Here is a 144,179-nt window from a genome sequence, read left to right on the forward strand (position 1 = left end):
CACATAGCAGGTGCTATATAAGTGCTTATTCTCTTCCCTCCACATAACTTGTGTTTGATCTTCTACAAATGCTAGTAATAGGATCTCTGGCTCCTGTTTAAAAAAAAAAAAAAAAGAAGTACTTGGTAACAAGTATATGATGGATACAGAACACTTATTTCACCTCACAAAATATTCAGATGACCCAAAGGATTTTTAGGAGCTTCAATTTAAAAAGCATATTAATTGGTTCATAATACCTTATAAGCAGTAAATATAATTCTTCTTCTTTTCTGAGCCTTTTTCTCTACCATGATCTCAAAGTCCTCATAGCCCTTCTGATTCAACATCACTAATTAATATTCACCTTGAAAAGGAACTCAATTTGGAATTCACAGTGGAGCAAACACATGCATCCTTGACTCTTATGGGGCCCTCAATACTTAAAGAGTGACTTGTTTTAGCTTCCTGGAAGATTTTGAGATGCTAAATAGACATCTTCCTTCTAGGAGATCTACACTATCCAAGTACCTCATTTTAATAACAAGGTATGGCAAGATATACATTCCTTTTTACTTCATGTTATGGTTGTAGACTCTTACTGTTCTTCCAATTGAAAGAACTGTGTAGGTAATGTTCTTTCTCTTAAGAAATGCGCTTTTTAGAAACTCCTCTAAGATCTTTGAATGCTTGGTTATTTTTTCTTTTTTTTTTTAAATCATAGCTTTTTATTTAGAAGTTATATGCATTTTTTTATAACATTTTATAATGACAATTGCCAAACCTTTTGTTCCAGTTTTTCCCCTCCTTCTGCCCACCCCCTCCCCCAATGGCAGATTGACCAATACATGTTAAATATTAAAGTATAAATTAAATACAAAATAAGTTTACATGTCCAAACAGTTATTTTGCTGTACAAAAAGAATCAGACTCTGAAATAGTGTACAATTAGTCTGTGAAGGAAATAAAAAATACAGGTGGACAAAAATAGAGGGATTGGGAATTCTATGTAATGGTTCTTCATCTCCCAGAGTTCTTTTTCTGGGTGTAGCTGGTTCAATTCATTGCTGCTCCATTGGAACTGGTGGTTTAGTTCATCTCATTGCTGAAGATGGCCAGGTCCATCAGAATTGATCATCATATAGTATTATTGTTGAAGTATATAATAATCTCCTGATCCTGCTCATTTCACTCAGCATCAGTTCATGTAAGTCTCTCTAGGCCTTTCTGAAATCATTCTGTTGGTCATTTCTTACTGAACAATAATATGCCATAATATTCATATTCCACAATTTATTCAGCCATTTTCCAATTGATGGGCATCCACTCAGTTTCCAGTTTCTGGCCACTACAAAGAGGACTGCCACAAACATTCTTGCACATACAGGATCCTTAATGCTTGGTTATTCTCAAGGCAATGAAGACAATGATCAAAGAGGATACTGTCTAGAATCTATGATTTTATGAAGTCGTAGATTTAGAACAAGAACGTGTCTCAGAGGTCATCAAGTATTAGTGCCCTGTCTTTACCAAATCTGTCTCTCATTTTACAGAAGTGCAAATAGACTGCTCAAGAATAAAGAATGGGAGTTTTTGTTTTTGTTTTTTGTTTTAACTCTAAGCCCAATGAAATATCCAGTGTATCAATTCATGTTCTCAGTAACATTAGTGTGAAGTCATTCCATTGCTATAATAATGCAGTACTTGTGTAATTTTGTCTAATTTGTCCAGGGTATTGAAAAGTTAAGTGATTAACCTCTGATCACATTATTGAATCAATCAGATAGGACATGAACTTAAATTTTCCTGATGTCAGTGCTGATCTTTTAACTTATCTGCTATGTTTCCTCTTATAATCAATGAAGAAAAAAGTAAATGAAGTTGTTTTTCAAGATTTCTGGAAGTTACATCACAGACAGAAGGCAAAGAATACTGGTATGCCCAACTTTAGTGATACGAAAATTTTCCATTTACTTGTCTAGAAAATATGAAAACATTCCAGTATGTATTATAAGATTAATTTAAAGGAATTCTTTTCACAACAATTCTTCAGCTATTTAGCAGATGGACATCTCTTGATGTTCTTGCTTAGAACTGTACAAATAAAAAGATAATGGCAAATATCAATCTAACCCTTTACCGTCCATTATCACTGACTGTTCTTTTGTGTTTTCATTGGCAGAACATCAAAAAGATGTGGGGTCATAACTTAAATTATAATATGAATGAATTGAAAAATTTTACTTTTACATCCAACTTTTGCAAGAGCTTATCCATTATAAAGTAACTGGAATATATTTCTAGTGCAACTAAGAAATCCAAAGTACTTAAATGGATTATAGATTGTATGCCAAAACTATAGTATAATTCCTCTTAATTTTTCTTTTAATTGAAGCAACATATTAGGATTAGGGGAGTAGTATCAATTGAAGGAAACAAATTAACAGGTTATTTCATACCTTAATAAGGACCCATGTTTGGAGTTGTTAAAAACAAGCTTTGCTTGTTTAATGACTGTATTCAACAGATTTTCTGAGATAATTTACTTTTAAGACCCAGAATGGGATACTTAAAACCAAATTTTTCATAAATATAACAGATGGAAATAGTTATTTAGCAACATTGGACATATTCAAGAAAGAAGTGTGGATTGTTGGAAATTACAAATTGCAGTTGTATAAATATGAGGATTTATTATACTAAAGTTAAAATCCCCATGTTACAGAGTAATGGAAAGCAAATTGGAGTATCAAAGTTGGAAGATACTTATAAAGTCACTGAGTTTAAAGCATATCTAAACAAAGATGCCCTCTAAATTAGAACATAGAAAAGATGATCATCACATCTTTAAAGTTACTTATACAGATTAACCCACTCTACTTAGCTGTAGCGCAGGGGAGGGGAATCTTTTCTGCTAAGGGTTATGTGGATATTTATAACATCATTTGCAAGCCATATAAAATTATCAATTTATAGAACTCAAACCATAGGAGGTTGTTCTGCCTAGATTTCAGTTCATTGCCTAAGATTGATTATACAAATGAAAGTCCACTGGCCAGATGTGCTCTATCCCTGCTGTAGAAGTAGAAAGTTGTTCAAGCCTATCTCTGTCTCTTAATTTGACAATCATTAAAAGCCATGAATTCAATTATAATTTGTATAGCACATTAATCTCAGCCGTGGTTCCAAGTAGTCTCCTATGGATCCAGTCATAAGAAGTCTTAATTAAGGGAAACATCTAAAACACAAGGCTATGCAAGGGTCAATGCCAAATTATCCGTGCATGTTTTGAAAAAAAAAAAAAGCTATTATTACTTGTCATGAATTTTAGAGATGGAGAAGAGAATGAGTCACTCCTTTAAAATGTTTCCTACTGCTGTCATGAAGCAGCATAAAGGAATTGCTATGTCATTCCAAAGAGCTTGAATCTTTCAGTGCTTAGTAACCATGTATAGTAAGCCAGAAGGTTCTGCATATGTTCTGTGAGGTACAACCCTTTTTATATTAATCCTTAAAAACTTGTTATTAATTTAATGTAGATATCATTAGTGAGATTTTATTTTAGATTTTTTAAAATGAGATTTTAAGGCAGCATTTTTTCATCTCTTTAATTTTTAATACTTAAATGGATCTGTAATTATAATCTATCCTTGCCTATTTGTGCTGTGGGATTTTTGTAGGCTAACAGGATTTGTTGTTAGAAGGGACCTTAAAGATAGTCTTTTCCAAGTCTCATGTTCATATAGCTCAGTCCTCTGGGCTATCTCACCTATTTGTACTCAAAGAGGTCAGCTAAAAGATGACTACTTCAGATTCAAAGTACTTGATCAGTTGTACCCCTGAAACTATACTTCATAAGCCTATATTGATGGATTTCCTTCATTTCAGTAGCCAGTTGACATAATTAGCTCAAAGTAAAGACATTTATTGAAATGACATAGCATGAACAGTAGTAACAAAACAGTGTTTCCTCTCATTCTATAAGCCTGTAATATACCTCCCATAAATTCAGTCAGAAAGAATATAATCATACATGAAATTCACAAATGGAGATGCACACACATGAGAAATATTGACAAGGTAAGTCATATCTTTCATATACTCATATCCTGATGACTTTTTAATGTCCTTTTATTGCTCCTTTTTGAGTCTGACGTTTTTGCTAGATGGATCACTGCTTGATGTCCTTGAATTTTCCCCTTACCAGACATGGCATATTTGATAGACAAGCTACTGCTCCAATATCTCCAACTTTAGTATCATTTGAGATCCAGACCTCTGTTACTGCTATGTTTTTTTGAAAGGATCTTATACCTTAAAACCAGCTGGCATCTATCTAGAGGCCTACCATTTCCAGAGCATGACATCAGTTTTAGATGCCAAGTATTTTTTTTTTTTTTTTCTTTTGTCAGTTCAACTCCAGAGCAGGAATTTCTGGATCTGCTCTCTGCCAGACATTATTATGTCTTTTCTGGCCATTGTGTTGTAAGATCTTATTGCTAATTGATGGGGGAAGAAGATAAAAAAATTCCTCTCTTTTATTCTTAGTGACTCTGAAAGGGACAAAGGAAAAAAAAATAAAGAACAAACTTTTTCCTCAGAGCTGACTGATGTTACTACTGTTCATGCTATGTGTGTGACCAGCTTGCTTTTTATTTAGGTCACAAAGGCTATATGGGATCTTAGTCAATTGTAAGAAGTTTCCTGTGTGCCTAGTTTTCCTTTAGTGCCCTGTAATTTCATCAAGTTGACCGAAGAACTTTTTTCACTTTTGTTGTTGGTTTGTTTGGTTGTTTATAAGGAGCTTCAGAAATTCCTCTAATACTCCAGTAATAGATTGGCCCCAACTGAAGAGGTCCCTATAGTTTAATTTTTATATTAGAATGAGATGTCATGTGCAGCTCATTTAACAGATAATAGTTGCTTAGACATAAAAAGGAAAAAATTATACAAGGTGTTATGTGAATTTAGGAAAAGTTCGGATTTGCTCCTATAATGACACTTTCTGACTCAGTTTAAGTGAAAGCAAAATTTAATTATACAATATACAGAATAGATTGCCTACAATAACAACCAACACAGCAATTAATACATAAAAGACAAAGAAAAAGGAGAAATATGATTAAAATGTAAAGCATCACCCATCCGAAGGAGCACCATCTCTAAGTTGCAATTCTTAAGCTGCGATTTTTAAGTTGCAGTTCTGAAGTAGCAGCAGGCTGGGAAACCTTGGATGAACAGCCTTTGAGTTCTGAACAGGGAGAGATTCCAGGTGGGTGAGGTTCCAACTATGATTAAAACTGGCCTGAATTTATAGTGCTTGAAAACAAAGTTGGCACAGAGCCAACTTGCTTACATATAGAAAGTTAGGTATAGGAGAAGGAAATGCCATATGGGCTTCCAAGATATGACTTGATTAATGTAGATGTCAGGGAGGGGGCCAACTCTCACTGACATTCATTGTGTCCCATGGAGTGGCTAGTTCCTGGGATTGTGGAAGTGAAGCCAAATACATGTGGCATGTTCCCGGTCTCATGAGTTAAAGAAAGGCTAGGTTCCCATGGAGAGAGTCACGTTCTTGAAATGATTTGAAATGAACTTCTAATAAGGCATTTCTTATTCATTTGGCCTTAAGTTCACGAGAAGCATAAGAGGACGTGACAAGGTGGGTGAAATTAGAATAAATACTTTTCATTTTAGAATACATATAACAATTACATAGACATAAGGATAATAAAAACATTGACAATAGTAATATAGGAATAGCTAAACTATTACAATATGAGGTAGAACTTTTAGATTTAAATGAAAAATCATACCAATGATAATTAGTATCAGAAGTAACTAAATGTGAGGCCTCAAGCAGCTGTCCTGAGTCTGAATTCGATGTTCATTCAAGATGCGCTGATTAGACTAATAGTTGCTTCAGAACATGAGATTGATTCAGAATATTAAAGGTTGTAAAGACAGAGGGTATGAGGGAGAGGTAACAATTTGGGTACCCAAGTCAAACTCTATCACATCAGTGTCAGGGATAAAATAGAAATCATCACCCTGTCAGTGTAAGAAGAAAACATTAACATCTATATCAGGGGAAAAATAAAAATTATCACCCTGCCAGTGTAAACATCCAGAATAAGGGGAAATTTGGGAAACAGAAGCTAGATCAGTATCATTATTAGACACAACACATATATGTTGGGCAGAAATTTCATAGAGCATAGAAAAATTGTTTAAAGGATCTAGAGTTAGATCACAAAGATTAGAAGAATGTGGGAGAAGGCAGGGCTCCATCTGCCGGGTCATCATCCCAAATATTCTACCCTTATTAGTCAGTACACAGTCAGCTAAGGTGTGAGTTACATTATTGTGATCTATACAATTACTTTGTATGTGAGGTAGTGCAAAATGAGTTACATTATTATGATCTATACAATTACTTTGTATGTGAGGCAATGCAAAATAATCATGTAGTAAAAAAGGAATAACATGAAACTGACACATAACAGTCCAAACATGTACTTGGTAATATACAATAGTTCAGTGCATCAATAAGGGGTTCACTGTGCATTTTCAGGTTTAAGCTTTTTCCATATGTCAGTATGTTGGGGAAATATTTGATCCTATATATAGGCATCTCCTTCTTGTAGGAGACTTTGAGCATTCTCCTTTTGGATCAAGGTATACATATTTTGGAGAGAACATTTAGTACAACTGAATAATTTGGTAACATTGTTAGCCAGGTGTAAATTGGCTAAAGTACTATCATTGAATACATGTAGAAATTGGCCTTGGTAGTTTAAAGTATTTTGGTGCAGTAGGATCGTTGTGGGTAACCATTGTGCATTAACAGTCAAGGCTTGAGATACATCCTGTCCAGCACTGTGAAATCTGCTGGCCAGGGTCTCAAGACCAAGGAATTAACTATACCCAAACCAGTTCCTGCCCCACCAAGCAAAGTATCATGCCAAGCTCTTGTCCTTCTGTTGCATAAGTATAAGGGAGGAAAAGTAACATTATAGTGCAATACTATTTTGTGTTGTGAAATGGAAGTATTGGTACAAGTTTTAGGGACTCTTACGATAGATGGAGGGGTGCCTTGTGGGTTTTTTTTATCCCACTTCAACAGTTGGTACCATAAGAAATAGAAATCATTAGCTATAGGAGTAGAATTAAAGCAGATCAAAAATAAACCATCATGTCTTGTCATGTTGAGGAAGAAAAATTTCGTTAATGACTTCAGTCCAATCAGTACTTTCCAATACAGAATTTCGGACTATTCTATAAGTAGAAAGAGTAGAGTAATTAATGGGCTTTATCCCACAATTTACAGTAACATTAATGTATGGGATCATGGTTATACTAGTGTAAGATTTTTTCAACTTTAATACACGAAGAACAGACCTGGGGGCAGTCCATACAGACATATCACTGCAATAGTACCAGGTCATATAAGGACAACACTCATTAGCGGGACAGTAAAACAGTCTTCAAGAAGTATTCTGTTTTCTTGATGTGGTGGCATTGTTTAACCAAATGATGAGTTACCCATAAGCAGTGCCATCAGTGGACAACACTTTGTGAATGGAGGATCCTGAAGTCCAGGTTTGTCCCACGGAGTAACAACAGGATATCACTAAGAGATACTTAATTTCAAAGGAACATCTGGGTTAGTGGAATATGATACCATTTATCATCTCCTGGATAAACAACAATAGCAGTATTTGTATTCCCTTGGGCAATTAATTCAGCTTGTCTAGGTTTATCAGTTGGGTTTTTTTCACCCACACTTTAGTTACTGGTATTATTTTTTCAGGGGTCCAAGAAATGTCATTGGAACTGCCAAATCCTTGCTCTCCTCTGTCTGTAACATCAGGGGATTGATTCATTTGAGTCCATTGACCCTTCAAATAAGGCAGTATTACTAATTGACATATTCTTTCTCCTGCTTTACAAGAGTAAGTTTCACTGATATGTGAATTATGTAAACATACTTTAATTTCTTCCCTGTAATCATTATCTTTTTTTTTTTTTAAATTTTTTATTTAATAATTACATTATATTGACACTCGTTTCTGTTCCGATTTTTTTCCCCCTCCCTCCCTCCACCCCCTCCCCTAGATGGCAAGCAGTCCTTTATATGTTGGATATGTTGCAGTATATCCTAGATACAATATATGTTTGCAGAACCGAACAGTTCTCTTGTTGCGTAGGGAGAATTGGATTCAGAAGGTATAAATAATCCGGGAAGAAAAACAAAAATGCAGATAGTTTACATTCGTTTCCCAGTGTTCTTTCTTTGGGTGTAGCTCCTTTTGTCCGTCATTTATCAATTGAAACTCAGGTCTCTTTGTCAAAGAAATCCACTTCCATCAAAATATGTCCTCATACAATATCGTTGTCGAAGTGTATAATGATCTCCTGGTTCTGCTCATTTCATTTAGCATCAGTTCATGTAAGTCTCGCCAGTCCTCTCTGTATTCATCCTGCTGGTCATTTCTTACAGAACAATAATATTCCATAACATTCATATACCACAATTTACCCAGCCATTCTCCAATTGATGGGCATCCATTCATTTTCCAGTTTTTAGCCACTACAAACAGGGCTGCTACAAACATTTTGGCACATACAGGTCCCTTTCCCTTCTTTAGTATTTCTTTGGGATATAAGCCCAATAGAAACACTGCTGGATCAAAGGGTATGCACAATTTGATAATTTTTTTGGGCATAATTCCAGATTGCTCTCCAGAATGGTTGGATTCGTTCACAACTCCACCAACAATGCATTAGTGTCCCAGTTTTCCCGCATCCCCTGTAATCATTATCAACAACACCACCTAAAACATGTACTTGATGCTTTAAAGCTAGACCAGATCTGGAAAATAATTGTCCATAATATCCAGGGGGTAATTTAATACCAATACCAGTATGACATAATTGTTGGCCTTGAGGAGAAATATTCACATCATGAATTACATATAAATCATATCCTGCTGATCCTAATGAAGCTCACCAAGGTTGCCTAGCATTCTTATTTAGAGTCCACCATTGAATAATGGGAAGAGGATCTATCTTATTTGTAAATTAGGAGTCATCATCCTAGAGAGAGGAGTACCTTCTCCATCAGCTAGAGGTCTATTATTTAGTTGTTTTGGAACTTCAAATAAATTTTCCTTCCATTTTCTCAAATCATTATCACTTAATTTCTTTAATTTTTCCTTCAATAATCCATTCATTCTTTCTATAAGTCCTGCTTGAGGATAATAAGGAATATGATAAATCCATTCAATATTATTATAATTACAATATAGTTCAATTTCTTTTCCTTTAAAATGAGTGCCATTATCACTCTGGATTTGCATGGGGGTGCCATAATATAATGAAACAATGTCTAAGGTTTTACAAGTGTTCTTTTGCGTAGCTTTCTTATATGAATAAACAATAAGTATCCTAGATTAGGTATCCACACAAGAACAGGCATATTGGCACCCTTGATTCATAGGCAGTGGGCCTATATAATCAATTTGCCAGATTTGAGCAGGTAGTGTACCTCGAGCCAGTTCCCCAGTCACCCCCCTGGGTAAAGGGCGCTGACTAAAGAGCTGACACTGGGAACACTCTTGAGATATTTGTTTAAATCAAGAGGAAGTCAAGAGGAAGATTGATTCCCCTATCTAATGCCCACTGTAAGAAGCAAGTGCACCAAGATGTCCTGCAGTAGTGTGGATCCATTTTCCTAACATTAGGTCATCATCCTTAGTAGAAATCACTTGCAGTGCCTTTCCTTGTATTTTGGATAGTTCATCTGCTCGTGCGTTATACTCAACGTTCCATGGAATCCGTCTTTACATGCGCATCTACATGAAACACAGACACATTCGTATTCTGACACCAATCCCATATTTGTAACCACAATTTCTTGCTCCAGACCTCCTTATCTCTTATTTTCCAGTCATGTTCTTTCCACATGGGCATCCAGAATACTAGTCCATTGGCCACTGCCCATGAGTCAGTAAACAAATGACACTGATTTCCTTTTTCACTCTGTATTGCTTGATAAGCAGCCATCAGTTCAGCCCACTGGCTACTTTGGCCTTCTCCTGTAGCCTCCAGAAGAGTATTTTTTACTGGATTATATGTTATTGCTTTCTAATATCTTTTGGAGCCTATGTACTTGGCTGAACTGTCATTAAGCCAGGCATGGTCTTTTTGCTCTTTGGTTAAGGAATCATAGCCTTGATTCCAAAATACTGGGGACTACTCATATATTCTGGGTGTTTCCACACATATCTGCTGGTTTGGAAATTCTAAAATCTTCTCATGCAGAACAGACACTCCCTGCCTCCAAGTTTTTACTCTATTTTGTAAAATATACCACTTCCATTTAATTATGGAAGATTCTTGAGCATGTCCAATTTTGTGGGAAGCAGGTGTCCCCAGAATCCAGCTCATTATGGGTATAGCTGGCCTTAAAATTATTTCATGATTTAAAATTAGATGCTCAGTTCCACCAATGCCTAATGTGCTGCTAATAATTGTTGTTCAAAAAGAGTATAATTTTGTCCTGCAGGGGGCAATTTTCGGGACCAAAACTCTAGGGGAACATTCTTCCCCTGCTGTTTTTGCCACAAACTCCAGTCTGCATATCCATTTAAAATAGATACTTGTAATTCTACAGGCCTTTCCTTTACAGGCCATAAATCTAAGGCAGTCTGGATAGCAGCTTTAGCTTCCTCAAAGGCCTGTATCTCCTTATCTCCCCACTCAAATTCATATTTCTTTCTGGTGACTTTATACAAAGGTTGCAAGATCTGGCCTAAATGGGGAGTATGATTTCTCCAAAATCCAAATAAGCCTATAAATTTTTGTGCTTCTTTCTTATCCCGAGGAGGAGAAAAGTCCAAAATTTTCTGCCTGGCCTTTGGTAATATTTCTCTGTGGCCTTTATTCCAAATTATCCCTAAAAACTTTACACTCTGGGCAGGTCCTTGTATTTTATCAGGGTTAATTTCCCATCCTTTCCCTTTCATATGTTCTATAAGCTGCGCCAGTCGTTCAGCACTCTGAACAGTAGTGGTTTATATCATAATATCATCAATGTAATGGGTTAATTTCACATCAGACCAATTAAGTTCATCCAAGTGTTCAGCCACTATCTGATGACAAATAGTGGGACTATGTAAATAACCCTGGGGAAGTCTAGTAAAGGTATACTTCCTACCCTGCCAGGTAAATGCAAATTGGTCCCACTGCTTAGGTTCTATAGGAATAGTAAAAAATGCATTAGCTAAATCTATTACTGCATACCAAGAACCAGGATATGACTGCACAGCTTCTATTAGAGTAATAGTATCTGTGACAGCTGCATATAGGGGAGGGGTGACTCTATTCAATTGTCTATAATCTACTGTCATCCTCCAAGATCCGTCAGATTTTCTTACAGGCCAAACTGGATTATTCCAGATAGTAGTTGTAGGGATTAATACTTCAGCCTGCACATATGCCCTTATAGTTTGAGTAATCTCTTCTGTCCCTCCCTATATTGCTTTTGACTAACAATTCTTGAGGGAACAGGGACAGAGACTGGAGGCATTAATAATTTTCCAACCACTACAGCTATTTGCAAAGTCCTTATAGCAAATTGATATTGTCCATCAGGTAAATGTAAAGTCATCCCTTTTAATATATCAATTCCTATTATATACTTAGGAATGTGTACATTTACTACTCTGTATTCCTTTTTAGGGAATGTTCCTATCTTCATATTCAAAGATACTTGTCTAGCCCTAACTTTGTGTCCACCCAGCCCCAAAATAGTTATTGGAATTCCATTTCTAAATTTAGTAGGATTCCCATAAATCAATGTGGCCTCCGCCCCTGTGTCCACTAAAGCATGGGTTTTAATAGTAGATCCATTTTTCCAAAATGTTACTAAAGGCACATGGGATCTATGATCACTATGTAAAGCATGGACACGTAAGGCTTGACCTTTATCCTATTCCCCTTTTAAATGATCTAGAGAAGGATAAAGAGAGGTGGGTGGGGCAGCGGGAGTCACATTTAAAGCAGATATTTGTCCTTTATTCCCCACCTTCTTTTTATATAGCTGATACATATCAGAGGTAGTAATCCCATCTATCTCTTCTCTTTTTACTCCTGCCTTTAAAAGAGCGGAAAAACATTTCCTTTCTAGACATTCTATTGTTAGAATTAGACCCAGTCTTCCGTTTATTCCATTCTCTGGGTGCAGATTCACCTACATCTTTAAATTCTCCCATATCTCCCAATTGAAATAATTTATCTATAACTTGTCCCAAAGATTCCCCTGTGGCTGCCACTAGGAGAGTCAAGATTAGTTGTTTATAGGCAGGAGGAGTTGATTTCACGATAGGAGCTCTATGTAAGGCTGTTACTGGGGTGTCAGTGTAGGAGTCAGTATCTCCCACTAAGACTGCAGTTTTCATGACTTCCTCTTTCAGTCTTTGAATCCCATCTCTCAAAGTATACCAGGGGCAAGCAGCATTAGGCCACATGGAGGAGTCAGGATACTAATTCCTCAAACCCAGAGCAATTAATTCTAAAAGAGTGGTATTACTACCATTCTGATTAAGTCCAATTTGACTATGATCTCTAATGGACTGTTGTACAAAAAGATTTGAAGTTAAACTGACAAATTTTAAACAATCCTGAGGATCTAGCCAGACTCCACCAGCTCCTCCATCACTTAATCTAACTAGCCATGAGATAGCTGGTTCACCTGTTCTCTAAGAAAATCTACTAAGTAAATCAGTAACTTCCCTCTGTGAAAAATCCTCAGTAATCTCAGTGACTTTTGGCTGGTTATTGCCTTCTCTTTCAGCCCTTCATCTAATGATGGGTCTAGCCTCTTTCTCCACCTGAGGAATTTCATCCTCTATTATTTCTTCCCCTCTTTCATCATCCTCATCCTATATATCTCCATCCCATTTGTCAGGATCCCAATCTGTTTTTGCAGAGACTATTACAGCATGTACTTTCTTTTTATTAACTTTCCCTCTCCTGTTCCTATACTTATATTGAGCTACTTAGACAGCCACCTTTTCTGCAATGCCCTGGTAATTACGAGCTTGATCTCCCAAAATAAAAATTTTGCATTGTAACATTGACATTCATCCCTGCCATTCAGACATTTCTTTTTCCATCTGAATTCTTTCCTCCTCTTTCTTTTCTAACTCTTGAACATCTTTCTATTCGCTGTTAACAAAGCCCATCCTCTCTGACAGATACCATTCATTTCCTTCCCTTTCTCTATTAAAATGTTAATTAGACATTTAGCTAAGTGAACGGGCTTGCCATTTCTCACTTGAGCATTCCAATCCTCACACATTTCAGAGCTCTGTGCCCAGATCTTTGCTAAGGAAGAAAAGGACACGTCCTCCTAACCCGGAACTTCAACCAGTGTGGGGGAATTGTGATTCTTCTTAAAGAAAAGCATTTATAAAGTGAATCCTGCCAACTACGCCAATTTTTGTTATGTGAATTTAGGAAAGGTTCGGATTCGCTCCTATAAAAGATACTTTCTGACTCAGTTTAAGTGAAAGTAAAATTTAATTATACAATACATGGAATAGATTGCCTACAACAACAACCAATACAGCAAATAATACATAAAAGACTAAAAAAAGGAGAAATATGATTAAAATGTAAAGCATCACCTATCCGAAGGAGCACCATCTCTAAGTTGCAGTTCTTAAGTTGTGATTCTATAGTTGCAGTTCTTAAGTTGCAGCAGGCTGGGAAACCTAGAATGAACAACCTTTGAGTTCCGAACGGGGAGAGATTCCAGGTAGGTGAGGTTCCAACTATGATTAAAACTGGCCTGAATTTATAGTGCTTGAAAACAAAGTCAGCATAGAACCAACTTGCTTACATATAGAAAGTTAGGTATAGGAGAAGGAAATGCCAGATAGGCTTCCGAGATATGACTTGATTAATGTAGATGTCAGGAAGGGGGCCAACCTCACTGACATTTATTGTGTCCCACAGAGTGGCTAGTTCCTGGGATTGTGGAAGTGAAGCCAAACACATGTGGCATGTTCCCAGTCTCATAGGGTTAAAGAAAGGCTAGGTTTCCATGGAGAGAGTCATGTTCTTGAAATGGTTTGAAATGAACTTATAATAAGAAGGCATTTCTTATTCACAAGGGTATGCATTGAGGACACTGCAAGTTATTTCTAGTGAATCTTCCCTACTTACCTATTGTGGTATACTAGCAGGTGGCACAGTGGATAGAATACCAAACCTGGAATTAGGAAAATCTGAGTTAAAATTTCACCTCAGACACAATATGCTTTAAAGAAATACTAGGTTTCGGGGCAGAGCCAAGGCAGAAGGCACACGTGACTTTCTAAGCTCCTCTCATGCCCTCACGACCAACTATTAAATTCAGCCTCAAAAATAGCACTTGACTGCTAAAATTCAAGAAGATTAGAAGTACAACAATTTACCAGCTGAAGATAATCTGGAAGATTGCCAGGAAAGGTTTGTCCTGAGGGGCCAGGAAGAGACCAGAGCAGGCAGGGTAGGGATCCTTCCAGGCTGTGCAGAACTATTCACTGGTCAGCCACTAATACCCACAACCCCACAGTGGGCTTTGGCCTGGGGTAGTACTTAGCTTCTCTCTGCTCCTCAGCTTCTAGCCCCAGGGCAGTTGTCAACCCGCACAGCAGGGTTCTTTTCAGGGCACTTGAGCCTGAGTTACTTCCAGTGGGGAAATCTTTCCCAGAGCACTCCTGTACCTTGCTGCTCTTTGTAGCCAGTTGGCAGGACAGCTACCCATCCATACACCTATCCTTGCTCTGCAGAGGAAGCTGGTAACCTCCTGGCCCTGAAAGCAGATCCTACAGGCTTTTAAAAAATGAGTAACAAAATCAAAAGGACAATGGATAGCTTCTATACAGAAAGAGAGCAGGTTTTCAACCCTGAGGAGACTAATAGCAGACAGTCCCCAGACAATTGTGGTCCCCAACACAAAAGGCTCTCCTAGAAGAGATTATTAAAAACCTTAAAAGAGAACTATAAGAAAAATGGGGAAAGGAAAGAGAAGCTATGCAAGAGAGCAACAACTTCCTGAAATGTGAATTGGAAAAGGTAAAAAACTCCCAAGAAGTGCAGGGAAACAGAATTTATGAATTGGAAAAGGTAAAGAATTCCCAAGAAAGTAGGTTTTGTGAATTGAAAAAGAAAATAAATCACTTAAAAAATAGTGAAATGAAAAAAATTCTATAGAGCAAAACAACTCATTCAGAACTGAATAAATTGAAATGACTGATTCATTGAGACATCAAGAATGTCAAATATTTACTTGGAAAAACAACAGAACTGGAAAATAGATCTAGGAGAGAGAACCTGAGGATCATTCGACTTGCCGAAAATTATGATGAAAAAAAGAGCCTAGATACTATTTTACAGGAAATCATCAAAGAGAACTGCCCAGAAATAATAGAACCAGGAGGTAAAATAGGCGTTGAAAGAATTCATTGAACACCTTCTGAAAAAGACCCTAAAACAAAAACTCCAAGGAATATTGGGGCCAAATTTCAGAACTATCAGACTGAAGAAAAAATATTACAAGCAGCCAGGAAAAAAACAATTCAAATACCAAGATGCCACAATAAGGGTCACTCAAGATCTGGCTGCCTCAACATTAAAGGATTGAAGGGCCTGGAATCTGATATTCTGAAAGGCAAAATAACTTGAATTGCCGCCAAGAATAAACTACCCAGGTAAGCTGAGCATTTTTTTTTCTTCCATGGAAGAAGATGGACAATTAATGAAATAGAGGAATTCCATTTGTTTCTAAGGAAAAAAAAAACCAGATATAAACAAAAAATTTGATCTCCAACCATAGGACTCAAGAGAAGCAGAAAAGGGTAACAGGAATGCTTGAGAACTGTATTGTGGATATACATAAAAACCACATGTATAATTTGATTTTACTGATATAACATAAAAAAGGGAAGTAGAAATGGAAAGGGGATGGTATCAGAAAAAGGGAAAAGGAGAGATAAAAAGAGGGAAACTACATCCTTTAATGGGGCAAAGGAAACCTATCATATCTGAGGGAAATTAGAGATGGGGAGAAATATTGTGTGAATCTTAACTTTCATTAGAGTTGGCTCAAAGAGAAAATAATTGACATATTTGTGTTAAAGAGAATCTTCTCTCACCTCATTAAGAAGTGGGAGAGGAAAAGGGAAAAGGAAAAAAATAAGGGAAGGGTACAAAAAAGGAGAAGGGATTCAAAGGTAGGAGGGAGGGTTCCTAAAGAGGGAGAGCTGCATGACGCAAGTGGGGCCCATAAGTTTAATACTAGGTAAGGGGGTAAGGGAGGGCAAGAAAAAGAAAAGCACAATTCGGAGATATTATGGTGGCAAGAAATACAGAATTAGTAATTTTAACCATAAATGTGAATGGGGTGAATTCTCCCATAAAGCAGAGGCAGATAGCAGACTGGATCAAAAGCTAGAACCCTACAATATGTTGTTTATAGGAAACACATTTAAAGCAAAGAGATACATACAGACTAAAGGTAAAAGGCTAGAGCAGAATCTATTATGCTTCAGGTGAAGTCAAAAAAGCAGGAGTAGCCATCCTTGTCTCAGATCAAGTAAAAGCAAAAATTGATCTAATTAAAAGAGATAAGGAAGGAAACTATATCTTGCTAAAAGGTACTATAGACAATGAAGCAATATCAATATGAAACATATATGCACCAAGTGGCATAGCATCTAACTTCCTAAAGGAGAAGTTGAGAGAGTTGCAAGAAGAAATAGACAACAAAACTATAATAGTGAGAGATCTCAATTTTACACTCTCAGAATTAGATAAACCAAACCACAAAACAAATAAGAAAGAAATTAAAGAGGTAAATCGAATATTAGAAAAAATAGGATAGATCTTTGGAGAACACTGAATGGTGACAGAAAGTAGTATACTTTCTTAGTAGTTCATGGAACCTATTCAAAAATTGACCATATATTAGGACATAAAGACCTCAAAATTAAATGCAGGAAAGCAGAATTTGTAAATGCTTCCTTTTAAGATCACGATGCAATAAAAACTATATTCAACAAAAAGGGGTAAATAGTCCCAAAAGTAATTGGAAACTAAATAATCTCATCTTAAAGAATGATTGGGTGAAACAGCAAATTATAGACACAATTAATAATTTCACTCAAATAATGACAATGATGAGATATCATACCAAAATTTGTGGGATGCAGCCAAAGCAGTAATAAGGTGAAATTTTATGTCTTTAGAGGCTTACTTGAATAAAATAGAGAAAGAGAAGATCAATGAATTGGGCTTGCAACTTAAAAAGCTAGAAAAAGACCAAATTAAAAAACCCCCAATCAAATACTAAACTTGAAATTCTAAAATTAAAAGGAGAAATTGATAATATCAAAAAAAACTTGAATTAATAAAACTGAGTTGGTTTTATGAAAAAATCAATAAAATAGATAAGCCTTTGGTAAATCTGATTAGGAAAAGGAAGAGGAAAATCAAATTGTTAGTCTTAAAAATGAAAAGGGGGAAACTTTCCACCAATGAAGAGGAAATTAGAGCAATAATGAGTTCCTTTGCCCAACTTTATGCCAATAAATTCAATAACTTAAGTAAAATGGATGACTACCTCCAAAAATATAGACTTCCCAGATTAACAGAGGAGAAAGTAAATTGCTTAAATAGTTCCATCTCAGAAAAAGAAATAGAACAAACTATTAATCAACTTCCTAAGAAAAAAAATCCCCAGGACCAGATGGATTTTCATGGGAATTCTACTAAACATTTAAAGAACATTTAACACCAATGCTATATAAACTATTTGAAAAAAAATAGGGAATGAAGGAGTCCTACCAAATTCCTTTTAAGACACAGACATGGTACTGATACCTAAACGACGTAGGTTGAAAACAGAGAGAGAAAATTATAGACCAATCTCCCTAATGAATATTGATGCTAAAATCTTAAATAAAATATTAGCAAAAAGATTACAGAAAATCATCCCCAGGATAATACACTATGACCAAGTATACCGGGAATACAGGGCTGGTTCAATATTAGGAAAACTATTAGCATAATTGACTATATCAATAACCAAACTAACAAAAACCATATGATCATCTCAATAGATGCAGAAAAAGCATTTGATAAAATCCAACATCCATTCCTAATAAAAACACTTGAGAGGATAGGAATAAATGGACTTTTCCTTAAAATACTCAGGAGCATATATTTAAATCCTTCAGTAAGCATCATATGCAATGGGGAAAAACTGGAACCTTTCCCAGTAAGATCAGGCTTGAAGGAAGGTTGCTCACTATCACCATTATTATTCAATATTGTATTAGAAATGCTAGCCTCGGCAATAAGAGTCAAGAAAGAGATGAAAGAAATTAGAGTAGATGAGGAAATCAAACTATCACTCTTTGCAGATGATATGATGGTATACTTAGAGAACTCCAGAGATTCTACTAAAAAACTATTAGAAATAATCCACACCTTTAGCAAAGTTGCAGGATACAAAATAAACCCACATTAGTCATCAGCATTCTTATATATCACTAACAAAATCCAACAATTAGAGTTACAAAGAGAAATTCCATTTAAAGTAGCTACTGAAAATATAAAATATTTAGGAATCTATCTTCTATGGGAAAATCAGAAACTATATGAGCAAAACTACAAAACTTCTTTCCACACAAATAAAGTCCGATCTAACCAATTGGAGAAATATTAAATGCTCTTGGATTGGGCAAGAAAATATAATAAAGATGACAATACTCCCTAAACTAATCTATTTATTTAGCATTATACCAATCAGACTCCCCAAAACCTATTTTAATGATCTAGAAAAAATAACAACAAAGTTCATATAGAAAAACAAAGGTCAAGAATTTCAAGAGAATTAAGGGAAAAAAAATCAATTGAAGGTGGCATAGCTGTACCAGATCTAAAATTATATTATAAAGCAGTGGTTACCAAAACCATTTGGTATTGATTAAAAAATAGACTGGCTTGATCAATGGAATATGTTAGGTTCAAAGGACAAAACAGCCAATAACTTTTATAATCTAGTGTTTGACAAAATGAAAGTTTTGGGGATAAAAACTTACTGTCCAAAAAAATTGCTGGGAAAATTGGAAATTAGTATGGCAGAAACTAGGCATTGATCCACACTTAACACTGTACACCAAGATAAGGTCAAAATGGTTTCATAACCTAGGCATAAAGAATGAGATTATAAATAAATTGGAAGAGCATAGGATAGTTTACCTCTCAGACCTGTGGAAGAGGAAGGAATTTATGACCAAAGAAGAACTAGAGATCATTACCAATCACAAGATAGAAATTTTTGATTATATCAAATTGAAAAGTTTTTGTACAAATAAAACTAAAACAGACAAGATTAGAAGGGAAGCAATAAAGTGGGCAAATATTTTTACAGTTAAAGGTTCTGATAAGGGCCTCATTTCCAAAATATATAGAGAATTAACTCTAATTTATAAGAAATCAAGCCATTCTCCAATTGATAAATGGTCAAAGAATATGAACAGACAATTTTCAGGTGATGAAGTTGAAATTACTTTCACTCATATGAAAGAATGTTCCAAATCACTATTGACAGAGAAATGCAAATTAAGACAACTCTGAGATACCACTACACACCTATCAGATTGGCTAAGATGAAGGGGATGTGGGAAAACTGGGACACTGATGCATTGTTGGTGGAGTTGGTGGAGAAATCCCACCATTCTGGAGAGCAATCTGGAATTATGCCCCAAAAGTTATCAAACTGTGCATACCTTTTGATCCAGCAGTGCTACTACTGGACTTATATCCCTAAGAAATACTAAAGAAGGAAACGGCATCTGTATGTGCCAAAATGTTTGGGGCAGCCCTTTTTGTATTGGCTAGAAACTGGAAAATGAATGAATGCCCATCAATTGGAGAATGGTTGGGTAGATTGTGGTATATGAATGTTATGGAATATTATTGTTCTGTAAGAAATGGTCAGCAGGATGAATACAGAGAGGCTTGGCAAGACTTACATAAACTGATGTTAAGTGAAATGAGCAGAACCAGGAGATCATTATATACTTAATCAACAATACTTTGGATGTATTCTGATGGACGTGGATTTCTTTGACAAATAGAAGATCTCACAGAGTTTCAATTGATCAACGATGGACAGAAGCAGCTACACACAAAGAAAGAACACTGGGAAATGAATGTAAACTGTTTGCATTTTTGTTTTTCTTCCCAGGCTATTTTTACCTTCTGGATCCAATTCTTTCTGTGCAACAAGAGAACCATTCGGTTCTGCACACATATATTGTATCTAGGATATAGTATAACATATTTAACATGTATAAGACTGCTTGCCATCTAGGAGAGGGAAGGGAAAACTCGGAACAGAAGTGAGTGCAAAGGATAATGTTGTAAAAAATTACCCATGCCTATGTACTGTCAATAAAAAGTTATAATTATTTTAAAAATATAGGTTATGTTGTAGGCATTTTAGACATGTTTCAATCTGGTTTTATGATTATAGGAAGTTTGAACATCCTCTTTATATGAACATCCTCTAAACTATTCTTTGGAATTAAATAACTGAAGTGTGGTTATTTTGTCTAAGATCACAATATTTAGAGCTAGGAAGAGTCTTAGAGTTTATGTATCTCAACTTCTTCATTTTATAAGTGAAGATATTGAAATCCATAGAGGGGCTTATATGTCTTATGGCTAATCTATCATTCTCAAATCCTTTTGCTTTTTCACAAAGTGAAAAGTATGTTCTTACATAGAATTTTTCAGAGGCTTGGTAATTGGTATAAATTATGCATGATCTACTTAAAAATCTTTAAACACTTAAGATCTCATTAAAACCTAAATGTTCATGATTTTTGTTTGCTTTTTGCCATGCATAAAATTAAAATGTTTGTGTCAGTTTTATGTTATTTCTTTTTGAAGAGTTTATGTGAAATATTTTCTAATTTCTTTTAAAAATAACTATTTACTACATAATTTTGTAGCTAAATACTTTTGTTTGGGAGTTAATTTTTAACATGCATCTTTTATGCAGAAAGTTTTCTTTTAATAAAACTCATATGAGAAAAACAATAATTTTCACATTAAAAATAAATTGGTTATATATTGAAACTGTTTGATCTGTGTATGGAATTTGTTATAATCAGTATTGGCCATGAAAATTAGAGCTATGTTGTTAGTGTTATGGCAGGCATACTTCAAATAATTACATTGTGAAAAAAATTTAATAGAATATAGTTTTTGCAGCTAAAGACAAACTTATGTCTTGGAATTGTTCAGCAGAAGATGATGGTGGATTTGAACTATTTGGGAAGAAATAGGTTTTGTGCCTTGTGCATTTGGTTCTTAATAGTTTTTTTTTTAATTTTTATGCGTTTCTTTATTTTTCATGATTTTTTTTTTGTTGTTGTTGAGAATCATAGCTTTAAAATTGGAGGGGCCCCTAAAGATCATTTGATTTAATATTCTCACTTTATAGCTGAGGAATTAAGGTTAAGCAATATTAAGTGATTTATCTTAGGTCGTATTAGTTTTAAAAAACAGAATTAGGATTTGAACCAAGGTCCTTTGATTCTAAATTTATTCCATATAAAAGAAACAAGTATATAGCTTTTACTTGATGTTATGTTAAAACTTATTTCAGTGTGATTTAATTCATCAGCTAACATATGCCAGAGCTTTGTGCTCTGGGCATGAAAGTCATACTTCATAACTGCCTTTTTTCTTAATATAGTTTTTGTATTTGTTCACAAAATTCACTTTGTTATAAACCCAGATGTTATTTATTCTTTAAAATATTAATAGGAGCAGTGTATAAAAAAGTTTCATCAGCCATTCTAGAATATCATGTTTTTGACATGACAAAACAATGCATACATATATACCTCTCATAATGATAACTTTTAAAAATCATATTAACAAATAATAGTTGTAATTCTTTGCTAGAGCATTATAATAAAATAGAACACCTACGTTTTGGTCTCATTTATACCTCTTATGGCTTCATAAAATTGGGCAAATCACTTAATCTATTTCTTAGTTTCCATATTTGTAAAATGAAGTATTTGGACCAAATGATCTCTAATTCTTTTAAAAATATATAGTTCTTGATTTTTGAGAAAGCCAATGTAGATAATGTTTTAATGAATTTTTTTATTTTAGAAATTTGTGAAGTTGGGGTTGCCTTCTTTACTATAGTTGTTTGGATGAAATGAGATACTACATGTAAAAGTGCTATATAAGCCACAAACTCAACTTTTAATGACAATATTCAGGTTACTAAAAAAGAAATAATCAACAAATAAATTCCAGGTAAATTTACTATATGGACTAGTGCAATTATGTGTCAGTGTATATGTCTTTAACTTTATATATTTTTAGTTACACATTTTTGTTTTTCCTATGACTCCTCAAATTCTATAAGTAAGATTCATATAGGAATTGCCAAGCAAGTTGTTTTTCCTTTTCTTCCATGTATTTCATTTTTTTCTCTTCCTTTATTATATGTGTTGCAATTTGTGGAAGATATGGCATATCTTTTCACTGATAGTATCCTACAAAGTCTGGTCATTTTGGCTTGTGTAGTTTTAGGAGACAAATGTGCTTCTGATCAAAGTTAAGATGAACATTAGAGAAAATATATACATAATTCTGATTTGAATGTTGTCTGAGGATATGAGTAAAATTTATTAGATCAGTTTATTTTAGTAACTAACCTATTAGCAGAAACTAATCTATGCATACTATATAATAAACTGTGGAACTGTATAGTGCAATGGAAAGAACGTTGGATTTAGAATCAGATGATTTGGATTTGAATATCCAGATCTTTCACTTATTACTTTTGTGACCTCATGAAGTTAAACTTTTTTTTAAAATTATTAAAGCTTTTTTTAAAATTTTCAAAACACATACATAAATACTTTTCAACATTCACCCTTGCAAAACCTTTTGTCTAAAAAATTTTTCCCTCCTTTCCCCCATCCCCTTCCCTAGATGGCGAGTAATCCTATATATGTTAAACATGTACAATTCTCCCATACATATTTCCTCAATTATCATGCTGCACAAGAAAAATCAGATCACAAAGGAAAAAAAAATGAGAAAGAAAACAAAATGCAAACAAACAACAAAAAGAGCAAAAACACTATGTTGTGATCCACACTCTGTTCCTACACTCCTTGCTCTGTTGCAGATGCCTCTCTTCATCACAAGATCTTTGGAACTGGTATGAATCATCGCATTGTTGAAAAGAGTTCTGTCCATCAGAATTGATCGTCCTATAATCTTGTTGCCATGTATAATGATCTCCTGATTCTGTTCATTTCACTTATTACCAGTTCATCTAAGTCTCTCCAAGCCTCTCTGAAATCATCCTGCTGGTCGTGTTTTACAAAACAATAATATTCCATAACACTCATATACCATAACTTATTCAGCCATTTTCCAATTGATGGGGATCCATTCAGTCTCCCATTTCTTGCCACTACAAAGAGGGCTGCCACAAACATTTTTGCATTTATGGGTCTCTTTCCCTCCTTTAAAATCTCTTTGGAATATAATCCAGGTAGTAACACTGCTGGGTCAAAGGTAATGTACAGTTTGATAGTCCTTTGAACATAGTTCCAAATTGCTCTCCAGAATCGTTGGATCACTTCACAATTCCCCTAACAATGCATTAGTGTCCCCTTTTTCCCATATCCCCTTCAAAATTTATCATTATCTCTTCCTGTCATATTAGCCAATATGAGAGGTATGTAGTGGTACCTCAGAGTTCTCTTAATTTGCATTCCTCTGATCAACAGTGATTTAGAGCACTTTTTCATATGACTAGAAATGGTTTCAATTTCTTCATCTGAAAATTGTTTGTTATATCCTTTGACCATTTATCAGTTGGACAATGGCTTGAATTCTATTTCTTAGCCAGCACCAAATGTTTTTGATAATTGCTGCTTATTAATATAGTTTTAGGCCAGTTCAGCTAGGCCACTTTCATTTGCAATTTTTTTTTCATTAGTTCCCTTGAAATTCTTGACCTTTTGTTCTTCCAGATGAACTTTGTTATTTTTTTCTGTGAAATGATTTCTTGGGAGTTTGATTGATATGGCACTGAATAAGTAGATTAATTTTGGTAGTTTTGTCATTTTTATTATATTAGCTTGGCCTACCCATGAGCACTTGATATTTTTCTAATTGATTAGATCTAACTATTTTCATGAAAAATGTTTTGTATCGTGTTCATATAGTTCCTGATTTTGCCTTGGCAAGTAGACTCCTAAATAGTTTATATTATCCACAATTATTTTAAATGGAATTTCTATTTGTATCTCTTGGTCCTGGACTTTGTTGATAATATATAAAAATGCTGATGGTTTATGTATATTTATTTTGTTTCCTGCAACTTGGCTAAAGTTGTGAATTGTTCCTAATAGTTTTTTACTTGGTTTCCTCATTATCTACTCCAATTCCTTTAATCTCTTTTTCTTCTCTTATTGCCAAAATCAACATTTCTAGTACAATAGTGAATAGTAATGGTGATAGTGGGCAACTTTGTTTCACCCCTGATTTTCTTGGGAATGCTTCTAGTTTATCCCTATTACATATGATGCTTACTGATAGTTTTAAGGAATACTGCATTTATTCCTATCTTCTCTAGTATTTTTCATAGGAATGGGTGTTGTATTTTGTCAAATCTTTTTTCTTCATCTGTTGAGATAATCATATGATTTTTGTTGGTTTGATTATTGCTATAGTCAGTTATGCTAATAGTTTTCCTAATATTGAACCAGCTCTGCATTCCTACTATAAATCCTACTTGGCTATAGTGTATTATCCTGGAGATAACTTGCTGTAGTCTCTTTGCTAATATTTTTATTTAAGATTTTTACATCAATATTCATTAGGGAAATTGGTTTATAATTTTCTTTCTCTGTTTTGACCCTACCTGGTTTGGGTATCAACATAATATCTTTGTCATAAAAGGAATTTGGTAGAACTCCTTCTTTCCCTATTTTTCCAAATAGTTTTCATAATATTGGAATTAATTGTTCCTTAACTGTTTGGTAGAATTCATATGTAAATCTATCTGGCCCTGGAGATTTTTTCTTAGGGAGTTGAGTAATAACTTGTTCAATTTCTTTTTCTACAATGGAATTATTTAAATAATTTATTTCTTCTGTTAATTTGGACAAACTAAATTTTTGTAGGTATTCCTCCATTTCACTTAGATTATCAGGTTTGTTGACATTTAGTTGGACAAAAGAGCTCCTAATTATTGTTCTAATTTCCTCTTCATCAGTGGAAAGTTGACCCTTTTAATTTTTGATACTAACAATTTGATTTTCTTCTTTCCTTTTTCTAATCAAATTAATTAAAGATTTATTTATTTTGTTGGTTTTTTTCCATAAAATCAACTCTTAGTTTTGTTTATTAATTTGATAGTTTGCTTACTTTCAATTTTATTAATCTTCCTTTTATTTTTAAAATTTCAAATTTGGTATTTAATTGGGGTTTTTAATCTGTTCTTTTTCTAGCTTTTTTAGTTGCATGCCCAGTTCATTGATCTTCACTTTCTCTATTTTATGCAAATAAGCATCTAGAAATATAATATTTCCCCTAATAACTGTTTTGGCTGCATCTCATAAATTTTGGTATGTTGTCTCATTATTGTCATTCTCTTGGATGAAATTATCGATTGTATCTATGATTTGTTGTTTCATCCACTTATTCTGTAGGATTAGGTTATTTAGTTTCCACTGAATTTTTGGTCTATTTTTCCCTGGCATTTTATTGCATGTAATTTTTTTTTTTTGCATCACGATTTGAAAAAGATGCTTTTACTATTTCTGCTTTTTTGTATTTGATTTTGAGGTTTTTATGCCCTAATATATACTAAATTTTTGTCTAGGTTCCATGTACTGTCGAGGGGGAAAAAACCAAAACTATATTCCTTTCTGTCTCCACTCAATTTTCTCCAAAAACCTATTATATTTAACTTTTCTAAAATTCTATTTATCTCCTTAATCTCTTTTTAATTTATTTTGTGATTCAACTTATCTAGTTCTGATAGAGCAAGAATGAGATCTTGCACTAGTATAATTTTGCTACCTAATTCTTCTTGCAGTTCTCTTAACTTATCCTCTAGGAATTTCGATCTTATACCACTTAGTGCATATATGTGTGGTATTGATATTACTTCATTATCTATGATACCCATTAGCAAGACATGGTTTCCTTCCTTATCTCTTTTAATTAGATCTATTTTTCTTTTACTTGATCTACTGAGATTCTGTTCCAGCCTTTTACCTTTACTCTGTATGTATCATTGCTTTAAAAATGTTTCATGTAAACAACATATTTCAGGATTCTGGCTTTTAATCCAGTATGCTATCTGCTTCCGTTTTATGAGAGAATTCATCCCATTCACATTCACAGTTAAAATGACTAATTCTATATTTCCCACCATCTTATTTTCCCTAAGTTATAGTTTTTTTTTTCTTTCCTTTTCTCCTTTCCCTCTCCCTTGGTATTTTGCTTCCGATCACCACCACACCTCTCTCAAATAGCTCTCCCCCTTTCCAAATCTTCCCCCTTTCTTATTCTTTTCCTCTTCTACTTCTGTTGTCCCTTCTATTAGCCTCCCCCTTTCCTTTCCCCTTTCCTTTCCTACTTTCCTAGGATGAAACAAGTTTCTCTGTGAAGCTAAACATATCTAATATTTTCTCTTTAAGCCAAATCTGATGAGAATAAGATTCACACAATGCTCATCCCCTTCTCTTTTTTCCCTCAATTGTAATAAGTCTTTTTGGCCTCTTCATGACATATAATTTACCCCCATTTTACCTTCATTTTCCTCATCTTCCAATACAATTCCCTTTCTACCTCTACTTTCTTTTTTATATCATCACAATAAAATCAAATTATACCTGCACCTTCTAAGAATATCCATAACAGAGATACAATTCTCAAGAGTTAAACATATCTTCTTCTCATATAGGGATGTAAACTTTTTAACTTTGAAACAATAGTTTTGTTTGTTTGTTTGTTTGTTTTTTACCTTTTTATACTTCTTGAATTCTGTAAAGGTCAAATTTTATGGTCAGCTCTGATCTTTTCATCAGAAATAAATGAAATTCACCTGTTTTGTTGAATGTCCATCATTTTCCCTGAAAGATAATTCTCAATTTTTCTGGATAGTTGTTTCTTGGCTACAATCCAAGTTTCCTTGTCCTCTGGAATATCATATTTCTTGCCCTTTGATCCTTTAAACTGGAAGCTGCTAAGTCCTGGGTAATCCTGATCATGGCGCCTCAATATTTGAATTGTTTCTTTCTGGCTGCTTGCAATATTTTCTTCTTGATCTGATAGATCTGAAATTTATATACGATTTTCTTGGAGTTTTCATTTTGGGTTCTCTTTCAGGAGGTGATCTGTGAATTCCTTCAATGGCTATTTTACCCTCTGGTTCTAGGATATAAGATCAGTTTTCCTTAATGATTTCCTATGTCTAGGTTCTTCTTTTCATCATGGTTTTCAGGTAGTCCAATAATTTTTATTTTATTTCTCCTGGATCTGCTTGCTATCCAGGTCAGTTGTTTTTCCATTGAGATATTTTACATTTTCTTCTAGTTTTTTGTTTGGTTATTTGTTTGTTTTTTTGGGGGGGTTGTGTTTGATTCTTGATGTATCTTTGAGTCATTCACTTCCATTCAATTATAATTTTTAGTGAATTATTTTCTTAAGTTATTTTATTTTATTTTTTTGGCATTTGGCCAATTGAACTTTTAAATAAGTTGTTTAAATAAGTTCATTGGATTTTTTTTTCCATTTCACAAATTCTGTTTTTCAACAAGTTGGTTTCTTTTAAAAATCTATTTTGTAATGAATTTTATGGTTTTTCCAGTTCATCAAAACAGTTTTTAAAGGAGTTATATGATGTTTCCATTTCACTAAATCTATTTTTAAGGCATTTTCTTCAAATAATAATCCTTTTTTCCAAACTGTTTTGCAAAGTTATCATTTCCTTTCTCCATTTTTCTTCTCTCTTTAAGATCCTTTTTGAATTCTTCCAAGAGAGCCTTATGAGATGGGGATCAAATCATATTACCCTTTGGGCTTCATCTGGAGATGATTTGCTTTGAGTGTCCTCAGTGTTTGAAGTCTGTTCTTCTCTGTCTTCATAAATGCTGTCCATGGTCAGAGTTCTTTTTACATTTTTGCTCATTTTTAAATAATGAAGTCTACTTTTAGGGCAACGGGAGATTGTCCAAAGCTTTCTCTATAGCTGACAGTGACTTTATGTTTCCCTGGACCAGTACTGCTGACTTCCTTGTGGTGCTGGGCCAAGTCCTGTGTTATTCTGGGGTTCAGAGGCTCACTACTCACTTTTTATATTTTTGGATGTCAAACAGCTAATCTGCTGAACCATTGGCTTCTGAACCATGACAAAAAACCTACTGGAAGGCAGGTTCCCTCGATGGCAGACATCACACTGTCCTGGGTCCCTGTGCCTGCACTCTGTCACCTCCCCTGTGCTCAATTTAAACATACCTTTTTTTTTTTTTTTTTTGAAGTTCTTCTAAAATACCTTCTGCTGGAAATTTGTTACACTCCAAAGATTTGTGGGTTCTGTCACTCCAAAACTAGTTTAGAGGCTAGATCTAGTGCTGATCTGAGGGATACCAGGAAGAACTTTATAGATTACTGTCTACTCTTCTCCACTTTGGTTCCACCCCCTGAAGTTAAACTCTTTAGAAGGGTCTGTACCAACATCATGAAAATGACATGCTAGCTGAATTAATTTAGAGACTTGGTGTTATACAAATAAGACTGTTAAAGTTTACTTGACATAGAATGAGACAAAATAGCAATAAAAATTCTTTTGGAGGAGCAAAAGGCTTAGAAATTTAAGGGAATAATAAAGAAAAATGAAGAAAACATAACTTTCCCAGATGTCATATTATATTATAAAGCACTGATCATCAGAACTGCTTGGTACTGGATATATCAAAGAAATGTCCTAGATAAGCAAGAGCTAGAAGTATTTGAGTTTGAATGATGAAAACTTTCTTTTCTAATTTTTGGTAGCTATAGCTACCTGTAATAACAACTGCTATACTGAAACTCCCAAGGATTGCTTCCAAGAGTGATAGTTACATAGGTAATGTCATGGATCTATTGCTATTCTTGTGGTTCTTGATTTTAGGGTCCTAGGCTATCTTCATTAGTAAAAAAGAGATGTGATGGTGGTGATTTTGGTAGTGGTTTGACATGCTTCGTATGTGCTTTCTCTTGTCTTTCCATCTAGATATCTTGCCACTTCCTCTAATTTGATTTGCTTGAATAAGTTCTATGGAGGAAGAATGACTCCTTAATCAAGAAGAATTGCTACAATTTCACATAAATTAATTTTACATCAGCTTCTTACACTGCAATAAGCTTTATCTGGATTTTGCTACTAATGACCTAAATCTAAATGGCCATGTTATTTAAAAAATGGAGGAGAATGGAAGGCTATACCTTTTGGACTGAGATGATATAAAAGATGTAGAGGGAACAGATCTGTGAGTTCAATGATATGTAGCCTTCCCAAAGAGTAACTTCCTCTGCCAAAAAAAAAAAAAAAAGATCTGTATGTTCTCTACAATTTGTAGTCTTAGAGAGCTTTCTAAAGGAGGGTTTCTTAAACTTTTTTTTCTATTCATAACTCCTTTTTACCTGGAAAAATTTTATGCAACCCTAGGTATAGAGGTATATAAAATAGGTATACAAATCAGGCATTTACTGATAATAAATAATAATTTTGGACCCCTTTAGCCACAGTTTGAGAAGTTTTGTTTTAAAACCCTTAAAATACTAGAGAGAGAGAAAATGATTTGCCCAGGGTCACTCAGCTGGCATATATCATAGGTGGGACTTGAACTCAGCTTTTCTTTATTTTTCTTGATTTTGAGGCCAGCTTTCTATCATCTATACTACTCTGCTGCTCAGAACAATCATAAAATCTAAAATAATTTGTATTTTAGAAGTTAAAAATATAAATGTAAATAATAAGAATAAAAATAAATAAAACAAACAATAATAATACATATAATTAAAAATATAAAATAAACTGCAAATAAACTAAGAAGAGAAACTATGAGGCATAGCTTTTCATCAACTGAGAAAAGTCTGATATCTAATATACATATATTATCACATATCTATATATATTTAACCCAAATATACCAGTAAGAACCAGTCCTTATTAGATAGTCTGAGGAAAGAAACAATGTTTCAAAAGGAAAATTACAAACTATCAATACCATATGAAAGAATGCTTCAAATCATTAATAATATGGGTATATATTAATATGTATTAACAAGTTAAAACTCTGAAGTTTCATTTGATAGTCCTCAAATTAACAAAGATTACAAAAATGGAAATGCCTAATATTGGAATGACTATAGCAAAACACAACACTATTGGTAGGCCAGTGAATTTGTTAAACATTTTTTAAATAAACAATAATTTGAAGGTATGGGAGAAAAGTCTCTAAACTATTAAAATCCTTTGATCCAATAGTTTTATTATTGGACCTATAAACCAAGGAGTTCAATGAAAAAAAGGAAAAAAAAGCACATATTATATATTAAAACTTTTTGGTATTAAAATTGAAAAAAAACATAAATTTTTCAATTTGATAGCAGCTGTGAATCATAGCATTTAAGTGTTATATGCCATGAGAAATTAAAAAATAGAATTCAGAGAAATATGGAAAAACTTATTTGTATTCACCCACAATATACTCAATGACTATAATAGAGTACATAGTAAAACAATATTGAAAGACAGTTGAATTTGAACACCATGAGGAATTTATTTCTTGCCACAGCTATTGTGGAAACTTTTTTTCCCCATGATGCCTGATATGGACATTCAGCAGTAAGATAGCAATGTAAAAACTTTCCACAAAAAGTCCTATAAATTTCAGATTTAAATTTTATTCTTCACTCGTAACTACTCTCTAATTAATGACAAGTACTCCTCATGGTCAGCCTCAGAAAATAAGTTATGTAATTTATATGAAATTATATAAAAATGTAATTGTAATAACCACTAGAGAGTCCTGATGCTAAAATAAACATACCAGCTTTTCATTATAGAGATAGGGGATTAAGTACTGGAATATCTGGCTTATGTTATCACAATCACTATGATTATTTGCTTTTCATTCTAAGGTAATCTACATTTGAGAATGGGGAAAGGGAAAATTATTGTGGTATTAAAAAATCAATAAAGCTTAAAAAGAGGAATGAGTAGAGAGGTGATGATAAACAATTGTGTTCTTTCTTGTCTCTTCTTCAGGAATATTAAAAAAAAGGAAAAAAAAAACTTTATGGACCAAATAAGGCATATCTAATAAGACTTTATATATGAGGGACTTTATATTAGTTACTGTTTGGAGATAAGTTCTTGTGCAAATTTTTGAAATTAGGATTTTAAAAGGATTTGAATGATTTTATTGAATTTACTCAGTGGCCAGTTTTTTTTTTTTTTTTTTGGCTTATCATAGAATTACCACAAAATAGATACAGAGCTGGAAATACCTTTAGTAGGCATCTAGTAGAACTTTCTTATTTTCTGTTTAGAAAAAGATGAATATAAATTTATCCATCTATCTACTGTTTATTCATTTAGGTTAGGAAGGAAGCTGAAAAGCAAGAGGAGAAAAGACCCTCAAATTTGACAGAGTTTCTAGTCATTTTAGATTGCTCGTTTCCATGTTAATTCTTTTCCAAGGAAAAACTGGAAGAAGGTGAATAAGCAGTTAATCAGAGATAATATGGAAGAAAGGAGATTGTGTAGACTGGCTTGAGAGGGGAAAAAAAGCAATCCATTTAAGGAAGTTTTATTATGAGAGTCTATGACTAAAAATGTTATAAAATTGTTATAATTTATTTTCTGAGGATGACCCTGAGGAGTACTTGTCATTAATTATAGCGTAGTTATGAGTGAAGAATAAAATTTAAATCTGAATTTATAATTCTTTTTTGTGGAAAGTTATTGCATTGCCATCTCACTGATGAATGTTCAATCAGGCATGGAAGAAAAGAATGGTTTCCACAGCAGCTGTGGCAAGAAACAAATACCTTATAGTGGACAAACTTAGTCTTTCATTCCTTCACATAACAAGCATTTACTGAGCTGCTTGTGTGCACATGATACTATATTAAGTGCCATGAGGGATACAAAAGAAATAGAATTATTGGCTGAGCTCCATCCACTTGATCTCAGACTTTAACTCCCATTAGGGTAGCAAAACATTCATCACCAAAACAACTTGAATTCAAGTGTTTAGTGATAAAGCAACAAGGTGCTGAAGGAATAGGAACTGAGACAGAAGGATCAGTTGGATGGGGTTTGTCAGAGATATCTTCTTAAGAACAGTACTTGAAGGAAATGATAGATATGCAAGGCCAGAGAGAAAAAGAATAAGATTAATGAATCAAAGGTTCTAACCATCAAGAGAAATAGATATTGTCTTCTACTTCTGGCATCTGATGGAGCTCATCCAATAAGATCAAAATTCAGATTTCTCAAAACTTGAAGGGACAGAACTGAATGAATGTTCTCTTTTTAAAGGAATTGCCTACTTATAGGATTTTGGATGCTTGCTTGAAGATTATCTTGTCTATGTTTCAAAAATAACAGCAATCATGAATTGTGAAAATGACAAAGAACTATATGATTTTCAAAACAGATTTATTTAATTTGAAATGTCTAAATAATATAGACTAAATTTTAATTAAATAAGTTCATAAAAATGAAATTTTAGAATGCCCATGGAGTAAAACCATGAGATAATTAGTATGGTTGATATTCAAAAGTGTATCATTAAGTAAAATTATGAATTTAAGGATATAAAGAAAAGTTTTCTTATTCTCTATTTAGTATTTATGCTAACAAGAAAAACAAGAGTAAAATGTGGTATCTGTTTTCATTATCCTAGCTTAGGCAGCTGAAACATTTAAAAGTCATTATTTTATATTTTTGGACATCATGAAGTGTTTTAAATTTTTTTTTTTTTTGGTTTGTTTTGAGGGTGATGAAATCATTTAATTGTAAAGTCAAGATTTCTGATTAAGCAATTTGTTGGTGGTTTTTTTAAAATCAAATTTTATCTTAGAACTTTGCAAGCTAAGGCTGTCAAGACTTAATTAAAAGAAAAAACATTCATATTTATTCCCTGTGGCATTAGATTTAAAACTTGGCAGTTGTAAAACATAACTTCCAAAAACACTTAAAATGTGGAAATTAAGTGTTGATTTAATGTTCTGTATTTGGTTCAGTGGAAAGAGGGTTGAACTTAGAATCAGGGAGATCTTGGGCAAGATACTTAACCTTTTGGAGCTTCAATTTCATCATCTGTAAAATGAAGAGTTTGGACTAGATGGCCTCAAAGGTCTCTTTTGATTTAAAGTCTTTGACCTTTACATTTAATCAGCTGAGAAATATTGGTCTTAAATCTATGTTAGGGAACAAGACCTCTCTGTGTCTTATGTCTACTTCCAGGGAGAAGGATAAGAATCATCACCATTAACTGGCACTTTTATTATCTTTCTTTAGGGAAACATACAATATTAGATACAACTCCTGAGTATTCTTTCAAAGGGAAGTATGCCAGAGACATGGTAAATTTATAAAGGAGTTTTCTCTCAAGAAAGCTTCTTTTCAACTCTTTGAATCCACATGGAAAGACTCTCAAGGAATTCTATGGTTATTGCTAGAATGCTTATATCAGGATGTGAGCCAAGCTGATGGAATAGAGAAGAGTTCAGCCAACCTTTCCCAAAATCCCCTCCAAACAACTCAAAAATAACATCTCAAATCAAATTCCAGAACTGTGGAACCAACAAAAAATTAAAAAAATTTCAACCTAAGATATCTTAGGAGATAGGCAAGAGGGTGATGGTCAGGCCTATAGCTCAGTGTAGACCAAATAGTATAAATGGCCTTGGAGATAGCAATATTGGTGACAGCAGCAGTTCAGGAACTCTCTGCTTATTGACAATGGGAGGGATTAGATAACTAGTTGGAAGGAGATTGTAAGGGACTCTTTCCTGGCATCAGGTTGAGGATCCTATTGCATTACCCATGCAAAATTCCTGATCATAATTAAAGGGGCAAAAGGAGCAATAGTGATTGTAGCAGCAGAGGAATTAGTATGGTTATCCAGGAGAGAGATGAGTGATTGTGGTATCTTATGGGGAAGTAGGAACTTTGGTCTCAGTTCCAAAACAAGCAAACTCTAGCAACTGTAGTTGCAGGAGAGTGGTGAACTTGGTCACAGTCTCAGGGGCAGGTGACATGCTTACACTGATGCCTACAAGGGAATTCGTTTTTCTCCAATGTAAAGACCAGTGCACAGGCCAAGAGAATGTGACCATATTTCCCAGAGCTACCTCTAAAAATGGCAGCAAGAAAGACTTGTAGATTAGGAGAGTGCCCAATTCACCATAGAAAAGGAATCCAATTTTAACATAAAGTTAAAAGTCAAGAAATAGGCTGGAAAAATGTGCAAAGAACAACAAAAAGGACCTTACCATTAAAAATAACCAAAAAAAAAAAAAAAAAAAGAGTAGTCACTACATAGAATTCCCAATCCCTCTATTTTTGTCCACCTGCATTTTTGATTTCCTTCACAGGTTAATTGTTCACTATTTCAAAGTCCGACTCTTTTTATACAGCAAATTAACTGTATGGACATGTATACATATATTGTATTTAACATATACTTTAACATATTTAACATGTATTGGTCTACCTGCCATCTGGGGGAGGAGAGAGGGGGAGAAGGAGGGGAAAATTTAAACAAAAAGTTTTGCAACTGTCAATGCTGAAAAATTACCCATGCATATATCTTATAAATAAAAAGCTATCAGAAAGAACACTGGGAAACGAATGTGAACTATTTGCATTTTTGTTTTTCTTCCCGGATTATTTATACCTTCTGAATTCAATTCTCCCTACGCAACAAGAGAACTGTTCGGTTCTGCAAACATATATTGTATCTAGGATATACTGCAACATATCCAACATAGAAAGGACTGCTTGCCATCTAGGGGAGGGGGTGGAGGGAGGGAGGGGAAAAAAAAATCGGAACAGAAATGAGTGTCAATATAATGTAATTATTAAATAAAAAATTTAAAAAAAAATAAAAAGCTATCATAAAAAAGAAAAATAATAACTATAATGACAAGGAAAATTAAGACACAAACTCAGAAAACAATGATACCAAAGCAGGTAGAAGCAGTCTCAAAGAGAAGGTACATTGGACATAAACCTCAAAAGAGCTCAAAAAAGATTTTTAAAAAATCAAATAAGAGATGGTAGAGAAAAACAGGGGAAAACATGAGAATGATGCAAGAAATTTAAATAAAGACATTCAATAAGTTTGTTAGAAGAAGCCCAAAACATAGTTGGGGGGAAAAACAAACAAGCAAAACAAAACAAAACAAAACATCTTGGTAAAAGGAGCACAAAAATTCTCACTAAAGAGAAGCACTTAAAAACCAGAATTGGCCAACTGGAAAAAGAGGTACAAAAATTAAGTGACAAAAAGAAATCCTTAAAAAGCAGAATAGGCCAAATGGAAAAGGAAGTACAAAATCACTGAAATAATTCCTTAAAAATGAGAATGGGACAAGTAGAAGTTAATGACTTTATGAGATAGCAAAAAACAGTAAAACAAAACCAAAAGGATGAGAAATAGAAGGAAATGTGAAAGATCTCATGTGAAAAATAATGGACTGAAAATAGATTGAGGAGAAATAATTTAAGAATTATTGGACCGCCTGCAGCCTATGATTAAAATATCAACAACAATAACAAAAAAAAAAAACCCTAGACATCATATTTCAAGAAATTATCAAGGAAAATTGCCATGATATCCTAGAACTAAAGACTAAATTAGAAATGGAAAAAAAAATCCACTAATTGCTTCCTAAAAGAGATCTCCAAATGTAAACTCCTCAAATATTATAGTCAAATCTTATAGCTGCCAGGTAAAAGAGAAAATACTGCAAGTGGTTAGAAAGGAACAATTTTAATATCATGGAGCCACAATAAGGATAACTCAAGATCTAGGAGTTTCCATATTAAAGAAATGGAGGGTTTGGAATATGATATTATGGAAAGAAGAGGAGCTAGGATTACAACTAACAACTCCCTCTCTCCAAATCAAACAAACCTATTTAGCAAAATTAAGTATGTTCTTTTGAGAAAGGATGGATAGTTAATGCTTTCAAGCTTTCCTGATGAAAGTACCAGAAGTGAAAAACAATTATACTTTTCAAATACAAGATTCAAAAGAAGTATGAAAAGGTAAAAAAAGGAAAGAGAAAACATAAGTGATTCAATAAGGTTAAACTGTTACATCATTATATCGGAAGATAATATTTGTAACTCTAAAAAACTTTATGATTATTAGGACAGTTAGAAAAAAGTATACATAGATAGAGATATGGATGTGAATGATTATAACGCTGTGATTTCAAGAAAATAAAATTAAGGATTGAAAATTTTATGTACTGGGAAAGGATGAAAGAAAAGGAAGAATGGGGAAAATTATCTCACAAAAAAGAGACATAAAAAGAAGAGTTTCTACATTACAGGGGAAGAAGGGGGTGGTTATTGGACAGTACTTGAACGTTACTGTCATTGGAATTGGTTAAAAGAGTGAATAATATATACACTAACTTTGAGTATAGAAATCTTTATAACCTTTCAGGGTAGTAGGAGAGGAAGGAGATAAGAAAAAGGGAGAAGACATTGATAGAAGGATAGGAAGATTAAGGGAAGTGGTGGTTAAAAGCAAAACAGACTTTTGAGAAGGAACAGGTTAAAAAGAGGAGAGGGAAAACAAATTGGGGGGGGGATAGGATGGAAGAAAATGCACAGCACTCATAATCATGAATGTGAATGGGATGAACTCACCCATAAAATAGCAGCATGGACTAAAATAGCATCGACTAAAAAGTACAATCTGGCTGTTATTTATAAGAAATACACTTGAATCCAGTGAGAAATACAGGGAGAGTAAAGGTAAAGGGCTAGAGGAGAATCTAATTCTTTAGCTGATTAAAAAAGCAAAGCAAGGATATCTGTGATCCTGGGCAAGTCACTTAATCTCAATTGTCCCAGCAAAAAACAAAACAAAACAAAAAAAGCAGGCATAAAAATGATCTCAAAGAAAAACAAAAATGGAGATAATTAAAAGAGATACACATGGAAATTACATTTTGCTAGAAGGTACAAGAGTCAATGAAGTAATATCAATATTAAATATATACACACCAGATGACATCCAAATTCTGGGAAAGAAAAGTTAAATAGGTTATAGGAAAAAAAAAACCCAGTAAAATTGAAGTACTGGAACCTCCATTTTCCTTTCTCAGATTTTAAAAACACATTAATTCAAAAGAAGGAAATATTCTTTCAACATGTACTGAAGAAATTATGTATTCCAATTTCAGTAATCTCTGATTAATTCAGGTGTTTAACTGAATTCTACCAAGTACTTGCTGGTGGTTTGACTTTTAAAAATCTCATCAGTAAACATACATTTCTGTGATTTACCTTTAGTCCTTATCCCTGATATTTATTACAGTAGATATTATGGAGGGATAAACATCTTGATGAATGATAATGTTTTGATAATAATGATAACATATAGAGTAGTATATTAAAGTTTGCAAGATATTTCATCATATATAATATGCATGTTTTATATGTATAATATATATATAAAGCACATGTATGGATGCTAATGATGATAAAGATAACATGTAATGTAGTATTTTAAAGTTTACAAAGTTATATATATGCACATACACATATACATCTATTTCTATGTAATACTATTTAATATTTATAATAATCCCATGTCATAGCTAGCCTCTATCTTTAGTGATTATGATGGACCCCGGTAGGAATATTGAAACTATGGACAGGAAAATGAACTAGTGATAATGCATGGAATTTTGGGATCTATTTATAAAACTTTTGCTTAAAATGTTACAGGGACATAAGGTTTTATATAATTGGACATTTTTATATCTATTCTATGATGATAGCTTTAAACTTTATCTTAAAAATCTTATTAAAAGATGCTTTCACAAAAAAATTACTTTTTACTACCTCTAGGCAAAATGTGTATTCTTTCCAAAATAATAGTATTGATAGTCTGTGAATTTGTGAAAAAGTAGTTGGATTTTATATAAGCATATCAGGTATAATATATTTTGGATACTTCCCCCCCCAAAAAAAAAATACTGTATCATCTAAACCTAAAATTATAATGTTGGAAATATTATATATCCAAACACTTTAGCCCTCCCAACTTTCCTAGGCTATTGTACCTGTTCTGATAGCATGTTTTTCTCTTCAAAAATGTTAACTTTCCTATTAAGCTATTCAATTTTATACTGACTGTCTATCCTTGAAGCCTTTGCCCTTTATTTTATTGTAGCTAATCCCTTTCTAAATACTAACACTAGAATATTTTCACCCCTTATATTCTCTACTGATAAATACTTATGTAGGATACCACACAACATACCAATTAGATATTATATGTAATTTCTCAACTAAAAACTCTCATTGTTGTGTGATGTAATATTTTTACTCCTTAAAATTGACTCTCTATTCTATACTTCATTGAATCTGTTCCAGTTACTCTTCTTTCTTCAAACCAGCTAAAGGACTACAATCCGCAAAAACCTTGATTCACATTTCACTGAAAAAAAGACTGAGGCTATCAATTGTGAATGTTCTCTATCTAATTTTATTCTTCAAATCACCTCAATATCAACACTCACCTTGCTTTGCATTGCTCCAATTCAGAGAAGAAAAATGCCCCCTCTTCTTGTCAAACCAGATCCTCAACTTTGTTCTTGTTCTTTGTTCATTATCAGTCATTACTTTTTGAAGAAATACAGAGAACTTGCTATGGATTTTTAAACGATCACTTAATGGAAATGTAATCATTGCATTATTACTCATATACTTTAAAAGCAGCAGAGATCCTAAGCCCTTGAGTAGTAAAATTAAATGTTTTGGGTCATTTGAAATTTTATTCCATGTTATTTTATTTCTAGTTAGCAGTGAAAAATTTTTTTTGCTTTATTATGCCAAATATTTTAAAAAATAATTTTAAAAAATAATTAATTAATTATTGGTGTCAAATTGTATTTCAAAGTTCAGAAGACATGCAATATAGGAAGCTTGAAGCATGAAAAATGATCTTAAAAGTATCAGTTTCACATTTTACTTAATGTATTAACATTCAAAGAATTTTATTTTACAAAGTGTGTTATATACTTACACATTTTTGCTATATATAGTTTGTTTAAGACTTGAAAGCTACCAGCTAACACTATCAATTTACCATTTTTACCTATCTCAAAGTGCCTAGTGACAGGCAAGTAATGAAGCAGAAGATGAAGTCTGTGGCTGTAGCCACACAAATGCAGTATTCTCACTAGAAGTAGCAATGAGATTCAGCAGCCCTCTTGGTGTCTGAGTAGCCTTTTAGGCTCAGGTTCTGCTCACTTTGGTGTGAAGAATGTGTTAGAAAAGGCACCCTAAAAATTTCTGCTTACCCACCTTTGACCTGTTTATTTGACCTATTTAGGTGAGGATCTCATCCTGCACTTGAAACATATTTAAAAATTACAAAAACTTCTTCAAAGATGATTCCACTAACCATTGGAACATGAAATGTGCACATACTTATAGAGAACACAAAATCTAGTAGACCTGAAAGACAACCAATTCTTGTGAGAAAACTTAGCTGGTTATCACATCCAAAGGACAGTTCTAAGTGAAACAAGTCTGGTAAATGGAAATCAGCTTGCTGAAGTTGTAGCTGGATACATGTTTTTCTGGCATGACTGCAGTGAATGGGAACACCATATATAAGCTTTGCAATCAAAACTAACTTAGTAAACAACTTGTATGGCTACCAAACAGAGTGAATAACAGGTTCATGACTCTGCGATTGTCTATGCTCCCAGTATGATGAACTCCAGTGAGGTCAAAGAAAAATTTTATAAAGACCTAAAGACCCTCATTATTAATGTGCCAAAAGAGGACAGATTTACAATTCTGGATAACGGAGTAGACACAGACTACTGGATATGGCAGGGAGTCCTTAGGAGGAATGAGATTGAAAACAACAACAGCAATGGTCACTTAATACTGAAGATCTATGTATCTCCTCTATTTACCTAAGTGCAATATAACTCTTGCAGCAAACATTGACATTTAATAGACTATGTCATTGTAAGGAGAAGAGACAGAAAGGTTGTGAGAGTGACAAAAGTAATGTGTTATGCAGAATACTGGACTGATCATAGACTTATCCTCTCCAAGCTGAATATTTGCATTCAACAGTGGCCCAAATGCATGATGACTACCAGAAGACAATGTCAATAGTTTAGAGTACTACTCTGAGCCAGAACAGTTACTTGGAGAGAAAATTGAAACGACTCATGATTGACAATGATGGTATAGAAAAGAAGTGGACATCTTTCAGAGATTTGATATGCAATACTGCATTTACTCATTTGGATCAGAACATTCACAAAATGATGAGTAAATTCAGAAGCTGCTAAATTGCTAATGAGAACTTCATAGGGTTTACTATCAAGATAGTTCATCTCTATCTAAAAATGCAGCATTTAACTCTATTAAAAGTAGAGTTCAGGAGAAGCTTAGAATGATGTCTTCAGAAAGAAAACAAATGAAATTCAGTTTTATGCTGATAGTAACAATCCAAAGTGTGTTTATGATGCCCTGAAAGCCATTTATGGGCCAGAGACGTATGGCACATCTTAGCTGCTCAGTGCTCATGGAACCACAGTGATTAGTGATGAAGACATGATCCTTGAGAGGCTCAATGTTGAGAAATTGGTGAGGATACCATAGCAAGGAAATATTCTTTTGGTAACAATTTATTAACACATTTCATATTTTCTGTTTGTAGATACATATCATAAAAGCTAACATCCTTGTTGGCTTAGTTAAGTGTATTTTGTTACATTCTATAATTCAGCTCAAATTAAGTGTTGGACTTGATTTTTCCATTTGAAAACTTTAGTTGAAAGGAAGATATCTTTAGGAAAAATCTCTATATGACAATGCTTTAGAATGTGTCATTGGTTGGGTAAGTTAGAATAAAGTCATCTGAATTTTACTAGCCTGAGCATGTTTTAGGAATGGAGGGTATTAGACTAGGATTTGGACCCATCCTTTCATTGGATATAAAGCTCCTAGTAAGGACTATCCCTCTAGCAATGCAGCTCAGCATCTTCTGTGCAATTTACATAGCTGTTCAGATCACTGAAAAGCCAAGTGACTTGAACAGGGTCACAGTTAACATAGATCAGTAGCAAGACTTGACACCCCAGTTTTTTTTTTTTTTTTGTTTTTGTTTTTTTTTACTTTAAGTCTAGTTCTCTATACATGATTCTATGCCACTTTCAATAGAATTTTAAATTCTATTTTTAGCATTTCCTGGCTGTTCTGTTAAAATATGTACAGATTCTTTAAAGAAAAATTGAAAGGTAAAGAAACCTTGCTTCAGGATTTAGGAGTTTGGTATACAGATATGCTTCCTGACTGGTGTACCACACCTTATATATAGCATAGTAAAAGTATAGATCATGGAAAAATGGTGCAAGATCACATGCAGTTCTGGGAGTTTGGGATCTTTTATTGGTAGTTATTTCCTCATCTGTACAATGGGGACACTAACACCTATAGTATTTACCTCGGATTATTGTGAGACTTAAATGAGATATATGTAAAGTGCTTTGGGAAATTTAACATTTCAGGTAAATACCAATTAACATTATTATCATTGTAATTATTAAAGTTCCTAATCAGGGCCATCAAAAATGGTTCACTTTATAGATTCACATTCCGTGTGTGGTTTCTTATTAGAATGTGAACTTGAGGGCAAGGATTTCCCTGCTTCCCATTTGAATTCCCATGGTTTAGCACATTGTTTTCCACAGTAAGCCCTTCATAAATGCCTTTGAATTAATTTGCCTCTGGGTAAATATGATCCTTTATTTAGATTGAGAAATCAGGTCATAGGGAAAGATAATGCAGAATGCTGGAGGGGATGTGGGAAAACTGGGACACTGATACATTGTTGGTGGAATTGTGAATACATCCAGCCATTCTGGAGAGCATTTTGGAACTATGCTCAAAAAGCTATCAAACTGTGCATACCCTTTGATCCAGCAGTGTTACTACTGGGCTTATATCCCAAAGAGATTTTAAAGAAGAGAAAGGGGCCTGTATGTGCAAGAATGTTTGTGGCAGTCCTCTGTGTAGTGGCCAGAATCTGGAAACTGAGTAGATGCCTATCAATTGGAGAATGGCTGAATAAACTGTAGCATATGAATATTATGGAATATTATTGTTCTGTAAGAAATGACCAGCAGGATGATTTCAGAAAGGTCTGGAGAGACTTACATGAACTGATACTGAGTGAAATGAGCAGGACCAGAAGATAATTATATATATTAACAACAATACTATATGTTTATCAATTCTGATGGATGTAGCCCTCTTCAACAATGAAGATGAACCAAATCAGTTCCAATAGAGAAGTAATGAACTGAACCAGCTACACCCAGGGAAAGAACTCTGGGAGATGACTATGAACTACTACATGGAAGTCCCAATCCTTCTATTTTTGTCTGCCTGCATTTTTTATTTCCTTCACAGGCTAATTGTACAGTATTTCAAAGCCCAACTCTTTTTATACAGCAAATTAACTGTTTGGACATGTATACATATATTGTATTTAACTTATACTTTAACATATTTAATGTGTATTGGTCAATCTTCCATCTGGGGGAAGGAGTGGGGGGAGGGAGGGAAAAAGTTGAAAAAACATGTTTTGCAATTGTCAATGCTGAAAAATTACCTACGCATATGTCTTGTAAATAAAAAGCTATAATAATAAAAAAAAGAAAAAAAAAGAATTCAGGTCATATTCTATATTTGACTGATTTCAGGTCATGTAGACTTAGGTACTGATAGAACTGATATTTAGACACATAGTATTAAAAGTAGAGCTAGAAGGGATTTCAGTAGTTATCTCATTTAACCTTTTTTCAACATACAGAGAAAATGATGCTAAGTGAGGTGAGGTAACTTGTCTTTCAACTAACAGAATTAGAGGTGGATTTTGATTCCAGATGCAATGAGCTTTCCATTATATGGCATCTTTTTCAGAATCCACAGAATTGTCATCATTTCTATTAACATTTTATTTTCTTTATTTCCAATGTTTAGAATTTCTGACTCTAATATTGCTAAGGCTCATAGGAAATAATTTTATGCTACTGTTCCATATTGCTTAATATCTTAATTAGGCTCTTCTTTATATTGATATATTGTCTATATCAGCTGTTCAGAAAGTGTTTCTTACTTCCTTTACTTTGTCCTGTTCCTTAATTTTTTAGTCCTTTAATATCACTAATGCTTGATCAGTACAAAATATTGCCATGACTCATTGTTCTCAAGACATTTGAGTCACCTTGATTTAACAGTATAAAGTCCCTGAGTCTTCCTGCCTTGCTTTATATGACTGTTGCCTGCTTTATAAAATGCAAAATCTGTTGCTGGCTTCATTTCTGGGTTTTTATCAGAAAGAAAAAAAAAATCCCTGTGATACCTGGGGGAGGATTATCTTGAAGCAATTCACGAAATTCACATTTCAACTCCTCAGAATCATTACTCAAGACTTTTATAAAAATGAAGCATCAAGGCAAATGGTACACATTATCTGCTTGGTTTTCAAAATATGGTCCGTAAGTCTCCATTTAAATCATTACTGTGATAAGGGAAAGAACAAAGAAAGTAACCGCTTCTTCAGGGTTTCTAAATTCAGGTTGCAGAATGTTGTCTTTCTGCACCTTGCCAGCTATTTTTGACCAGCATGGTGCTCCACAAAGTTAATGCTAAGAGATTTTTTTTCATAAATGCTCATACTTTTTTTTTAAAAAAAAGTTCTTTAAACCCATTTTTGACTTGTTTTGTATAAGTGAACCACATGCTATAATACACCACTCAGTGTTAGAGCATTGTCCAAACATCACAAAATCAGTTCCAAAATCCAGACAATTACCAGTCCTTCTTTCAAAGAACAAATAACAGCACAAGACTTTTGCCAAACACCAGTCAACCAGAACCTTGGAGTACCTTCATAGTAAATTACTTTTCACAACAACTGCAGAAAACTTTATGTACAGCCCACAGTGGGGAGCACATAACCCCATAATACTCAGAACATAGTGCCCAAGTTACACATGATGACAAGGTAAACATTTGCTTAAGAATTCCATCAAAGGAGGAAGTGGTATGAAATAACTAGGGGATGCTCTCCCATCTTTTAAACCCCAAATTAGGTATGACCACAGTTTTGCCCATCACTTTCTGGCTTAGAGCTCTGCCAATTGCCTCATCCTCTGTTTCAGAAAAGAGGTAGAACCTATTTTTTCCCAGCAAAATACTTCCAACCAATCATTGACCAGCTAAAGTGGAGGTAGGATTTGGGGATGATTCCCAATTTTTTCCTCCTTGCCACTCAAGCTTTTGTCTACTTGCTTTTAATTTTTCCCCCAATGAAGGTGATGGTACATTTTCCCCCTTGCTTTTTCCTCTGAGAAACATGAGACACTTTTCACTTGTCCATTTTCCCAGTATGAATGTAATCCCAGATTATTATTATAATTATCATAAAACAGTACACTGAATCTCATTTTGTTAGTCTTATGTTTGGCTGCAGAACCATTAAAGTTAAATGTCCCTTGTGTAATTTTCTCTGGTTGAGTTCACCTCCATTAGAAGAGATTAAAATAAGTTGTGTTTAGTTAAACACCCTTTTCTCCTGAGTAATTGAGAGCAACAATGTGTGATAGAAATCATGTAATTGCTCTGCTATAATCCTTTTGCTCTCATAAAATGCTAAGTACTCAATGAATGTTCAGTGAACAGAGATGTTATGTTCAATTCCAAAGAAGAAAATAAGGGACATTGGTGTAATACAAGATATTGGAAGGCAGAAAGGAATATTTCAGTTTACCTAGATATTTAAAAATCTTCTTAAGAGGAGCTAAGTGGCCTGGTAGGTAATGAATGGTCCCTTCAATCAGGAGGATCTGAGTTCAAATTTGATCTTGGCCTCCAAAAAAATAAAAAGTATTCTTAATACCAGCAAAGATGATGAATGAGTTTGGAGTCAGGAAGACCTAAGTTAAAAAAAATCCCTAGACAATTACTTTTTATGTGACTGGGCAAGTCTCTTAACATTTTTGAGCCTCTATTGTAAAATGAGAGGCCAGACTCAACAGTTTATAAGTTTCTTTCTGACTCTAAATCTATAATCTTAGGATTATAGCACTATGTGAATGATTAGCTTTTAGTTGCTTCTCATAAATATAAATATATTGTGGAAAATTGGAAATATGGTTTAATTGTTTCTTCTAAAATTAACTCATTTATGCATTAAAAAAAAGCATCAGCTGTGTACAAAGAATACTCTACTGGGCAAGATAAAAAATTTACATGACAATGTTTGCAGTAGTAATAATAGAAACAATAACTACAACACCTGACACTTAAGATCATGAGATCATATATTTCAAGTTGAAAGAGATAATAGACATTTTATAGTCCTACTTTATAATTTCATAGATGGGGAGCTAAGATCCAGGGAGATGAAATGTCATATAAGTAGTAACAGGCACAGATGTGATTGCAAGGCATTCTATATAAATCATCTCATTTGAGTCCCACAACAACTGATAGATCAGTTGAGGGAGATACTACAGATTCTGATTTATTTTGTTTTTGATTTTCATTTTAATCTAGACTTGTGATTTCATTAAAGTTCTGATTAGGCAGCTCTTCTATTCTGCAGATCAGGAATTCCTGAGTTAATTTTTATTCTTAGAGAGTCATCTAGAACACTGAGAGGACTAGCTCAGGATCACAGTCACACAACCAATATGTGTTAGTGGTAGAATTTGAATCCAGGCAGGGACCAATCTTCTATCTGCTATGCCTAATGTCCTAAGCTTTAAAAACAGGAGTTGAATTAGATGACTTTCAAAGTGCCTTCCAGTTCTAAATCTTATTCTAATAGTAAATAGAAATAGGACTTGTTTTGTTAGACAAAAACACTGATTCCTCTTCTTCTCTGGCCACTACCATGGTGTGGGATGAATCTTGCTTTTTCTATTCTCCTCATTTAAGAGAAGGGGAAACTAGGACTTTCAGAGATTTTGACATATGCAGTAAGTTTAAAAGTAGAATCTGATGCAAATTTTCTTTAATCAGATTCAATACTCTATTCATTAGGACATACTGACTCATAATTATATAATATACATGTTATAATATGTACTTTACTAATATATATGTTAAAACACTTCCTACTATATATGTATATATGTACATATGTAATATATTATGTGCATTACATATATTTATATATTCTGAGAAATAAGTTAGTTCTTTTTATGTGATTCATAGTGGCATAGAGCCCTGTCAAAAAAAATTAACATCCCAGAAAATTTCAGTTGTTTTTCAGTTGTGTCTGACTCTTTGTGATCTTATTTTTCTTTCTTTCTTTCTTTCTTTCTTTCTTTCTTTCTTTCTTTCTTTCTTTCTTTCTTTCTTTCTTTCTTTCTTTCTTTCTTTTATGAAGATACTGGAATAGATTGCTTTACTTTTCTAGTTAATTTTACAGATAAGGAATCTGGGATAAATAGTGTTAAGTGACTTGCTCAGGGTTAACATAATAAGTGTTTGAGCTAGATTTGAACTCAGAATTTTCTGGTTTTAAGCCCAGTATTCTATCCACCGGGTCTCCTAATCACCCTTATAGGAAAATATCAAAATATAATGAAAAGTCTATGACTGACTAGATCTTGAGGTAAAAATATTTGCTTTCTCTTCCTGGGATGACCCCTCATTGACAGTGTTGTGAAGTAGAGAGAATTCTTACTCCAAAGTAAGAGAATGTATTCAAACCCTACCTCTGATACCTACTACCTGTGTGACATTGGACAGGTCCCTTACATAATGCCTCAGTTTCTTCATCTTTAAAATAAGAAGGTTGAAGTGGATAGCTATTCAGGTTCCTTTCAGCTCTAAATCTTTCATCCAAATGAGGTCATTAGAAGGTTAAAATGAGGAAGGATACCTTGCTATGAATTTGCTTGTGTCCAATGTGTTGGGAGTGAACTGTGGATTTTTCTCTGCTGCGCTGTCAATCTGGCCTTTTTAGGTGAATTTAATGCTCATGGTTTTCATTACACTTCTAGTTCCTTGTTCCCCCATAAAACCCATCTTGGTCTGTCTCAACCAATGTGGTCTGAATGCCATCCAACATTTTACTAATATTTACCACAGCTAAACTCAGTATTGCTTGATAAGTCAAATTTGTTGTAAATCACTTCCAGTTGTATAAATACATTATTTATTCACAATTCTCATATTGGAAGAGAACTCAGTGCTCAAAATGATGCAGGAATAAAATGAATCCATTTGCTAGTGTGATTACCTGGGAGGGAAACTGGACCATTATGATGGTTTTGAGCAAAGAAAAAGCAAAATATTGAAAATGAAACTTATGGAAAGATAGCAACTTTTGACAGTTACAAAAATATATATTAATCTAAATTCTACTTCATTTGATTGTGATAAGTTCCATTTTCTCTTCAATTTCTTGCTTCTAGAGGTCCTCATGGAAGGGTCTATGGGCAAAGGTACAGTTTAGAGCAATTGATTTAGGCCTTGGGGGCAGTAACAGAGGTATAGTGAAGGCAAAAGATAGTGATAAGCAGGTTGTTACTTTACATTCTCATGTCATTACATATTCAATGGGCTGCTGCTTAACTACTGATTTATTGAAAGTTCATGAATGAACTTAGGGATCTGTCCTAGTGTTGAAGCTGAACTCTGGTTTGGAATCAGTTTTTGGCCATGTTTTTTGCTTTGCTTCTAAAGTTTGTGAAGTGGTAGACTGGTTTTCCTCTGCTTCAGGTGAAGTTTTCCAAAGAGCCATACAAAGGGCTATATAAGAAATAAAAGTTTAATTTTCAAGAAGGGAAGGACTCTGTTGTCTCTAAGTTTGGTGTCTCCAGAGAGCAGTGTTTTATTCTTTAAATTCATTGCTTGCTTAATGAACAAGAATATACAACTATGGTGTTATTGTAAGAGCAAAATAAAAAAGAAAATAATTTAAGCAAATTTGTTGTTAAAGAGTTATCAAATTGTGTTCTGAATTAAAATTTTATGAAGCTAGAATACATTCATCTTTTTAGAAATTAAATGACTTAAGATTTTTTTTTGCAACATGAAGTGTGGTTCATAATGGCATAGCAAACTTTGAAAAGTATTGACTGTCATGCTAGTAATTGAGGTTGCAGACCATTCAAGTAACTTATATTGATGATCAACAATTTCCAAATTTTATTTACAAGTGTATGTTCTTCATAAACTGGTGAAAAAATCCTTCATTGATTCATTTTCTTGTACCTATTTGTTTTTTAAATTACCTCAGATAAATATTTTTCCATTTATTTTCTTTTAAAACATTTGATCTCTCTTTTTTTTTAGTTTAATCAGTATTTGCCAATTTATTCATCTTCCATTCTCCAAGAGTCATCCTTTAAAATAAAGAATCAAAAAAAGCAAAGCAAAGAAAAAGACAACTCAATAAAACAAATCAATTTATTGAAGCTGTATATATAAAAGGAATGGGAATTTACTATTTAGAAAACAAAACAATAATAACAAAGTAGTTGCATGACTTGACATGTTATGCCAAGCTAATCATGTCTCATTTTTTTGTCAGAGTTATGACTGGTAGGTCAAGAAACTGCTGAAGATATGGTAACTAGAGTATAGAACAGCATTAGCTAGAGCACCAGACCTGAAGTCAGGAGGACCTGAGTTCAAATCTATTCTCAGACACTTAACACTTCATAGCTGTGTGACCCTGGGCAAGTCACTTAACCCAATTGCCTCAGCAACAACAACAACAACAACAACAACAACAAAACAACCCCCCCCCCCAATCCAAAACCAAAACCAAAAAAAAAAAAAAGAAATATGGACTAGATGATAATATAGCTGTATGGATATGATATGAAATGGTTTAAAGGCTGAACACAAAGAGTAGTCACTATAATTTGGTATCAACTTGGAAGGAAGTCTCTGATAGAGTTTCTTAGAATCTGTGGTTGTCTAATTTATAAGAAATCAAGCCATTCTCCAATTAATAAATGGTGAAAGGATATGAACAGACAATTCTCAGATGAAGAAATTGAAACTATTTCAATCCATATGAAAAGATGCTCCAAATCATTATTAATCAGAGAAATGCAAATTAAGACAACTCTGAAATACCACTACACATCTGTCAGATTGGCTGGACAGGAGTGACAGGAAAAAATAATGTGGAATGTTGGAGGGGATGTGGGAAAACTGGGACATTGATACATTGTTGGTGGAATTGTGAATACATCCAGCCATTCTGGAGAGCAATTTGGAACTATGTTCAAAAAGTTATCAAACTGTCCATACCCTTTGATCCAGCAGTATTACTACTGGGATTATATCCCAGAGAGATTTTAAAGAAGGGAAACAGACCTGTATGTGCAAGAATGTTTGTGGCAGCCCTCTTTGTAGTAGCCAGAAACTGGAAACTGAGTAGATGTCCTTCAATTGAAGAATGGCTGAATAAATTCTGGTATATGAATATTATGGAATATTATTGTTCTGTAAGAAATGACCAGCAAGATAATTTCAAAAGGCCTGGAGAGACTTACATGAACTGATACTGAGTGAAATGAGCTGGACCAGGAGATCATTATACACTTCAACTACAATACTATATGATGATCAATTCTGATGGACCTGGCTATCTTCAATAATGAAATGAACTTAATCAATTCCAATAGAACAGTAATGAACTGAACTAGCTACACCCAGGGAAAGAACTCTGGGAGATGACTATGAACCACTACATAGAATTTCCAATCCCTCTATTTTTGTCTGCCTGTATTTTTGATTTCCTTCACAGGCTAATTGTACACTATTTCAAAGTCCGATTCTTTTTGTAAGCAAAATAACTGTTTGGACATGTATACATATATTATATTTAACTTATACTTAAACATGTTTCACATGTCAACCTGCCGTCTGGGGAAAGGGGTGGGGGGAAGGAGGGGAAAAGTTGGAACAAAAGATTTCACAATTGTCAATGCTGAAAAATTACTTATGTATATATCTTGTAAATAAAATGCTACAATATAATAATTTTAAAAAGGAATCTGTGTTTGATTTGTACCTTTTAAAATAAAAAAAATTAAGAATGAAGTTTATTGATATCTTTTGTCTTTACTTATCTTACTTTTCTCCTTATATCTTTCGATTCTGCCAGAGAGCCAGCTTATATAACAAAGACTTTTGGGGCAAGAAAACACATGCTAAAGAAAAAAAAAAGAAAAAACAGAAAAACAAATGAGCAAACTGAATGATATATACTCCCCAAATTTGAAAACATAAACAATTTTCCACTTTGGGAAGTTCCTACCCAAAGGAATTGGGGAAGGTGTCTTTTTACATTTCTTCTTTGGGGCCATTCTTATTTTTTGTGACTTTTCAACATTAAGTTTTGATTATATATCATTGCTGATTGCTCTTTACATTTTCATTTAAAGATAATTTAGATAAGTGCATAGATGAGATTTTTACATAAATTTTAGACAATACACCAATGGGAAAAATAGCTATCCCCAAACAAAACAAAATAAGAATTCAGAAAGCCCTAAGCAGATTAGACTATTGTTATTTAGTCATATATGACGGGAAAAAAGTCTCTTCTGGGATACAAAGAGCATAAAACTAGAAATTAATGATCATACCTCTCCTTAGATCTTACCACTTTGGAAGTACCTAAAATCAATAGATCTCAAGAACTAGCTTTGATAGCAGCAGTAAAAGTCTGAAGTTTGTGATAGTTCTCATTTGACTTGGGAGTAGAGCTCAACTTTAATATTAAAAGTCAAAAATAGGCTAAAACATGAGAAAATAATCTGAAATGAAAAATAAACTCACCATAACAGGTTGCTATGGTGACTAGAAAAATCAGTACACAAACCCAAATGAACACAATGATGTCAAAGAAGCTAAAAACAAAGTCTCAAAAAAGTGTGAATTAGATACAAGCCTAATAAAAATTCCTCAAGATCTGAAAAAAAAAAGATTAAAAAAATCATATAATAGAGATACAAGAAAACTGGTGAAAAAAAGGAAAATGCTGCAAAAAAAATGAAGAAAAGAGCACCTAAATCTTGGCAAAAGACATACAAAAATCCCATAAAGAGAAGTGATTAAATGGAAAAAAAAGATAACAAAAAAGATCATGGAGGAAAATAATTACTTAAAAAATTAGGGTAAGATAAGTTGCAGCAAATGACTGAGACACCAAGAAACATCAAAATAAAATCAAAAGAGTAAAACAATAAAGGACAAAGTGAAATATTGCATTGGGGAAAAAACCAAACAAAAACAATTGACCTGGAAAATAGATTGAAAAGAGATAATTTAAGAATTATTGGACTACCTGGAAGTCAACATAAAAAATCATGGACATCATGTTTCAAGAAATTATACAAGAAACTGCCCCAATATTCTAGAACAAGGGGCAAAATAGAAAATGAAAAACTTATTGATCATCTCCTGAAAGAAATTCCCAAATGATAACTTCCAGGAATATTATAGCCAAATTCCATAGCTACCAGATCAAGGAAGAAATATTTCAAGTAGACAGAGAAAAACAATTCAGATAACATGGAGCCACAATCAATCACATAAAAGTTAGTTGCCTCTACACTAATTGATTGAAGAGCTAGGGATATCATATTCCAGAAAGCAAAGAAGCTAGAATTATAATTAAGAATCATTAAGCCAGCAAAACTGAATATAATCCTTCAGGGGGGAAAATGGTTATTTGATGAAAGAGAGGACTTTCAGGCATGCCTGTTGAAAAAAACCAGAACTTCCCCTAGAAGAGACTGTTAAAAACCTTAAAAGAGAACTAGAAGAAAAATGGGAAAAGGAAAAAGAAGCTATGCAAGAGAGCAACAACTTCCTGAAATGTGAATTGGAAAAAGTAAAAAACTCCCATGAAGTGCAGGGAAACAGAAGTTATGAATTGGAAAAGGTAAAGAATTCCCAAGAAAGTAGGATTTGTGAATTGGAAAAAGAAAATAATTCACTAAAAAAAATTAATGAAATGGAAAAAAATTCCATAGAGCAAAACAACTAATTTAAAAACTCAATTGGACATATACAAAAAGAAATTTAAAAAGTTAATGAAGAAAATAACTCAGTAAAAATCAAAACTGAACAAATAGAAATGACTGATTCATTGAGACATCAAGAATCAGTCAAGCAAAACCAAAAAAAAAAAAAAAAGAAAGATTAGGGAAAAATGTCAAATATTTCTTGGAAAAACAACAGAATTGGAAAATAGATCTAGGAGAGAGAACCTGAGGATCATTGGACTTGCCAAAAATTATGATGAAAAAAAGAGCCTAGATACTATTTTACAGGAAATCATCAAAGAGAACTGCCCAGAAATAATAGAACCAGGAGGTAAAATAGGCGTTGAAAGAATTCATTGAACACCTTCTGAAAAAGACCCTAAAATAAAAAGTCCAAGGAATATTGGGGCCAAATTTCAGAACTATCAGACTAAAGAAAATATATTATAAGCAGCCAGGAAAAAAAAAAAAGTTCAAATACAGAAGTGCCACAATAAGGGTCATTCAAGATCTGGCTGCCTCAACATTAAAGGATTGAAGGGCCTGGGATCTGATATTCCAAAAAGCAAAAGAACTTGGAATGCAGCCAAGAATAAACTACCCAGCTAAGCTGAGCATTTTCTTTCATGGAAGAAGATGGACATTTAATGAAACAGAGGAATTCCATTTGTTCCCAAGTTAAAAACCAGATCTAAACAAAAAATTTGATCTCCAACCATAGGGCTCAAGAGAAGCAGAAAAAGGTAAAAGGAACTCTTGAGAACTGTATTTCTGTTGTGGATATACATAAAAACCACATATATAATTTGATTTTACTGATGTAAGATTAAAAAAAGAGAATTAGAAATGGAAAGGGGATAGTGTCAGGAAAAGGGAAAAGGGGAGATAAAAAGAGGGAAAATACATCACACGATGAGGCAAAGGAAACCATTCATATCTGAGGGAATTTAGAGAAGGGGAGGAACACTGTGTGAATCTTACTCTCATCAGAGTTGGCTCAAAGAGAAAATAGTTGGCATATTTGTTTTACAGAGAATCTTCTCTTACCTCATTAAAAAGTGAGAGAAGAAAATGGAAAAGGAAAAAGAGTAATAAGGGAAGGGTACAAGAAAGGGGAAGGGATTCAAAAGAAGGAGGGAGGGATCTTACAGAGGGAGAGCTGCATGACACAAGAGGGACCAATAAGTTTAATACTAGGGAAGGAGGGAAGGAAGGCAAGAAAAAGAAAAGCATAATCTGGGGATATTAGGATGGCAAGAAATACAGAATTAGTAATTTTAGCCATAAATTTGAATGGGATGAACTCTCCCATAAAGCAGAGGCGGATAGCAGATTGGATCAAAAGTCAGAACCCTACAATATGTTGTTTACAGGAAACACATTTAAAACAGGGAGATACATACAGAGTAAAAGTAAAGGGCTGGAGCAGAATATATTATGCTTTAGGTGAAGTGAAAAAAGCAGGGGTAGCCATCCTTATCTCAGATCAAGCAAAAGCAAAAATTGATCTAATTAAAAGAGATAAGGAAGGAAACTATATTTTGCTAAAGGGTACTATAGACAATGAATCTATATCAATATTAAACATACATGTACCAAGTGGTAGAGCATCTAACTTCCCAAAGGAGAAGTTAAGAGAGTTGCAAGAAGAAATAGACAGCAAAACTATAATGGTGGGAGATCTCAATCTTGCACTCTTAGAATTAGACAAATCAAACCACAAAACAAATAAGAAAGAAATTAAAGAGGTAAATAGAATATTACAAAAATTAGATATGATAGATCTTAGAGAACTGAATGGTGACAGAAAGGAGTATACATTCTTCTCAGCAGTTCATGGAACCTATACAAAAATTGACCATATATTAGGAAAAAAACCCTCAAAATTAAATGCAGGAAGGCAGAAATAGTAAATGCTTCCTTTTAAGATCATGATGCAATAAAAACTACATTCAACAAAAAGTTAGGAGTAAACAGACCAAAAAGTAATTGGAAAATAAATAATCTCATCTTAAAGAATGATTGTGTGAAGCAGCAAATTATAGACACAATTAATAATTTCACTCAAGATAATGACAATGATGAGACATTATACCAAAATTTGTGGGATGCAGCCAAAGCAGTAAAAAGGGGAAATTTTATATCTTTAAAAACTTATTTGAATAAAATAGAGAAAGAGAAGATCAATAAACTGTGCTTGCAACTTAAATAGCTAGAAAAAGACCAAATTAAAAATACCCAAATACTAAGCTTGAAATACTAAAATTAAAAGGAGAAATTAATAATATTGAAAGTCAAAAAAATATTGAATTAATAAATAAAACTAAGAGTTGATTTTATGAAAAAACCAATAAAATAGATAAATCTTTGGTAAATCTGATTAGAAAAAGGGAAGAGGAAAATCAAATTGTTAGTATTAAAAATGAAAATTGTTGGAATCCTTACTAACTGCTAAGTAATTAGAGTTGATCTAATCTTACAAGAAGTTGTTTTGGCCAGAACCTTTGGATTTGGAGACATCCGAAGGGCTCTAAGCCTCTAAACCGGCTGTCCTCTGAGAACAAACTCCAACATTTGAACTCTAACATTTGGCGCCCAACGTGGGGCAAACAGACCCCCTCAGTGGATTTCAGTGGAAAAGCTCCGATCCTGATTCAAGTGGAAAAGCTCCGATCCTGATTCAAGTGGAAAAGCTCTGATCCTGATTCAAGTGGAAAAGCCTCTGATCCTGATCCAGTGGAAAAGTCTTCTTGACCCAAAAATTAGAGTGAGTACAACAAAGAAATTTTGTTAAAAGAGTTAAAGTAGAATTTCAGCTAAGATGGGACAGATATTTAGAAAACAGCCTGTTTCTGTTCAAGGAAAATGTTTGGAGAGCATTGTCAAAGTTATGGAAAGCCAAGGTTTAATTATAAGTTTACAGCAAATCACTGAACTTTTACAAACTGTAAAGGACATATGTCCTTGTTTCTCTCTTGATAAGGAATTAGATCTAAATGAATGGAAATTGGTTGGAGAGGATCTTTGTCAATTCTATGACAAAAATGGGCCTAACTCAATAATTAATACATATAATGTAATACAATTGGCTATAAGAAGTTATTTAAGTGATAGAATGATGAAAAGGAAAGTACAGGAGGAAGAAATGCCAACTTTACTAGGTGAAAAGGAGGACGAATCAGATGAGAATGGAGTTAATTACAATTCTGAGTATGATACTTCACAGCAGGAGGAATTAGGTGATTCCACATCTCATGACCCTCCCTCCGCAATTAACCCTTCATGGGTGGAACAAGGGGGAGGGAGAGAGATAGAAACACAGTCAGCTTCTCCTGTAAAGCAGAATTTAACAAGATTAGAAAAAGCATTAATTAAAGCAAAAAATGAAGGAGAAGATCTATCTGATTTTATAAATGCATATCCTGTGATTGAAGAGCTCAACTCCTCAGGTCAAAAAGAGAGAAAATACACTCCTTTTAATTTGGGAAAAATTAAAGATTTGAAAAAGGGTTGCACTCTTTATGGGGCTACATCATCTTATGTGAAGATGTTACTGGATAATTTGTCTAATGAAATCCTAACCCCGAATGACTGGAAATCCATAAAGAAAACTTGTCTAGAACCGGGACAAAATTTATTGTGGCTTTCGGAGTTTCATGAATTATGTAGGATTCAAGCCCAACGCAATAGACAAACAGGAGCTATTGTACAAGTTGCTTTTGACCAACTAGCTGGTGAAGGTCAGTATGCAGAGAGTTCAGAACAGATTTATTATCCCATAACAGTCTATGAACAAATTTCTAAGGCTGCCATAAAAGCTTGGAATTCTCTCCTGGACAGAAAGATGGAAATAATGCTTTCACAAAAATAGAGCAAGGTCCCAATGAACCTTTTGCAGATTTTGTGGGATGTTTACAAACAGCTGTAATAAGAACCATTGGAGACAATGCAACAACAGAAATAATGACTAAACATTTGGCTAAGAAAAATGCCAATGAGGTTTGCAAAAGAATTATATGGGGGCTAGACAAAGATGCTCCTTTAGAGGAAATCATTAGATGCTGTGCCACAGTGGGCACAAATGCTTATTATGCCCAGACTATGATGAACATGGAAAGACAAGGTCCTTCTTGGCAGAGGAATTCTAGAGAAACTCGTCGATGTTTTCACTGCGGAAAAGTTGGACATTTGAGAGCTCATTGTAGATATGGAGATAGAGTGAGAAGACAGGGTGAGAGAAAACCCAAAACCCCATGTCCAAAATGTAACCGAGGCTTTCATTGGGCCTCTAAATGTATATTGACCCAGAGGAATGAGAGGCAAGGCCCAGCTCCAAAGTATCAATCAAAGGACAGGTGGGGCATGATAGCAGCTGAGGTTACACCCAGAGAGACTTTAGAAATTCAGGATTCTGATGTCATCAACCAACAGAAAAGCAATCAGGATTACAGTTGGGAAGAATACAGGCCTTTTAAGACAACAAGACAATATCCAATGCAAACAGCTCCAATGTAATTACCAGATGATGAGGAGAAATCCCAAAAGTGGTAAACAGAAGAGAATTAGATAGGTTAACTGCTTGGGGAAGAGGATCTGCTTATATTTCCACAGGTGGAAAAGGAATCAGATGGCTAACAATGAGACTGTCAAAAGAACTTTAAAATCTTCAGCTTTCAGTTCCTGAAAAACCAGCAAGAATCACTGGATTCCCTGAGATGAAAAATTGTTGATGAGACTTTTTGCAGTACTTCAGAGCTTACAGGAATTATTAGATTCCTGGCGCAAGAACTAATGAACAATGGATTCCTTATGGACTATTTCTAGGACTTATGGACATTTGTAAATTTTCAGGTCGATTTATGTTGTTACATTACTACTAGCTTGTGTTATATTACTATGTGCTTATGTATTTTAAGCAATTGCAAGAATCATTGGATTTCTTGAGATGAAAGATTGTTGATGAGACTTTTTGCAGTAGTTAAATTTTCATGTTGATTCATGTTATTTGTTACATTACCACTAGCCTGTGTTATATTGCTATGTGCTTTTGTAAATTATGTATAATGCCTCCCATATTGATGGATTTATGTATACCATGTATATCTGTTACAAAGTTCTGGCCCATATTGATGTTTTGGGCAGAACCTGAAACAAGGTACTAAGTAGAACTACCCATAATCCCTCTCTCTGGAAGGAGCATAAATAGGCCAATGGGCCAGTCGAAGAGGTTCGAGAGAGGAAGACGCTACAAGTCGAGATTTCACCGGAATGACATGAAGACTGGAGCTGGGGAGGCTGAAGAAAGCAGAGGCAGAGGCTGAAGGACCAGACCTTTGGATTTAAAGACATTTGGAGAGGGCTCTTGGAACCAAGCAGAGAGATAGGCCGCTAAGCTAACCAGGCTAGAAGAAAAAGCTCACCACATCTTGGCGCCCGAACAGGGGCTGATTCAGATCCATCTGAACTAGATCACCACATTTTGGTGCCTGAACAGGGACCGATTCAGATCCATCTGAACCCCCTATGTTTTAAAACAAAAGAAAGGGGGAGATGTTGGAATCCTTACTAACTGCTAAGTAATTAGAGTTGATCTAATCTTACAAGAAGTTGTTTTGGCCAGAACCTTTGGATTTGGAGACATCCGAAGGGCTCTAAGCCTCTAAACCGGCTGTCCTCTGAGAACAAACTCCAACATTTGAACTCTAACAGAAAATGGAGTACTTTCCACCAATGGAGAAGAAATTAGAGCAATAATAAGGAGATACTTTGCCCAACTTTATGCCAATAAATTTGATAACCTAAGTGAAATGGATGACTACCTCCACAAATATAGGCTTCCCAGACTAACAGAGGAGGAAGTAAATTGCTTAAATAGTCCCATTTCAGAAAAAAAAATAGAACAAGCTATTAATCAACTCCCCAAGAAAAAATCCCAAGGACCAGATGGATTTACATGTGAATTCTACCAAACATTTAAAGAACAATTAACCTCAATGCTATATAAGTTATTTGAAAAAATAGAGAATGGAGGAATCCTACCAAATTCCTTTTAAGACATAGACATGGTACTGATACCTAAACCAGGTAGGTTGAAAACAGAGAACGAAAATTATAGACCAATCTCCCTAATGAATATTGATGCTAAAATCTTAAATAAAATATTAGCAAAAAGATTACAGAAAATCATCCCCAGGATAATACACTATGACCAAGTATACCGGGAATACAGGGCTGGTTCAATATTAGGAAAACTATTAGCATAATTGACTATATCAATAACCAAACTAACAAAAACCATATGATCATCTCAATAGATGCAGAAAAAGCGTTTGATAAAATCCAACATCCATTTGTAATAAAAACACTTGAGAAGATAGGAATAAATGGAGTTTTCCTTAAAATACTCAGGAGCATATATTTAAATCCTTCAGGAAGCATCATATGCAATGAGGAAAAATTGGAACTTTTCCCAGTAAGATCACGCTTGGAGCAAGGTTGCCCACTATCACCATTATTATTCAATATTGTATTAGAAAGGCTAGCCTCGGCAATAAGAGTTGAGAAAGAGATTAAAGGAATTAGAGTAGGTAGTGAGGAAACCAAATTATCACTCTTTGCTGATGATATGATGGTATACTTAGAGAACCCCAGAGATTCTACTAAAAAGCTATTAGAAATAATCCACACCTTTAGCAAAGTTTCAGGCTACAAAATAAACCCACGTAAGTCATCAGCATTCTTATATATCACTAACAAAATTTAAAATTTAGTTGTTGAAAAGTTAAAGTTGCAAAGAGAAATTCCATTTAAAGTAACTACTGACAGTATAAAATATTTAAGAATCTATCTCCCAAGGGAAAATCAAAAACTATATGAGCAAAACTACAAAACTCTTTCCACACAAATAATGTCAGATCTAACCAAATGGAAAAATATTAAATGCTTTTGGATTGGCTGACCAAATATAATAAAGATGACAATACTCCCTAAATTAATCTATTTATTTAGTGTTATACCAATCAGACTCCCAAAAACTATTTTATTGACCTAGAAAAAATAACAACAAAGTTCATATAGAAAAACAAAAGGTCAAGAATTTCAAAGGAATTAATGAAAAAAAAATCAAATGAAGGTGGCTTAGCTGTACCCAATCTAAAATTATATTATAAAGCAGCGGTTACCAAAACCATTTGGTATTGGCTAAGAAATAGACTAATCGATCAATGGAATAGATTAGGTTCAAAGGACAAAACAGCCAATAAAAATGACCATATATCAAGGAAAAAAATCCTCACAACCTAATGCAGAAAAGCAAAAGTAATAAACATATCTTTTTCATACCATAATGCAATAAAACTAAATTCAGTAAGGAGTTGTGGAAAATAGGTTAAAATTAATTGGAAATTAAATTCTGAAGTATGAATGGGTCAAAGAACAAATCATAAAAACAATCAGTAATTCCATTAAACAGAATGACAACAGTGAGACAACATACTGAAATTTATGGAATTCAGCCAAAGCAGTACATACAGTAAAATTTATATCTTCAAACACATTAATAAAATAGAGAAAGAACAGATCAATGAATTAATCATGCATCTAAAAGATGAAAAAATGAACAAATTAAAAATCTCCAAGTAAACATTCAAGAAATCCTGAAAAATCAAAGGAGAGATTAATAAAGTTGAAAGAAAACCACTGAACCAATAAATAAAACTAGGATCTTGTTTAATGAGAAAAGATATGCAAAACCTTGCTTAATTTGATTAGAAAAGTAAGAAAACTAAAATACCAATATTAAAAAAGGAAAGGATGAATTCACTACCAATGAAGAGGCAATTATAAAAAGCAATTTTCCCAATTATATGCCAGTAAATCTAACAATGTAAGTGAAAAATGGATAAACCTTTATAAAAACATAAATTGCTAGATGACACAGTAAATTAAGCACAAGCCCTGAAGTCAGGAGAACCTCAATTCAAATCCGGCCTCAGACACCTAACATTTCATAGCTGTGTGACCCTCAGCAGGTCACTTAACCCCAATTGCCTCAGCAAAAGCAAACAAACAAAAAACTCATAAATTGCCCAGGTAAGTAGAAGAGTAAGAAAATATGTAAATAAATTTATTTTAGAGAAAAGGAAATTGAATTAGTAATTAATGAATCCCCCTAAGAAAAATATCCATAGAACCATGTGGATTCACAAATGAATTCTACCAAAAATTTAAAGAACAATTAATCACAAGACTTTATAAACTATTTGGAAAAATGGACAAATAAGCAAAATTCATTTTGTGACACAAATATAGTGTTCATTACTAACCAGGAAAAAGAAAAATAGAAAACTATAGACCAATTTCCCTAATGGATATTTGTGCAAAAATTTTAAATAAAATACTAACAAAGAGATTATACTAACATATTACAAAGATTATACATTATGAAAAGGTGGGATTTATCCCAGGAATGTAGGATTGGTTTAGCATAATTGACTTTATAACAAAAGTAACAAAAACATATGATTTTGTTGCTTTTGTTATATAGTCAATTATGCAAAAAAAGCAGAAAAAGCTTTTGACAACTTACAACACTTATTCCTAGTAGAAACATCAGAAAGCACGAGAATAAAATGAGCATTCCTTAAAATGATAATTAGTATCTGTCTAAAACCATCTGCAAACATCATCTGTAATTGTGATACATTAGATACCTTCCCAATAAGATCAGGGATGAAGCAAGGATGCCCATTATCACCATTATTATTCAATATTGTCCTAGAAATGCTAGCTATAGCAATAAGAGAAGAAAAAAGAAACTGAAGGAATTAGAATAGGTAATGCGGATGCAAAATTATTATGCTTTGTAGATGATGTGATGTTATACATAGAGAATCCTAGAGAATTAAGTAAAAAGAAAATTGAACTAATTAACAACTTTGGGAAAATTACAGGATATAAAATAAATCCATCAGCATTTCTATATATACCAACAAAATCTAGCAAAAGAGATAAAAAGATGAATTCCATTTAAAATAACCACAGACAACATAAAATGCTTGGAAGTCTACCCTCCAAGATAAGCGCAGGAACTATGTGAACACAGTTACAATACACTTTTCACCTAAATAAAATCAGATTTAAACAATGACAGAAATATTCACTGCTTATGCGTAGGCCAAGCCAAAGCAATAAAATTACAATTCTCCCTAAATTAATTAACTTTTAAAGTAACATACCAACCAAATTATCAAAAAATTATAGGACTAGAAAAAGTCATTATGAAATTAATCTGGAAAATCTAAAGGTAAAGAGTATCAAGGAAATCAATGAAAAAAGTGTGAAACAAAGTGGTTTAGCAATACTGGATTTCAAACTATATTATCAAGCAATGATCATCAAAACAATTTGGCATTGGCTAAAAAATAGATTGGTGAGCAAGTGGAATAGATTAGATTCACAAGGCACAGAAGTAAAATGACTATAGTAATCAAATATTTGACAAAAACAAAGATTCAAGGTTTGGGACAAGAGCTTACTATTTGACAACTATTTTTGGGAAAACTGGAAAACAGTTAGGCAGAAACTGCATATAGATCAATCGCTTCTACCATATACTGAGAAAAGATCAAATTGGGTACATGATTTTGACATAGAGGTTGATAACATAAATAAATTAGGGAAGTACAGTGTATTTTACCTGTTAGATCTATGTTCAGTGGAACTATTTATGACCAATAGAGGTCATAGAGGATGTCTAATGAGTAATTTTGATTACATTGAATTAAACAAATTTTGCAGAAACAAAATTAATATAGTCACAATGAGAGCCATTCCTACAATGAAGTAGGAAATTTGGGGGAAATTTTACAGCAAATTTCTCTGATAAAGTCCCCATTCTCAAATATATAGAGAACTGAGTCAAATTTATAAAATATGAATAATTCAATTGATAAATGGTAAAAGGATAAAAAAGTGTTTTCAGAATGCCCCAAATCACTATTGATTAGACAAATGCATATTAAAATAACTGAGGTACCACTTTATATTTATCAGATTGGCTCACATGACAGAAGAGGAAAATGAGAAATAGTGGAAGTGATATGGGATAGCCAAGACCTAAAGTATAATAGTCTATTTGTAGAGTTGTGAACTCATCTAACCATTCAGGAAAAAATTTGGTATTATGTACAAAGGGGCATAAAATTATATTATTTGACCTTGTGACCCAGCAATACTAATATTGTTTGTGTTCTGTAAGAGATAAATAAAAGAAAGAGAACATGTATGTTCAAAAATATTTATAGCATTTTTTTTTGTGGTGTCAAATAATAGGAAATGTATGGATTGTTTAACAATTGGGAAACAGCTGAACAAGTTGTGATATGTGATTGGGATAGAATACCATTATGTTATAAAAATGAATAGAATGATTTTTGACAAATTTGGGAAGACTTACATAAACTGATGCAAAGTGAACAGAATGAGGAGAAATAATATTGTATGATAGTCAACTGTGCATGACTCAGTCATTCTCAACAATACAATAATCCAAAACAATTTTGAAGGAATTATGATGAAAAATGTTATCCACCTCTAGAGAAAGAACTGATGGTATATGAATGCAGATTGAAATATGCTCTTAAAATTTTCTTTATTAATCTTATTTTTTGCATCTGTACTTTCTTTTGTAACATGGTTAGTAAAATATTTTGCATTTCTACACAACTAAAGTTATATTAAATTGCTTGCCTTTTAGAGTTGGAGAGGAGAGAGAGAAAGTGAGAATTTGGAACTCAAAATTGTAAAAAAAAAAAACACATGAATTTTGAAGGCATAAATGCTTATGTTGAAAATTTAACATTTTTCTCTTGTGAACAAACCAATTCAAGCTGGCTCTAATACATGCCTAGCCAAGATGCACTACAATAAATCTTAGAAGAGTCAAGGTCCTTTTAAGTTGGAAAGTAAAAGTTGAGATTTTAACCTGTTTAAAGTTTAAATAACTTATCAGTTATTATAGGCCAATTATTTTGCCAATTCTTAGCAGCTACACTTGTTAGCCTAGCTGAATCAGGATTCAAACTAGAGAGTGGGCCATAAGAGGGACATCATTAAAGAAAAAAAATTCACAATTTCCAATAGATTCAGCAATTCCTACTTTCTTAAGGCAGAAGTGCCAGGCACATCTGCTCTATTTTCTCACAGACCCAATGGAAGTTAGAACTCTCAACATTGTAAAACATTTTAATTAGCTGCTTACTGAATAAGTATTGAGCATAAGCAATATTTATGATCTTGTGGACTGCTTTGCTGAATGTTTAAAAAAAATGCTAGTTTTATGCAGCCTATATTGTAATGATTATGTTACAGACAGTAGCCAAAAAAAAAAAAAGGAAGTATAGAAAGAGAAGGGGAGAAGCTAAATGGAGAGACTTAAGTGAAATTTAACTAACCAAGGAAAGAAATGTGTAAAGGAAGGTGACTTGAATGAGACTTCATACAATTGTTTATTTGTCATAAACCATCTATAAGCTAAGATATAAGCTTGAGCATCAAATGAATGACAGTTGTTTTATTATTTTTTCAACATTTTTAGTTGTATTCTTAAAAAAAAAAAAACAGATGCCGTCCACATGATGCCAAACATATGGCTTTTGGTTGTGCTCTTGTGATCTGCAGTAGATTGTTGTAATGTACAGGGCAGGGGATGGGGGTGGGGAAGCCATTTACACACAGAACTGACCTGAATGTACTTCATCTGGATCTAATTTCACCCAAGCTGATGGGCTCTTCCCTCCAGCACCTTCTATTTTATCAAATGCCACATATTGTTTTTTGAAGTGGTTCATGTCGTTGTAGTGAATACCACAGATGGATTGCACACAGGACATTTGGTTGTCTGTATCTTGGCAAAGGTCAGGACTTATTGTTGTTCATGTTTGGGTGGAGGACTTATTGCATTGGTCTTCCCAAGGAAATTAATGAGTTTCAGCTGTCTTAAAGAGAATATTGTACAGGCCATGACTCACTGGATTGACAAACTTATAGATCACTATCGTTATCTGTGATCTTCAGGCAATGATATAATAGTTGCAAGTTTATTTATTTTTAATCAGTATTTAGGTCATCACCATTGCCTGATTAATAAGAAACCGAAAAAGAAAGGGAGTCCAAGGCACTGATAGTGTTTATTTGCTACTTTACAATTTAGGAATGGACAGAGATGTAATGGATTTAAGATACTATCTTGGCCAATATCTTTCTTTATAGATGAAGAAACTAAGCATCAGAGAGGTTAAGTGATTTGTTAAGCTTACAATATTAGTGTTTCCTAATTATTGTTTTACATTCTAGGACTAAACAGATTTGAAGACAGCACCCGTTTTTTCTCCCCATTGCTTCTGGTGGTTTTTCTTCTCCAGACTAACCATTCATCTACCTAAATGGGATACAATCCATGAAAGTAAGTAATAACTTTGGTTTATGACTTGTTTTATACCTTTAATATAAGTAGTCAGAAGATATGGATTTGAATTAAACTGAACTGAATTGAAATATAGATAGTTATACACATTCTCTCTTCCTGTCCTTACATTTTCTGGAGGTTAATAATGCCCAAGTCTATCATCTGGTTCTTTTATGGCGTGATCTCAAGGTCCTTCACCATTTTGCTTATTCACTTCTACATGCTCTCCAAATTCTCAATGTCCTTCTGAAGATCATAGAATCATAAAAAGGAACTTAGAGGACATTGAGTTTTCTTCATTTTCTGATGAGGAAACTGAGACGAGAGGTTAAATATTTGCCCAGGTTCACACAGCTAGTAAGTTTCTCAAGGAAGATTTAAATTAAGGTCCTTCTGAATTCCAATCTAGTCCCTTACTTACTATAGTATAATGTTTCTCATAATCCAAAATAAAGTATTTAGTCCAGGTTAAAAGAAAAAAGACAGGCAGGGGATTAAGAAACTTCCTCCCCCAACTCTTTGCCCAGAAAAATCAAGTCTTAATTCATCTAAAAAAGAGAGATTGTCAGTCCTCTCATCTTTAATGGGTAAAGCATATTTATTTTAAATTCGATCACAAAACTATTTATAGGTATGGTGAATTTTCCAAAGAAATAGATTAATCCACATGTAATGCCAAAAATGAAAGGAGCTCCAAAGTCCAGAGTAATCTTAGTAAGCATTCTCCTACCAATTCTTTAATCTTCACACTGTACAGGAAGGCCACATTCTATTTCTTTTTATTTTCCTTTTGATTCAAAGTTCTAAAAGAGTATTCAATAAAATAATGCCTTCTTGGCAAAACAATAACAACGATGATGACAACAATGACAACACAAAACACTGACAACACCAGTATTCTTTATTGAGTTCCAACTACTCCATCACTACAAAGAGCTTGGATTTTTCAAGAAAGACTTTTTTTTTAGATTTTTAGTAGTTTCTGCCTTTCCCTTAGGCTGTCCAATTGTATGTGTAACATATCAAGAAGAATACTGATAAACTGAAGAGTCTACTGAGGACAGTAACCAAGATGACAAAAAGGTCATGCCGTGTGATACAATAATATCCTTTTAGCTTCTCTTATTCAAGTTGTCATTATGTGACATTTGCATGTCTATCAAGCCTACAAGGTTAAATGAACAATGGTATCTCATTAGTGTTTCAGACATTTACTTATATCCTGTAGACTATTTCTTTAAAGATCACTTTTTCCCAGTCCAAATTGGCCCCAAATTGGCAAAATCCAATAATATAGTTCTGAAAGAAAAGTCCTGCTGTCATATACCTAGCATAATTGCAATGCCCTCTATAAGTGATAATACCAAGAATTTCTGGGAGATTTAGCCTGGAGACTTGAAGACTCATTGAAGACAAGACAGCCATCTTTTGGCATTTTTTAAGAGCCAGGATATGGAAGAGGGATAAGATTTATTCTATTTGTCCTCAAAGGACAGAAATAGGAACAGTGAGTGGAAGTTGCAAAGTGACAAAACTAGGTTCTTTTAAAAAAAATTAGCTTTTTATTGACAAAACATATGTATGAGTAATTTTTCAACATTGATCCTTGCAAAAACTTCTGTTCCAACTTTTCCCCTCCTTCCCTCCACCCCTTCCCCTAAAATGGTAGATCGTCCCATACATGTAAAATATGTTAAAGTATATGTTAAAACAATATATAAATATATATTTATACAGTTATCTTACTGCACAAGAAAAATCAGATTTAGAAAGAAGGTAGAAATAACCTGGGAAGAAAAACAAAAAATGCCAGCAAACAATAACAGAAAGAGTATAAATGCTATGTTGTGATCTACACTCATTTTTCAGTGTTCTTTCGCTGGATGTAGCTGGGTCTGTTCATTACTGATCAATTGGAACTGATTTGGATTCTTTCATTGTTGAAGATAGCCACTTCCATCAGAATTCCATATCAGAATATATCAGATGTATAATGATCTCCTGGTTCTGCTCATGTCACTTAGCATCAGTTCATGTATATCTCTCCAAGCCTCTCTGTATGCATCCTGCTGGTCATTTTTCAGAGCACAATAATATTCTATAACATTCATATACCACAATTTACTCAGCCATTCTCCAATTGATGGGCATCCATTCAATTTTCAGTTTCTAACCACTACGAAAAGGGTTGCCACAAACATTTTTGCACATACATGTCCCTTTCCCTTCTTTAACATCTCTTTGGGATATAAGCCCAGTGGTAACACTGCTGGATCAAAGGGTATGCACAGTTTGGTTACTTTTTGAATATAGTTCCAAATTGCTCTCTAGAATCATTGGATCCATGCACAACTCACCAACAATGCATCAGTGTCCCACTTTTCCCATATCACCTCCAACATTCATCATTATTTTTTCCTGTCATCTTAGCTAACCTGAGAGGTACCTGAGTGGTATCTCAGAGTTTCTTAATTTGCATTTCTCTGATCAATAATGATTTGGAACACCTTTTCATATGAGTAGAAATAGTTTCAATTTCATCATCTGAAAATTGTCTGTTCATATCCTTTGACCATTTATCAATTGGAGAATGGCTTGATTTCTTATAAATTTGAGTCAATCTCTATATATTTTGGAAATGAGGCATTTATCAGAACCTTTAACTGTAACAATGTTTTCCCAGTTTATTGCTTCCCTTCTAATCTTTTCTGCATTAGTTTTGTTTGTACAAAAGCAAAGCTAGCTTCTGATATCAAGAAAAACTTGCTAATAAATGGAATGATGCAGAAATGGAAGAGACTTCCCTAGGAATCAATGGGCTATACTTCTTTGGAGATCTTCAGAGAAAGATCTAAAGACCTCTTTTGGTTATCTTCTAGAGCTCAGGTATTCATCGAGCTCACTGATCATAGAATTTCTTTATGTTTTTATTCCTTTCTAATACTTTCCAATCATAGAATCTGTGATTTAATTTCTTACTGCATGCAGCAGAATATGTCTTTGAAAAATGGAAAGACTAAATAATTTTTCCCTATGTCCATCCAACAGGGGCGGAGCCAAAATGGTGGAGAATAGACAGGTCTTTGCCTGAATTCTTCCTTGCTTCCCTCTGAGTCAACACCAGAATAAGTCTCTGAATGAATTTTGGAGTGACAGAACCTACAAATATTTGCAGTGCAGCAAATTTCCAGCAGAAAATACCTCAGGAAGGACCTCTGGAAAGGTCTGTATAAATTGGGTGGGGGGCAGGGAGTGGGAGAACAGCTCAGTGCAGCTGAAGAACAGGGAGGCCCAGGGTGGAGTGAACCCTCCCCCCCACCACGGTAATCTAGGGGAAAACTCTTAACCAAAACATAATAGTGTTGGCTACACTGTCCTGCTTCAGAAGCCAGTATATCAGCAGACTAGCTGTGAGACATTCAAAGCAACTACAGAAGCCAAATAATGAGTCCCTGAAATGCTAGATTAACAAGCAGGATTTGGCCATACCTACTCAGCACAGGAAGGAAGGTGGCTGCACCAGCCTCAGAGCATCTCAAAATCCCTGTTGGCCTGTAGAGGAAGCTCATGATAATCTCCTCTTTGCCCTAAGATTGGAGGTCAACCTTAAAAGTGAGCAAAAAAGCAAAAAGAGCTCTGACTATAGAAAGCTATTATGGACAGGGAAGAACAGAACCCCAACTCTGAGGAAACAAAGACAAAACACCTCTGGTTGAAACCTCAAAGGGTGATATGAGTTGGTCTCCAGTTCAAAAGGCTCTCTTGGAAGAATTCACAAAGGATCTTAAAATAAAGTTAGAAGACAAACGGGGAAAGGAAATTAGAGCTTTGAAAAAGGAAACAGAAATCACATGAAGAAAATAACTTAAAAATATACTTGATGAAATGAAAAAAATAGATATCCTGAAGAAAATCACTTCATATATCCATCCAACATAAAATGTATAGGAACATTGCAAACTTATAGCAATAAATTACTGATGTAATTTTTTCCCCCATTTTGCATTGTATGTGATTGCAAAAAGAAACCCAAATTTCTGGGCTCCTTTGTCAGGAGGTAGATGCAACTGTGATGGCCATTGTTATTTTGTTCATTATTCTTTTAATTTTCTCCTTAAGTTATCTTTGGATGATTTTTGAAAATTTCAGTCTTTCACTATTTAAAATTTTTTTTATCTATTCATTTTTTTTTTTTTTTGCTGAGGCAATCAGGATTAAGTGACTTGCCCCCAGGGTCACACAGTTAGGAAGTGTTAAGTGTCTGAGGCCAGATTTGAACTCAGGTCCTCCTGATTTCAGGGCTGGTGCTTTATACATTGCACTACCTGGCTACTCTATTTTTTTTTTTTTTTAACAAGCATAACTTTCTACTATTCTCCTGCCTAAGGTTAAAAACAAGATTATATTGCAAACCATCGATATCTATGATGGTGATATCTTTTGGTAAATAGGTTAAATGCTTTCTGTCTAATGTGGTTTTTAGTCTTTTTTTCATCTCCTTGTTATGTCAGTTAATTTAGAACAGTTCAACCCTAGGAAATGGTAATAGTTTGTATCAATGTCTGTTATATTATCTGTTTCCTACTATTCTAATTAATTGCTTATTTAGGTACGTGATGTTGTAGTTCCTTGAATTGTACATTGCATCTTTTTCTCAATACTTCTGGTCGTAGAATACTGGGTTTGAAATCTACACTTTGTAAATTGTAAAGAGTTTTATATATGTGTGTGTGTGTATGTATATATATACATATACATGTATATATATATGTATGTATGTATATATATATATTTATATATGTTAGCATCATTATTTTTTAGGAGCATCTAAGTAGTAGGATTACTTAAAGCATAAATACTTGCAGTTACAAAAATCAGTGTTCTTACTTAACCTCAGCTATGTATACTTAGTTCATTGCTATTTTGTTATGGAGACGTGAGCACATTAAGTATTCTTTCCCATGTGTTTGGTATTTAAATTGGAAGATTATTTTCAACTTTTCTTGGATAAACAAAACAGTAAAATAAAAAGTCTCAACCTGAATAGGGATTTTCCGGTACTCAACTCCCAAATCTTGAGTACTATGTTTAAAAATTAAGCAGTTGGCATTTCTTGTGAGTGCTAAAATTAAAATTTGCTGAATCTGCAAAACTTTACACTCTTTCTGAGGTTTTCATGGCTACTGTAACTAAACATATTAGACACAGGAGGAACTGTGGCATTAAAAAGATTTTTGGAATCCCAGCAAATATGAAAAATTTATATTTGCCTCATGTCTCAGTGAGCTTTATTTTTTATAAGTAAATGGATTATAGAATGGTAGTGAATGATCTAGTATCAATACAGCTGTTTAAAAATCTGAATATGTCTTTCATTCTGTGGAATTGTTTTCTTTTGAATTCAATAATAAGAACTCTGGTCAATACTGCACCTCAAAACCAGAACAGCCATTGCAAAAGCCATTGAAAGAAATGCAGATGAACTGTGGAATCATAGAGATTGAAGAGAATGCCATAGGTCATCTGTTTTGAGCTTTAGGACTCAATGTAAGCCATCCCTGGGTGACTATTGGGTGACTATTGACAAAGTGTCCCCAGGATGAAATATTTTTATTGGGAAACTGGGTCCTCAAAGTATTAAATGATAAAGTTATTTGCTTTGTATCATATTTCAGTACCCCTTGAATTATACAATGTTTCTTTATATCTAACTTCAGATTTATTTCTGAAGATTTTATCTTGTTTCCTCTTTTTTCCCAGTGAAGATGAAACATAGCTGATTGCAATTTTATATTATATTTCAAGACAATAATGAACTTTCCTATGAGTCTTTTCATATTATACACACATACACACAAAAATACACACACACACACACACACACACACACACACACACACATATATATATATATATTGTTTTCAGAAGACTTGAATTTGAGTCCTGATTGTCATTTAGCTTAAGTCACTTCAGCCAAGTTAATGAATCTTTCTAAGGATACAGTTTCTTCATCTGTAAAATGAGTGATATGGGCAAGATAAGGTATTTTCTAGCTTTAATTCTATGGTCTTTTAGCCTTTCTTCTAAAATGGAATCTATATGTTAACTTCCTTGATCCCTTTCTGTTATGGGCCAGAACTTGAAACAAGGTACTAACTCACTGGAATTGATAGAAACAATGCTTATGTACTTAAGTTCACACCTTTAAGAATTCACACATTAGTTCACACATTAGTATTCAAGATTCACAAGTCAGGATTCAGTTGGGAGATTCACAAGTCTGGGAGATTCACAAGTCAGGAACCCACAATCCCACTCTCTGAGAAGGAGTCAATCTTTGAGTTCATACCTTTAAGAGATCATCTATAAGAAGCTTTTGGAGCCTCAGCAAGGAGTCAGTTGAGGAGACTGAGAAGCCAGAAACTGCAGTTGGGCAAAACTAGGGATTTGGAAGAAGAGAGGCTGAAGCTGGAAGAGGCAAAGGACTAGCAACAAGAGCTCTCAGAACCAAAGAGGGAGATAAGCTTCTAAGAAAACTAACCAGGCAATAAAGGATCTGAACTTTTAACAGCTGACTGCATTTGAGGTGAGTAATAATCACTTGAACTGAAACGAAGGCTGCCTCGAGAAGCCCCACATGAAATCTGCTTCCAGAGAATGATTATATTTCAGAGAAGAGAACGCTACACCTTTCTAATTTATATTTCCCTTCCTTCACTCTTTCTCCCCACCTCCTTTGCAGTTTGATTGATTTGATAAACCAATTGTCTATCAAGAAAAGTAACATTATTTTATTTATACTAAAGTTCATACTAATATATATATTATATATATAATATATCTATTTATAGCTTATATTTGCTATCAAATTTAACTTATGGAAGTGAAGCTCTAAATTGTATTTAAACACATTTTGTTGATAGATCTGGAAAAATATAAATATATAAAAAATATAAATATAAATTAAATGACAAAGATAAAAAAGTGAACTCTCTTTAAAGAAGTCTATCTTTATTTGAATAGTATAGTAATTGTATAGTAATCTATATTTCATATGGTATTTCTTCATAATAGTCTACTTATATTTTTCCTTTCAAAGAGATACTGGCAAATATTAAGTGTATTCAAATCATTATAGCATTTGAGATCATGACATTAAATAGAGCTCATTAATAAAGCAAATGATAAATAACAAAGGAGTAGATATTATCAACTACACTAGGGTGATTTAAAAAATTTAAACGTATTATCCTATGTAAGTTCAGTCATTTTAAAATGTTCATGCTTTGTGTTTTTACATATTTTTATATATATATCTGACAGCACAGGCAATATTTCTTGCTTGTAGTCTACCATCTCTTCAACAAAGGGAAAGTGATACATTTTCTTTATTGTTTTCCAGGACCCACTTAAAGAGTTACAATTATGTTGTGTACAATTTTATATATTTTTTTCTGTTTATGTTGGTATAGCCATTATATAGTTTTTTCTAGCTTTGCCTATTTCATTCTGTAAATCTTTCTTTTGTTCTAGTTTTTTTTTCATTTTTATATTGTTATGAATTCATGTGACATAATTTTTCTAATTTATATTATAATTATTATAATTTGCCTAATGTGACATAATTACTCCCATTGCTAAGTACATATTTTGTTTCATATTCTTTTCAAAACCTCAAGAAGTGATGCAATGAGAACATTGATACAACTAAGTTGTGAACTGATCCAAACATTCTGAAGCACAATTTGGAACTATTCCCAAAGAGCTATTAAATTGTACATGTCCTTTGATTCAGCAGCATCTCTACTGGGCCTATATCCCAAAGATATCACAAAGTGCTTTAAAAAGTGAAAGAACCCACAGGTACAAAAATGTTTGTAGTAGCCCTTTTTGTAATGGCAAGAAATAGGAAATTGAGTGGATGCTCATCAGTTGGGATGACTGAATAAGTTATGGAATATGAATGTTATGGAATATTATTGTTCTACAAGAAACAATCAGCAGGATAATTTCAGAAAGGCCTGGAGAGATTTATATAAACTGATGCTAAGTGAAGTAGGTAAAGGCTAGAGAACATTGTACACAGCAACAAAAAGATTGTGTGATAATCAACTATGAAGAATTTGGCTCTTTTCAAGAATGAGATGATTCAGGTCAATTCCAATAGACTTGTGATGGAGAGAGCCATCTGCATCCAAAAAGAGGACTATAGGGACAGCATGTGGATCACAACATAGTATTTACACCTTTTTGTGCTTGTTCACTTGCTTTTTTCTTTCTTATTTTTTGTTTTGATCTAATTTTTTTTTGAAGCTTGATAAATTGGGAAATATTTATGGAAAAACTGTAAATGTTTAACGTATATAGAATTGCTTGCTGGCTAGAAGAAGGGTTAGGAGGAAAGAAGGAAGAAAAATTTGGAACACAATGTTTTGCAAGGGTTATGGTTGAAAATTAGCTTTGCATATATATTTCCTTTTTATTTGTTTATTTGATTTTAAGGATTCTTAGCACATAATCTTTTTTTAATTGCAAAGCCAATATTTATTGATCCTTAATGCAATAACACACAAAAAAAATAAAAAATGAACTATTTCAGCTAATATAACCCTTTTTCACATTATTGCTGTTTCAGTGTAATTATTATTATTATATTTTACTTTTTAAATTTATTTTTTATTTTTTCTATTATTTATCCATCCATCCATTTATTTAAAACTTTTAATTTATAATTGAATTTATTATTTATAATTTATAAATTTATAATTTATTTATATTTACAATTTATTTGTAATTAATATATAATTGTATAGAATATGTCATTCTATATATATATTCTAAATATTCTAAATATAAATTCTAAATATAAATTATTTATAATTTATAAATTTATAATTTATTTATATTTACAATTTATTTGTAATTAATATATAATTGTATAGAATATGTCATTCTATATAGAATATGTTAATTAATATATTTATTTATAATTAATATACAAAATATAATTATGCCTATATAATTAATTAATATAATTATATTATATATAATATAATATAATTATATCATATGCATATAATGTGTTATATATTATATTACACAATTATGTATAATATATAATATATAACATATAGTGTATATTATTAATGTATAATATTAATTTAAAACATATGGATGGGAAAATTTTAACATTGTCACTTGCAAAGCCTTGTGTTTCAAATTTTCCTTTCCTTCCCCTCAGGGCCTCCTCTAGATGGCAGGCAATCCAATACATGTTAAATATGTTAAAATATATGATAAACCACACACACACACACACACATACACACACACATTTATACAGTTATCTTGCTGCACAAAAAAAGTCCGAACAAGAAGGAAAAAAAAATTGAGAAAGAAAACAAAATTCAAGCTAGCAACAATAGAAAGAATAAAAATGCTATGTTATGCTCCACACTCAGTTCCCACAGTCTTCTCTCTGGGTGCAGATGGTTCTCTTCATCACTAGATTATTGGAACTAATCTGAATCATCTTATTGTTGGAAAGAGCCATGTCCATCAGAATTGATCATTGTATAATTTTGTTGATGTCATGTACAATGCTCTTCTGGTTCTGCTCATTTCACTTAGCATCAGTTCATGTAAATCTCCCTAGGGCCTCTCGAAAATCATCCTGCTGATCATTTCTTATAGAACAATAATATTCCCCATAACATTCATATACCATAACTCATTCAGCCATTCTCCAAGTGATGGGGATCCACTCAGTTTCCAGTTTCTTGCCACTACAAAAAGAGCTGCCAAAAACATTTTTGCACATATGGATCCCTTACCTTCTTTTAAGATCTCTTTGTGATATAAGCCCAGTAAAAACACTGCTGAATCACAGGATATATACAGTTTGATAACTTTTTGAGCATAGTTCCAAATTTCTCTTCAGAATGGCTGGATCCTCTCACAATTCCACTAACAATGTCTTGGGAATTTCTCAATTAGTGGGAAAAATCTAGTTTTCCCATATCTTCTCCAACATTCATCATTATCTTTTCCTGCCATCTTAGCCAATCTCAGAGCTGTATAGTGGTATCTCAGAGCTATTTTAATTTGCATGTCTCTGATCAAGAATGATTTAGAGCAACTTTTCATATGACTGGAAATGTTTTTAATTTCTTCATCTGAAAATTGTTTATATCCTTTACCACTTTTCAATTGGAGAATGGCTTGAATTCTTATACATTTGACTCAATTCTCTATATATTTTCGATATGAGGCCTTTATCAGAACCCTTAAATGTAAAAATGTTTTCCCAATTTATTGCTTCCCTTCTACTCTTGTCTGCATTAGTTTCATTGGTACAAAAACTTTTCAACTTAATATAATCAATATTATCCATCTTGCATTCAATAATGAGTTCTAGTTCTTCAGTCACAAATTCCTTCTTCACAGATTTGAGAAGTTATCCTATATTCTTCTAATTTGCTTATAGTTTCTTCTTTATGTCTACCCATGTTGACCTTATCTTGGTATATGGTGTTAAGTGTGGTTCAATGCTTAGTTTCTGTCATACTAATTTCCAATTTTTCAAGCAATTTTTGTCAAATAATGAATTCTTATCCCCAAATCTGGGGTCTTTGGGTTTATCAAACACTAGATTTATATAGTTGTTGAATATTTTGTCCTGTGAATCTAACCTATTCCATTGATCAACTACTCTCTTTCTTACTAGTACCAAATGGTTTTGATGACCGCTGCTTTATAATATAGTTTTAGGTCTAATACAGCTAGGACACCGTCGATGATATATATATATTCATTAATTCCCTTGAAATTCTTGACCTTTTGTTTTTTCCAGATGAACTTTGTTATTATTTTTCCTAGAACTGTTAAATAATTTCTTGGGAGTTTGATTGGTATGACACTAAATAAGTAGATTAATTTAGGTGGTATTGTCATTTTTATTATATTTGCTCGGGCCTACCCATGAGCATTTGATATTTTTCCAGATCTGACTTTATTTTGTCAAAAGTATTCTGTAGTTGTGTTCATATAGTTCCTGACTTTCTCTTGGCAGGTAGACTCCCAAATGTTTTATGTTATCAAGTTATTTTAAATGAAATTTAAATTGTTGGACTTTGTTGGTAATATATAAAAAGGCTTATAATTTCTGTGTATTTATTTCATATCCTGCAATTTTACTAAAGTTGTGAATTGTTTCTAGTAGTTTTTCAATTGATTCTCTAAGTATACCATCATATCATCTGTAAAGAGTGATAATTTGGTTTTCTCATTACCTTCTCTAATTCCTTTAATCTTATTTTCTTCTCTTATTGCTGAAACTAACATTTCTAATACAATATTGAATAATAATGATGATAGTAGGTAACCTTGTTTCACCCCTGATGGTTCTTGTTTGTCCCCATTACATACAATGCTTGCTGATGGTTTTAAATAGATACTACTGATCATTTTAAGGAAAAGTGCATTTATTCCTGTATTTTTTAGTGTTTTAAATAGGAATGGGTGATGGATTTTTATCAAATACCTTTTCTTTATCTATTGAGATAATCATTTGATTTTTGTTAGTTTGGTTAATGATATAATTATTTAAGGCTAATAGTTTTCCTAATATTGAACCAGCTCTGCATTCCTGGTATAAATCCTATATGGTCATTGTGTATTACCTTGGGGATGACTTTCTGTAATATCTTTAATAATATTTTATTTAAGCTTTTTGCGTCAATATTCATTAGGGAACTTGGTCTATAATTTTCTTTCTCTTTTTCATCCTACTTAATTTAGGCATCATATCTGTGTCATAAAAGGAATTTGGTAGGAGTCCTTATTTCCCTATTTTAAAAAATAGTTTATATAGTATCGGAATGAATTTTTCTTTAAATGTTTGGTAAAATCCACATGTAAATCTATCTGGTCCTGGAGATTTTTTCTTAGGGAATTGATTAATAGCCTTTTCTATTTCTTTTTCTAAAATGGGATTATTTAAATAATTTTCCTTCTATTAACTTGGGCAATCTATATTTTTGTAGATATTCCTCCATTTCACTTAGATTATCAAATTTATTGACATGTATATGGTTAGGCAAAATAACTCCTAATTATTGCTCTATTTTCCTCTTTATTGCGGAAAGTTCTCCCTTTTCATTTTTGAGATTAACAATTTGATTTTCTTTTCCCTTTTCTAGTCAAATTAACTAAAGGTTTATCTATTTTGGTTTTTTCCCACAAAACCAACTCAGTTTTATTTATTAATTCAATAGTTTTCTTACTTTCAGTTTTATTAATCTCCTCTTTTATTTTCAGAATTTAAAATTTGGTATTTAATTGAGGGCTTTTATTTTGTTATTTTTCTAGTTTTTTTTAGTTGTAAGTCCAATTCATTGATCTTTTCTTTCTCTATTTATGCAAGAAACCATCTAGAGATATAAAATTTCCCCTAATAATCATTTTGGCTGGTATGTTGTCTCAATATTGTTATTGTTTTGGATGAAGTTTTTGATTGTGTCTATGATTTGTTGTTTCATCCATTCATTCTTTAGGATTGGATTATTTAGTTTTCAATTAATTTTTGTTTTATTTTCCCCTGGACTTTTATTGCATGAATTTTTTATTGCATCATTATCTGAAAAAAAAAAAAGCATTTACTACTTCTGCCTTTCAGCAGTTTTTTATTTTGAGGTTTTTATATAGTCAGTTTCCATGAACTGGTGAGAAGAAAGTATACTCCTTTGTGTCTCCATTCAATTTTCTCCAAAGAACTATCATATCTAAATTTTCTAAAATTCTATTTGCTTCCTTAACATCTTTCTTATTTATTTTGTGGTTGGATTTATCTAGCTCAGAGAGAGTGAGATTGAAATCCCCCACTAGTATAATTTTGCTGTCTATTTCTTCTTGAAACTCCTTTAACTTCTCCTCTAAGAATTTGGATGCTAAACCACTTATTGCATATATGTTTAGTATTGATATTGCTTCAGTATCTATGGTACCCTTTAGCAAGATATAGTTTCCTTCCTTGTCTCATTTAATTAGATTTATTTTTGCTTTTGCTTGATCTGAGATCAGGATGGCTACCCCTGTTTTTTTTTTTTTTTTAACTTTACCTGAAGCCTAGTAAATTCTGCTCCAACTTTGTATGTATTTTGAAAATAAAAAAAGCTATTATTTAAAAAAGAAGTGATGCAATGGGTATATTTTAGTATATTCAAACTCTTTTCCTTTGACTTTCTTTGGACATATGGCTAGTGATGGGACCTCTGGGTCAAAAGTTATAGACTTTTTTACCCTATAATTTCAAATTTCATTTCATATTTTTGGGCTAATTCATAGTTTCACTTAAAATAAAGTGAGCTTTTCTGCCACCTTCCCAACATTGGCCATTTACATTTATTCATCTGTTGAATGTTAGGTGAAACTGAAAATTATTTTAATCATTTTAGATAATTTTTATGGCTAGTAATAGTTCGTGATTTTTTAAAAAAGAGATTTATTTATTTATATCAATTGGTCATTTATCCATTAGAGAATGTCTCTAGTTCTTAGATGTTTGTGCTAGCTCATTATATCTTTTGTATAACATATCCTTCACAAAGATTTTTATGCACAATATTTTTGAATTTCATGTAACCAAAATTATTTTGTCTTTTGTAATCCTTTCTTTTTTTGCATAAAATTTATCTCTTTAGACACAGATCTATAGGATAGCAAAATCTATCTTCTTGCCATTGTTAAATAATGTGTCCTTTTCTATTTAATTATTAATTTGGAATTTATCATGGCATGTGGCGCAATATTCTGTTTTAAAGTTTTTTTGACAAACTATTTTCTAGTTCTTCCATTAACTCTTGTCCTTCTTCAAGGTATTTATGAAATGCTGAATTATTGATATTAATAGCTTCTGACCCTTGTTTAAATATAGTCCTTTCCATTGATCTGTATTTCTATTTTTACCAATACTAATTCATTTACTTATTTTTAATTGATTATCTGTTTTTTTAAAAAAAAGTCACATGCATTTTAGAATGTATCTCTCTCTTCCCACCTCCCATATTCTGTATAGTGAACCTCCCTTATAACAAAACATAAAAAAGAGAAGTTTTTTTGTATAAGCTCTGCAAAATCAGAATATATATTAACTAATTCTGACTATAGATAATGTCTAGAAAAGTAATTTTATTTGAACTATTAAAAGGAGCAGTTTTTCATGTGCTGTGAGTATTCAGATAGAAGGTGAACATTTAGATGGGAGAGAGGAACTGATGTGGTTTCAAAATCTTAGGGAGTTATTTAATTTTTGTCTTGCTACTGGATTCTGGAGGAAAGCGACTGAAACTGATGACTTGCTGCAACTCTGCATCACTAAATTCAATTCATGTAGAAGTCAAGACATCACCCTATAAATCATTGATCCTTTTCAGAAATAAAGCAAAACCCTCTATCATCACTCTTTAATTGAGGTGTATAATCAACACACACACACACACACACACACACACACACAGAAGATAATATAACATAGGGAGAGAAAAGTCACAGGCAAAATAAACTATTTGACACTGAAGGATGGACAGAAGGGGAAGAGGGAAAGAAACAAATAAGGATCTCAAGTGATGTCATAGATTGTCTCAAACAATTGGGGAGTAGATGACAAATTTATAGTTAATGAATGCAATAGAATATTATTGTGTGTTACAAAATGAGGAGAGAGGTTATTTTAGAGAATTTTGAATAGAATGAACTGACAATAAAATGACAAAAATGAGAACAACAATTTATACAAGTACTGTGCAACATTGTAAAGAAATACAGCTTGTGAAAACTTCAGAAATCTGATTTTTTAAAAATGGCCCAGAATGTCTTCATCTATGACGAAACATATTTTCCACTTACTGAGCACAAGGCACAGAGACATACATTTTTGGACATGACCACTGTATGAATTCATTTTGCTTGACTAATTTTTTTTTGTTGTTGTTATAAGGGCATTTTATCTCCATTAATTTGGGGAGATGAGAGATAGGGAAAGTGGTGAATTAACAAGAGTGATGTTCCTTTTCCAAAGGAATGTCATTAAAATATTTTCAAAAGAACTGATGCTCAGAGGGAAGAACAGACAAGCAGGATAGTTTTGAAAATGTATGGAATGCATTATGGACTTTTAAAAATTAAGTAGTATAAAATAAGTTCATAATTTCAGAAATATCTTTATTTTCTACATCTAATTTTCTATAATGTGGATTTTTTGTATTTTAATTCAAATTAAAATTAAATAAAAGTTAAAAAAATAACAATGAATACAGCTTAAGAAGGAAATCAATTGGGAATAAAATATTTGCATCAAACACTCTCCCGCCCCCGCCCCCCCCAACCAGAAATACTAGGAAATATAACAAATATATAAGTCCCAAGTAACAGTCTCTTTGGATAGTCAAAGAACATGAACAAAAAGTTCATGTTCTTTAAGTTTGGAACTTAAAACTTACCTGATAAAATGTTCATCTGATTTGCATATAAAGAAAATATTAGACAAGGAAATTAAATGATTTGCTTGAGACCACTCATATACTTTCACAGAAAGAATTTGAACAAAAGAGTTCTTTTGTATCTAATTGCCATTCCTTCAAAGGAAAAATTGATTAGCTATCAAATAGAAGATTGTTGCAAATTACTGATGAAAGAAAAGCAAAACAAAAGAGTTCTGAAATATCATCCTACTTCCAGAAAATTTGTAAAGATGATAAAAGATAGAAATAGTAATAGTAATATTGATAATTATAATGATTCAAGTTGTCATTGAACAGGAGATAACAACCTTCCTATCCATCTCTTCTGTGCAGAATATGAGTCTGAAAAATTGGGTATTATGAGAGTATTACCTTTTGTTTTTTATATCATATTTTCTTTTATTTTTTAATGTTTTGATTACTTTCTAATATTTATTGTTGGCTTATGAAGTCTTTGATTTCTCTTATTTCCATTCTAATTTTGAGCTTTCTTATTTAGTATGTTTCACTGACCTATTTTTCTACTTTTTAATCCTATGAAATAATTTTTGATGATTATATTTTTTAATACAATTTGAACACTAGAACTGGGATCCTTCCCTAATTCTTGCTATTTTTCATTATTTCCTCTCAAGATTCTAGATATTTTCTTTCTCCACATGAATTTATTATTTAGTTTAGACTTATAAATTATTCTCTTTAAGAGTTTGATATAATGCTAAACCTCAAAATTAATTTTTGTGGTACTATCACTTTTAACCCTGAATTATTTAATTCATTTAAAATTCTATAAAGAATATTTTGTAATTTATATGTATTATATAGTATTATGTAATTTAATATAATGTAATATACTTTTAGTATGCTTGGTAAGTTGACTTTGAAATGTATATTTCTTGATGGTGTTTAGTCAAATATTTATTTCTATTGTTTTTCATTTTGCTATAGGAAAATGCTGACAATTTTTATTATTTTTTTTTTCTATATCCTACTTCTTTAGGGAAGCATCAAGTACTTTCCATTCATTTCTTCATTGATTCTCTGTGGTTGTCAAAGTGACTTTATTTTAGGAGTTACTATAGATAGGCTTAAATCAGTAAGGTTTCTTAAATTCAGTAAGGTTACAAATGAAACATGGTTCACAAGTAAAAATATGACTTGTTAAGTCAGTGGGAAAATATTTTTGTTTATTTGTATGATGCTGCCTCAATTCATTAAGTCTTAATTTAAGTTTCTGACATTGAATGTTACAAGGAAAACAAAAAAAAGAAAGTAAAGCTGATTAATATTTGATGACAAACAGCATTTATTAGGGGCTTAAAAGTGAAATAATAAGATCTTTTGAGGAAAGCATTGGATTTGCTATTAGAGGACTGAGGTGTAATTCTTGGTCTATTACTTACTACTATCTTTATGACAAAGTTATTACCCAATTTCTGTGGTTTTGTAAGTCCCTCACTTAGAAAATGAAGGGATTGGAGCAGATCAAAGCTTCTTAAACTGTGGTTCTGAGTGTGGGGTGCCAAAAAGTGTCAAATATCCCATCAAGATTGAATTATTTATGTAAAAATGAACAAATGCATCCATCTTATTGTTATGCAAATTTGATTTCTTGTTTAATACATAGTAAAATTATATGTATACCAAAGAATTGTCTAAATTTGTTTTTTTATGACTTACTATTAGTAGATGTTTATTTTGGAAACCTATTTTGTACACCTATATACTCAGGAATATGCAAAAATTTCTTGGGCAAAAAGGGGTTGCAAGTGGAAAAATTTTAAGAAGCTTTGGACTAGATGACTTCTATGAACCTTTCTAAGGCTACATCTATTTTTTATGATTCTATTGTATTGCAGGAAAAGATATCCTTTGCCAACTATTGTAAGGTAGTGTTTTAATGCATGGGGAAATTGAGTTTTGGACAAGTAAGATTCTAACTCAATTTCTTTGTATACCAGTCTATGTGTCTTTAGAACACAAGCAAATTTGGTTTTGCTATGTTTCAAGGCCAAACAAAAACCAGGCTTTCTTTTTTATAGGCAAATCCCTTACCCTTTCTTCACCTTAATTTCCTCATTTGTAGAATGATAATAATACCTATGTTATCTTCTTCACAAGGCTAAGAAGAGACTCTTAAGACTAAGTTAAAGCATGTGAAATACTTTTCAAATTCAAAGCATTGTATACCAATTGTTATTATTCTGTTTAGAACCATTTGAACCAAAGAGAAATAGCAGGTCATATGACGCAATTTTCAGTTTATGTTTTATTATAAATATATATATGATCAAGATCCAATTTTATTTATATGGATAGAATTAATATGGTGGTATCCTCTATAGTATATTTAGTATATAAGTAACTCTTACTTTATGAACAGACTAAAATACCTATAAAGTTTTTGTAATAGTAAACTCTATTTTTGTTTAAAATTTAAGCAATGCTATTTTAAAATAAGCAGTTTCGGAAATACTATTGGAGTGGACAAAGATATCTACACAAAATAGAATATACTTAAATAGTACCACATTCTACATCATGCTAAGAGAAGACACATTCCCAAATATTTTTCCTTGAGTTGGGTTTTGGACTGGACTTCCTTATCCATGGATGGCTTTGTTGCCAAACTACCAGACCACAAGAATTCTTCCTATACTTGAGAATGTCTTGACTGCTGCAGCGTTCTACACTGACTTTGGTTCCTTCCTACCTTTTATTTCACTACTTATAATGGTTCACAGAATATGACAGTATTGCTACAATTTTAAGCAGCATCATTGTCCAAATGAGTAAAAGTCTTACATGTTGTGGTCAGTTAGAACTCCTTTAAGTTTGGAATACAATACAACTCAACAAACATTTTTAAAATTCATAAGTAATTTCAAACAACATCTCACATCATATACCAAGATAAATAGGCACATGATTGAGACATAAAGAATGATACCACAAGAAAATTAGGAGAGCATGGAATGGTTTACCTGTCAGATCTATGTATTAGGGAAGAATTTAAAACCAACAAGATAAAAGAGAGCATTATGAAATGTAAAATGCGAAAATGTAAAAAAAAATGATTATTTAAAATTAAAAAGGTTTGCACAAGAAAAAACTGCAACTAAAATTAGAAGGAAAGCAGAAAACAAGGAAAAATTTTACAGCAATTATCTATGATAAAGGCTTCACTTGTCAAATATATAGATAACTGAGTCAAATATGTAAGAATATGAGTCATTCCCCAATTGAAAAAGTCAAAGAATATGAACAGGAAGTTTTTGGATGAAGAAATCAAAGTTACTTATAGTTATATAAAAATACTCTAACTCACTATTAATAGGGAAATGCAAATTAAAATAATTCTGAAGTATCAAATTGGCTACTATCAGAGAAAATGAAAATATGAAAAAAAAATGAAGGATGTTCAGGAAGGGTCCCTCTCACTTGATAAATTCAACCAGAAAGAAACAAGAAAGAAATTAAGGAGGCCAATATAACATTAGAAAAGTTAGATATGATAGCCCTTTGGGAAAAATTCAATGGAAACAGAAAGGAATATCCTTTTTTCTTAGCAGTATATGGCACCTACACAAAAATAGACCACATAATAGATCATAAAATCTCAAAATCAAATATTTTATTTTTTATTTATTTATCTCACCATTTATTTATTTATTTTTTTCTAGATCACAGTGCAATAAACTTAGATTCAACAAAAAGCAGTGGAAACATAGATTAAAAATTAATTGAAAAATAAATTATCTAATCCTAAAGAATGGTGTGTCCAAAGACAAATTATGGAAATAATCAATAATTTCATTAAAGAGAATGGCAACAATGAGAAAACATACAAAAATTTATGGGATGCAACCAAAGCAGCACTTAGGGAAATTTTATTTCTCTAAATTCCTATATCAACAAAATTGAAAAAAAAAAAAAACAACAGATCAGTCAACTAGAAAGATTTGAAAAAGGGCAAATTGAAAATCCTCAATTGAACATCAGATTTGAAATTCTGAAGATCACAAGTGAGATTAATAAAATTGAAGGCAAAACCAAAAATTATTGAGCTAATAAATCTAGGGATTGATTTTATGAAAAAAAAACCCACTAAGATAGGTAAACTATTGATTAACTTTATTTTTAAAAAAAGAAAGAAGAAAATCAAAAATCCAATATCAAAAATGAAAAGGATGAAATTATCACCAATGAAGAAGAAATTAAAACAGTCATTAGGAAATATCCAATTATATGCCAATAAATTTGATGATCTGAGTGAAATCAATGAATATTTACCAAAAATAAATTACCTAGACCAAACAGATCCAGAATTAAAGAGCCTAAATAACCCCATATTAGAAAAAGAAATTGACTAAGCCATTAACGAACTCGCCAGGAAAAAAATAGGCATATTAAGAAATGCTCTAAATCATATTTGGTGAGAGAATTGTAAATTAAAGCAACTCTGATGTACTACCTCATATCTATCAGATTGGCGACAAAAAAGTGATAAATATCGATATAATATGATAAATATTGAAGAAAACATGGGGAAATTGGGACAGTTAGTGAACTTGTGAACCATGTACACAGTATCAGCAACTTTGTATGAAGATCAACTTTGACTCAGCTTCCAAGCAATACAATGATCTAAGACAGATTAAGAGGAACTCATGGAAGAAGATGCAATCCATAATGAGTGATGGACTCTGAATGCAGATTGAAGCATATTTTTTTTTCCATTTTATTCCTTCTAGTTTTTTTTTTTTTTTTGTCTTTTGATTTGTTTCTTCTTTCACAACTTTAACTAATATGGAAATGTTTTCCTGATAGCACATGTATCAAACTGCCTATCATCTTCAGAAGAGGGGAGGGAGGGAAGAAGGGAAAAAAAAAAACAAATTGGAGCTCAGAATCCTGTAAACATGAGTACTGAAATTTTTTCCATATAACTGGGGAAAAATAAAATTATTTTTAAAATGAAAAATGTAATGAAAAACTGTAAACAATGTGCAATAGGAATCTACCTGCCAAGACAAATCCAGGAACTGGGTGAACACAATTATAAAATTTTTCACACAAATAAAGTCAGATCTAAACAATTGGAAACATATCAGTTGCTTATGGGTTGGCCAAGCCAATATAATAAAAATGCCAATTCTGCTTAATCTAATTTACTTATTCAGTGCCATACCAATCAAACTATCAAAAATAAAACGAAACAAAACAAAACAAAAAATTACCTGATAGAGTTAGAAAAAATAACAACAAAATTCATCTGGAAGAACAAAAGGTCAAGAATATCAAAGGAATTAATGAAAAAAACACACAAGGAGTGTGGCCTCGCAACATTGCATCATAAACTACATTATAAAACAGTAATCATCAAAACTATCTGGTACTGGCTAAGAAATAGAGCGGTGGATCAATGAAATAGACTTGGAACACAAGACAGAATGGTCACTGGCTACTAACCTAGTATTTGAGAAACTCAAAGACCCAAGTTTTTGGGATATTAACTCAACTCTGACAAAAAACTGCTTGGAAAACTGGAAAACAACAGGATACAAACTAGTTATAGATCAACATCCCCACACTATATACCAAGGTAAGATCAAAACAGGTTCATTTCTTTAGACATAAAAGGTGATACTATAAAAAATTTGTCTATGAGTGATATTTTGGTTTTACCTTCTATTCTGTATTTGTAACATGGCTTCTTTTTCAGCCTCTTTATTGACTTTATTTTTACAATAAATACCAATGAACACCCCTGATTTATGGACAGTATTGAATAATAGGATTTAGAAAGAAATTGTTATGTAGGAGTGAAACTCATTCTGTTCCTGGACCTAAAAAGAATTAGATTTATTCCTGTATTCAGGGATAAACTTGGATAAGAATATAATAACTTGGATAAGAACATCAAAGACATGAATAGTTAATTACTTATAGGTAGGATAGCATAGTGTAAGGAACACTAAACAATTAGTTAGAAGACCTAGTTTTAATACTGGTTTTCCTATTAACTTGATATGTAACCTTGTTCAAATGTTTCAGTTTCTGTGACACAATTTCCTCATTTGGCAAATGAACTTTATAATGCCTACTTGGCTATTTCACAAGTATGTTTTAAGAATAATATATCATGTTAATAATGAATTTTATGAAATGGTTTCATTATTTGAATTAATATTTGTATTGAGCTAGGACAAATTACTATATTTTATATTTTGTATTTTATAACTTTAAGTAATGTGAATTCAAATAAAAGCAATAACTACATGGGATCCATTATTTTTTATTTATTGGTGCATAGTTTTTTTTGGTGCATAGTTTATATGCACTAATGATGCAAGCAATATAATCCAATAGAGATAATCTATATTCAACTTGGACTCTGTAGCAGATTGCCTCCATGACAGTGGGGGAGAAAAAAACTTTAACAAGCATATATTTCTTACTTGATAATAACAAGAAAAAGTTCATTGTCCAAAATTTTATTTTATCTTATTTTGCAAAAGCATTGATAGGAGAGAGAGAGAAAATTCTGTGTGAATAGCTAATAGGACACTTTGACTTGAATGCTTCAGATTGTTGGAAAGGGAAAGGAACAAACTGCTTGCTATTTCTTCCAATTGTCTTTTTTCTGTTTCCCTAACAAGAGAATACTAAATATGTTGGCTATAATAAATCTGGTTACTTTTAATAAAACTTGATTTTACTGAAGCAATAATAACTTTCTAATTTTCTTCCATTACTTTTTGCCATTATTTAATTTCCTAAATTAAACTATGAACATGTAAGTGATTTTTGGAGATGGATCTTTACAAGTGGAGAAAGTCTTCAGAGATAATTGTTTAGTCTTTGGGCAATATAATCTAGTGCTGTTGTTTTCCATTCTGTGAAATCTTAAGATTGTCTTGAACTTTGGACTAGAAGTTGCTGTGATGGATGAATCTTAAGAGAAGAAAAAAATGGATCCGGAGCACTGAAATTTTAATGGAGGCTAGAGACACTGAAAAAAAGACAGGTGGCTCTGTTACTAAATTGTGTGCACCTAAGTTCCATTTTGCTGCCCATTACTTTAGCTCAGAAGGTTAGAGTAACAGACATTTCTGATAGGTACTAACTTCCTTCCTAAGAGAGCATTTATGAAGTTGACTCTTAACCTTCCATCTTCTCTCTCTTTTTAAGTAAGGCAGAAATTGATTGAAAACTTTATTTTGTTACTTTTAAATTTCCATTAAACTAGTTTGAATTTTTACCACTGCATAACATTAGATGGATCATAAATAATTTTGAACTATACATCTAAAAAATTAAAAAAATGAAACTGCCAGAGTCAATGAGATGGTTTTCTGCAGTGTTGCACAAAGGGTCAAGATTATAACCTTGATCCAAAAGTTTCAAGCTTTTCCTGGGTGGGGATTGAATTTAGAAAGAATCATATGGATCAATGATCAAGCAAGGAAACAATAATCTTTATAAGCTTACCAATAGCAGAGAAAGAGTAATGATGTAGACCCTAGGCAATATAATGATCAATGAGAAAGCAGTTTAAGAAGTGGGAAAAAAGATTGATAAAAGTAGGATGATTTACTTAGAGAAAATCAGCCTTGAGCACTCCTTTTACCTTCCTTGTAAGTTGGTTAACTAGTGAGAGAAGAAGTAGAAGCACTGACTATGGCAAAATCACATCCTGAGTGGCTAAGAGAGGATGTGGGAAAGAGTGATATCAATTACCTTCCAATGGCAGGATCTAGAGAAAAAGAATAGTTGATTTACTTAGGTTGATGAGCTCTTCTTCCACCCATCCAGCTATTATAGCAAGTTGGCAACTTTAATTAATAGTTAGCTACTATAGATAATAACTAATGTATTTCCCTAACCTGGTAATAGCAAAACTCTTCTACGTGATCTAAGGAAAGACCATATTTTCTAAAACTAGAGGGTTTCAGGATATTGGGCACAAGGAAGGAGGGATTATTAAGGAAAAATCTCCCACATTGCAGACCCTCTTTCCCAATCCCTTAAATCTTTCTTTTATTCTCCTTCTGAAAAAGCTGTATAATACTGGAAACAGATATTCCTTAATTGACTGGGGATAGGGTAAAAAAATGTTAGGACAATGCTTTTGTTCTTTCTCGCTCTACTTCATACCTATACCTGGACCTCTTTTCTGGTTACCCAATAAACAATATCTGTGCCCTTGCTGGTTCCTCTCTTTTGTGATAAAGAAAATCATCATGAGGAAAGAATACAATAGACTCTCTCCAAGGAATTACTTCAAAGATACAGATATATTGAATACAGAGATAGATGGAAGTAGGCCTTGGATCTTCATACCATTATGGGAACTTGATGATGATAATGGATAAAAAAAATTCCCTGTTTAGAGAAATTGTATTAGTCCTAACTCTTCCTTCCCCTTCTTTTCTTTCCTCTTCTCTCCTCTTTTCCTTATCTTCTCTTTTTTCTTCTGGCAGGTAAATGACTTTCCATTCATATCTGAATGAAATAGCAATGCCATCTAGTGGTTGTGAAAGTATCTCTTACCATATAAAGATTCATCTTCAAGAATAAGTCTAAAGCAGGAATTTTAAAACTTTTTTTTCTGTGTACAAACTCCTTTGACAGTCTAGTGAAGCCTATGAACACCTTCTCAGAGTATCTTTAAGCGCATAAACTAAAATATATATGATTTCAAAGGAAACTATTTATAATAAAATAGAGTTATCAAGAATGGATAGAATGCCAGGAATAGAATGCCAGGCCTAAAGTCATGTTGACTCATTTTTCTGAGTTCAAAACAGTTAAGGACACTTACTATGTGACCAGACACTTAAACCTGTTTGCCTCAATTTCCTCATTTGTAAAATGAGGGGGATAACACTCCAGTACCTGTGCCAAAACAAAATAAACAAATCCAAATATATCACAAAGAGTTAACAAGACTGAAACCATTAAACAAGTTATCAAAATAAATATTAAAAATGGAAAGTTAATGGACCATAGTTTACTTAGTCAATACTCCTTCTTAATTGCCTTTTATATGTCAGGCACTAGGCTCTGCAGATACAAAAAAAGGGAAAAGACAATCATTACTCTGAAAGAGCTTACAATTTAAATAGTATGTATGTATGGAGGGCAGAAAGTGCAGAAAGGAAAGAACAATGTGCCAAAGCTGCATAACAATAAGATACAGGATAAATCATAGATATTCAGTTAAGGGGAAGCATTCTCATTAAGAGGAATTGGAAAAGAAAGAGTTCTTATTAGAAAGTGAAATTTTAGGAGGCAAGATTTCTAGGTCTAAAGTTAGAATAGGAAAATTAAAGAAATATGAAAAAAAAGGGTGAGAATCTGATTTCAGGTGACTCATTAATAGCTAAGCATGAGACTTAAGGAAATCTTTGCTGAAAATGATAGAAAAGAAAAGTGTTTTGATGGAATATTTTGAGAATGGAGACAGTTTCCAGTTTCAGAAACTGATGCTCACATCAGTATGGATTGGCTGATTCTAAAATATTGGTAAACTTTTTGTTTGCTTTTTTCCCTTACAAAATAGACAGAAACTTCAAGGAGAATATTGGATCAAAACTAACTTCCATTTCTTCATTTGACCTAGAAAATGAACCTTGGAAAGATTCCATAATTTAGGGGAAGGAAAAGAGGGTTGATAATCATGATTGCCTTATATTTCCATGAAAAAAAAGCTTGCATTTTTATTTAAAAGAAGAATAATGAAAAAAAGTTTCTCAGAACCTTTATGTCACTGTATAAAATGGTAAACTATTTAAAAAATAATTTGGCGGCCATGTGGAACTATATTCTTTCAAATGCCATCAAACCACATTTATTTAGTGGATTTAGAACCTGTAAGTGAGGTTTGTTCAGACCCAGTTCAGTTTTTGGAAGAATTTACACATTAAACATGCTTTCAGAGTCTTATTTTAAGTTGTTTTCTTTTTTAATAAGATGATGGAAGATTTAGCTGACTTATGAACTTGCCAAATGTTCAGTATAGTCTGACAAATTTTGACCAAAGACACTGTAGTAATTTTAAAATGTCCGCAAATATTTAATGCCCTTTTAGAGCAAATTAGGCTTTAGTTTTTGAGGTCTCATCAAAAGGACCCCACACAGATAAATTGAATGCTATGCAGTTTACTATCTCAGAAGGACAAAAGGCTGATTCAACTCTGAAGGGATTTGAACCTGTGGTTCCAGGGAGTCTAGCTGAGGTTTAAACCACTAAGACATTCCCTCTTGCTTATATATTATAATATATTCCATTCCTTCTCATTTTCCACCCAAACTAGGAGGATTTGGGGGTTTCATGGGAAAGTTAGTAGCAATGACATTGGATTCCCATTGCCAACCCAGCTCACAGTTCTAACATTTTAAAATGGTAGTGTCTCTCTGTGTGGCTAAAACATACCATTGTTCTCATATTTGAATCATAACTTTACCAGAGAGATTGTGTTTCTTATCATTTTTTAATAAAGAATTTTTCTGGACAAATTAATAAGAAATAGTGTGACATATTGGAAAGAGCTCAAGGCTTAATATCTACAAAACCCACATTTGAGGACTAACTCCTTCATTTAGTCAGTTGTGTGACCTACAGGAATAAACAATATTTATTCTACCTACCTTCGAAAGTTTTTATGAGATTAAAATTAGATATTATATAAAATATGACACAATATATGAAAAATTACTTGCAAATATAAAGTGAAATACAAGATGCCCCAAAAGATTTATTATAGTTTTGATTTTTAATAGGTTTTCCCAGAGCTATTGTCTAATGGTCAAGTCAATCTCTCTGAGATTCACATTCATGATCTGTAAAATGGGGACACACATGCTTATCCTTACTATCTCATAAGATTGTTATAGTCAAAGCATTTTGTGAAATTTAAATTGCAATAGAAATTCAAATTGTTAATATTATTACCATTAATGAGCTATACAAGACATCCCAAGCTAAGTAAAACATACATGTACACAAGATATATGTAAAATAATACTACCATTCCATAGGAGCAGAAAGAAGCAAATATTTAGGAAGGGTGTTTTGAGTTATTCCCCAATTCCAAATAGACAAAGTTCAGATCTGGGAGGCTTTGCTATGCTTTTTAAGACTAGGTTGCCTCTTAAAACAACAGCAACAACAATAGCTAAATATGTCTGGTGAATGACATCTCACAAACCCTTCCCTTGCTAAGAGGAGCCTATCAATCTGTTGGATAACAAGTATTTCTTGAATTAAGGACAGGTACTTGAACATATAGAAAATGGAAAAATGATTAAATTCTGTCCTTACTTGGAGAAAATTGAAATCCTCTGGGGAGACATGAAAGATAGTCCTTGGGACAATCTCTTGCAAACAATATATGTTCAATGAATGCTTGCTTAATGATTAATGGACATATACTACAAATAGAAATATATTAACAAAGTGATGAATAGCTATGGAGGTAAAGTGGCAATCTGTGAAGTATACCTCTGATTAATTTGCAATGCTGTTATTATTCATAATCATAATTTGTCTTTGCAAATATCCTACTTCAGAATTTCATTTTGAAATTGTGGTGACTCTGGGTCCTATAAGATTATGAAAGCATAGCACAAATTTAATCTAACATTTTTTTTAATAATCATGTATTAAGCACTGAGTGTATGTTAGAAAATACACTAGATTCTTGGTGTACAAAGACAAAAAAAAACTAGTCCTCAGTTAAGATTAACATCTAGAAAAGAAATAATATGTGCATAAGTAAATAAGTAAAGAGAAGGTAATTTACAGGCAAAGAGCATTAGCAATTAAAAGAATCAAGAAGAGTTTTGGTTAGGAGGCGATAGAAAATTATGGAATCTATGAGGTAATAGAAAGGAATGGATAATAAACCTAGAAAGATAAATGGTAGCCAGATTGGTAAGAATTTGAGTATGGACCCAGTAGTAGACTTTATGTGTATTTTTTGAGGATTAGACTATTATTAAGGAGATTTTTTTTTCTTGTTATTCCTCTTTCAAGATCCTACTTTGATGTCTCATTATGGCATGGATTTCTGAGTTCTTGAAGGCAATTTCAGCAGAACTAGTTTGACTGTTATATCAAACTATAAGAGTTTGTGTATGGACACATCAATGGACTGTATAGTTCTTGTCCAAAGACTAAAGTTTGAAGAGACAAACTATAGGGCAACAGAATAATGGATTTTTCATGTGCAATAACTCTTAACATTTATTTCACTGTTGTGAAAATTAATCAAGATACAATAAAATATCTAAATCTTACACTTTTTACATCCTTAAAAACACTTTTAATATTCATTATATCTTTCTATAGAGGGCTGAAACTCCAAAAAGATATGCTTGAATCAGACAACTGAGCACTTAAGGCTAATTAAGGCTAATTAATTTGATGTGAGACAATGACTCTATTAGCATATGTTTGGATAAATGGCTCTTCTTACAATTGGTGTTTACTGAATGTTTGATGTTAAAATAATTTTAGGCAAGGATTAGAGGGAGGGGTGAGAGAGGCCAGAGTCACTTGGGGCAGGATGAAGAGGAAAGAATTTTGGAGATTCTGGACTCCAGAATCCAGGAGAGATCTTTGGCAAGCCTCATGGCAGCTTGTCTATATTCTTCACTTCTCCCCCTAAAGACCAAGGACTTTAATTTATCCTGATTCTGGCTGACCCTGAAGCCCTCTAAGGAGCTAGCCTGTACTTTATATCTTTCTATTGCTATAATGGCTTAATATTATTTACAATATTTGGAATTAACTTCCCAAGATTTTGACAAATATTTTTAAGTAACAAAATAAAGCTATCCACCAGATTTTTAACTTTACTTTTGGCTATTTATTCAAGTCTACATATGAATTAATGAATGAATGAATAAAAGAAACATGCTGATCAATATGTATACTGTACTATGCTAAAGCCCTGTGGAATATAAATAGAAAAGTTAGACAGTCCCTGATCTCCAGGAATTATCTTCTAATAGGAGAAACAACATATATGGAAGGTCATTTGAAAATATCCCAGGTTATCATGATGTTTAATAATAGAAGTCACTTATGCAATTAGAATATGTTGTGAAATATGTCAAAAGGTGATATTCTAAACCCTTATAAAAGGTTTTCTAAGAATTGTCTTTTAATTAAAGGAAGTTATTTTTTTTTCTGGTTTAAAAAACACTGGGTTAATAAGTTCCATTGTTTCCAATTCTTTCCTTATTGTGGTTCTATTATATACCCCATTACTTTAAAATCAATACCAAATGGTTGTTATGACTATTGTACTATACTATAGCATGAAGTTCAGAAGTATTTTTCTCCTTTCATATCAACCTCTTTAGATTCCTTTGATATTCTAGATCCTTTACTTAAAAAAAAAAAACCTTTTTATTTTCAAGATATATGCATAGTTTTCAGCATTCACCCTTGCAAAATCTCGTTTTCAAATTTTTTGTCCCTTTCTTCCCTCTAACCCCTCCCCTAGATGACAAGTTATATAATATATGTTAAATATGTGCAGTTCTTCTATACATATTTGCACAATTATCATGCTGCACAAGAAAAATCAGATCAAAAAGAAAAAAAAAACCGAGAAAAACAAAATGAAAGCAAACAACCACAAAAAAGTGAAAATACTGTATGGTGATCCACATTCAGTTCCCACAGTCCTCTAGGTACATACAGACGGCTCTCTTTATCACAAGACCATTGGAACTGACCTGGATCACCTTGCTGTTGAAAAGGACCACATCCATCAAAACTGATCATCGCATAATCTAGTTGTTTCTGTGTACAATATTATCTTAATTCTATTCACTTCATTTAGTATCAGTTCATTTAATTCTCTCCAGATCAATCCTTTACTTTTTAAAATGAATTTTGTTATAATTTTGTAAAGTATCTCTTTGATAATTTTATTGGGATATCATCAAATATTTATATTTAAAATAATTTTTTATTATTTTTCCACTTCTCAATTGAATCTGTCTAAGTATTATGTGCTTTTGTGGAGATTGATTTCTCTATATTTTACCAATTTTGTAAATCTTTATTCTTTCCTATAATTGCTCTTTAAAAAAAAAAAACTTGCCATCTTTAAGAACTCAATGTCAAATTATAAAAGCACCCATAATATCTTTCTAGACCTCTTGTAAGTCCTTGCTTATTTGGCTATTTTGCAGTAATAGTTTCTCATGTGAGAAGAAAAAGGATGGTGAATGTGATTGATGACAGTGCGAAGCTGATGGATAAGAGTGCTAGGGCAGCTGAACTGATCAGGTGAATCAGGAGGTGGCCGGTGGTGATGTTAGCTGTTAGTCATACTGCTAATACTAGTGGTTGAATAAGCAGGCTAATTGTTTTGATGATAATTAGTATCAGGATTGCCTATGCATTTATCTTCACAATTTCTTTTTTTTATGTCCACTTGCCTCATTAAAGAGATGGTTGCAAAATAGAAAGGATGTGATCAGTGCCAGTAATTTATAATTAAAATAGTATGTTTCTACTCCACTGTTATTGTCTTTTTTCCTTGCTAAGGTAATGATTACCAGATCTCACATTTTCTCTCTCTTTTTTTTAAACATTTCTTTTAATATTATATTTCTTTTAAGATTCATCTTCTGAGTTTGATGTTTGATTTGCTTATTACTATTCCTGGATTGACTTCCTTAACTTCCTCTTCCTTCTTTCCATCTCTGCCTGTTTCTCTGTTGAGTTTAAGAGATTATTAAAGAAAACACATATTTCTTGATGAGAGTGTGTTCAATTTTCCTTTATGCAAATAAGATGAAAATAAATCAATAGTCTATTATCAATAAACATTTATCAAACATCTATTATATGTTCAGCACTATGCTAAGCAGTGCACATATAAAAAGAGGCAAAAAACAGTCTTTGCCATTAAGGAGCTCATAGTGTAATGTGGGAAACAACAAGCAAACAAATATGTACTAACAAGCTAGATATTGGATAGAAAAATAGGAAATAAATAAGAGAAAAAAAGGCACTAAGATTAAGAGGGATGTAGAAAATGAAATTTTAGTCAGACCTTACAGGAATTTAGGGAAGGCAATAAGAGGAGATGGGGAGGAGGAATATTTCTGGCATAAGGGAGCCAGAGAAAATAGCCATAAGATGGAGTGTCTTCTTCATGAAACAGAAAGGAGATCACTCTCATTTGGCCATGTCAAAGAATGGAATAATGCATAAGGAGATCAAAAAGGTGGGTGGGGTGGGAATAATTTAGGAAGAGCTTTGAATACCAAAAGGAAGATTTTGTATTTGATTCTGAAGTCAAAAGAGAGTATATAGGATTCATGAATAGACCTATACATTAGGAAAATCACTTTAGTAGTTAAATGGAATATGGATTGCCGTGGGGAGAAACTTAAAATAGGCCAATTCATCAGCAAGCTACTTTAATAGTCTGGGTATGAGGTGATGTGGGCCACTAGAATGGTGGCAGTGCTGGAAAAGAAAAGGCAGAATATTTGAGAGATGTTTCCAAAGTGAAGTTGACAAGCCTGGCATGAGATTAGTTATGGGTATGTGTGCGTGAATGCAGGATAACATCTAGGTTGGAAGACTGAAGGTCTGGGAGGATGCCATTGCACTCTACAATAATAGGAAAATGGTAGAAGGGTTTGGGGGGAAAGAGAGTGAGTTCAGTTTTGGACATCTAGAATTTATGTTTTCTACTGAAATCCATTTCAAGATATCTAAAAGACAATTGGAGATACAAATTTGGAAGTCATCAGAGAGGTCAGGGCAAGATAGGTGAATTTGAGAATCATTTATATAGAAATGGTAATTAAATCCATGAGAGCTGAGGAGATCACCAAAGAAGTAGTATAGAAAGAGAAGAGGACCCGAGACAACCTTGTGAGACAACAGTAGTTAGAAGCCATGATCTGGATAAGGTTCCAGCAAAGAAGACTGAGAAGTGATCAAATGATACCCACTCTCCCTACACTTTCCCTCCATTTTCAAGTATTTTTTCTTGCATACTACAATTATGAATCAGAATGAATTTTCTCTTCTTCTTGTTCATTCCTTATCTATGTTATTGTTTTTATCTTCCCTTGGTTAAAAAAGAAACAGAATAAAAGCTCTACCAGTTCTTATTTGTCTCACTTAATTTTCTTTGTAACAATTGAAATAATACTTATTATTATGTCACTTTTATCTCCATATTATAATGCATATTATCATTAGTTCATCAATATTTAGCTTCTTTAAATGACATTAGTCTTACCTTTCCAGATTTCCCTTGGCTCCTGTATTCACATTTCAAAGTTTTTATATAGTTCAGGTCTTTTTTTTTTTTTTTTAATCATGAATACGTGCAAATCTTTTATTACAGGTTCAAGCTCCACCTCCTTCCCCCAACCTCCATAGAACTACACTGGTTGCACAGTGGATAGAGTGTTGGACCTGGAGTTTTGGAAGACTTGAGTTTAAATCCAACCTCAGACAATGGCTGTGTAATTCTGGTTAAGTTATTTAACCCTGTTTGTTTCAGTTTCTTCGTCTGTAAAATGAGCTGCAGAAGGAAATGCCAAACTACTCCAGTATCTTTGTCAAGAAAATCTCAAATGCATTGACAGAGAATCAGATGTGATTGAAATGATGAAGAACAACAATTATGCTAAATTTTGCAGGGTATGATATGCCTGATTGTAAGCATTTACATTTTGCCTGTTGCAATGATGTCTTCTAAGATTTTTTTTCCTTCTTTTTTCCCCTTTCTATCAGCAATTAGTAATTGCTGATATGTTTTGGTGTTCCTAACTAGGGTTCCTTGGTATTAAACTCTTTATGGATCGTTGTTATATTTTTTCTTTCATCTGGAAACTTTGGATTTTGGCAATAACATTCCCTGGATTTTTCATTTTGAATTTTCTTCAATGATGTAAGCATTGCTTTATTTCCATTTTTACTTTTCCCTCTAGTTCTGACAAATCCAGAAAGTTTCGATTTATGATTTCTTAAAAGATGGCATCATGGTTTTATTTAATTATTTTTGGTCATACTTTTCAAGGAATTTAGTGTTTCTTAAATGATCTCATAATCTGTTTTCCAGGTCAATTATATTTGCTAGCAGATTTCTTCTTTTTCTAATGTTTTTGACTTTTAAAAATCTCCAGCATTTAGCATAGTGCTTGGCACAAAGAAGGTGCAAATAAGTGTTAGTTAAAAATTTTTAGAATTTTTTGAATTTTTCAAAATAATTTTATTGTTCTGTTGTGTCATTGATTTGTATTTAGTTATTTTAATTTTCAGGGTCTTTGCCACACGGTTAAATTTTTCCACCTTTTCTTTAAGCCATTTATTCTCTTTCAATTCTTTGCACTACACTTCTTATTTCATTTATAATGACATTAAAAATATCTTCTTTCATTTCTTTCATGTACTATTGTACTCCTGGTCAAGTCATTTTCTTCACTGAGGTTCTGCTTATAATTATTGTTTTGGACTTTTGTTTTTTAATGCATTTATATCACTTGACTTTTCATCACTTTTGTTTCATAATACTTTGAATCTTCTTATTTACTTATATCTATAGCCTCATGTTCTTATTTAATACTTTGCACCACAACTGAGCTCTGTCTTATCTTGCAGCATTTAATTATCCAATTAGACCCTGTTTGATCCTGACCTTGATTTTCTGGACATTTCCACTATTTTTTTCTACCTCTCTATGGTGTGTTTGAGCTCAGAATACTGAATGGCTTCAATTTATCTGATCAGGGATCTGCTCTTATCTAGTTCTTCTGAGGCATCCCTGTTTTCAGGTTGTTCTTTGGTATTCTGGATCCCTTGGGGCATCCCTGGCTAACATACTGTTTTAGGCTTTCTCCTACTTACTGATATCACCACTCAGGATATTCTGACAGGCTTCCATTTTAAACTGGACTGTAACTAGAAAAAATGCTGGTACAGGTTTTAATTGTCCTGTAGATCCCTGGACCCCAGTTAAAATGTCACCACATGTTTCTATTATCCTGAAGTTGGCCAAGTGCAATAGATTTCTGGTATGTTCATCTAAACTTGCAGTGGCCTCCCTGGTTAACTTTTTGGATGAAGGAGTATATTGATGTCTGTCTTTTAACTGCCACATAATATTAGTTGTAGAGCAAGGATTCTCACTGTTCCACATAATATTTTCTCTAGAATGGTACTAGAAATGTTAACTATAGCTATAAGAAAGAAAAATTTATGGGGATGGGCATTGGCAAAGAGAAAATAATATCATCTCCATTTGTGGATGATAGAATGATTTAATTATAAAATGACAGAAAATAGCAAAAATTAAAAAAAATAGCTTCAGAAAAATTGTTGGAACATAAAATAATATCAACACTTATAGCATTTCTGTTTATGACTAGCAAAAATTCATTAACAGGTTAGCAATAGAAATAGCATTTAAAATAACACCAAATATATTAAATGTGTTGGAGTTGTCTTTTTTTTTTTATTTAATAATTACTTTATATTGACACTCGTTTCTGTTCCGATTTTTTTTCCCTCCCTCCCTCCACCCCCTCCCCTAGATGGCAAGCAGTCCTTTATATGTTGGATATGTTGCAGTATATCCTAGATACAATATATGTTTGCAGAACCGAACAGTTCTCTTGTTACATAGGGAGAATTGGATTCAGAAGGTATAAATAACCCGGGAAGAAAAACAAAAATGCAGATAGTTCACATTCGTTTCCCAGTGTTCTTTCTTTGGGTGTAGCTGCTTTTGTCCATCATTTATCAATTGAAACTCAGGTCTCTTTGTCAAAGAAATCCACTTCCATCAAAATATGTCCTCATACAATATCATTGTCGAAGTGTATAATGATCTCCTGGTTCTGCTCATTTCACTTAGCATCAGTTCATGTAAGTCTCGCTAGTCCTCTCTGTATTCATCCTGCTGGTCATTTCTTACAGAACAATAATATTCCATAACATTCATATACCACAATTTACCCAGCCATTCTCCAATTGATGGGCATCCATTCATTTTCCAGTTTCTAGCCACTACAAACAGGGCTGCTACAAACATTTTGGCACATACAGGTCCCTTTCCCTTCTTTAGTATTTCTTTGGGATATAAGCCCAATAGAAACACTGCTGGATCAAAGGGTATGCACAATTTGATCATTTTTTGGGCATAATTCCAGATTGCTCTCCAGAATGGTTGGATTCGTTCACAACTCCACCAACAATGCATTAGTGTCCCAGTTTTCCCGCATCCCCTCCAAATTCATCATTATTTTTTCCTGTCATCTTAGCCAATCTGACAGGTGTGTAGTGGTATCTCAGAGTTGTCTTAATTTGCATTTCTCTGATCAATAATGATTTGGAACACTGTTTCATATGAGTGGTAATAGTTTCAATTTCATCCTCTGAAAATTGTCTGTTCATATCCTTTGACCATTTATCAATTGGAGAATGGCTTGATTTCTTATAAATTTGAGTCAGTTCTCTATATATTTTGGAAATGAGGCCTTTATCAGAACCTTTGACTGTGAAAATGTTTTCCCAGTTTGTTGCTTCCCTTCTAATCTTGTTTGCATTAGTTTTATTTGTACAAAGGCTTTTTAATTTGATGTAATCAAAATTTTCTATTTTGTGATCAGTAAGGGTCTCTAGTTCATCTTTGGTCACAAATTTCTTTCTCCTCCACAAGTCTGAGAGATAAACTAGTCTATGTTCCTCTAATTTATTTATAATCTCGTTCTTTATGCCTAGGTCATAGACCCATTTTGATCTTGGTATATGGTGTTAAGTGTGGGTCCATGCCTAATTTCTGCCATACTAATTTCCAATTATCCCAGCAGTTTTTATCAAATAATGAATTCTTTTCCCAGAAGTTAGGGGCTTTGGGTTTGTCAAACACTAGATTGCTATAGTTGACTATTCTATCTTGTGAACCTAGCCTTTTCCACTGATCCACTAATCTATTTCTTAGCCAATACCAAATGGTTTTGGTGACTGCTGCTTTATAATATAATTTTAGATCAGGTACAGCTAGGCCACCTTCATTTGATTTTTTTTTCATTAATTCCCTTGAGATTCTCGACTTTTTATTGTTCCATATGAATTTTGTTGTTATTTTTTCTAGATCAATAAAGTATTTTCTTGGAAGTCTGATTGGTATAGCACTAAATAAATAGATTAGTTTAGGGAGTATTGTCATCTTTATTATGTTCGCTTGGCCGATCCAAGAGCACTTAATATTTTTCCAATTATTTAAGTCTGACTTTATTTGTGTGGAGACTTTTTTATAATTTTGCTCATATAATTCCTGACTTTCCTTTGGTAGATAGATTCCCAAATATTTTATGGTATCAACAGTTATTCTGAATGGAATTTCTCTTTGGGAGTTGTCTTTCTAAGATACATATAGTGCTTATATGAAAATGAGTATAAAACAATAAAAAGAGAAGCCAGTCAATCAAAGAAGTTTTGTGCCAGGCATTATTCTAAGTGGTAGAGATACAAAGAAAAAAAATGAAACAATTCCCAATCTCAAATAACTTATTTCAACCTATGGATGTGGATGAGCATATATTGATATAAACAAAATGGATTCAAGGAAATTTTGTGGAAAGAGCACTAGAAGTTGACCAGGAGAAGACTCATAGAGACAATAGTCCTTAATCTGAAGCTTAAAGGATATTTGGAATTTTATAAAGAGGGAATCCATTCCAATCATAGAGGATATTCATGCTCAAACGCATGGAGCTAGGAAAGCACAAGAGAAACAAACAAACAAAAAAAACTACCAGGTTTTTCCATAGTGACTAAAAGAGAGTATTGGAAAGGTTTGTTTGGGCCAAATTGTGAAGGTTGTTAAGTGCAAAAAGTAATGTCTATTTGATCCTAAAGGAATAGGAAATGATTAGAAGGTTTTTTCCCCACTGTTTATTTAACAACATACTGTAGGATTATGGTTTTTAATCAACTTTGTTATCCACTTCTGTTTTATGGGCTAGTTCATGCCATTTATAACAGTTATGATTATTAACTATATTTCTGTCCAACCTATTCCCCCCCTCTGTTTATACTCTTCTTTCTCCTTTCACTGTATCCTTTCTCCCCAGTGATTTGCCACTGACCACAACCTCCCTCAAACTGTCTTCTATTAGCACCTTTTATACTTTTCTTTCCCCTTTTCCCTCCTGCTTCCCTCTTGAGTAAGATGAATTTCTATACCCAGCTGAGTGTATATGTTATTTCCTCTTTGAATTGAATACAATAAGTTTCAAACAATGCTCAATCTCCCCCCCTTTTTTTCTCTCTACTGTAATAGGTTTTTGTGAGTCCTCATATGATTTGTCACACCATTCTGCCTCTCCCTTTCCTTTTCTCCTAGTACAATTCTTTTCCCCTTGCTTTTTATATTTTTATATCATCACATCAAAGTCAATTTATATTCACACCCTTTGTCTATATATACCCTTTCTAACTATCCCAATAGAGATACAGTTTTCGAGGGTTACAAGTATCATCCTCTCTAGGGATGTTAACAGTTTAACCTTATTGAATATTTTTTCGTCTTTTCTATTTCCATTTTTACGTTTCTTTTAAGTATTGTATTTGAAGATCAGATTTTCTGTTCAGCACTAATCTTTTCATCAGGAAAGTTCCCTATTTCAATGAATATCCTCTTTTCCCCTGAAAAATTATGCTCAATTTGTAGTAATTTGAACTCCTTTGCCTTCTAGAATATCATATTCAATACCTTCTCCTTTAATATAGAAGCTGTTAAGTCCTGTGTAATCCTGATTGTGACTTCTTTACATTTGAATTATTTGTTTCTGACTTCTGATGGTTTTTTTCCCCTTAATCTGATAATTCTGGAATTTGGCTACAATATTACTTAGACTTTTCATTTTGGAATCTCTTTCAGAAGGTGACTGATAGGTTCTTTCAATGACTATTTTACCCTCTGGTAAAGTATAGTTTTACTTGGTAATTTTTTGAAAGATACTGTCCCAGATTTTTTTTGATCATAGCTTTCTGATAGTCCAATAATTTCTAAATTATCTCTCTTAGTTCTATTTTTTTGTTCAGTTGTTTTTTCAGTGAGGTATTTTAAATTTTCTTTTAATTTTTCATTCTTTTTATTTTGCTTGACTGATTCTTGATATCTAATAGAGTCTTTAGCTTCTACTTGGCCCATTTCTAAATTTTAAACAAAATGTTTTATATTCCCTCCGATACATGTGACATAAATTTGAATATTTGTTTTTAAAACATTGATATTCAGATTCTCCTTCTTCTTCTCTTTCCCTTCCCCACAATGAGAAGGGACATGTGAAGTTATGTAAAACATTTCCATTAATGTGAAAGAAAACCTAGATCTTCCTCCCTCAAAAAAAAAAAAAAACAAGAAAAGTTAAGGTAAAAAAAGTATGCTTCAGTCTGTATTCGACATCATTCATTCTTTCTCTTGGTATGTATAGAATTTTTCATCATAAACCCTTCAGAATTGTATTGTTAAGAACAACAAAGCTAATCATAACTGACCATTTTATATATTTATTATATTACTGTTACTTTGTACACAGTTCATTCCCTTTGCATCAAATCAGGTATGTTTTTCCAGGATTTTGTGAGAGCATCCTGATAATCCTTTTAATGAAATCACAATCATACCACAATCACATATCAGAATTTGTTAAGCCATTCCCTAATTGATGGGTGTCCCTCACTTTCTACCATCAGTCTACTTATTTCTTTCTGGCTGCTTATAATGTTTTCTCCTCGATCTGGATGCTTTGGGATGTGGCTATAATATTTCTAGGAGTTTTCATCTTGGTATCATTTTCAGGACGTGATTGATGGATTCTTTCCCTCTATATTTTACCTTTGGGTTCTAGATTATCAGGACAGTTTTCCTCAATAATTCTTGAAAGATGATGTCTAGCTTTTTTTTTTTTTCATGGTTTTGATCATGGGTTTCAGTACAATAATTTTAAAAGTATTTTTCCTATATCTGTTTTTCATGTCAGTCATTTTTCCAATGAGATATTTCACATTGTTTTCTATTTTTTCATTCTTTGGGTTTTGTTTTATTGTTTCTTGATTTCTCATAAAGACATTAACTTCCATTTGCTCAGTTCTGATTTTTAAGCAACTGTTTTCCTCCTTTCCCATTTGGCCAGTTTTGCTTTTTAAGGCATTCTTCTCTTCATTAGATTTTTGTATTTTCTTTTGCATCACTCTCATTTCTTTTCCCATTTTTTTCTCTACCTTTCTTACTTAATTTTCAAAATCCCTTCAGAGCTCTTCCATGGCCTGAGGCCAATAATTATTTTTCTTGGAAGTTATGCATATAGAAGTTTTGACTTTGTTTCAACATGTATTTTGATCTTTCTGGTCACCATTGCAACTTTCTGTGATAATAATCTTTTTCTGTTGTTTGTTCCTTTCTCTAGTCTATTACTTAGCTTTTAACTTTTTGTTAAAGTAGGGCTCTGTTTCCAGGGTGGAGATTTCAATGTCCCAAGCTTCTGGGGGTTTGTACTACAATTTTCAGAGATACTTTTAGGTACCTGTAAGTTTTCAGTTTTGCTGAGGTTGTATGATAGAAAGAGAAGTGTTTTCCTACTTTCTTGACCTGTGCTTTGGACTGTGAATGACCATAAGCACTCTCTTCTGCTTTGGCACTGAGAAGAGGCTCCATTGTGGCTATAAGTTCTAGCATACTAGTGCATCTCCTTACCCTGGGACTCTAAATCAAGGCTGCCTCCTGGATCAGAGTATGGGCAATGCAACAGAGTCCTGGCTCACTGATAGCAAACAGATCCCTAGAATCTCCTTCTGACTAGCTGTTTGAGATTGTTTTTGAGAGAAAATAGGTAGAGCCCAGGCAGCATCTTGGCTTCTTTCTGTCATCTTTCCCTCTCCTCCATTGGGTAAAGTTTATTGAGAAAGGAAGTAAAATGTTGAAACCTTTAGAAAAATCATTCTGGGAATTCCTTGGAGTTTGGAATTTCTTGGAGTTTCTTTGCAGTTTCTTCCTTTGGAGATTGGGAAGAGATTTGAGTCATGAAGGGCATTTTGAACTGGATATAAGAGACATCTCAAATTTATTAAATTCAAAATTTATCATCTTTACTTCCTAAATCACGCCTCTTTTGAACTTTCCTGTTCCTATCAAGTGTATCACCATTTTTCCAGTCACCCAGGTTAACAAACTTGTCATTTTCAACACCTCACTCTCCACACATCCAGTTTATTGTTAAATCTTATCATTTCCATTTTCCCTATATATATATATATATATATATATATATATATATATATATATATATGTAGTATATATCCCCCTCTTCTATGTAAAATCATCACTATGATTGTCTAAATTATCTCATGCCTATACACTTGTAGTCACTTCAAGTGTTTTCCCTCTCATGATAGCTTATAATTGTATATATGTGTGTATATAAATATAAAATAAAATAATTTGGGGGTACCATATAATATGTAGTATCTCTATGTAGAATCATCACTATAATTGTCTAAATCACCACTTGTAGTCACTTTAAGTGTTTTCCCTCACATGATAGCTTATCTGTCTATCTATCTATCTATCTATCTATCTATGTGTGTATAAATATAAAATAAAATAATTTGGGGGTACCATATAATATTTTTGAAATTTACAAAGATAGTGAGAAATGGAAAATATTCAATGTCAAAGGGACAGTGGGGAAGGGGGAAATAGGCATAATAATTCACAGCTGATGTAGGTGTGAATTATTCCACCATTCTGTTAAGCAATTGCTAAGTTTATGCCCTTTGACTCACTACTCAGTTTACACCCCAAGGAGGTGTTATTAGCAGCAAAAAAGTCCAAGATGTGCAAAAATATTCATACTGTTACTATTTATAATAGCAAAAATCTGGAAAATAACTGTTTGGGAATGACTGAATAAATTGCTATATTTGAGTGTAATGGAACATTATTGCTCTGTTAGGAAAGTCAAAAATGAAGAATTTCGGGAAACATGAGAATGCAGATTCAGAATAAATAAAGCAAAACCAAAGCAGGGGGAAGACTATAATCATATAAATAAGGACATTAAGCAACACGCAATTCAGGTCAAATTCAATGAACAATGACAGTATTAAATTATTAAAGTATACATTTCTCTTTTCTAGCTAACTAAAACTGAAACTGATATTTTTTTGTTTTTGTTTTTGTTTTTTTTTGCTTGCCACCTTTGCTTGCCAACTCTTTAAGTTAATTTTATTAAAGTGTTTTCAGGTAATGAAATTTGTTGTGAGGAAGGACTACATAAATATTTGTTGACTGTGCCCACAATTTCAAAACAAAATGTCTCAATAAAAAACAGGCAGCAAGGTGGTACAATGAACAGAATCTTGGACCTGCAATTAGGAAAACCTGAATTCAAATCTTATGTTAGATACTTACTAGTTCTGTAATGCTAAACAAATTAATTATCTACTCTCTGCCTCAGTTTCCTCATCAGGATAACAGTAGCATCTATCTCCCAATATTTATAAATACATTTATATATAATTTATTATTATTATTATTATTATTATTATTATTATTATTATTAGTAGTAGTAGTAGTAGTAGTATAAATAGGTATGAATGAATTAGCATTTGCACTTCTGCGGAGTAGATACATTTTGATCTGGGTATCCAGAATTGAAGTAAGTATAACCTCAGATTCTGTCTTCTCTTCCTACCCACCCAATCCTTCTAAATGGATTAGGTGACATGAGAGTCAGAGTTATTTTTGAGACAAAGAAGTAGATAGATTTCATCAGTTAATCAATGAATCAACTTATAGGCATTGATTAAATACTTGCTATGTGCTAGATACTGGTCTTACCAAAAAAAAAAAAAAAAAAAAAAGAAAGAAAGAAAATCTCTACCCTCGAGGAACTTAACAATTTAGCTGTTCATGGGAACTCTTGGATAATTCATTTCCCAAATGTTGAGTTGAATTAAACCAAATTCAGATGGCTTGGGAAAGGAATAAGAAAAGTAAGTTTCTCAGAAGCCAGGTAGCCTTCATGACCTACTTGACCTATTACTTTTCCCCCTCAGGGATTCCATGACTTATTCAAAATATAACAAAATAAGGGTTTCTGAATCCTGCCTGTGTATACTCCATGCACTTGAATGTTGATTTTTTGGATTCCTAAGTTATTTTTACTTGTAAAAGTACCGTTTCTTCCACATAGTTATAAGTTGTTCAGGGATAAAAACTATGTCTCTTCCCACCCACCATCTTTTAAGAGAGATTGGTAGTATGGTAGAAGGAATGAAAATTCTAGATCCAGAAAACTTGGATTGGAATTCTATAGCTCTGCTATTTAATACCTTACCTTGAATAGTCACTTAATTTGTCTGTGACTTACTCTCCTGAACCTGTAAAACGAGGGGTTAAATTACAAGGCCTTAGGTCTCTTCTGACTTTAAATCTTCAATTACCATAGAAGTATAGTGTTGAAGAGATCTAAATTACTTTCAATTGATCAAAGATGGACAGAAGCAGCTACACCCAAAGAAAGGACACTGGGAAATGAATAGAAACTACTTGCATTTTTGTTTTTCTTCCCGGGTTATTTATACCCTCTGAATCCAATTCTCCTTGTGCAACAAGAGAACTCTTTGGTTCTGCACACATATATTGTATCTAGGATATACTGTAACCTATTTAACATGTATAGGACTACTTGCCATCTAGGGGAGGAAGTGGAGAGAGGGAAGGGAAAAATCGGAACAGAAGAGAGTACAAGGGATAATGTTGTAAAAAATTACCCTGTCATGGGTTCTGTCAATAAAAAGTTATTTAAAAAAAAAAGAAGTATAGTGTCGAACATATAATAAGTATCCAATACATATTGCTGACAAAATGGCACTACATGAAATTTACTTTTCCTAATTGTCTTCTTCGGTATCAGTTATTTTTAAGATCCCTGAATCAAAGCAAGCAAGAAAATAAACTAGGGAAAACCAGTTGGTTAAAAATGTTTATTGAATTGAAATAAATTGAAATGATGAAAAGTATTGTAAAGATAGATGAGTTATTTGGAATAATATATTCATATGTAAAAGTACTAAATTGTCTTCCATTATAAAAGGTATGGATAGAAGAATTTCTTTTAAAAAAGACTAATCCTCAGTTTCCTCATCTATAGAATTAAGGAATAAAATTAGATGATTTCTAATATGCCTTCCAGCTCTACATCCATTATTCCATGGAAAGAAATTCCTGTATCCCAACCAACATAAATTGAAAACCAGTAAAGAAATTCCTATTTAATCACTTAAAATACACATGGCAGATAGGCTCTGTTGAAATCCACATGTTTGTTTCTTTTAACTAGTGAAATTATTTTTCACTTTCCACTAATGAAAGCTATGAATGAAAACCTGCTGTTTCTGTTATGTCTGCTTATGCTGTATGGTGGGTGGGAAGAATTGAAGACTTGGGCTGTTATGTAGTGAATCGGGATGTAGGCTGTTGAAGCCAAAAGGGGATGATTCCTATTTAAGGTTATGTTAAGGAGCAGGCATACCCTTTCAAATACAAGACAAAAGATATAATCTGAGCTTAGTCTCAATAAGAAAATTAACTGTTCTTCGTTAGTCAATTGACATGTCTCCTTTTCTCCCAATCCTCCTTTCATAACACTCCCTTCCAACCAAGAGAAAGTTCTGTAGCAGCCAAGACTCTTTAGAAAAATCACAAATCTTCCAAAGACATAAACACCAGGCATAACTATTACAGTATTTGTCATATTGTACTGCTTACCAGAGCTAAATTCACTCTCACACATGCACATGTGGTGAGTCAGTGGCGTAACATATATCTATTAGTCAGGTGCTAAGCCCACTGGGCAGGGACCAAACCTCCTCTCTCTTCAACATGGTGTCTAATATACTACTAGTTCTTGGTAAAGGAAGAATAGTTTAAAAAATGCAAAGGAGATTGAATATCACTTACATTTTTTTATGGCTATACAACAGAAATAGGCCCAGTGACAACAGAACTGCTGGTTATTCCAGAAGTTGGCTCATGGTTATAATGGCAGATGTTTTCTACTGCAATGCCCTCAGGCTATATCTTTCAACTGAAGGGACAGGGCAATTCAGCTAAGCAAATGTGTGAGTTCCATTTAACTGAACTATCCTTTATCTAATTTGATGGAATTTGTGGGATCTTTTTGTTGCTGTGTAGGCACAAACTAAATAGTACCCTGGTGTCCACAAAAGTAGCTATTACCCTGCCATTCATTCCTCGTCAAGTCCTGAATTTACATCTTGACTATTGTCAAGAGGAAAATTTTTCTCATGAACTCTCACCAGAATACTTAATATAAGTTTATGTTGAGTAGCAAAGAGAAAATCACTTTTTCCTATTTTTATGCTTATGCATAATGCAATGATGCCTATAAGATGATTCTGTTTTACTTAATAGAGATTTTTTATTTAAAAACATATACTTAAAGATCTTTGCTGATTCTTACTGATAGGGAAAAGGGTATATCTTATTGTCTCACAGAATTAGTTGTTTGCTACAGTTTGAACTTCATGCAGTATTGTATTTTCACATTCAGCTTGGGAAGTGTGAAATGTTTGAAGATGTCTGCCTTGGATCTGTTCCTGATGGCTTGGATCTTGACATTTTTTTTTTTTTTTTTTTTTTTTTTTAAGGCATGCTAGTGAGTGTAGCTACAGCCAGAAGGATTGGTGCAGTGGCTGGACTATGCATGTGGCCATGGCTCATGTTGTCCTATCCAGCATTCTATTTCTTCTTGGTCAATTTGTGAGAAACAAAATGAGTGCCTAATTTTTTACTGAATTCAAATTCTCCTTTCAGAACTGGGAAGCACCCCTATTACAGACGCAGAGGATATTTTTTTTTTTCCTTTTAAGCTTTTAATGTCTTTTCTTTGGTCAAGGAAAGGGTGAACTTACCACTGTTAAAAGCTTTGCTCTTGACCTCATATATAGGTAGACTGTATGCATCCACTTTTCCCCCAATTCCATGTTCATTTCAATTGTACAAAGAAGCAATGGGAGGGCAGATGAAAAGTGAGAGATCATCTCAGGGAATATGCAGTATGTATATGCTTGGCTTCTTATTAAGAGAACTACAATCATTTCAAAGTGATACATTTTCTTAACAAGCCATAGCTAATTGTTTACTGTATGCCCAGCCCCATGCTAATTGTTGGTCATTTTGTTGCTTTCTATCTAAAGTGAAAGAATCTAGTATTGGAAGCTTTAAATTGAGACACAAAAATTAAGACACTTAAAAAAGGTTATTTTGATTAAAATACTTTTGATTTTCAAATAAACATTCAAAAGATGATACATGAATTCATTCAAATCCTATCAAAATTGAATTGTTCATGTGAAAAATATAGTTACAATAAAAAAGAACAAGATTCAAGAACTCATAAAAGAAGATTGCCCAAATCTTGTAGAACCAGAAAGCAAAGTGGAAATAAAAATAAGGCAATCGATATCTCTTTGAAGAAACCTCCAAATGAAAACTCCCGGTAATACTATAGCTAAAATCTAAGGATTCTAGGTTAAAGAAAAAAAAAAACTGCAAGCAGTCAGTCAATTAGTTAATCAATAAACATTTATTATCCATCTATTAGGTATGAGGAGATATGCTAAAGTTGGAAAAGAAAGTAACAAAAAGGAAGAATTCAAATAATGAAGAATAATAGTCAGGATTACACATGATTTAGCAGCTACCACTTTAAGAGAGAGTTCAATTTAGAATGCAATATTGAAGAAAGCAAAGGATATTGGCTTACAAGAAAGAATGACTTAGTCACCAAAATTGAGTATAATTGTAAGCGGAAGAATGGATAGTCAATGAAATAAAGGGTTTCCAAAAATTCCTGATAAAAAGTTCAGAATAGTATAACATTGAAGTGCCAAAAAAAAAGTCAATAGAAATATAAAAAAGTTAAACATTAACAAATAATAACAAGGAACAAGTACAATCAGCTTGCATTCTAATATGGAGAAATGATATAAATGTTCCCTTTGAATTCTATAATCCTGAGAGGTCACAGAGAGAATCTAATTTAGACAGAAAGTCTGGGAGGAGTACTAATATGTCTCGACCTTAAAAGAATGATAAGTTAGGGGAAAAGAAATACTTTGTGTTGGAGGAAAAGAGAAAATTTAGTGAAAATTATTTCATATCATTGAAGTGTTTAAGTAGAAGACGATATAAACAAAACGAAAAGGGTGGAAGCAATAGCTGACACTTGAATCTCATTCTCATAAGAACTAGTTGAAAGAGGGAAGAATACACACACATACACTCACATACACACAGTTGATTTCAGAAATACATTTCACTTGACAGGGAAATATGAGAATGAGAATGGGAGGGTGGGTGGAGGAAGTGAATTAGAAAATTAGTAGATTAGGAGTCTGGAATCAGGAAAACTCATCTTTCTGAGTTCAAATCTGATGTTTTACTTAACTTTCTCAATTGTAAAATGAATCGGGAAAAGGAATTGGCAAACTACACAAGTATCTTTGCCAAGAAAACCCCTAATGGGGGTCACAAAAAGTAGGATAAGACCAAACAACTAAACAACAACAAGATTAAGAGAAGGATTAATTACAAGCAAAACAAAGACTAAGGTGGTACAAAAATATTTATGACTGTTTATTGATTGATATATACAGAAAAAAAGTGAACATAAGAGGATGTCCATAAAATAGGGAATGGTTGAAAAGTTATAGTATATAAAAGTAATGGAATACTATTATGCAATAAGAAATGATGAAAGGAATGCTTTTTTGAGAAACTTGGGAAGAACTGTATAAACTGATTCAAAGGAAAATGAACTGAGCTAGGAGAACAATATACACAAAAACAACAATTTTGTAAAGCCAGCCAATTTTCAAAGATTTAGAAACTGATTATCGTGATCCCATAGAACTAATGATGAAACATACTATACATATCCTGATAGATGAAAGACTGAAAGTGCAAATATAAAATGTTTCTTTTCTTGGATGTGGCCAATGTGGAAATTTGTTTCAATTGACTATAAATATTTATAACAGATGTTGTATTTTTCTATCTTTCTCACTGCGAAAGAGGGTGGGAGAATGATAGTTAATGTATGATGATTAAACTATAAAATTTAATTTTAAAATACAATCAACACAATTTTCAGTACCTATAGTAATAGGGAATAGACCTGTGATTTTATTGATATAAGGAACTCCTACTTAAAAGGATTCATTCAGGATGTCACTTTCTCTAGAAGTTAGAGTCTTAGAGAGTTGCCTAGAGCACTGAGAGAATAAGTGTTAGATCTAATAGATCTAAAGTCTTTTCTACTACACCATTCTGCTCTGGTGTCTCTTATCATTTCTAAACATTGAAACAGTCAAATCAGTGGATGCTAATTTTTGTTTTTGTTTTTTAATCTTATTTAAATATTCATGTATGTACCATTTTAAGGAAAGGAGAGGAACAAGAAATTTGTTAAGTGCCTAGTATTTATTTACTAGTCACTGCACTTTAAAAATATATTTCATTTCATCATTTTACAGATGGCTTTGATAGACATTTCCTCACTGACTTTGTAGGAGTAATACTTTCTCTGAGTGAATCTGGAGTCTTCTCTTCAGGGAAGGTGGTGCTAATCAGTGACCTCAGGTTGGCAATTCTGAAGGCAGATGATTTTAATTATGAACACATCATACCCAATACTATTTTCTTTCTTTCTGAAAGAAAAGATCACTTTTCTTCCTCTTCTTTTCCCTGCCCCAATATTTCCATTCCATGAACATGATACACTATATTTTAACTGAATGTAGTGCCACACCAATGTCTTAAGTAGTTTCATTTCTGATCCCTTTCTCCCTGATTTTACTTTAATCAATGTGATATAATCAATAACATAGTGGATTTAACGAAAAGATGAACTAGGATCAAATCCCTCCTTGGATATTCTCTTGAGCAAGTCAGTTAATCTCTATGACCCTCAATTACCTCATCTTTAAAGTGAGGTTAATAAGAGCATTTACTTCATAGGGTCATTGTGAAGATCAAATGTGATAATGTTTGTAAGCCACTTTGCAAATCTTAAATGGAATACTAGTCATCATTATCACAAACTTTCTAATAACAAGAGAGTTGTTGCATGTCATACTTTTTTTTTTTTTGGCTGTTATTTAAACACCTGTTGACTTGAAAGTATACAAGCTTCCAACCACTTGGATTGGCAGAATGAATATTTCCCTTTGGGATTTCAATTTGGCATGTCATTTACCAACTTTCACTTTTGACTCTCAAATGTTTTGACCTTAGAATATGTTCCTGGATTTTGTGATGTTGGATTGCATTTTCAAAAAGGACACGCAATTGAACCAGTGAAATAAAACAGAGCAATGACTAAAATTGCCTCATCCTTCAAACATTTGTCCTGGCTAAACATATGTGAGATTTGGGACTTATTTTTCTTTAACCTCTATGTGGCATTTGAAAACATACAAACTGACCTATGTTTGCAAAGATGCTAAAAAACTGACCCACTTGGGGCACTGGCATTAATTTATTCAGATGCTTATGATAAAGTGACAATTTCCAACCAGTCACATTGGGAGTGGGGAATAAAAGGGGAATTATTCTTTAGTCATCTCTCTGAAGGGTATTTTAGGCTCCAAACATAGGGAAATTGGTTTTCCTCACTTTTTCCTATACTTGAAATTTCCTCTTCCATTGCATTTGTGATATGTATTATATAGTCTAGTATATGATTACATATGGTCTTTGATAAATACATGCAAATGTTAAGGACTGTGTGAAATTTTATTTTCGGAGATAGTATATTCTTATTTTGCATGAACTGGAAGTGCAGTGGCTACTCATTGATCTGATACATGCATATGAATGCATGACATGGAAATTTAACCAATACCATTTTTGACTTAGGCCATTTTGACTTTTCTTAAACAGTCTAGTGACTTCTTGCTTCCAGGGACATACTACATTGGTTCCAGACTTAGTACAGACACCTGATTGAGGGAAAGGATGAAGGAAGGCATAAAACCTGTAATGTGCCAAGTACTGTGCTAAATAAATACTTTGCAAATATCTTATTTGATCATTACAATAACTCTATGAGATTGGTACTATTATTATCTCCATCCTACAGTTAAAGAAATTAGGCAAGGGAGAAATTATTTTGCCAAGGATCACAAAGCTAGTAAGTGTATGAGGTCAAATTTTTAACTCAGATTTTCCTAATTAAAGATCCTGGAGCTCTATTCACTACTGTCTCACCTAGATGCCCAGATGACCTATTTGCTAGCTCTCATTGATTGCTGCTTTTCTAACTCTTAACAATCTATCTTTTTAAATAATATAGACTAGTCTAGATCCCAAGGCAAGCTCATACAAGTATGGTCTGAAAACTCTACCTGTATTTTCTATTTGTCAATCTATAATTTCAAATGACAGTATTTTTTCCTTTTCCTTTCAGCTGAGAATGGCTTAGTATCATCTCTTTAAAAATTAAAGCTTTTTATTCTCTCTCTTTCTCTCTCTCTCGATATATGTGTGTGTGTGTGTGTGTGTGTGTGTGTGTGTGTGTGTGTATGTATATGTATATGCCAAGGATCACAAAGCTAGTAAGTGTATGAGGTCAAATTTTTAACTCAGATTTTCCTAATTAAAGATCCTGGAGCTCTATTCATTACTGTCTCACCTAGATGCCCAGATGACCTGGGCATATACATAACATATACATATACACACACACACACACACACATATATGGATAATTTTCAAGATTCACCCTTATAAAACCTTGTGTTCTAAATTTTTTTGCTCTCTTCCCTCTACTCCCTCCCCTAGATGGCAAGCAATCCTATATGTTTAACATGTGCAATTATTCTATATATATTTCCACAAATATCATGATGCACAAGAAAAATCAAATCAAATAGGAAAAAAAATGAGAAAGAAAACAAAATGCAAGAAAGCAACAACAAAAAGAGTGAAAATACTATGTTATGATATACACCTAGTTCCCACAGTTCTCTCTGATGGTGCAGATGGCTCCCTTCATCACAAGATCATTGAAGAAGGCCTGAGTCATCTCATTGTTGAGGAGAGCCACGTCCATCAGAATTGATTATCATATAATCTTACTGTTGCCATGTATAATGATTTCCTGGTTCTGCTCATTTCACCTAGCATCAGTTCATTTAAGTCTCTCTAGGCCTCTCTAAAATCATTGTGCTTATCATTTCTTATGGAAAAATAATATTCTATAATAATCATATACCATAACTTATTTAGCCATTCTCCAAGTAATGGGCATCCACTCTGTTTCTAGTTTCTTGACACTACAAAAAGGGCTGCCATAAATGTTTTTGCACATGTTGGTCCCTTACCCTCCTTTATAATCTTTTTGGGATATAAACCTTGTCAAAACACAGCTGGATCAAAGAGTATGCAGTTTGATAGCCCTTTGAGCAGAGCTCCAAATTGCTCTCCAGAATGGGAGAATCAGTTCACAGCTCCACCAACAATGTATTAGTGTCCCAATTTTCCCACATCCCCTCCAACATTCATCATTATTTTTTCCTGTTATCTTAGCCAATCTGACAGGTATGTACTGGTACCTCAGAGTTGTGCTAATTTGCATTTCTCTGATCAATAGTGATTTAGAGTACTTTTTCATATGATGAGAAATTGTTTTAATTTCTTTATCTGAAAATTGTCTCTTCATATCCTTTGACCATTTATCAATTGGAAATTAGCTTGAATTCTTATAAATTTGAGTCAATTTTCTATAAATTTTAGAAATGAGGTCTTTATTAGAAAGCTTGAATGTAAATTTTTTCCCCAGTTTATTGCTTCCCTTCTAATCTTGTATGCATGTTTTTGTTTATACAAAAACTTTTTAACTTAATATAATCAAAATTATCCATTTTGTATTCAGTAATGTATTCCAGTTCTTCTTTGGCCACAAATTCCTTCCTTTTCCACAGATCTGAGAGGCAAATTATCTTTTGTTCTTCTAATGTGCTTATAATATCACTCTTTATGTCTAAATCATGGACCCAATTTGACCTTATTTTGGTAGAGGGTGTTAGGATATGGTCCAATGCCTGGTTGCTGCCATACTAATTTCCAATTTTCCTAGCAGTTTTTGTCAAATAGTGAGTTCTTATCCCAATAGCCGGGGTCTTTGAGTTTGTCAAACACTAGATGACTATAATCATTGACTATTTTGTCTTGTGAACCTAACCTATTCCACTAATCAACTAGTCTATTTTTCAGCCAATACCAAATGATTTGGTGACTACTGCTTTGTAATATAGTTTTAGATCAGGTACAGCTAGGCCATTTTCATTTTTTTTTTCATTAGTTCCCTTGAAATTCTTGAGTTTTGTCCTTCCAGATGAATTTTGTTGTTATTTTTTCTAGGTCTGTAAAGTAATTTCTTGGGAGTTTGATGGGTACAGCACTGAATAAGTAGATTAATATAGGTAGTATTGTCATCTTTGTTATATTTGCTCGACCTATCCAAAAGGACTTAATATTTTTCCAATTGGTTAGATCTATGTTAATATTATGTTGTCTCATTATTGTAATTTTCTTGGCTAAAATTATCATTTGTGCCTATGATTTGTTGTTTCAACCATTCATTCTTTAGGATTAGATTATTTAGTTTCCAAATAATTATTGTTCTATTTTCTCCTGGCTTTTTAGTGCATGTAATTTTTATTGTATCATGATCTGAAAATATGCATTTACTTTTTTTGCCTTTCTGCATTTGATTTTGAGGTTATTATGCCCTAATACATGGTTAATTTTTGTACTGGTTACATGTGCTCCTGAGAAAAAAGTAAACTCCCTTCTTTCTCCATTCAATATTCTCCCAAGGTCTATCATATCTAACTTTTCTAGAATTCTATTGACCTCCTTAACTTTTTTCTTATTTATTTTGTGGTTTGATTTATCTAGTTCTGATAGAGCAAAGTTGAGATCTCCCACTAGTATAGTTTTGTTGTCTAATTCTTCCTGCAGTTCTCTTAACTTGTCCTCTAGGAATTTGGATGTTATACTACTTAGTGCATATATGTTTAGTATTGCTATTACATCATTATCTATGATACCCTTTAGCAAGATATAATTTTCTTATCTCTTTTAATTTTATCTATTTTTGCTTTTGCTTGATCTGCTGAAGCATAATATATTCTGCTCCATTCTTTTACCTTTCCTTTGTATGTATCAGTCTGCTTTAAATGTCTTTCTTATTTAAGAAAAAAAGCATATTGTAGGAGTCTAGCTTTTAATCCAGTGTGGGTAGCTGATTCTTGGCTGCAATCCAAATTCCTTTGTCTTTTTGGAATATCAAATTCTAGGCTCTTCAATCCTTTTAAGTGAAAGCTGCTAGATCCTGGGTAATCCTGATTGTGGCTCCTCGATATTTGAATTGTTTCTTTCTGGCTGCTTGTAATATTTCTTTTCCTTGATCTAATAATTCTGAAATTTAGCTACAATGTTGCTTTGAGTATTTATTTTGGGATCTCTTTCAGGAGCTGATCAGTGAATTCTTTCAATGGCTATTTTATCCTCTGGTTCTAGGTTGTCAGGGCAGTTTTACTTTATGATTTCTTGAAAGAAGATATCTAGGCTCTTTTTTTTCATCATGGTTTTCAGGAACTTCAATAATTCTTAGATTGTCTCTCCAAGATCTATTTTCCAGGTCAGTTATTTTTCCAATGAGGTATTTTACATTTTCTTGTATTTTTTCAATTTTTTGATTTTGCTTGACTGATTTTTGAAGTCTCATTGAGTCATTCACTTCCATTTGTTCAATTCTAATCTTTAGTGAATTATTTTCTTCAGTTAGCCTTTTAACCTCTTTTTCCACTTAGCCAATTAAACTTTTAAATAAGCTATTTTGTTCATTGCATTTTTTCTATTTCACAAATTCCGTTTTTCAACAAATTGGTTTGTTTTTTATATCTATTTTCTAAGGAGTTATATGCTTTTTTTCATTTTATATCATTTTGTAAGGAGTTATATGATTTTTCCATTTCAATTAATTTATTTTTAAGGAGTTTTCCTCAAATAATTTCTGTTTTTTTCTTTTCCAAACTCTCTTGCAAAATTTTTTATTTCCTTCCCCATTTTTTCTTCTATCTACTTTTAAGGATCCTTTTTGAATTTTTCCAAGAGAGCCTTGTGAGATGGAGACCAAATCATATCACCTTTTGGAGCTTCATAATTTGCCTTTAAGGTAATGGGGAAAAACTGTAACCATTCCTAATAAGATCAGGAGTGAAACAAGATTGCCCACTATCACCATTACTATTCAATATTGTATTAGAAATGCTAGCTTTGGCAACGAGAGTTGAGAAAGAGATTAAAGGAATTAGAGTAGGCAATGAGGAAACCAAATTATCACTCTTTGCTGATGACATGATGGTATACTTAAAGAACCCCAGAGATTCTACTAAAAAGTTATTAGAAATAATCCACAACTTTAGCAAAGTTGCAGGATACAAAATAAACCCATATAAATCATCAACATTCTTATATATCACTAAAAAATCTAACAGTCAGAGTTACAAAGAGAAATTCCATTTAAAGTAACTACTGATAGTATAAAATACTTAGGAATCTATCTGCCAAGGGAAAATCAAAAACTATCTGAGCAAAACTACAAAATACTTTCCACACAAATAAAATCAGATCAAACCAATTGGAAAAATATTAAATGCTCTTGGATAGGGTGAGCAAATATAATAAAAATGACAATACTACCTAAACTAATCTAAGGTGTTTAGCTCTATACCAATCAGACTCCCAAAAAACTATTTTAATGAACTAGAAAAAATAACAACAAAGCTCATATGGAAAAACAAAAGGTCAAGAATTTCAAGGGAATTAATGAAAAAAAAAATCAAATGAAGTTGGCCTCGCTGTACCAGACCTAAAATTATATTATAAAGCAGCAGTTACCAAAACCATTTGGTATTGGCTAAGGAATAGTTTAGTTGATCAGTGGAATAGGTTAGGTTCAAAGGACAAAACAGTCAAACAGTCAATAACTATAGCAATCTAGTGTTTGACAAAACCAGAGACCCAGCTTTTGGGATAAGAACTTATTGTTTGACAAAAATTGCTGGGAAAATTGGAAATGAGTGTGGCAGAAACTAGGCATCGACCCACACTTAACAACGTACACCAAGATAAGGTCAAAATGGGTTCATGACCTAGACATAAAGAATGAGATTATAAATAAATTAGAGGAACACAGGATAGTTTACCTCTCAGACCTGTGGAAGAGGAAGGAATTTATGACCAAAGAAGAACTAGAGATCATCACTGATCACAAAATAGAAAATTTTGATTATATCAAACTGAAAAGTTTTTGTATAAAGAAAACTAATGCAGACAAGATTAGAATGGAAGCAATAAACTGGGAAAATATTTTTACAATCAAAGGTTGTGATAAAGGACTCATTTCCAAAATATATAAAGAATTTACTTTAATTTGTAAGAAATCAAGCCATTCTCCAATTGATAAATGGTCCAAGAATATGAACAGACAATTCTCAGATGAAGAAATTGAAACTATTTTCAGCCATATGAAAACATACTCCAAGTCATTATTAATCAGAGAAATGCAAATTAAGACAACTGTGAGATACCCCTACACACCTGTCAGACTAGCTAAAATGACAGAGAAATATAATGATGAATGTTGAAGGGGTTATGGGAAAACAGGGACACTAATACATTGTTGGTGGAATTGTGAATACATCCAACCATTCTGGAGAGCAATTCGAAACTATGCTCAAAAAGTTATCAAACTGTGCATATCCTTTGTGCATACCCAGCAGTATTACTACTGGGCTTATATCCCAAAGATATCATAAAGAAGAGAAAGAGATCTGTATGTGCACGAATGTTTGTGGCAGCCCTCTTTGTAATGGCCAGAAACTGGAAACTGAATAGATGCCCATCAACTGGAGAATGGGTGAATAAATTGTGGTATATGAATATTATGGAATATTATTCGGTTAGAAATGACCAACAGGATGATTTCAGAAAGGCCTGGAGAGACTTACATGAACTGATGCTGAGTGAAATGAGCAGGGCCAGGAAATCATTATATACTTCAACATATATGATGATCAATTCTGAAGGACCTAGCCATCTTCAGCAATGAGATGAACCAAATCAGTTCCAATGGAGCAGTAATGAATGGATAGCTACATACAGCGAAAGAACTCTGGGAGATGACTAAGAACCATTACATTGAATTCCCAATCCTTAATTTTTGCCTGCCTGCATTTTGGATTTCCTCCACAGGCTAATTGTACAATATTTCAGAGTTTGATTCTTTTTGTACAGCAAAATAATAGTTTGGTCATGTATACTTATTGTGTATCTAATTTGTACTTTAATATATTTAACATCTACTGGTCATACTGCCATCTAGGCGAGTGGGTGAGGGGAAGAGGGGAAAAATTGGAACAAAAGGTTTGACAATTGTCAATGCTGTAAAATTACCCATACATATAACTTGTAAATAAAAAAGCTATTTAAAAAAAAAGAAAAAAAGTAATTTGCCTTTAGGATCCTCAGGGTTTGAGGTCTGTTCTTCTCCATAAAAGCTGTTTTTTTTTTTTTTTTTTTTTTTAAGGTTAGAGTCTGCTCTTAAGGCAAAGGGGAAATTGTTCCAAGCTTCCTCTACAGGCAACAGCTACTTTAGGCTGCCCTGGACCTGTGCTGCCTACTTCCTTCTCATGTTGGGTGGGTGTGGCCAGGTCCTTGTTATTCTGAGGCTCATTATCTGTGCTTTATATTTGTGTTGGATGTTTCTCAGCTAATCTGATGACCCATTGGTTTGTAACTAGGACAGAGTAGCCAGTGCCTCAGTATTTTGGCTAAGAATCTCCTCAGTAGTTTCCCCAGCATGAGGATGACATACAACCCTGGCTTCCTGCACTGGGTCTGCACTCCTTCTATGCCCTCATCTTTTCCTCTACTCTTGCACTCCTTCCCCCTCACCCGTTCTATTGAAGCAGACCTTTTGTGAAGCTTTTCCAAAATATCTTCTGCTGAAAATTTGTTACATTCAAAATATTTATGGGTTCTGCCACTTCAAAACCTGTTCAGAGGTTTGATCTGAGAGATGCCAGGAGGACCTCAAATAAAGACCTCTCTTTTCTCACCCATCTTGGCCCCATCCATGGCTCAGTATCATATTTATTAGTTCTTTGAATATCTTAGAGTGCAGCTTATTTTGGCCTAATATCTTTATTTCATCAGTCATCAAGTCCTCACTTATTTTGAATTTTAATTCTTAATTAAATAGGAACTAAATAAATGTTCATGGACTTCAATTGCTAATTTTTATACTTTAAAACTTTATTTTTCTTCATGTCCCTACCAGTTCTATATCCTGCTATTACAATTCTTTGAATATAATGTTCAGCAGTTAGTTCTTTTAAAAAATAGAACTAAAGAGAGTTATAAATGAGACATTATCAGACAGGATTTAGGAGAAAGAAAAAATGTCTGTATCCTTATCTGGAATTTAGCTGAGTTGAATGAAACCAATCCAAAGAAAAGAGCAAAAAATATGAATATGTTCATAAATGTTAAATAAGAGGTTTTCTAAAATCTCAAAAAATGTACATAAAATACCCTTTTAAGTTTAATCTACAATCAACATTTATGACCATCAATAAAACAATAAATCAAGCCCTGAGTTTGTAGCAGTTGCTAGTTTCCTTACTGATTCTGAGTATGGACTCAGTGATGAACTGGTACTCTTTTCTCCATGAACCAGGCTCACTAACCTGGGAGAGGTTTATCACTAGAAGTTTACAAATAAATGGAAATTTTTTTCTCAGTCATTATTATTATTATTATAACTTTTTATGGACAGAACATATACCTGGGTAATTTTTTGTTGTTGTTTATTTATTTTTTATAATAACTTTTTATTGACAGAATCCATGCCAAGGTAATTTTTTTACAACATTATCCCTTGCACTCACTTCTGTTCCGATTTTTCCCCTTCCTCCTTCCACCCCCTCCCCCAGATGGCAAGCAGTCCTATACAAGTTAAATATGTCATAATATATCCTAGATAAAATATATGTGTGCAGGGCCGAACAGTTCTCTTGTTGAACAGGGAGAATTGGATTCAGAAGGTAGAAATAACCTGGGAAGAAAAACCAAAATGCAAACAGTTTACATTCATTCCCCAGTGATCTTTCTTTGGGTGTAGCTGCTTCTGTCCATCATCTATCAGTTGGAACTGAGTTAGATCTCTTTGTCAAAGAAATGTACTTCTATCAGAATACATCCTCATATAGTATCTTTGTTGAAGTATATAATGATCTCCTGGTTCTGCTCATTTCACTTAGCATCAGTTCATGTAAATCTCTCCAAGCCTCTCTGTATTCATCCTGCTGGTCATTTCTTACAGAACGATAATATTCCATAACATTCATATACCACAATTTACCCAGCCATTCTCCAATTGATGGGCATCCATTCATTTTCCAGCTTCTAGCCACTATAAACAGGGCTGCCACATTTTGGCACATACAGGTCTCTTTCCCTTCTTTAGTATTTCTTTGGGATATAAGCCCAGAAGTAACACTGCTTGATCAAAGGGTATGCACAGTTTGATAACTTTTTGGGCATAATTCCAGATTGCTCTCCAGAATGGTAGGATTCGTTCACAACTCCACCAACAATGCATCAGTGTCCCAGTTTTCCTGCATCCCCTCCAACATTCATCATTATTTTTTCCTGTCATCTTAGCCAATCTGACAGGTATGTAGTGGTATCTCAGAGTTGTCTTAATTTGCATTTCTCTGGTCAATAATGATTTAGAACACTTTCATATGAGTGGTAATAGTTTCAATTTCATCATCTGGAAATTGTCTGTTCATATCCTTTGACCATTTATCAATTGGAGAATGGCTTGATTTCTTATAAATTTGAGTCAGTTCTCTATATATTTTGGAAATGAGGCCTTTATCAGAACCTTTAACTGTGAAGATGTTTTCCCAGTCTGTTGCTTCCCTTCTAATCTTGTTTGCATTAGTTTTGTTTGTACAAAGGCTTTTTAATTTGATATAATCAAAATTTTCTATTTTGTGATCAGTAATGGTCTCTAGTTCATCTTTGGTCACAAATTTCTTCCTCCTCCACAAGTCTGAGAGGTAAACTATCCTATGTTCCTCTAATTTATTTATAATCTCGTTCTTTATGCCCAAATCATGGACCCATTTTGATCTTAACTTGGTATATGGTGTTAAGTGTGGGTCCACGCCTAAATTCTGCAATACTAATTTCCAGTTATCCCAGCAATTTTTGTGAAATAATGAATTCTTATCCCAAAAGTTAGGATTTTTGGGTTTGTCAAACACTAGATTGCTATAGTTGACTATTTTGTCTTGTGAACCTAACCTATTCCACTGATCAACTAATCTATTTCTTAGCCAATACCAAATGGTTTTGGTGACTGTTGCTTTATAATATACTTTTAGATGAGGTATAGCTAGGCCACCTTCATTTGATTTTTTAAAAAATTAATTCCCTTGAGATTTTCAATCTTTTGTTTTTCCATATGAATTTTGTTGTTATTTTTTCTAGGTATAAATGAAAAAATTAAAAACAAAATTAAACACATTTCTTTCCTAGACAGTATGATAAAAATAGTCATTAAAATAGAGAAAACAATTTAAATTGAAATGTAAACTAAGTAATTGTATCTTGAGTAATAGGTGAATCAAAAAACAAATCATGGAAGAAATTAACAACTAGAGAAAGAGATTGATAACAATATAAAACACCAGAAATTTGAGACTATAACTAATGCAGTCCTAAATGAATAATCATGTGTCTGAAAACCTACATTAATAAAAAAGGAAATGATTAAGAAGCTCAGCAACAAAATAATTTTTAAAAGTTAGAAAAGTCAAATTAATAAACACAAAATAAAAATCATGAAAATTGGAGGAGAAATAGATAATTTTGAAAATAAAAATACTCCAGTATTATCAACAAAACTAAGATTTTTTTTGGTAAACACTAATAAAATATTTGGCAAAACCTTTAAAAAGAAGAAAATCAAATTATTAAAATAAAAAATGAATAATGTTAATTCAAAAAGAATGCTAGTGAAACCAAGAATTTAAGGAAATAACTGATTATTTAAAAAAAAAAAAGACACAATCCTAAATAAAAAAATAAAGAGAAATGCAATCAGAAATGTTTATCTTATCTTTTATGGTCATCTTTCTTCCTTGCTTGATTATAAATTTCTTCAAAACTATTGTTTAGGGACTTCTGGCCAAGATGGTGGAGAGGAGGCACATAGCTACACAGCTATGAAGAGAGTTCAGCTGCATTGGAGAGGAGTTGATGGCTGGGCTCCTGCACACCCCTCACTGAGACCAAGCTGGTCTGAAAGACTCACCATAAAGCTAGCCAAGCCCCAAGTGAAGGAGACAAGAGATTCATTCCATCTCTGTGTTGGTTGGAGGCTGAAGAAAGCAGAGGCAGAGGCTGAAGGACAGAACCTTTGGACTTGGAGACATCTGGAGGGCTCTAAGCTAAACCGGCTATGTTTTGAGAAGAACAAGAACTCCAACATTTGAACCCCAACATTTTGGCGCCCGAACAGGGACCCCACATTTGAACTCACCACATTTTGGCGCCCAACGTGGGACCCCACATTTTGAACCACCACATACTTCCCATGCTGAATAATATTGTGCATAATAAGACCCTTGAGCCCAGAAACCTGCTAGCAACCCCCACTTCCCTTTGGTGCTTTTCATCTCCCTTCCTGAGATGTCAGGGGGGTCGTGATCACCTCCTTTTTGGTGCTTTCACCTCCTTTCCTGAGAAGTCAGGGAGGATGTGATCACCTCCCCTTGGGGGCTCTGACCTCCCTGAGGAGTCAGGGATGGCATGATCACCTGTGTTCAAAAACAAAAGAAAGTGGGAGATGTAATGGGCTGAGGCTTGAGTTGATGCACTGAGGTCCCAAGCACATGAGGCTAAATAGTAATTGGGCCATACTCTATTAATATATAACCTTGGAGAAAGAATGGCCCCCACCTACTCTTTGTGCAAGTCCTGATGTGTTGTATAGGAAATGACGATTCTGGTGGGTGGAGGCAGGGGAGTGAAAAAGGAAAAAGCTCCGCGTTTTCTCTCACTATCCATTTCCTTACAAGCCTCTGAATTAATGCTTGACTGAAAAAAAAAAAAAAAAAACCACAAATAGTTACCAAGAGAAGATGTCCTTGAAATTCACCAAGAAAGGTCTGTTTTTGCTCGAGGGTGGGGACGGTTTTAGATCAGGTGCAGGCTGAGGGCAGGCAGCTGAGAGCACAGCAGGCAGCTCACAGCCGAGCAGAGTGGAGGGGGCTGGGGTGTGATCTCAGCCGTCTCTGCAGGGAGAGCTTTTGCTATTTGATTGGATATTTTGCCCTGGCAGCCAGCCAGCAGCCCAGCAGAGAAGCTAAAAAACACCAGGGGTGAAGACTACAACCTCAAACAGCTGGAGTCTCTAGGGACCTGGCCACCCTTCCCCCACAGTGTCTCAGCATGCTCTCGGGATCTCAGAGTGCAGGTGCAGCACAGTCCTGTTAGTGCCTCGCTGCTGCCCCCACAGTCTGTAAAGGAAGCTCGGTAACGCCACCCAGCCCCTCCCCCCCAAAAAGCAGACTCCATTTAGGGTTTTTTCTTTTTTTCTTTTTGCTAGTTTGTCTTTGATTCTTCTCTGACAAAATGAGCAAAACATTGAAGAGGACTTTAACCCTTGACAGCTTCTATACAGACAGAGAGGAGACTCTAAACCCTGAGGAGACTAAAAACGGACTGTCTCCAGGTGAATCCCCAAAGGAGGAGATCATCTGTTCCTCAGCATAGATGAACCTCATAGAAGAAATTAAAAAGGCTTTCACAAGGGAGCTAGAAGAAAAATGGGAAAAGGAGAGGGAGGCTTGGCAAAAGAGTCTGGAGAAGTCATCCCACTCATTTAAAGACAGAGTGGATAAAGAAATAAAATCCTTGAAAAATAGGATTAGTGAACTGGAAACAGAAAACATCTCTCTGAAAAACAAAATTGGAGAAATGGAAAAAAATTCCATAGAACAAAAGAACTCAATTGGACAATTAGAAAAAGATTTTAAAAAAGTGGGTGAAGAAAATACTTCACTGAAAATCAGAATTGAACAAATGGAATTGAATGACTCAAGGAGACAAGAAGAATCAGTCAAGCAAATCCAAAAAAAAAAAAAAAATCAAACAATGGAAAAGAATGTGAAATACCTTCTGGGGAAAACAACAGACCTGGAAAACAGATCCAGGAGAAACAATCTGAGAATCATTGGACTCCCAGAAAAGCATGATGAAAAAAAGAGCCTGGACACTATTTTCCAGGAAATTATCAAGGAGAACTGCCCAGAAGTCATAGAAACAGAGGGTAAAATAGACATTGAAAGAATTCATCGATCACCTACTGAAAGGGATCCTAAAATCAAAACACCAAGAAATAGAGTGGCCAAATGCCAGAACCCTCAGATGAAGGAAAAAATACTGCAAGCGGCTAGAAAAACCCAATTCAAGTATTGAGGAGCCACAATAAGGATCACCCAGGATCTAGCAACATTCACATTAAAGGATTGAAGGGCCTGGAATATGATATTCTGAAAGGCTAAGGAACTTGATATGCAACCAAAAATAACTTACCCAGCTAGAATGAGCATCTTTTTCCAGGGAAGAAGATGGACAGTCAATGAAGTAAGTGAATTTCACCTATTTTTGATGAAAAAGACAGAACTTAACAAAAAGTTTGATCTACAAATATAGAACTCAAGAGAAATCTAATAAGGTAAAGATTAATCTTGGTAACTATATTTCGGCTATAAAGATGTATAAAGAATACATGTATACCTTGTTCTAGAAACTAGATGTGGAAAGGACATTGTGCCAGAAAAAGGGTAAAGTGGGGGTACTATATCTCATGAAGAGGCAAAGGAAACCTATTATATATGAGAGAAAGAATGGAGGCGGGTGAATACAGTGGGTATCTTACTGCCTTCAGAATTGGCTTTAAGAGAAAAATTTTAGCCATATTCAATCTATGGTGAAACTTCTCCCACCTCATTGAAAAGTGAGAAGGGAAAATTAAAAAGGGAAGGAATAAGCTAAGTGGAGGGGAATATGGAAACTGGAAGGGAAAGGGGTAAGATGGGGGAGGAACTCTAAGGCGGGGGGGGGGAGATATTAAAAAGGGAGGGCTGTGAGAAGCAAGTGGTGCTCACAAGCTTAATACTAGGAAGGGGGGGTAAGGGGGAAAGAAGGGAGAAAAGCATAAACTGGGGTTAACAAGATAGCAAATAATACAGAATTGGTCATTTTAACCATAAATGTGAACGGGGTAAACTCCCCCATAAAGAGGAAGTGGTTAGCAGAATGGATTAAAAGCCAGAATCTTACAATATGTTGTTTACAGGAAACACACCTGAAGCAGGGAGATACATGCAGGTTAAAGGTAAAGGGTTGGAGAAAAATCTATTATGCTTTAGGTGAAGTCAAAAAAGCAGGGGTAGCCATCCTGATCTCAGATCAAGCTAAAGCAAAAATTGACCTAATTAAAAGAGATAAGGAAAGGCACTATATCTTGCTAAACAGTAGCATGGATAATGAAGCAATATCAATATTAAACATATATGTACCAAGTGGTGTAGCATCTAAATTATTAAAAGAGAAATTAAGAGAGCTGCAAGAAGAAATAGACAGCAAAACTATAATAGTGGGAGATCTCAACCTTGCACTCTCAGAATTAGATACATCAAAATAAATAAATAAGAAATAAATAAATAAATAAGAAAGAAGTCAAAGAGGTAAATAGAATACTAGAAAAATTGGATATGATAGCTCTCTGGAGAAAATGTAATGGAGACAGAAAGGAGTACACTTTCTTTTCAGCAGTTCATGGAACCTATACAAAAATTAACCATGTATTAGGCCATAAAAACCTCAAACTCAAATGCAGTAAGGCAGAAATAGTAAATGTATCCTTTTCAGACCACGATGCAATGAAAATTACATTCAACAAAAAGCCAGGGGAAAGTAGACCTATATATATAAATTTTTCCATTTATCATTTTCTCAGTTTTAAAAATGAGATTGTTATTCATATTCTGTTTTAGTTCTGTTAATCAATATATTTTATGTTTTAATAAATATTTGCCCATTTCTTTTATATTTTCAATTATCTTTCCCTATAATTAGATGGGTTCACAATAATTTTCCATTTTTTCCAAATGTAAATTTCCCTTTTTTGTTTTAGATTTTTGAAATTTAGTTGCTGTCTTTTTATCTTTCCATTAAACTAGGTACAAATTTACATATTACATATTAGTTTTAAAAATCTTTTATTTATCATTTTAGTAGGTGTTTAATAATTTTTATCTCCTTTGATTTCTGGGATTTATAAATTTATGTACAGTTAGAGATTGTCATGATTTTATTTTCCAGTGTGTTTTTTTAGTTCTCCATTAATTTTTTTCCCTCCCTCTTTTTATGGTCTAGAGCTGAAAGTAAACTTAGAAGCTATCAAGTCTCATCCTCTCATTTTACAGATGAGGAAACTGTAACCCAGAGAGATTAAATAACTTGCTCAAATTCACACAGATAGTAAATGTCAAAGGGAGTATTTAAACTCAGTTGTTCTTCTGACTGAAAAGGCATACTTTTCACTGCATTATACTGCTTCTTGTTCATATTAGTGTTTAGACATACAAATTTTCCCCTAAAGGCTGTTTTATTGGAGATTTTTGCATATTATTTCATCATTACTAAACATCAGTTCATTAAGGATAAAAAGAAATCTTATGAATATGACTTGATTTGAAATTTCATCTAATTATTTATTGTCCTTGTGATTTAACTGTCCTTGTGTGTTCATTATTTTGGATCTTATTGTTTAGTTTCTATTTAAATCTGGGTGCATTGTTAATAGTTCCCATGTTAAGCACATTATCATTGCTTTATAATATAAAAAGGGTATGTTTAAAATTTATCTTTCTCCATTTATTAAATATTCTCTATACTCTAAAACATAATTAATTTCTGCAATATGTTTGTAGAGCTAAAGACTATGTAGACTCTTAAAAAGTTTCTTTAATATATTTATTCAGTAATGACTGAATGTCTACCATAATTAAATTCTCTAATGTTTTATTCAAATACTTAAGCTCTTCTTAACCTCTTAGATTTAAGTCTAGATTGAAGTAAATAAAAATTATTGACTGGATTCTACTCCTATAATTCTGTTTGCTTTTATTTTGAATACATAGATGTTATGCCATTTTGTGTGCATGCATATGTATTTAATTGATATTGTTCCAAAATTTATATTGACTTTAAGCATAATGTTATTTTCTCTCTTTACTGCTCTTAACTTTCTATATTTTGTTATCTTTTCTGAGCTGAGGATAGTTACTCCAATTTTGCTAAATTTTGCTTATTTGTAATAAATGATACTACATAGTTTTACATATATATGCATATATATATATATAAAACTACGTAGTACCATTTACATATATATATATATATATATATATGAAGTGAATAGAGTACAAGATTTGAAGGCATGAAGATTCATTTTTCTGAGTTCCAATTTGGCATCGACACAAGCTATATTTCCCTGGAGACGACACTTAACCCTGTTATCTGTTTCCTTATCTATAAAATGAACTAGAGAAGGAAATGACAAAACACTTCAGTACTTTTGCAAAGAAAAACTCAAATGGCATTATGAAGAGTTAGATATGAACAACAGCAAAAACTATAGATCCTAATTTTAATGCTGTGTAATGTAGGTTAATATGTAGTATTCAGATTAATAACATTGAAAGTCAATGAATAAATGGACCACTACTTATTGTGACAAGCAATATTTATCAAAAGCAAGAGCTATCAATAACCAAATTAACAAAAACCATATGATCATCTCAATAAATGCAGAAAAAGCATTTGATGAAATCCAACACCCATTCCTATTAAAAACACTAGAGAGTAGAGGAATAAATAGATTTTTCCTTAAAATAGTCAGTAGCATCATATGTAATGGTGATAAATGGGAACCCATCACCAATAAAATCAGGAATGAAACAAGGTTGCCTACTATCACTACTACTATTCAATATTGTGTTAGAAATGCTAGCTTAAGCAATGAGATGAAAAAGAGATTAAAGAAATTAGAGTAGGTAATGAGGAAAACAAATTATCACTCTTTGCAGATGATATGATGGTATATTTAAAGAAAGAGATTCTACTTAAAAGCTATTAGAAATAATCCACAACTTTAGCAAAGTTCCAGGATATAAAATAAATCCACATAAATCATCATCTTTTTTATATATCACTAACAAAATCCAACAGCAAGAGATACAATGAGAAATTTCATTTAAAATAATGTCAATAGTATAAAATATTTGGGAATCTACCTGCGAAGAGAAAATCAGGAACTATATGAGCAAAACTACAAAACACTTTCCACGCAAATAAAGTCAGATCTAAACAATTGGAAAAAGGTTAAGTGCTCTTGGATAGGTTGAGCAAATATAACAAAGATGACAACACTATGTAAACTACTCTATTTATTTAGTGCTATACCAATCAGACTCCCAAGAAACTATTTTAAAGACCTAGAAAAAATAACAACAAAACTCATCTGGAAGAACAAAAGGTCAAGAATTTCAAGGGAACTAATAATAAAAAAAATCAAATGAAGGTGGCCTAGCTGTACCTGATCTAAAACTATATTATAAAGCAGTAGTCACTAAAACCATTTGGTATTGGCTAAGAAATAGATTAGTTGATCAGTGGAATAGGTTAGGTTCACAGGATAAAACAGTCAATAACTATAGCAATCTAGTGTTTGCCAAACCCAAAGACCCCAACTTTTGGGATAAGAATGCACTATTTGACAAAAATTGCTGGGAAAATTGGAAATTTGTATGGCAAAAACTAGGAATTGACCCACACTTAACACCGTACACCAAGATAAATCAAAATGGGTTCATGATCTAGGCATAAAGAATGAGATTATAAATAAATTAGAAGAATATAGGATAGTTTACCTCTCAGACTTGTGGAAGAGGAAGGAATTTATGACCAAAGAAAAACTAGAGATCATTTTTGATCACAAAATAGAAAATTTTGATTATATCAAATTAGAAAGCTTTTGTACAAACAAAACTAATGCATATAAGATTAAAAGATGTTTATCTTTACAGTCAAAGGTTCTGATAAGGCCTCATTTCCAAAATATATAGAAAATTGACTCAAATTTATAAGAAATCAAGCCATTCTCCAATTGATAGTCAAAGGATAGGAACAATTTTCTTTCTTTCTTTTTTTAAAATTTTATTTATTAGTTATTTATTTTATAATAACTTTTTATTGACAGAACCCATGGCAGGGTAATTTTTTATAACGTTATCCCTTGCACTCACTTCTGTTCTGATTTTTCCCCTCCCTCCCTCCACCACCTCCCCTAGGTGGCAAGCAGTCCTATATTTGTTAAATATGTTGCAATATTTCCTAGATACAATATATGTATGCAGAATTGAACAGTTCTCTTGTTGCACAGGGAGAATTGGATTTAGGAGGTATAAGTTACCCAGGAAGAAAAACAAAAATGCAAATAGTTTACATTCTTTTCCCAGTGTTCTTTCTTTGGGTGTAGCTGTTTCTGTCCATCACTGATCAATTGAAACTGAGTTAGGTCTCTTTGTCAAAGAAATACACTTCCATCAGAACACATCTGGATATGAACAATTTTCAAATGATGAAATTGAAACTATTTCTACCCATATGAAAAGGTGTACCACACATTATTGATCAGAGAAATGAAAATTAAGACAACTCTGAGATTACTACTACACACCTCTCAGATTGGTTAAGATGACAGGAAAAGATACTGATGAATGTTGGAGGAGACATGAGGAAACTGGGACATTGATGCATTGTTGGTGGAGTTCTGAATGGATCCAACCATTCTGAAGAGCTATTTGGAACTATACTCAAAAAAATTATCAAACGGTGCATACTCTTTGATCCAGCAGTGTTACTACTGGGCTTATATCCCAAAGAGATACTAAAGAAGGGACAGAGACCTGTATGTGCAAAAATGTTTGTGGCAGCCCTTTTCATAGTGGCTAGAAACCAGAAATTGAATGGATGTCCTTCAATTGGAGAATGGCTGAGTAAACTGTGGTATATGAATGTTATGGAATATTATTGTTCTGTAAGAAATGACCAGCAGGATGAATACAGGGAAGCTTCGAGAGACTTACATGAACTGATGCTAAGTGAAATGAGCAGAAATAGTAGATCATTATGCATTTCAACAACAATACTATATGAGGGTCAATTCTGCTGGAAGTGGCTATCTTCAACAATGAGAGTATCCAAATCAGTTCCAATTAATCAGTAATGAACAAAACCACACTGAAAAATTAGTGTGGACCACACCATAGCATTACACTCTTTCTGTTATTGTTTATTTACATTTTTGTTTTTCTTCCCAGGTTATTTTTACCTTTTTTCTAAATTGGATTTTTCTTGTGTATCAAGACAATTGTATAAATATATATACATATTTTGCATTTAACATATACTTTAACATATTTAACATGTATGGGACTACCTGCCTTCTAGGGGAGGGGATGGTAGGAAGGAAGGGAAAAGTTGGAACAGAAGTTTTTGCAAGTGTCAATGCTGAAAAAATTACCCATGCATGTGTTGTGTCGATAAAAAGCTATAAAAAAAGCAGGAGCTATCATTATTTGTAATAGTAAATGACTAGAAACTTTTCTAGTAGTATCTGATGGGATCATTAAAGATATCCATGCTCATTATTCTATTTGATATAATTCTAGAAATGCTAAAAAAAAAAGTCAAACAAATAAACATGCCAAAAAGAGACAAAATTAATTCTTTTCCTAGATATTATTTTGGCATTCATAGAAAATTCCAGTTTCAAAATTCATAAAAATCAATGTTTTCATCAAAATGGCAATATATGAAATAAATCCACAAACTTTTCAGTAGATACATATGTAGGTAAAAATCTTAGAAAATCCAATAGAAATGCATAAAAAAATTCATTTTGAATAACTCTAAAATTCATCAAATACTTTAATGCTAACATTTCAAGACATTTGGTACTTACATGAATATAATTACTATTCTTAAGAGGAAAATAAAACAATGATATGACATTTAAATTAAGAATTTTTGATTTAACAAAGAGAACAATAGTAAAGCTAATGACAAGGAACCTCTGGAAAAATGTTTTCCTGTAATTAACTACTCTTTCTTTATTTCCTCTAATGATTCCCCTTTCAGTGTGATGAATGAATAAACCAATAGAATTCTCTTTATTCACCTACGCAAGATACTACTACTTTTAATATGATCACATAAAAATTCTAATCTTGGGCAATTAAGTTCCCTCTATGAAATATATTGTCTTCTATTGAAAGGAGTCTGATTAAGTCTTTAATTCAAGTGAGATTTCAGAACAGACAAGGGTACTGTTGAAATATTATTTCTTAATTTTTATAGTACAGCTGAGACTTTAATGCTATATATTTTCAGTCATATAACTAGTAAGTAGTGGAGACCCACTTGATTCCACAGTTTATGGTTCAATGCTCTTTATATTATACCACACCTGCCTCTTTGGAGAAAATATTACTCTAAAAGGTACATAAAACAAATATTTAAACAATTAATAAATGAAAAACTATTTATTAAGTGCTTATTATGTGCTAAGCATCATGCTAAGCACTGAAAGTAGAAAAATAAAAATGAAGATAATTCCTTGCCTCAAGGAGTTAGCATTCTAATTAAGGAGGTATAACACATAAAGGAGAACCATGGCCAAGGAGGACTATTTTAACTTTGGAAATTACTGAGATGGTGAATGGAAACATATATTGACACATTGTTTTTTCTAAAAGCAGTGATAGTACCACTATGTTCTGATTAGTGGGAATGAATCCTATAATGTGGTAGCACATATTTGAAGTCACACTTTTCAAAATTATGATTATGTAAAATATAGTAATTGGTTCCTTCTTTATGGAAATATGCATTAATAGAGACCTATTGATACTGATTTGATTATGATTTTAGAACAGGAGTTGGGGACAGGGATGTTCGGAGAAAAAAAACAGATGTGATAGCAAAATGGTTTATCAAAAAAAAATCTGGGGAATAGATCAGGGAGTCTCCCTAGATATCCTGAGTCATATGAGGCATTCACTTATGAGATCAGCAGAGTCTCATATCAATTCCTTAGCTGAAATCCTTTAGAATACAGTATCTGATTTAGTTAGTAAGGTAACTGGTAAAAAAGATAAACAGGGTGTAAAATCATATGAAAATGCATTAAAAAGTAGTATAGTTTCCTCCTGCCCCCAGGTCAAATTGTAATATTGTAATAGATCAGCAGGCATAAAAGAACACTGAAAAAATTTTTTGTTGTTGCCTATATTCAAAGCTAGGTGTGAAAAGAAGTAAAATGACCAAGTGTGAACAGTTGTGCAATAATAATATCTCTCCAATATGTCTCTTACCCATAGTAAATACTTGATAAATGTTGCTTATAGTATCTATGATTAAGCTTCTTTCTCCCCCTGCTCTTCCCTTCCCTCTTTTCTCATTTTACCCTTCTGTTTTTCCCTTGACCCTTCCCTTCCTTTAATTTCAGAGTTTTTTCTCCCAAGTTGTTGTTTAACTGTTTTAGTCCTTATGTGATATCTTTATGGGATTTTCTTCGCAAAGATACCATGATGGTTTGCCATTTCCTTCTCCAGTTCATTTTCACAGATGAGGAAACTGAGGCAGATTTGGGATTTGCCTGGGGAAACACAACTTTTCTCTGAGGCTGAATCTGAACTTGAGTAAAAAAAAATACAAATAAAAAAAACATTTATGCTTTAATTCTGACACTTTCTAGTTACCTGACTGTTAATAGATCAATTAACTTTTCTGAACTACAGTTAACTGAGTAATAACATAGGGATTATGATACCACTACCATTAACACCATCTATTGCACAGAGTTTCTCTGAGCTTCATATAGTATAATCTAAGCAAAGCACTCTATATTCATGTAAATGAATGTTATATAAAAAAGCCTATTTTGGAGGGAATTTGTTGTTGAAGGGATCATTTTAGTTTGGGCATTTTCTTTCTGAACCTTATTGGGAAGTTTATGAATAAAGCTTATTCCAAGATTTGAGAGTGAAAAAAAATCAACAAAAACATTGGGATGCAATTTCAGAAATCTGTTGACTGGACGTCCTCTCCCTGTTCCAAGAAATTCACATTTGGATTTCAGTACAGCTACAGAGTTATGGTAGGGATTTCCAGCACTTTTTTGGAAGTAAATTTGCTTGATACCAACATTCGGCTTGCCAAAGCTCGGCAGGCCAAATCCCAGTTCTGGAAAATGTGAGAACCAAGAGATCAGCAGTTAAACGACAAGGACTGTATCACTTTCATTTCTCCAAGGAAACAAATTCTACCTAACAGTCTATTGGGTCATTTTGAACACAACCAATAATCTTTTAAAAATGGAATGTCTCTTTTGTAGAATTTTATAGGGCATGTAACATTTAATGATGTAAATGTACTATCACATTCCACCCATTGAATTCTGGCTAGAATGTTTTTAGCTTTTCAGACTTAATTGTAGCTGGCCAGACATGTTCAATTATATTTACCTTTAGCAAAGAAAACACATTCCCAGTCACTGTGTACATTGAACAAAGTTAGGAATTCAGTTAGTCCATAACTAGCCCTTGTCAATGGTAACTCAGTTGAAGGAGTAAAATTGAGAGCAAAGAGATGATTTGGGACATACAAATTACTAGATCTGGAGGCAAAAAACATGATTTCAAGGTGTGGTTCTACTACTTATTAGCTGTGGGATTTTAGTTTTATATGACTTTGACATCTTAGTATCCTTATATGTAAAATGGCGATCATTATGTAGAATCTTCTATGGGGCTAAGTCTCTCCTTACACAGAACAGGTTGTATGCTGTTGGATGCAGAAGGTGGCTAATTACCTTTACTCTTTTTTTTTTTTAATAATTTTTTATTGATAGAACGCATGCCAGGGTAATTTTTACAGCATTATCCCTTGCATTCATTTCTGTTCCGATTTTACCCCTCCCTCCCTCCACTCCTTCCCCGAGATGGCAAGAGTCCTTTACATGTTGAATGGGTTGCAGTATATCCTAGATACAATATATGTGTGCAGAACCAAACAGTTTTCTTGTTGCACAGGGAGAATTGGATTCAGAAGGTATAAATAACCCGGGAGGAAAAACATAAATGCAAGCAGTTTATATTCATTTCCAGTGTTCTTTCTCTGGGTGTGGCTGCTTCTGTCCATCTTTGATCAATTAAGGCTCTCTTTATCGAAGAGGTCCACTTCCATCAGAATACATCCTCAAACAGTATCATTGTTGAGGTATATAATGATCTCCTGGTTCTGCTCATTTCACTCAGCATCAGTTCATGTAAGTCTCGCCAGTCCTTAATTACCTTTACTCTTGAAACTATATAAATATATATCTGAAGAGCTAGGGTTATTAGCAATGTTGTTTACATGCTTAGGTACTTCGCATTAGCATTTAACTAGTTAATATTATTCCAATATCAATTAACCAATCAATATTGGTTAGCTTCTATATAGGATTGTTTATACAAAGACTTAAGTACAACTTCCCCATCCCCCAATATGAGGTACCTTCTTTTTGTAAATACAAAATATTTTTGAGAAGAGTGAGATCAAACTTGAATCAAAAAACATCTGCAGGAACATGTGTGAAAAGATGTACTTCCTACTCTTGCTTTTCTTTTTCCTTACCTTTGCAGAATCTCCATTATTTCTGGGTGTGGTATAATTTTCCAGAAGGCATTTCTGATTATTCTCTGGTACTTTATAATGTCCTAGCAGCTCACTTCATTCTGTTTTTCACACATTAAAAGTATCCTCCCCTCTTCCTTCTTCTCCCCCCATCCCCACCCCTCTCCCCAGGCATTCAGGTTATCCAAGTCTTCATTCCTCTCTAGGATGTACTCCTGAATCTACTGTGGTGCTTTCTCAACAATGCTCCTGTGTGGGATACATTCATTTCATCCCCTCTTTCAAAATTCTTTCTAATGTGTTATCTATTCTCTTTAGAACATAAGCTCCAGTGGTTGGTCCTCAAACTTTTGTTTTCAGTATCTTTATCCTGTTAAAAATTATTGAGGATCTCTCCAAAGCATTTTTATCTGGATTATTTATAGACATTTGCCATATTGGAAATAAAAAACTATTTTTGAATTTGTAGACCCTCTAAAAGGGTTTCAGAGATCCTCAGGATTCTCTAGACTATGCTTTGAGAACCATTGTTAGGGGCTGTCTTTCTATTTGTATTTTTATTTTCAGTATCTAGCATAGTGACTGGCACATGGCAAGTGCTTGATAAATGCTTTTTGGCTAAGTGACTGACAGATGGACAAGTTATTCACTTGTTTTTAAGACAAATGTCTCCACTGTTGGATCCATTCCTTGCTGAGCTGGGTTAAGTAGCTACTTCCTAAATATTGTTGTTTTTTTTTCACCACTCAGAATCTGTGCCTAATAGTAACCTCTACTAGTAGCTCTAATTTCTGGATTTCTGACTTCTTTTCTGACCTTTAAAAGCTCACATGCTATTGTATATGGTCTGTTCTATTTCTGAATGGTAAGATCAAGATATAATAAATAAAAGAAATGAAAGTAATAGAAGCATGATACATTCAAGACACATGATGGCTAGATAGAAGATAGGGTCTGATACAATTTCCCTACCAGGAGGCTAACAACAATTTTTTCTCTTCAAGTAAAAACCACCAGGGAAAAGAACAGATTGTTTATTTGACCCTGTTTTATGCACATAGGGTTTTGACTCAGAAACCATTTAAAAGCCTTTTATTCACCATAAAATAAATTGACAAGCACCAGTCAGAAATTACTTATGTGGGCTGTACAGTCACAGGAAGACCTCTCCATTACATATTCCCAGAAGCAAGCTCACCATACCTCCACATGGATTAGAATCAAGCAGAACATATTACACATACTAGATGGAATGTACCTCCATTGGCCATTCCCCCATTACAATTAGATGATAGGTTTAGAGTAGATGGTAATTAAATCTGGTTCTAAACTTCCTTCCTCTTCAACCATCTACATTACTTCTTTCCCCCTCTCTCTTTTCAGAAAGCTTCTACTTACAACAAATTGAGAATAGAGGCCATCTAACATGGGTTTTCTTCTCCCTGATTCTCCTCAGAGTAATCAATCAATGAATTATCCACAAATATTTATATGTTTACTATGTGCCAAGCACTGTGGTAGGGCTTGAGGATAAAAAGAAAAAAAATGAAACCATGACTGTCCTCAAGATTGATTTATTGGAGAGACAGTTAAAACATGTGGTCAACTTTTGTCTCCGTCTACATGGAGAGGTATGTACGCATGAATGAATGACTCAATCAGTAAATTTTGGTTAAATAACTATTATATGTCAGGCAATGTGAAAAGTACTTGTGATATAACTAGAACCCCTCCTTTCAAGAAACTCCCATTCTAATGGAGCACACAATGCACATGATTTGTTTCAGCTCTAAATCTAATGGAAGATTTCATGGTCCTTAGTGCTAGCAAAGCAAATGTTAATACCTCTTTTTAAAAATCACACTAATTTCTAAGGTTGAGCCATTTGATAATGCCAGGGATTTTTATTTCAAGCACTAGATCTTTAGTAACTGTAGCTATACTACCTGGCAGTTTTCAGGGAAGAGCTTTCTCAGATGATGGCTGAGGACATTGGGCTGGACACATTACTATTTCTAAGTTCCTTGGTTTTAGGATCTGATTCTTTTTCCAACAAGATTTGAAATATGGCATCAAAATGGTGATGGTTTGACTTGTGTGGCACAATCTTTCTGTCTCTTCCTCAGGATGTTCTGCTTCATCAATCATGTTAGATGGCCTGCTTTGTGTGGAGCTGATGATTGGTAGACATGGTTTTCCTCTTTTCATAGGAGTAGCTCTTCTGGGTAATAATTTTAAAGACTGATCTGGAGGCAGGGCCAACAGTGGTCTGGGAAGTGCTGCTGCTCCTAGGGCTCCTATGCCTATACATTTTTTAAAATCCTAAAATCCTAATACATAACCAATGAGATCTTATTGAATATAATACCTGACCTATCTTCAAATGAGATACTACATGTGAAAGTGCTTCCTTAACTAGAAAGTGTTATAGAAATATATGGAGCTAAACTCTATATTAGCTCATCAGCAGAAGTTGTAAATAAAAATTTAATGGCCATTGGACCATTAGAATCAGAAATTGCAAGCAAAGTACAAAGGCTATTTTTTTTCTTCTTTAAAAAACTTAGGTAGAGAAGGCTAGGTGGTATAGTGAATAGAACATCAGCTCTGGAGTCAGGAGCACCTGAGTTCAAACCCATCTTTGAACATTCTAGCTTTGTGACCCTGGACAAGTCACTTAACCCTGATTGTCACCTGGGGGGAAAATAAACATAAACACATTGATCAGGATCAGAGTACAGAATTAATTTGGTTTAGGAAAAATAGTCTTCTGATGTAATTCCTTTCCTTTAGGGAGGTCAATCTCTACTTGTGTTAGACAAGATTATTGTCTGCCCTATTTTTAAATTGTCTCATTAATGAAGATTACATTATCTCCTTTCAGTTCTTAACTATCCATATAATAGAGAGTTTTTTTTTTTAAAGTCTGAGTCCTAGCAATAAATCCATTTCTTTATTTTCCCTCTGCTAGGAGAAAATAGAATTGAGAAAAAAAATTCCCCATGAAATTTGTAATCTAAAGACAAAGATTCAAATCCTAGCCCAGCTATTTGACTCATCAGATACTGAGGAAATCATTTTGCTTTGCTCTACCTCAGCTCTACCTGAAAAATGATATGATAGGATTAAATTATGTCATGTTTTTTCTATTCCAAATATAAAAACTATGATTAAAATATTCTTCTCATGGTTATTTATCCATTTACATTTAGTAATGAAACCATCATCTTCTTTACATTAAACAATCCTAATTTCTTTAATCTTATTCATAGGTTATTGTAGACTCCTAAACATTTATTAGAGCTTTTTGCTTTTCAAGAAAAAAATGGTTGTGAAATTATTCTTACTGTAATGATTGGGGTATATATTAGATTCGTGGTTTTCACTGAAAAATCTGAAGCTTAGACTCTGAACTCTATACTAAAAATGAAACAGCATACCCTTCTTTTATAATGTAGCACCTTAGGAGAGGGCACTAGTATGCTGTAGTATCAAGCACATCACAGAAGAGAACAAGAGATGGGAAGCAGAGGAGATATATGAAGAGCAGGGAATGAAACATGGAATAGCAGAATGCATGCACAGGATGTGGTCCAGCAAGAAAAAGTTTTATAAGAGCAAAGCAATGACATCATCAGAAAATATCAATGACCTACAGCATCCTGTCTTATAGAGGTATGAATTGTTTTTCTATTTCTTGGAAATATGTATTTTTATCTATGCATGTAATCTAGCTCCTTATGATTCCTATGTATGAGCTTCCTTGCTTAGGTACTATCTTGTTTTTGATATGTATAACCTTCCATGAGTGTGTATGGTCACATAGTGTGCATGTGCACTATGTGGCCTCTTAACATGTTTCCTATGTATGTTTCTTCATATATGTGTTCAGTCCACTTGGGTTTCCTATGTTTGTTTCTTTCATTCTGCCCATACACATTCCCTGTGTGCATAATCCTCCATAAATATCCCCTTGGCAAATCCAGTGTTCCTCTGATGGTTTGTATATTTATGAGAGCATATGCCTAAGGTACATAGTGGACATGTGTGGTGTTTTTCTTTTTACCATGTTATTTCATAGGTTATGTGACCTTTAATCATTTGACTCTCAATTCTCTTCAAAGTCATCACCCCTGCAATAACCATTTTCTCTTTTCCCATTTTGATTTCTTGATGAAGCAATTCAACTCTACACTGTATTCCTTTCTTGAATCCCTAGATTCCTTATTATATTATGTTGATTGTGATCAACCAAGCCCCAACTTCAGATCATCCCCAGCATTCATTGCTTTCCTTCTGATACACATGCTACTAAACAAAGGTGAAGAAAATCATATAACTGTTCTGTTTAAGTCCAATACAAATTTATGTTACATAACCTTGACTGGACCCTCACTACTCCTTGGCAATCTTTTAGTATTTTCCTATCAATTTACTATCCTACTCTCTATAAGTGACTCTTGAGAACCTTCTCAAACCTGCTATGATTCTTTTTCTTTCCACCCTCTTAAGTGAGAATCATGCCTCATATTTTGCAGAAAAAATAAATTGAGGAAATTTTCTGCGAACTCCCTTTATTTCTTCTTTCATCTCCTATCACTCTGGTGCCTTCTATTTTCTCCTTCTTCATCCTTGTCTTACATAAAGAGGTGTTTCCCATGCCTTCTCTATGCTCTAATATAAAAATTCTTCTGTTCATGCTATGTGGATACAATTTATGGTATATCATATATTTTCAGTAATCCAAACAGAAGATTATTGAAAGGGCATTTGATAAATAATATCTTTTTTTTAAGAGGGAAATTGGAGATACCTACAGTAGTAATAAATACAACACAGAATTTTACCAACAATAACTTTTTCTTGAGAAGTGATTTGAGGAAGTAAAAAACACCAAAATGAAAATGTTTGATTAGAAAAGGAGGTGAGGTCAATTGTGTAACAAGACCAAAAGATAATAGATGACTAGTTTAAGTACTGTACTAGTCTCTGTGAAATATTCAAAGACCTACAGCAAGGATTCCAGCATGTTGAGTTGATTTACTTTGGAGGAATTGTGAAAGGCTGCAAATTAAAATTGCATAGAGTGAGAAGGAATGGATGGATTGTGATCAGTCCTGTTGAGGGATGTGCCAACATCCATGTTATTATAAATTCATCGAAGTATTGAGATAGTTGTTTTTTTTTTTTTTTGTGGTGTTTTTCTTCTTTAAAATATAATATAAGATGGTTCTCTCTGGGAGCAGGTTTCTTGGGGAGATTTTCTGGAGGCAGCCTTAGTTTCAGTTAAAATTAATAATCACCCAAATGCAACCAGATAATAAAAGTTCTGATCTTTTATTGCTTCCGCCAAAATAGCCTGGTTAGTTTTTCTTAGGGGTCTATTTTTTTTGCTTGATTCCAAGAATTCCCCCGAATGTCTCCAAATCCAAAGGTTTGTCCTTCAGCCTCCAGCCAGCCAGGTGGAAAATGGAATGAATCTTTCTTGCCTCCGAGAGAGGGCTTCTGGCTGAACTCACTTGATGCTCCCCTCTCAATCTAATTCAGCTGAACTCTTCTGACTGGGCCTCTCTGTCTGCTTCTTATATATGATCTCTTCTGAGAGAGTGAGATTATAGGTTTTCTCCCAGAGTGCTCTCTGGCCCTAAGAGCTTCAAGGTGGGTGTGAATTCACAAAGTTACAAAGTTTACTTTGTGAATCTCCCATACTTGTGAATTCCAATGAGTACTTAAATACTTCTTGCTTATATGAGCTCTCTAAAGGTGTGAACACAAGTATTGTATCAATTCCATTGAGTTAACACTAGGATTCCAAGATACAATGCTCTTTTGTTCAATAAATATCAGATAGAATAAAATGATTTCCTGTTTCCTGAATATAAACTTATCATTTCAAGGAAATAAATTATGTTTTCTTTTTTGCTCAATAAAGTACATTGCTGAAGCATAATCAGTTTGCTGTCTATTGCAGTTCCAAGATATTTATCTTAGATGATGCAATTTGTATCTGTTTATAGTACTTGATACTATGTTATAGTTATAGTTACAGTACTTGATAGCATGTTAAATTCTCCTCCTTTCTACTTAACATTTGGTTGTGATAAATAACTGAGAAGGGTCTGGTCACATAGCAAGACAGGGATATCCTCATAGATAGTTTTTGAGTTCCATCAATATCCTTGAAATGTAAAAGAATATTAGGAAGACCATTTGTTATAGTGAACTTATAGATGGACATGAATCAACATTGGCCAAATAAGTATAGATGTATATGGTAGGCATTGTTGGAGAGAATTTTCAGTGACATGGCATTGAATTTTTGGAATTGTTGAAGGCAAAAACAAATCATATGACCAAAAAAAGAGACAATTTTGAGATGCATGTAGATGTATATAATAAATTTACTTTGTTCTTATCTAGATAGGCATCTAGAAAAATAATTTTGGTAGAGGCTATGGCCTTTTTGCTATATTGATCTCAATTAAAACCAGAGCATCAATTTATGAGCTGCCTAGTAAACAAGTGATTAACTTTCTCAATCTTTTAAAATCTGACTCTAACTCTGTGAAACATTTTTAGAAAGACATAGATCCAGTGTGGCTACTCATGGTAATTAATTCTTACACAAACAACAAATATCAGGTATCATTAGAAGCTTAATTTAAAAATTAAAGAACATATTGATCACAATTTGTAAGCTATTGTTTTCTAGTTCAACAACAGTCAACATGGTTTAAAAAAAAAAAGAATGGGTTTGAGTTGCAACATGAAAAATTTAATAATACAGAGAAAAAGCATCCTGACTAACAATGTGCTGGCTTCATTCTCATTACTAAATATGCTTAAGCAATCTACTGAATTATGTGTATATGTGCGTGTGTGTTAATTTTCTAAATTAGATTAGATATCTACATGGTCTATACAGGGTAGGTATAACTTGCTCAGAATTGGGTGATTTATCCAACTACAGTAGGGAAATTATATCCAATAAGAATATACATCAAGGTTATCTTGTGTTTATTGAGTTAAATGTAGTTCCCTTGAATCTGATTTGCCCACAGTAGTTTGACTGCCAAGCATCAGAAAGTAGCTAAAGCAGTTACCTCTTTTGTATTTAGACAATCAGGAAATGAAGTCAATGATCCAATCCTTCAGACAACTGAGCTAATTAAATCTCATGGAGCTTTTCATTATAAAAATAGCTACAGCCCACATGACGAGCTCTGGTATTCTTCCTGTTCTAGATGGCTAATGGAAAGGATTTTAGGTATGGTACTCGGTTTCCTTTTAGCTATACTCTGACTGCTGAAAGGTATCATACACCTTTACTGATACTCATACACCTTTACTGATTCATACCAGTGACATAGGATCATAGCTCTATAATTAGCAGGCTCTCTAGAGATCATCTAGTCTACCTTCCTTCATTTAGAGATGAAGAATCTGAATTCAGAAGAATTTAAGCAACTCATCCAAAATTACATAAGTAGTGAGTAGGAGAGTGGGAATTTAAGTTAACATCCTCTGACTCCAAGAGTGATTTTTTTTTCTTTTTAAAGAATTTATTTAGTGTTTTATTTTTCTCTAGTTACATGTAAAAACATTTAAAAAATATCTAACATTAAAAAATTTGACATTTTAAAACTTTGAATTCCA

Source organism: Antechinus flavipes, chromosome 4 (genome assembly GCF_016432865.1).
Source record: "Antechinus flavipes isolate AdamAnt ecotype Samford, QLD, Australia chromosome 4, AdamAnt_v2, whole genome shotgun sequence".
NCBI classification, from domain to species: domain Eukaryota; kingdom Metazoa; phylum Chordata; class Mammalia; order Dasyuromorphia; family Dasyuridae; genus Antechinus; species Antechinus flavipes.